The sequence below is a fragment of the Lichenostomus cassidix genome, chromosome 9 (assembly GCF_008360975.1).
Source record: "Lichenostomus cassidix isolate B80296 chromosome 9, HeHo_3.0, whole genome shotgun sequence".
In the NCBI taxonomy this organism is placed as follows: domain Eukaryota; kingdom Metazoa; phylum Chordata; class Aves; order Passeriformes; family Meliphagidae; genus Lichenostomus; species Lichenostomus cassidix.
This window is the reverse complement of record NC_139490.1, coordinates 11,739,566-11,850,284: the sequence shown is the minus strand read 5'-3', so window position 1 is coordinate 11,850,284 and position 110,719 is coordinate 11,739,566. Positions and strand designations below refer to the sequence as shown.

Sequence of the window (110,719 nt, the reverse complement as noted above, 5' to 3'; positions counted from 1 at the left end):
GGCTGCAGGAAGCCCCAGTGCAGTGCACAGCGCGGCTTTGCACGGCTGCGTGTGCTGGGAGGATGTGCTGTCACAGAAGCACTTCTCTTGCTTGCACAGTCCTCCCTTTGGGTTTCCCACCCACCAAGAGCACCCTGCCCCATGCTCAGCCTGGGGTGTCTGCAAAACCCTAAGCGCTGTCTGGAGCAACTAAGCAGCCAGGTGTTTGTCAGGGCATGACCTGTCCTGGAGAGGCAGATGAGCTTGCTTGTTAGGGTGGAGCTGCAGAAGTAATTACGCCCTGCAAAGTAATTAGCCCGTTCTTATACTAAAACCTCACAGATAGTGAAGAACCCCAGAGGGCAAGGAGTGGTGGAAAGGATCCAGCAGTTCTCTTTCAGCATTAGCTGCGACTTCGAAGTGATGGATTTGGAGCTGCCACACTGCAGAGGTGAAGAGAGAGCATGGGGAAACATCTGGCAAGAGGTGGGGAAGGAGAAAGCCCAGAGCTCAGTTCTGTCAGGCTGCAGCACTGTGAGGTCTGTCAGGGTGCTGCCACGGCTGCGCATGCAAACCCTGGCTCCTGTCAGCAAGTAATTGTCCTTCCCGGCTTCTTCACAGCACAGCTTCAGGCCTGGCTCTTGCAGAGGAAAGACTGGAGAGATGGAGGGAGCCTGAGCAGTATGGTTTGGAAAACAGAGGGCAAAGGAAACACAGATAACTTCCAAAGTCGGTAGTTTCAGAAAAGCAACATGGCTCTAAAACGGTCTCTACCATGGTCTCTCCTTGTGCTTTGTAAAGCTGGTTTGTGCATGGGGCTGACCACAGCCTGGGGGCTCCCTGGTGTGCATCTCTGCCTGCTGCCCACCAGCAAGCCCAGCTTCCCCCATGCAGGGGAACTGGGCTCTCACACTGTGAATGCTCCCCTGCCTCGCTTTTCAGTGTCTGGTAGGTGAGCCGATTCTCTCTGGCCCTTGCACAAGATGTTCTTTGTCCATCAGTGCATTTAGCTGCTGCTCTGTTCCAGCTGGTGCCAGGCCATGTGGGCAGGGAATGCCAGTCCCGATGGCAGCAATGCTGTCAGTCTGTGGGATGGACGGGGGGCAACAGGGCATCAGAGGGCATTGCAGAAACACAGTGTCTCAGATCATAATAAACTCATGGATTTTGCCCATTTAGTTGAAATAACAGAGATGAAAAAGTTATTGAGGATGACTGATGGTGGGTCAAATGACCAGACAGCGTAACCTGCCTTATTCTCTGAGGCGCCATGCCAGGGAGAAGAGCTACACACAGGCTTTGGTTCCTGTCCTTTCTGAAAGCAAAGCCTTTGGAGAGCACAGACCAGAAGAAAGGCTTCCCAGCCCTCTGCTTTGTTGTAACAGCACTGACTGCCAATCTGCCAAGCAGTTTCCCAGGAGGTGCTGTGAGAACCAGGTTGCAGAAGTCACTTCAGCAATTACTGCTTGATCTGCTCTGGACCATGCTAAAATTGTGTCCAGTCTCTAGGCACAGCAGGAGTTGAGAGTTGTTCCTTAACCTGGCAGGACAGGGGCATCTTGATTTGGGATCTGTGGTGAAGTCCTGGAGAAGCTGTGGACACCAAATGACCATGTTCCTGCCTGAGTTGCAGTCCCCGGCATCTTGGCTGTAATAGAGACATTTGTGTTTGGCTTCCTGGTGGGAAGGTGTGCAAGACATCTCTTCATCCTGGATTTCAGAGCACTTCAGCTCCTTACTGCCATCAGAGATGGCCAGGACAGTGGCCTGTGTGGACTTCCAGCCTGGCCCAGAAAATCTGCAAGATCTGCTGCTTCTCTGCAAATGGTGTTGAAGGACAGAAGGTGAAATCAAGGGCTGCAAATGCTACAAAAATCAAATCCATGGTTTGGGGGTTTTTCTGGTTTACCAGGGGAACTTTGCTGTGATAAATGTCTCAGAAACTCGGAACCCAAACAGCAATAGTTCAAAGACATTTTTCCAATGCCACACATCTAAAGCTGTTCATCACAGCACAGCTTTGTTGGGTGAAGTGTAACAGGGATCGTGTCCTCGCTTCCTGCCAAGGGTATAAGAGCAAGGCACTAATTCGCAGATCTTGAAGAATGTGACAGTGGTATTTCAGCAGCTCTAATGCTCTGCAGCCTGTGAAGGCTGCACAGTAACTGAAAGGAAATATCTTTGTTTTTATTCACTTGGCTTTATTCCTAATTCCCTCTTTGATGCCATCAGCCTGGGATAATAAGTTTTCAGAGATATGCTTGAAATTAAGGAAATGAGTCTGATTAAGTCCTCTAAACATAATTGAAGGGAGAAATGTACAACAATCGAGATATTAAAGGTCCTATTTTCAAGCAATTCTAATATGAAATCAAAACATGGAGCTACTAGATGGTGAGATCCATTAGCAGTGTGTGTGCATTCTTCAGCTGGAGAGGATATCACCTCCTTCAGCTAGGAAGGTTGCCAGAGAGCTTGAATCTGTCCTCTGTGCTGGGTGGGCAGTGAGCAGCAGATTCATTCCACAGTAAAATACCTGCAGCTAAATAATAAAAGCAGAGACACTTGCCCTTTGCCTGTTGTATTCTGCTGGGTAGAAATGATAGTTTCTCAAGAGTCTCATATTCAAGGTTTGTATGTGGGGTTTTTTTAGTTCTGTTTAGATAGTTGCTTTATTTTTCTTAGCAGTCCCGGGTTAGTTTAGCTGTAAATAGGTTACCTAGTATGGGGTTTATGCTATCCATTGGTGAGGGTGAAACTCCCCCCGTTGACTGGAATACTTCCCAGTGAAGTCAGCAGCTTTGCAGTACCTACGGAGTCCCCTTGGCAACTTTTCCCTGTGGCTGGGACAACTGCTACCAAACTCAACCCTCCATCATAGTGTGGCAGCTCTGCTCTGCTGTTACCATCACCAGTGCTGATGTGGTGCTTGCAGGCTGGATGAGACAAACCCTGGGTAAGCCATCAGGAAACTGGTGTCCTCAGTGGAGACAATCCCTCAGTGAGCTTTTGTGTGTGTGCTGCATGGCAGCTTTAAGAAATAATACAGTGGAGGTGTGAATGAGGGTAAAGGCACTCAGATCCCACTTTTCCTTAGGTATGACATGAGCTAGGCAAAGGCTGGCAGTCCCACTGACTGAAAGACTTCTGCCTTATTTATAAAAAAAGAAGGGAGAGGGGAAAGGGACAAGTAACAAAAAAAAGGATGTGCCAAGTAGCTCCACAATGATTCCATTACAGCTTTGTGGCAGCAGGGAGCCAGAAGAGGAGAGCAGAAGATAACTTCTGTGGAGGGAATAGTCTTCAAAGGACCTGAGAAGTAATCTGGAGAGAGGTCTGGCCTTCTTTACTGCTTCCCATGGCAGTCATGAGGTTAGTGAGAGGAATGGGAAAGAACAGTGTTATTCATTTCCTCTGTTATAAAAAGTGACTTTTTAAGATCTTGTTCAAGTAGATGGAGCAATGAATTCTCCCTTCCCTCTGACTGCTGCTGAAGACATGCTACTTATTAGATATGCTGCTGTTGTAATGGAAATAACTAGCCAGGCTATTTTAAACCAAGAAGAACTGGGTGCCTGGGAAATGGAGGAAAAAGGATTGGATGGCACAAGTGAAAAGAAACTTCATCTGTGACAATCTTGGGCACTTTATAGAATTTCCTCTTAAAGTGGTTTCACAAGCTCATCTGGCAGAGGAGTGATAATAAATAGTTCAACAACCCAGGCTTGCCAAAGTAGTTTAAGGAGCTTTCAAAGGAGACTTTTAAAGACTTGTGGCTTTCAACGGCACGTGAATAATTTTGAAGAGTGAAACTGTAATTGCAGATTGCTAACCACCGTTTAATGGGTCACCGTATACCTGTCTGTGTGTTCATGAGCTCTGGCACTCAGTTCAAGAGTCAGATCCCATGCCCGTGTCCGAGAGCCCAGAGAGATGCCACTGCTGTTGCCAGCCTACTGAACTTGAAAATCTCAGCTGGCAGAGCCTGCAAGCAACTGATCTCTGGGAAAACACATAAAGGTAGTAGGAGGAGTGTCATGTCCACATACACAGCCAAGGCATGGAGCCTTGTCCTTTCTCAGCCCGTTTTCTTATGAGGCTCTTTTTGTTTGCCTAAGGATGTATGGGGATTAGAGAGAGGGGGCTTTGGGGATTTTATCCCTTATGTAACACCCTTGCCAGGAAAATCAAACAAATAGGGTCAGAGGTGTCCCATGGACACCCCACAGCTGTCCTCAGGGAGGGTTTGTTGGTACAGGGCTAGCAGAGGTGTGCTTACAGTATCTGGGGCCAGATGTGGCCAGCTGGCTGCTGGTGCACTGCAGAGGTGGGTCCCATAAACTCCTCTGAGCTAAGGCACATATTTATACAGCCCTACCAGAAAAGGCAGGGTGGAACACACTAATATATACACATTAATGAGACTGAATAAATAAACAGTACGTTTTGATTTATTTTCTCTGCTACTTGGATATCTTAGTTTTGGCACAAGATAGATTTCATACACAAATGTGTTCTCCAGATAGGTTCTTGTCCTGGCTGATTTAGAAACCATGTGCAAAGGAGAAAAACTTCTCAAATGTTCTTAAAGCATAATGATATTTATGCTGTTTATTGCCAAAGCACATGAAATCCTTGGCCCCCCCTTCAGCTAGGTAATATACAACAGGAAACAATGCTGGTCTCTGCCCTGAAGGATTTACAGTTATAGATGAGAGATAACAGTGGGTACAGTCAGACTGGGAAAGCACATAAAATGTGATTAGTCAGTCTTGAGACTCACTAAATGCTGTACACTTAATGACCATTGTTCAGCTCATTTGTGCTTCACCTGGGAGAGAGTACAGGGTTCAGTGGGGCAAAGCCGGACATGGAAAACAGCAAACGCCCTCGACACTGAGGAAAAGGTGGTGGGAGGGAGCAGCTGAAAAATGGCATGGGTAAAATATGTTCTGCTCACAGAAAGTTGTAAAGGACTTGCAAGTTTTATTGTGGGACTTGTACCTGGTTCAGGTAGAGTATATGTAGCTATGTAATCAAAATAGTTATGGGAAGCCTGTTACGAAAAGCTGCAGGACTTACCACTGCTTCTGTTCTCAAGGCCCAAGCTACTTACCTCCTCCCACTGAGCAAAGTCTGGGGGAATTACACTGGCGGTGAATGGTCGTAACATTTCCAGAAGCACTGACAATGCTGGATTGTGTTCTCTGGCTCATTTCCTCCTGGTAACCAGTCTCTCTGAGGTGAACTGAATAGAGGAAAACTGTTGTTTTTCTTGTAATTTCTCTTGTAATTTATTTTCTTTTATTCTTTCTACCAGGTTAAACACCTGATGCTTTAAAAGCACCGAATGCTGTGATTTCTAGTGTACACCTAGAAATAATTTGTGATGCCCTGTGACCTGTCCTTTCCCAAGGGAAGCTGCAGCCAGGAATGCTGCAGGAGAGCTGAGGCTGCCAGGCACTTCCAGCAGTACAAACCAGAGGGACGCCAAGAGAGCTGGAAAGCAGGGAGTGTGCCAACCACAAAATTAATCTCTGAGTTAATAAAAGCCTGCATGGTTTGAGGTTTGTGAAGCAATAAACGAGTTCAAATTTGCCAGCAACTGAAAAAGAAAAGCAATTAGGTGTTAAGGGAAACCTTCTAATGGGGATAAAGATAATACATTAGAATATGCAATGGGTTGAAAAATGTGATGAGAAATTAATCTCTAATTGAAAATTACTAAAGGAATTTCGATGAAGAACATAGAAATGTATGTATCAAAGCAAACCTTTTAACTCCTTTTACTAATAGGGAATGACAGAATAAGAGCTTCTGTTTAATAGCACTAATAACTTCATAATATTTTTCCTCTGAGTCATATGATAGGCTCTTTTTACCAGTCAGTACTTCATCCAAAAAAAAAAAATCTCTCCTTGGCTTCTCCTCATCATAGTAGTTTTTAGGTCTGTATGACCTAGAAAGCTGTTTCTATGCTTGTGTTTCACCTTTGTTTTTCCAACACGGAGGCAGAACAGGTACCCATCTCAATCTCCCTGCATTCCTATGACTCTACTGGAGACACTGCTAGCAAGTTTAAAGGCTAAAAGGAGTTATGAACAAAACTGAGCCTAAGGAAATACCTGAATATGATCCAAATGGAATCTAGGGGAGTCCTTCATCGTGTTTTTAGGTGACTCAAACACTCACAATTTCAATGGCATCAAAGGAGGCTTTTCTGGTTTCAAAACAAAACATCTTGATCAAAAGGGGAAGAATAGGCAACAATAAAGATATGTATAGATGGGAATATGGCAAGCTGATAGCAATGGGCAGTTTAGCAGTTTGCAAAAGGAGCAACTAGCTAGGGAAATTCAGTGAAAATATATTGGCCAGTACCATTGATCACCACCCAGTGGCATTTTCTTGAGGCACAAAGAAAATCCTAGCAGTGATTTAGGTTGGATGTTGGACAGCAACAATTACAATTCAATGAAAAAAAAAAGTAATTGCAGAAGTTCTTCAGTATTTTTTTCTGTTCTTTCTTTGAAAAATGGACCAAATGATGTCCCCGTATTTAACTGCAGGTCTTTTTGTCTTTCACATGTAACCAGAGTGAATGAAAACTACTGGTTAACACTTGTTTTTAAAACTTCCATGCAAAGGTATTTTAAGAATTGCCTGAGAAGATGACCAAACCCTTAGTACTGATTTCTTAGCAAATACTGTATCACTGAATTTCCAGAGAATCAGGGGAAGTAACTGTTGAGTCATTACATGAAACCGAGTAACTGGTGTGTCCCAAGTAAGTGGAGATAGAACCTTGGCCAGGCTGACACCAGTCTTTGGCAAGAGCAGTGAGGTGGTCAATGAAGTGTGCAGTCAACAGAGGATTGACCTGTGACAGTACAAGAGTTAGCACATTAACAGAAAATAGATGGTTTTAATTTTTTTTTGAGTAGAGGAAGGCAACCATCTGATTTGAGTCAGAGCAGCTCAGTAATATGCTTAATGTGTGGGTGGCTGCCAAAAGGGGCAGTTTTGTTTCTCATTTTCTTTTCCTCTCATTCCCTTAAACAGTGGTCACATGAGACAATGAGCTCAACTCACTGGGCCAACAGAAAACCGTATCTTTCCTTTCTATTACTATCAGAATTTCCTGCTGGATCCCTGTGCTGGGCTGACTCACCCCAGAGCTGTGGAGCCACTGGAGCTGTCGCAGGATGTGATGTTCTGCCAGGTGGAGGTAACTCCTGTTCAGTCACTGTTGGGGTTGCATGCAATGAGATGGAACAGTCAATGGCTCCCTTCATCTGCAATGGAGAAGAACTACTGGAAAAAAAATAGTGCTGTGTGAAAACAAATATAGATCCTATTTTGGCTTACAAATCCACTATATGATTTGCAGTGCTCTTCAAAATTCAGCAGACAGTTGACAGAAGCAGGGATGGGTTATTAAAAGAAGGTGTAGATAAGGCAATAGGAAAGACCACTTGGCAGGTCTGTTAGTTGCCCATGCTGGATGGAGTCAGATTCTCCAACAGCAGCTGTAAAGGTCTTGGCTTTCTTGCTCCCCATCCCATGGCAATGAGCTGATGCTGGAAGGTGACTGTCAGAGCTAGACTCAGTGGAGATGTCTGCCCTGCAGCTTTTAGGGACACACAGGGGACACACCATGGCCAGCAGGCATGGCCTGGGGCACCCCTGGGAGCCTCCACTCGCACCCTGAGGTGAGGCCCTGCAGCCCAACACCCACTGCCATCCTCGTCCCAAGGGACCCTTTGTCCTCCCCCCAGAGTGCTGCACAGCCATGTCCCACATGTCCATGTCCCACACATCCATGTCCCACACATCCATGTCCCACAGCCATGTCCCACACAGCCATGTCCCACATGTCCATGTCCCACACAGCCATGTCACACATATCCATGTCCCACACATCCATGTCCCACACATCCATGTCCCACACATCCATGTCCCACAGCCATGTCCCACACAGCCATGTCACACATATCCATGTCACACATATCCATGTCCCACAGCCATGTTACACGCAGCCATGTCACATATATCCATATCCCACAGCCATGTCCCACAGCCATGTCCCACAGCCATGTCCCACACAGCCATGTCACACATATCCATGTCCCACACAGCCATGTCACACATATCCATGTCCCACAGCCATGTCCCACATATCCATGTCCCACATCCATGTCCCACAGCCATGTCCCACACAGCCATGTCACACACAGCCATGTCCCACACATATCCATGTCCCACACATCCATGTCACACACATCCATGTCCCACAGCCATGTCCCACACAGCCATGTCACACATATCCATGTCCCACACAGCCATGTCCCACAGCCATGTCCCCACGTGCTCCCCAGCCCCTCATAAGCCCCGCCCTTCGCCCAAGCCCCGCCCCCTCCCGCCCCGCCCCTCTCGGCCCCGCGCGACACCCCGCTCTTCCGGTACTGGACGGGGCTGGCGCGTGCCGCGCCGCCGTCACTTCCGTGCCCGCCCCGCCCCGCCCCGCTCAGCGCGGCCGGCGCGTGCAGCCGGTTGGCGGCGGATCCGCTCGCGCCTCGCGAGGCAGCCGCAGCCGCGCGCGCGGCGGGCGGGGTGGGGGGGGAGCGCCGGTCCCGCGCCGGTCCCGCGCCCGCCCCGCCGGCGATGGGGCTGCGCTGAGGCCGCCGGTGAGTGGGGCCGCGGGGTCGCAGGCACGGCCCGGGCCGGCGCGGCAGGTGAGGGAGGGTCCGCGGGCCTCCGGCGGCGCCGGCAGCCTCCGCCGCCCCGGGCGCGGCGCGGCCGCCCGCAGCGCCCTTCAACCGCGCCGGCCGCTCCTCCGCCCGCGGCAGCTCCCGCGGGGCGAGCCGGCGCGGACGCGGGGGTCGCGGCGGGGCCGGTGCCGTGGAGCGGGTCCCGCGGCTCGGGCAGCCCCGTCGCCCGGGGAAGGGGCGTGCGTGGCCGGGAGCGCGGGCGCCCGGCGTGTCCCGGTCGCCGGTGTCCGGACACGTGCGGCGCTGGCCCAGCGGCCCGGCCGCCCCCCCGCGCTGCCCAGGGCCTCCCCGGGCCGTCGGGGCACCCTCGGCAGCTCGGGCAGCGCTCCCGTGCCGCTTCCTCCGTTCTTGCAGCCCGGCCCCAGCTCTGCTGGCGCTCCCGGTTACCGAACACCGCGCGTTCCGCTGCCTGGGCACACGTCAGCGTGTTCTGCAGTGGCGGGGTCGGTGGAGAATGCTGGTGGATCGTCTACTAAAGAGAAACTTTCGCAGTCCAAGATGGGGACTCAATGCGTCTCATCTTTTTTCAGCACATGAGTCAGTGCGTTCTCCCGCTGCTGACAAGGGTTACAGAGCACGTTTCTATCAGCCGAGCTATGGAGACGGGGATCTCGCCCTGCGAGCACCTCTGACAACCACTGCGTCATCCTGAAAAGGAGGCCTGTTTATGGTTGTTCAGGGATAAACAGCTACTAGGTGAATTAAACACTGAGAATTTAAACAAAATTGATACTTAAGGGAAAGAAAAGCTTGAGTATCTACAGTATCGACTCTGAAAAGCTTGCTGCTACCACCAGTGTTCTGGCTCGCGTGCTGGGATCAGTGTATCCCTGCAGGTGCTGTATTTGGAAGAGACTTTGGGAGCCCTTCAAGAGGCTGAGGTAGCATAGCCGCCAGCAGTGGGAGATGGTTAACTCTAAACTGTTCTAACATGAGTGCTGATAGTTGTCTGGCCACGCTGTCTCACTGCTTCCTCCTCTGAGGTTGCTGAGTTTTTTGTACCAGCTTTACAATTCATTAATGTGTTTTCTCTGCAGTATGCCCTCACTAGAATTGTTTGGTGTTTTTGTAGCAAGGACAATCAAGATTATATTTTATTTAGTCTATTCATGACTCTGACTGTTTTTGTTTTTTTTTTTTGTTGTAGGTGACTCAGCTGTTGTATGTATGGGATTTGTCCACACACTGGCTCTTCAGACAGGTTAGCAATATTTTGCAGCCATCAGTTCCATCATGTTGGAAAGAATTGCTACTTTACATTTTCTTAATTTTTTGTACAACACTGTTATGTCCTGTAGAATATTGATTTTCTTGAGGTTGTGGAGAAACAGCTTCTTTAGCATTATTTAAATTTACTCTGTGGTATAAGTGAGGTCCTCATACATTTAATGTCCCTGTATCAGTATCATGGGTCACAGCAATATGTCTTTACTGCACATACACTGAGGAAGTGTTTGTCTTGGTATTTGGCATGACATTGATGGCTGTGTACTGCTGCCTTTGCAAGCTGCTTTTTCTTGTTGGCTACTTACAAATACAATTTTACAAAGTTTAAAGAAAATGTACTGTGTAAACTTTAAACTGTCCAGTTGACTTGGAAATTGATTGGTATTCGTTTAACTCTCCTGACTTCTAAGAAGCATATAATTAACATGAGTTAGTAAAACAAAAATGTCATCTGTTGGTGTAGTCACCTGTGGGAAAGAACACTGGCTTCTGGCTGTGTGGAGGATTCCAGTGTGAGCATCTAGGTCAGCTAGGAGAAACTGATGTGCTCCAAGGTTATCAGCTTTTAAAGTGCTTCAGAAAAAGAGTGAGAGAGGTCTTTTTGTGAGCTTTGGTTTTGGCCAAATCTGACTGTCAGTGATACAAGGAGGTGAAAGCAGTGAAAGGAGTCTGAGCAGTTCTGCAGACTCTATCAGAGCAGAGCTGCTGGACAGCAGCTGCTGCCTTCCCAAATGCCTCCCAGGAGCAGTGGTGCTGTTCCAGGTGCTCTGCTTGGTGTCTTCCAGAAATGTTCTATAGACTTCGAGCTCATTATGCTCTCACCCCTTAACTTTTTTTTGTTAGTTGTCTTCTAGGATCAAGTGTCTGTTGCTGTATTTCTTTTTCATTTCTTTCTAGTCTGGGGAGGACTCATGGTATGGATAGGCACTGATTCATCCCTAACCTGGAGGCAGAGGGGTGGAAGGTCCCAGCTGCCTGATCAGGAAGCTTGCAGTGCCTAACAAGGGAGTGTGGGGGCTGCCTAGCAGGAAGGGAAGTTGCATCATGAGGTCTGAGTGATTGAGAAACTTTGTGATTCAGTCCTGTTGTGCTGCTGTGCCATGTGACAGGCATGGTGCATCAGACAAGCTGTTTTGCTGTGTTCCTAATAAATTATTTTTTAAAAGGAAATAAAAATTTCTGTATTGACAGGGAATCCTCAGATTAATTTTTTCTTGTTTGCCTTGAGGATATAGTATCCTTACTGTTTTCTGTGTGGAGTATAAAACAGCCAACAAGACATTGATTTTCTGTGGGATGAAGACAAATTCCATTTATTCTGTGGAAGTAAAATACCTTTTTATTGTTAAAGCCACGTCCAAGTGGATTGTCCAGGTCATAGAGAAAATCTGTACTAGAACTGGGAGCTGACATGGAAAGGTCAGGTTTTCATCAAGTGTTTTGACCATTGCACCTTTGTTCCTTTTTCTGGACGCCTTCAGATACTGTTTGCTTTATTTCTATAAACAACAGAAATCTGCAACAGGGGATTACTCTGACTTAGCTTGTCCAAGGTCTGTTGTAAAAATTATTGCTTCTGTTGTGATAAATGTCTCTGTTGAGTGCTGTGCTCAAGCATCTTTAACTGCAGAGCATGGAGCACGGTTGTAACACTTTATTTAATGTCTGTGTGGTATGAACCTGATAGTAGCTGTCATGGAGAGATGAGGTTTCATTCCTTTATTGCCTTGTGAAACAGTCCTTTAGTTAAATCTTCTAAAACTCTGGAATTTTGGAAATTTATAAAAAAAAGGGTTTCCTTAGATTTAGTTTACTCAGTGTCCAAACCTTATCAACATAATGTGAAAATATGTTGTTCTGCTGTGTGTGTTCAGGCTCATCTTTTGAGTGTCTGCAAGAATTGCATTGGAGAATAGGACTTGTATTTAAGTGCATGGGTTTTGAGCAGGGACTGGTCTCCACAGCATGGTATCTAATGTGGTCAAACCTGCTTTGGGTCTGGAGTCATACTGTGCAGATGAGTAGGTTTTATGGACTTCCAGTGGCAAAAAACTCCCCAGCATTCCAACTAATGCATGGATCTAGTTGTGTTCAGCATGAAGGAGTTCATACAAGAAAAATACTATTTCAAAAATCCTAATTTCACCAAAAAAATTGAAAAATGATTAAAATAACAGTAATCTGAAAATGTTTCCCTTTCACTGTTACACAATGACCTAAAAATAGTTTTCATTCATAAAAAAAAGCTGCTTCCTTTGTTAAATAATCTGCATAGCAGAGATCAAAAGTTCATTTTGTAACAAACTGTGGTTGTATTATAGCTCCAAGGCTGACACCTTTATTCCTGATTGAAATAAGACTGTAAACTTCAATTTTTGGTAGCTGAAAGGCAGGTTTGAATAAAAAAAAATGGGTGATTCATGGTTTCTCTTCAGGAGTTATGGATGTGATCTACACAAAATGCTGGAGAGCTGTGTCTTGCTGCTTCTTTTGTAAAATGTATAAGTTCAGCACCATCTTCCTGGAGCACTGTGTGCAGTTTGGGATTGGGAAGGGGTCTCCCTGGCCATGGAATCTTGCTGCTTGCCCTGAATTGGTGCCATGTCAATCACATTTGTAATCCTGTCAAACTGAACCCAATTAGCTGTATTTACATTCATTCTGTATTTTTACTTTTTATTTGTGTGTTTTTCATCTGAAAGTATTTAGCCCTTTTTTTTTTTTTGTGGTTCTGCTTTATTAGAATTGTGGCATTGCATTGTTCATCTTAAAGCAGCTCTTTGGAAGCTCATGGTACTAGAAGTGGTAGCAAGTCCATTACTTTTTAGTTGGATTGAGATTTTTTTATGTGGTATTTAAGACTGAAAGATCATCCTTCAAAATCAAAATACCCGACTCTTTCTCTTTTGACCTTTAGCAAAGTTATATGGCAGTGATATTTTCAGTTTAGAGGGTGCATAGAGCAACAAAAATGGCAGCTCCTTTAGATTTTATTCTAGCTAGATGATGTCAAAATAAGAAGTCATAAATGGCAATGGCTGTGAAATCAGAGCTGGTTCTTTTAAAGAGTAGGAGACAGAGCAGTGTAATGGGAAGGCTTTTGAGAAAGCTTATATAACAAGTTTTTACTGACTTGGGATGCAAGAAGAAAATAGATGTAGAGTGTGAAAGTAGGTCCCATTATGATGAAGAACATGTGTAAAAGAGTAGTACAGGCAGATACCTCAAAGGCTGAAGTGCAAATGACATGGCAAGTAGCAAGAGATAAAAGCCAGCTATCTGTACAAGTATGTCAGTAGTAGGAGGAAGAGAGGGAAACGTCTCACTTGATTCAGTGGGGAGTGAATGTATCTACAGAAGGTGCAAAACATCTGAAGTGCTTAGGGCCTATTTTGCTTGCTTTCTTTCACATAGAGCCATGCAGGTGCTTAATCTTATGAATGCTTGTGATAAAGTAGTATTTTACACTACACTGTACTTCCACTAGATCTTTCTGTGTCAACTAGCCCTGATAAGCTTCACTGTACAATTCTCAAAACAGTTCAAAAATATCATCTAGAACTACTCTTCTAGTACTCGGAAGTACAAGAAGACTGGCAAAGGATGAGTTTGCAGACAGTTACAAGGGAAGAGAGCTGAGGAAGAGGAGTTGCAGTCTGACAGTTCAGTTTGTCTTAGTTTTTCCCATCAGTTGACATTAATAAGCAAACATTCTGTTTTCAAGTGCTTGGAAGATACAGCAGCATGAACTGATTTGTGGGAAAAGTAATTGTGTCTAAAGCTTTAATACCTTTTTACTGCAGAGCAGAAGGCTCTGTGGCTATAGCAGAAGCAGTGGAGGCTTTGTTACCTGATTGATTGATTGATTGATTTAATAAGGTTTTCCTCATTTTAATGGCCTCATAAGTAAATGAAGGCATGATCTGGGGGTAGATGGTCCTATTTGGAGAACTGTAATTAACAATTTGGAGTTAAAATGGGAGGTTATGTTCAAGGGTTCTGTCCTGGGTATGGTTGCCTTTAATGAAAACATTAGTCAACTGACTGATTAAATGTGCTTATTAAATTCTCAGGGACTGTGTGTTGGAGGACATGATGAGAGTTCAAAATAACCTAAAAAATAGCATGACATTCAATAGGGACAAATGCAGAGTACTGCACTTAGGCAGGAATTGCCAGCTGTGGAAATGCAGGGTGAGGAATAACTGGTTAGCTACTAGAAAAGGACCTGGGGGTGTACTGGATCACAAGTTGAACATGAGTCAGTGTCATGCTGTTTGCAGAAAAGGCAAATATCTTACCGGGATGTTTAAACAGGAGTATTGTCTGAGAGATGTAAAGTTTAAATCCATTGGCTTTGTTTGCTGTTGATGTACAGTCTGTGCAGACAGCATCTGTTTTGAGTGCCAAGCTTCAAGAAGAATTTGGACCACTTGGAAGGAGTTCAGAGTAGAGAAATGCGAGTGATCAGAGTTCGAGGAAACAACTTCATAAATGTGGAAGAAAATCCAAGTTATTTTGGCAAGAGATGAGGCGTTTAAGGGGAATGTAAGAGATTTCAAGTATTTAAAAGATTTGTAAGAAGGAAATGCTATTTTCAGTGACCATTGTGGGCAGGTTGAAATGGGATTAAGTTTCATCACAGAAAACACTAATTAAGCTTTTAACTTTTCTCACAGTAAAGACAGTACTTTAAGAAGTCTTTACTTGTGGCCATGAAGAACAAGTTTGTGTGTTTAGAAAGAATGGTATATGATTTAGGTTGGAAAATAGACTGAGCTCACTGTTAATGTCCCTTTCATCTCATTTTATAAGATTCTAGTTTTAGTTGGTGTTGAGTTTGAGCCAATGAGGGAGAAATACCCAGCTCTCTTTTTGTTAATCTCTTGGTTTTATCATGTGAGTTTAGATCTTGTACAGTTCAAATGGTTAGACCTGTGATGCTTGTATTGGTTTTGGAAATTTATTCTCTTGCGTGCTGCCTCTTGCCAATGGAGCAAGTTTTCTTGTGCTGTAGTACCTCCGTGGTGGAGGTACTACATGGTAGCAATGTGTGTATGTGTGAGTTAAGCCTAGCAGAGCACTGATGAATTTCCATTCATTTTAGTAATCTTAGTAGCTTCAGATTACTGCTTTAGTCTCAGGTGATAATCCTCTGTTTCTCATCCATAGTTACAAAGGTCCTCCTTTGGCTTTGAAGATCTCTTTGCAGTTCCCATACTGTGGTATGTTCACCATCACAAGGTGCCTACGTGAGGATGGACCCATTGCAAAGTGGAAGGTCCAGCTGCGAGTATAGCTATGCTATTTTATATATCATTATTTCATGCACTGTTAAAATTGCTTTTGATTGTCTGCAGTAGACTGCATGACAAAACAAAGGATCCAGCTATTCCTTCTATTTCAGCAATTGATTTGTAAGATAACTGGAATGTGTGAAAACACTTAAATTAATCCTATGCAATTTGCTGTCATACCACGTCTCCAAATCAATGAAGAAAAGTACAGTTGCCCTTATGAACTCTGCCCTTTAGATCTGCCGTGGTGTTTCATGTCAACGATAGCAAGAGCTTATTTTCTGGAGGCTACATTTAAGGCTGAAGTAGATAGCAGGAGCTGAAAGGTCAATGACAGGGATAATGGTTGGCCTCCAGTGGGGAGATTGTACAGTTACGTTGCATTACCTCTCTGATTTTACCTTTACCCCATAATAATATTTATTGAACTGTATAGCTTTTGGGTACAGATTAATTTCCTGAAAAGTCCCATTACTCTTTGCTAGAGAATTTTTTCTCTGAGTAGAGGGATAATTTTTCTTACCTCTGTTTCTCAAACGGGAGCTATTTTTATCTTAGAGTCATGGAGGGTTCTTAACATATCTGCCATTGTCACTATGTTGTGAAGGCTTGATCCAAAGCCCAGTGAATTAAAAGGGTTGTTCCATTGGCTTGAGCTGTCTTTTGGCTGAGGATGCTGCTGTCTGAAAGTGGTGCTTCTGTCACTGGAGCAGTACTCCAGATCTGACAAGCCAGCAAAAAGTTCTTTCTAGACCTAGGTAATTCAAATGGAAACATAAAAGGGCTGTCAAATGTGCAGTCTTGCAGAGTGCATTCTTTAGATTAACCCCATCCTCGGTCCGTTTGGTGAGGACCACAAAACTTTAGGGAGTGCTTCGAGAGAGTCTCGACATTACTTTCCTGCATCATAGCCATGCTTTATTGGTAGAGGCAGCACACTGAGCCTTAATGCTGGCAATATTGAAGACTTGCGTTGTGGTAAGAAGTAATGGTGTTGAGTCCAGTTTGGACTGCCAGACTTCAAGTGCCAACAGGGTATGGATGAAACACAGGTTCTGCCTGTTTGTTACAGTTGTACTGCTGTGATGGCTCTCTGCTGCTTGAGTGAGATCAGCCTGTGGTGAAGGACATGAGTCTGGAGCAGAGGCAGATTTAATGTGTCTGGGTGAACTGAAGCACTTGGAAAACCATTGTTGTGTAGTCTATGTTGGTTGAAAACCTATTTGTGCTCCTAACTTCTTAATTGTCCTTAGTTCATCTACAAATTTTAATTTTTGTTGGCAATATAAATTGCATTTTTTATGACCTTGTCTTCTCCAGCAGAAATAACTTTAGTAATGAACAGGCAAAAATGTAGGAACACAGAAATTTCACAACACAAATTGCATGCCTTTTGTAGAGCGAGAGCACAATGAAAAATAACTTAAGGCCATGTCAGTCTGACAAAATCCTTACACAGTGGTGTGCAGGTGGAGGTGTCCTCATAGCGCTCTTCCTTCTGCCACCTTTCAATTATCCAGCAACATCCCTTCCCCAGACAGAGACAGGTTTTCTTTTTCAGTAGGAAGACTGTTGGACTAGTTGCATTCTGAGTATGTTATGGAGGATTTTTATGCCTTAAGGTGGTACTGGTATGCTGGTAACATTTGTAACCCCAGTTCATAGCTTGTGGTTATTTCAGTAGTGACTTTCTGGTGTGTTAAATAGCTGCTGACTCTTTGCATGAGATGCTGCTCCACATAAGTCCATTCCTGGAACAGGTCATAGAAGTCTTTGGCTCTGGATTCAGTGCAAAGTGTTTGGAATTTGTGTAGTCTGCACCTTGCATTTGGAACAAACATAGAGCCTCAGTTTTTTCTGCTTGCTGTCATCCTCTGCTGGCATAAATGTCTGGAAAGAAACAGTATCTTAAATGCCATAATTGTCTGTGTAGCTGAAGTGAGATAACACTTGTAGGTAACATTGATGGGTGTGGTAGAACTCAGACAGCCTGCAGTCAGACAGTAGTGCTGGTTATTGAGGTACTGTCAGCAGAAGATGCATTGGGTTGAAAATATTTTGGTGTGCACCCTGAGGAAATACTTTCTGTTGGCCTATTGCTAAATGGAAGTAGTTCACCTTTTCTAAAGCTCATTTTTCTTCGAGACTGTAATATTTAGTAGTGCAGACATTGAGCTACACCTAGGCAGTTGAGTTTGTTAGGTTTGTGGGGCAGTATTTTGTGGTGAATAATCTGCTTGGTGCTTTGCTCTAACCTCCCACCTTACTTCTGCTAGATTCCTGAAATGTGTATTTTATATCTATGCTTTCCTCTATCAGAGAGCATTCCCATTCTTTGGATACACATAAAGTGTGGTAGTATATACAGCTATGAAAACGGGCTTGGTACCTCTAACATCAGCTAGAAAGATAGTAAAAATACAGTAACCTGTCCCATAGAAATAAGGTAATGTTCAGAGCTTCAAAGCTTTTCAAAACCTTTTTGATTATTTTGCTTATATTCAGTGAACTAGTTGCTTGGCAGTTTCGTTTTCCAAATGCTGTGGCCAGGGAGAAACCAAAGTGTATGTTTATAAAAGCTAATAGACTGAAGGTCAAAATAAAGGAAAAATGAACTCAGGAGTTCTTTGCAGGATGTTGGCAAGCTTAAAATGTGCCACAAAATAATTTTAAAAACCCCAGAAAAAATCCACTTAGTACTAAATAAGATGATGGGGTTTTTGGCTCGGGAAGCTCTTGACCTGCACGTCCGTGGTACTAGAGATTGTGCACTTGGGAGCATCATTACGTGACTTTCTCTGTGCTGTCTCCTTGACTGCAGGGGAAATGCACGTTTGATCTGACCTTTCTGGCCCATTGTTTTGTCGCTCTATTAGCCTTCAGCCCAACTTTCTGTTCTTCTGTGGCTTTGATACAAAGGGTATGGAGTGAAAGCTGCTTGGGCATTTAATTTATGTGAAATCATGGCAGTCCTTCGTGGTGCTTTAGGTAGCTGACCTCTGTTTTTCCTAACATTTATGAAAAAAGCAAGGCTGATGGGGGAAATCTGAGTCAAGCATGTAGACTAGAGCTATCTGGGAAGAGGCTTCTGCTGAATATTTGGCTAGACAGTGTTGATATTTCAGTTAGAGAGGTCAATGCTTGAGGAAAAAGCACTTCTTGATACAATGTACTTGAAACATTTCAGTCTTGCTTTTAAGGAAACTAACTTTCCTCCTCACAGCAGAGAAGACAGATACAGTTACAACTCTTAGTACGGTTACAATTTTTGTAGGCTGGGAAACAAAATTTTTTAAAAAGGTATTTCAAGCAGAGATAAGAATATTACTTCAGACAAGATATGTTAAAGGAGAATTTCTCCCTTAAGCTAAGTGTGCAGGATAAAGGTTAACTATAAACGGAGTGATAAGCAAAAGCTATTACTTACGGAAGAAGCAAGACTCAAGACCTTTACTGATGGTCATTAGGACTGAGAAGATTGCAACAGTTGAAGGGAGATCCCTTGTAGATTTTTGCAGTCTGTTTCCATTATACAGGAGATGTCTCCCACTGCTGATGCTGTGGAGGTCATTCCCAAGGGGCACAGAAGCACTGCACAGTGTCATTTAAACAGAGCTATTTAAGGTAATGATGAAATGTATTGTAGTAGGATGGGGGGGGGAGTTAATTTAATTTCATGGATTATAGAAGTCCTTCTCTGAAATATAACTGTTTACTAAATCTCTAAAGCTCTTCTGGGTTTGTAGGACTGTTGTGAATGACCAGGACATAGTAGCTAGATGGATGTGGGCCAAGATTTACATTTACAGGCAAGGAGGCATGGAGTTAAATGTTACAGTCCTGTATGTCTGTTCTCTTCTTGTCTTTGTCAAACTACTTTTCATGGAAACAGAGAGTTCAACTTTTCCCCCTTGGTTTTCCCATCTTGCCTCATATGGTAGTTCAGAGAGTAAATTAATCATTTTCAGGAGCTAAGCTGTCAGGTCCTGTAAATTCCTTTGCATTAAAAAATTGTCTTCTACAGCAGTCCAGTCTCAGAATGCAACTTATTTGCAGATTTTTCTGTTAATTATTTCAGTTACTGTAATTTGAGATCAAGACAAATAAATTGTCATATGTGACATTTTAAATTGAATTTAATTCTTTTATGCAGCCTTTTAACTTTAATATTTAGTGTTGTTATATGGTATTTAGAGTTTTAGCAGTTTCTGTCAGGCACAGTATTTCTGTTGATTGACAAGTTGTTTGTGCACAAGAGCTCTTTCCTTGAAGTTTTTCTGATCTAAGTAAAGTGAATGTGCCACATTCCTCAGACTTTGTGTCAATTTATTATGACATTTTAAAAAAATTGTGCTTTCAGTAAACATTAGAAACCCCAGGTAAGGTTTTCTTACAGAATACATTTTTAGAAATTAGTACAATTTAGGGCTATTTCTATTATTCTGGAATATACTCTTGCATTGTGTCCATTTCATAGTTGGATAGTGGAACTTAAGAATCTCTAAAGTTTTACATTTTGACTTTAGGAAACTGAAGAAATACTGCTGCTTTGTCTGAGAACACTTAGCTGAAAGTAGTGAAAAGTACTAAGTCATAATTGGGAAGGGGAAGGAAGACACTAAAGCTAATTGCCTGCTTACGATGAGTATGACTGTGCTGTAGTCATAGCTGTATGCAACTATATGTGCTTCTGAGGTAACAAAAATTAAATATTTAAACTTTAGAGGAAAGTTCATCTCTTGTGATTAGTCTGGTTGTGCTTGATGATCTCCTTGCAGACGAATAGAAATTTGATTCAAATGTTCCTATGTTAACCTCAAAAATATTTTCCAAGAATTTAAGAGGAAGAGGAAAAAAAGTCATTGCCTCCTTTTATTGAGCATCCATACTACAAAAGCAAATATATCCCAGGAAGCAGATACTCTACATTGCATAATAAGGCGGCAGCCACACAGGAAAGGTTGGGCTCTTGGCACAACCCCTGAGGGGAAATGCTTCCTTGAAAGGACCCATTGTTGCTGGGTCCGGGTCTTCAGACTCCCAGTTCTTCACTGGAAGGGCTGTGGGTCTCTTGGTGCTGGGATGGGGCATCTTTGCCATCCCCATTATCTAACCATAAAAGTCTTGGTTATTTAATCACATAGAAGGGCTGAGTAAAGTTCACATTGCCTCATGTGAGAAAGGAACGTTTCTTTGGAAACGCTTCAGTGCTCAGCTATTGAGAGCTCACCCTGGGTGTAATGGCGCCATGCCTTACTCAAGGTATTTGGAACAGTTTGACTTTCTCTTCCAAGAACAAACAAAACACAGTCTGTGAATTCTAACCCAAATGTTTGGTATACCCTTCCAAGAGAGAAAAGAACTAACAAGCATTCAAAATAAATGTATGCTTTGTTGGATCCCCTGACTGTGAGACAGGTCTTCTTTCCCTCATGGCAGCTAGGTAAGAGATCCAGAAATCTGAAAGGAAATGGGTGAAGACTCTGTGAGCCTGAGAGTGGGAACAAGCTTTGGGTGATTGTGATTTTTCGTGCTTGGTTTTTCAGTTTCAATTTTTCATTAATGTGAATAGCTGCTGCTTGAAGTAAGATAAATGAGATACTGGGAAGGTTAGGTGGTAAAATGCTTGACTAATTGTCCTTGGGATGACCAAAAGCTTTCCTAAATTCACTTCCAAAATATCTTCAAATTCTGCATTGCTGCTACATTAATAACAAATTTCTAAGTGGTCTGAAAATGATGATATGAAGACCAGTTAGAAAGTATGTTTAGAGTGTAGTATTGGCTATAGTACTTCATTATCATGATGTATTGACATACTGAGTTTATTGTTAGATGTAGAATTATCTTTCCTTAATGTAGCCTGTACTCTACTATAAACATTGCAATTGCTATTACAGCCTGCAAAAAGTATACTTTACAAAGAATACACTCTACAAATGTAAATACAGTTTTGGTTTGGCGATTGTTGGATACAATGGTCTTCCTTAAGCCTAAACACAGAAACAAAAGCTTGTATTATAACAGAAAGCCTAAGATGGGAAGTGATAAAATAGGTATTGAGTGGAGGGCTTTGTTAAAATTTAGCTCGTGTACTTGTAAAATTTCCATGTATTCATTAAACTATTATGTCATTCTTATTGTTAGAGCTTGGTTAGTTGACTAAAGTGTTAAGCTTTGTTTGTAGTACAAATTATAACCTTAACTCCTTTCAGAATATAGTTGGAGGATTTTTGATCTTCCATAGTTATTTTAGTTTGTATGTCTTACCCAAGCATCTGTTGTATGTTATGTGGATAACTTTGTATTTAAAGGTTCAGCTGCAAGAGAGCCTGTTACTGGAGAGCTGTAAACTGCATCAGCTCCCATTTCTGTAAGGTGCATTTCTCAGGGTGATGGTGCCTCTCAGGCAGAGTATCTCTTGCGTTTGTAAACCACATGCTTGTAAAAATACAGATATGTTGAAATAATACTGAAAGCTTTGCAAGTGCATTTAAACTACATGTGTAAGCTCATGGTAGTGCATGTTGAAGTAAAAGTCATAACCTTTTAGTTTTTATGGTCACAAAAGCATGATAGCCCCAGGCCTTTGGCTAAGTTGTGTATCCCTTGTAAAGGGATCTGTTTGAATTTCAAGGTGATCTTTGAGTGACGTGGGTTTTATGTTTTGGGGAGAGGCAAAGAGGCTCACATGTGGTGTCAGGCTTGCCAGGTGGTGTGAGACATCTCTAGCATTGTGCTGCAGTGTGAATCCTTCCAAGTCCAGGGTGCAGCACAATCTGTCTGGCACGCACACCATGGCTGTGGTGTCCTGGGTACCTGCAACAGTGGTGCATATCAGAGAAAGTAAAAATGTGGAATGCAGACATACCTGTGTACAGAAGCTCCTTGGAGACTGAGAATCCATGAAAACGAACTTGGAAACTCTTTCCTTTGAGCAGGTACAGAGACTAATGAAGAATCCTGAATAGACTGATTGGTGACAAGATGTTGTAGTGTGCATTTTGGCAGGACTTTCTCATAGCCATTTAAATGACTCCCAGTTTTTGATTGCAAGTCTTTTAAAATGGTCCTTTTTTCATTGAGTGGCTGCAGGTTCTGCCCGTCTCAAAATCTGCCAGTGGAGAAATTTTAGGAAATAGTACATTATTTTTGTAGATGCTAAAATAGGATGTCTTAGGTAAAGCAGAAGGACTGGAAAGTAAATGCAGGATTTATGTCCAAAACACAGTGGGCAGAAATTTTCGTTTCATCCCTTGCATGCTTGAAATGTTGTGTTCAAATTTGCTTTTTTGATGATTGATTTTTAGCATGTGCAGCATATTATGAAATGTGTTTTGAGAAGAATGTGCATGTAAATATTTTATAATTTCTTTTTCTGATCCTTACATGTTCTTAATCTTGCATCCTTGTCCATTTATTTATTGTTAGAACATGTTTTAAATTAAGTCAGTGTTTTAGGTTCAGCTTTTCAGGTATTGTATGTGGAACTCATTGGCAGTTGGCATGGGCAGGAGCTGCAGGCTCAAGTAGTAATAGCTGATAAGACTTTTCCTTGTATTTTTATAGCTCCATTTAAAAGTGTGCTTTTTCTGGATCATGGTCTCCTAGGCTATACCTAGAACTCCTTTCCTTGCCCGCTGGCAGTTCTGACATGGGGATAAATATTCCAGATGCACTGAAAGCAGATGTGTCAAATGCAGCTTTGCATGGCCAGTGTTGTACAGACCGAGAGGTCTCATTAGCACAGTGGCAGAGGAGGTTCTTGGGTCAAGAACACGTTTTTTTTGTTGTGCTGAGAAGTATTTCCATGGTCTGGGGGAAGGAAGTTCTTAAATCGTCTGGAATAATTTTGAAGAAGCATTTTCATTGCTTTTTACTGCTGGTACTTAGCTAAGAGGTACTTTGTTTTATATGCAGATGGGAGATGGGTAGCATTCGAATTTTGAAATACCCTTAATATTCAGAGCATCTTTTGGCATTTGGCCTGAGGTATGAGTGCAGAACTGTGTCCTTTGGTGTGCCAAATGGTCCTGTGCAGCACCTGAAGCACAACCCATGTAAGGTGATGTGGAAAGGTGGCTTCTACGGCAGGGCAAAAGATTACACTCATCATTTTGTCAGTCACTTGGGAAAATGAGCTGCCATCCTCTTCTGCTAATGGTCAGCTATAGCCCAGGCTGTTTTCATCTTTCCTAAGAAGTCGGATTATATTTCCTTAGAAGATACATTTATTCCTCTTCCTGTCCTGTTATGGCTCTTCCAGTTTGAGTACTTCTTCAGTTTTAATTTCTTTACTGCCATGTATGTATGGCAGAGATTGAGCATTAGCTGGTGTTTTGTGTATATGGAGCAATTCTCTTCATTTTAGGCCCATTGCATGAATCCTCAAAACTTTTGCTATAATGTTTGGCAAAAATGGACTGTTTGGTAAGTGAGATCAGTGTGTGGGAATCTCATGGTGCTGGAGCAAAAGAATATGCCCAGTGGTAAACATTGCCTTTGTAAGGTCTGTTCCCTTGTAGGGTTGATTTCTTCTTGGGGTAAAGTGTAGAAAGTATGGCTCTAAAGTGCAGAAATGTTTAATTTATGAGTGACCTAAATAATGTTTGGCTTTCTAGTTGCAAAAAAACCCCATTTTTTCCCTGTGTTTTGGCAGCTAGTTGGGACACAGTTGACGATGATGACTTTTAAGGTGTTTTTAAATTCAGAAATATGAAAGACTTTTAATGACATTGAGCTGTTAAGTGTCTCTTAGTGAAGGGTGTATTTGTTGTAAATAAGTTCTGGAAGAGAAGTTTTAGTCCTTTAGGTAGCTTGTTTGGACCCAGGAGAGCCAGGCGAGTCACTTGCTGAGACAACAGCTCAGATGTCAGGAATAGGAATCGTATTTGATTGTTTTCTAGACAGGTCAGTCAGGTTTTTTTTGTTCTTAATTTTCTTCCTGTATTAGTTTACTTTGTTTGATTTATTTATTGAGAGTGATTACGTAGGGTACTGAGGAAGATTTACTTATATTAATCTTTGCACAGAAGTGAAGTTTGGCCTCTTTCATGTGGGTCTCTTGCTTTTTCTGTCTCCCTTGCTAATCTCTTCATTTGCCCTTTGTGTTACTACCAAAGCAGAGCTGGTTGAGCCTTGTCTTGTACAGAAAAGTACCATGTTTCTGTGATGTTGAGGTAGTGACAAAGTTCACTTTCTCGGCTTTGTAGCACTCGGTCTCTAAAGGTCATCTGCTTTGGTGTGTGTGATTGCTTGGTTATGCTCTGTGATAAACTCTAAAATGCTGAGAGTGAGAAATGTGTGCATTTCTGACCTGCTGCCTTTAGCTCCTCGAAATGAATGTTGTTGTCTTCACTGGCAAGCGCTGTAAATACAAGGAAGGGTTTGGTCAGAAGCATAGATGCTTTTAGCTGGGCAGATAGTATCAGGGCTCGTGCATAGCCCTGCAAGTGTCTGCAGGCTCCTGGGGAGGCATTTGTTGTTTGAATAGAAGGAGCTGGACCGGGCGGCTGATGCCTGGAAGCGCAGCCTCCGCGCCAGCCCGGCCACAGTCTTGCAATTGTTCGGCCACACTGGAGGGAAGAGGAAAAAAAAAAGCATTCCAAGCAGTGCCAAATTTTCTTTGATATGTTAATCTTTTGATAACAGTTTGAAAAGCCCTTGGAGACTTTTTTTAGATTTTAGACAAAATAGTTCATTTGTCAGGACTTCCCTTGTAGATAGGGTCTCCGTTATTAAGAACTGCCTTGCTAGCTCATGGTAACAAAAGCAAGTGCAGAGGACAGCTGCTGGACTGCTTGTTGGTAAGAGAATCTATTAGTTGTCAGAGGACTTTTTACAAAAATCTGTGAAGAATAAAATAGGGAGTGTTTAAGATATAAATGTGTAAGTTTACTTATGTATTTTAAGCAGACAGATGATAAGAGCATAAGAAAAAGTAGTAACTTGGTAATTTTTTATGCGTATTCATATATGGATTTTATTAAAGACTTCAGCTTTCAAATGTGCGTTTTAATCTGAGAAATCTGGGATTTAAATTCACCCAGTGATTGCGGGAGATATAGAAATTTTTTTCTTTTGTAGCTGTAATTTGTCCAGACTTTAAGGTTTTTCTCCTGAAGCTATGAAACTTCTACTTATATTGAAAAACTGGAAGAATAAACAGATGGCAACAATGTGTGTATGAACTAGTTCTTAAGGATTGTGGAATTGGGACAAATGTTGAAGAAACCAGAGGGAAGATTTTCTTTGCTTCCCACCCCACAAATCAAACTCTAAGGGTAAAATTTGCACTGAGGTAGTTTGCCAACTTTTATAAAACTGACCTGACGGTAAGCCAGTAGTCCTTCAAAAGTGTGACTTGCAGGACTCTTCAGGTGAACTGATGGAGACTTCCTCAGGTGCTTTTAGAACAACTTGCTTAATAAATATGCTATGGGTTCACTTGCACCTTTTATACTGCTGCTACAAATGTTTGTTACTTACAAATATTTTGGTGCAATTGTCTGGTATCCTGATTGTTTAGTTAGGATAGATGAGCAAATAAGCAGTGGTGTAGTAATTGAGAAAAGGTGCAGCATTTTCTTCACTGGGAGGGATGCATATACTTTTAAGCTCTGTACACTGCTGTAATTTCTTCAGTGATCCAATTTGTGATTTATTTTAGCTCCAAAATAGTATCAGCTTAAGTCTGAAGCTGCAGGTGCTATCCTGCTCACAGCTGCATACTCTTCAGCATAGAGACAAATAGAAAATGCTGTTCAACTTAATTTGGATATACTGTATTTTGCAAAGTTGCAGATTTATTGTTTAAGCTTGTGACTCAAGTGTATGCTCTTAGAAGTACTTACAGTTCAGACGCTGTTCAGCTGATCTCTAGGCCATTTGTTAAATTTGTACCTACATTGTTATAAAATGTTGCAAGTGATTTCATTCTCTTAATCTCTGTGGCAAATAGCGTTTTCTTTTACAGACCTTTTTGTTATTTCCTACTTCTCTGAGTAGAATATGCTTAGCTGTATAATAGCAACTCAGTAAGTAAAAATTATGAGTGGAGTGATAGTAACTTCCACAATTTCCATTGGTTTTAACTTCTTTCTTTAAAAGGTTGCTATTTTCAGTTTGTTAAAGGGGGAGAGGATTTCTCCAGCTATTCACACCCAGGGAACTTGGGCTGGGGAGAGGCTGAGTGGCAGCCTGTAATGTGCATCAGAGGCACATTATATTTGGCTATTCCCATGTTAATATTGTTCCTTGCAAGTGGATTTCAATCTCACTTCATTTGAGTACTAGTAAAATGTCATACTCTCTCATGGTCTGAAAAGTCCAAGGTTTTTATTTAAATCTTTAATTAAAGATTTAAAATAGTGAAATGTTTAATTCCCCATCTTATTATAGAAGGAAGTAAAACTCAAATGCAGATTCCTAAAGTTTCTTCTGAATTGGTTAGGTTTATTCAGTCTCACCCAGCAGCCTGAAGTCACTCCATGTGATGGTGTTCAACCTCAGCTTTCAGCAGGGCAGTGGGAGACAAATACAAAACAGTTACACATTTGAACTCTTACTGATAAGCTTGGGCTGATGGTGTGCCAGAAGGGATAAGATTGGAGAGACTGCAGTTATTTGTTGTGGAATAGGAATCATTTTCATGACCAATCAACTAAGAAAATATCCCTATGGTGTTTTTTATGTTTAGAGATTTGAATTTGAGTTTAATATGGAAAACTACCGGCAGTATGTGCCATGTTGAGAATGTGTGTATTAGTTGAAGGTTGCTCAGTAAATGAGTCTGTATAAAATAATGCAGATGGAGCTAATGATGCAAGTCAGAAATAGCCTCTAATTCTCCTCATGTATTCCCTGTCTGATTCTACCCACTGTTCAATGAGCTTACTGAATCACAGGAATTATTGCCAGTGCTGAGATTTGTCTTCTCTACTTCAGACCCACAACTTGATGTTTCTTCCCAGCAGTGGAACAACCCTAAATGAGGGCAATTGCACTTCTCTCTCATACAGCCATGATGTCCTATAAGACCCCTGCGCTGATTTGTTGGCCATATTGGAATCTCAGTTGAGATCCATTGATCTGGAGCTGTTTGCATTTATTTTTCTGCCTGGTGCTTTCCTGTATCAAATTCTTGCTTGATATGTCCATCAGGGTTTGAGAGTTGGCTGCAGGCACCCTTTTTAATGTTGCTGTACATTATAGTGGGGAAGTGTATGTTTGTTTAAGAGCAGACTAGTTCAAGTATGATTAATCTAATAATTCTTTCCTGGAGCTGTGAACTCTATTAGAAGTAGAATTCTGTAAATACACAGAACTTTTTCTGGCTGCGTGACTTCTTGATTGAAAATGTGATTTGTGAGGTGTTCGTAAAGTTGTTTGACGTGATTAATACAAAGATTGTCCTCAGGAGCTTTCTTAGCAATCCTGTGTAGATTTAGGACAGATTTTAACTGCTTTTATTTATTATCTATGTCTTTCCCAGAATAGAAAGCTACTTAGTTAAGAAAAGTGGCAATTTAAACAAAAGTGTGGTTTAGAACTTCAATGACTTGTATGGCTTAATTTCCAAATAAATCTGCAGTAAAATTGTAGCATAGCGTAGAAAATTTTGACCTTAACAAGGCAAGGGATGTGTGAGCTGATGTTCCAATCAAAGGAGGCAGTTGTTGCCAAGTTAGCTTCCTTCCATTTAGTACAAAATGCCAACTGTATCAAGCGCTTAATTTGTGAAGTAGTGAGCTGCTTCTCACCTGAGACTGAGCTCTATGCTGTGATGCAGTTCCCTCATTTGAGTGTGTGTTTCTTCTACTAGGACCTTATTCATCAGTGGGAATAGATTTCTGAGGAGATCCACATTTGGATAGCAAAACAAACCTTTTCGGTTGGGTTCCTGCTTCATGTATTGGGTTAACTGGAAAGGAGATGGTAGGTTGCAGAAAACACGTGTGGATGTGATGATGTTGATAGGCTGCAGGAGCTGGGAGGAGGGACCCTTTGAAGCTGGCATTGCTGGTGAATGTAAGTGCATGGATCCAGGGGCTGGCTTTGAGGGGAACTGACCTGGAGTCTGGTAAATTGGTTTGTGAAAATGTTGGGGAGTTAATGATAGAGAAGTTGGTAGTGACTGTACTTATATCAGAGTGCTACCTAAAACTAATAACAGCCTGAAAAAGGATAATAAGAGTAACTACTTGTGCTGTGACTTAATCCTTGGTTAGTGGTTATAAACTGTAGTAGTAAGTGCTGTCTTCTGAGAGATTTATGTATGTGCAGTAAATAAAATTGAGGGCTGCACCATGTCAGTGTAGAGAATTATAGTTAATCCATAGTCTCGTCAGGTGAGCACTGGCTATTTAGTGATTTTAACTGTGGTAGTTAAAAGGTGGTTCCTGTGCATTAATTATAAATTGTATACAATTAACATGAACAGGGTGCCCAAATGAAGGTTTGATGCAGTTTTAATTCCAAAAATTTGGCTTTTTGACATGGTACTTTTGATTTTACTGCTTATGTGACTGAGGAAAATTCTGATAAGCCTCCTAGAATGTTGTAGCCTTTGTTTGTAGTTCTCCCCTTTTGGAATAAGGATCTGTGTGCACTGCATTCGTCTCGTAGACAGTGTCATATCTTTTCCATGCCTTTCCTTATTCATGAAAATTGTAATCTTTATCGGTCCTCAAAGCACCTCTCAAGATTAGCAACTATGAGAGATTTTGATGCAAATTGAGTAGCAGAGGAATTGGAAAGAAGGGGAAAGACTGACCAATAAGAGTGTCTTGATTTAGACATAATGAACTGGGGATGAAACTTTTTAAAGCATGTATTTATTCTTTTGCTCAGATGAGAAGTGTAGATCTCAGGAGTACTGTGCCTTTTCTCTTGAAGGATAGCCTGGCTTCTGAAAGCATCTGCTTGGAGCTATTACATATAGAGTGATACAAATGTGTAATATTGACCTACTTTTAAGCTTTTTTTTTTTAATAGGATTGATTCCCATTTCCATCATGAAGCTTGTAGAATGTACCAAAAACTGCTTGCTGCATGTAGAATGTAGCCAAGTTAAATTGGTACAAGCTTCTTTCCCCTCTTTTAAAGCCTGCTGTTTCTACAGTATTTCACTTGCATTCATCTTGTGTTCAGTTGTAAAGTGTTAACAGAGCTCCTTGGATAGGTACTTCTAGAAATTAGTAACAGTGCAAATTGAAGATAAATATTAATATTTTGTAAGTGGTGTGTTTTATGTGTATGCACTTACCCAGGGTAACTTGAAACAACCTAAAACTTGGGTATAAAATCAGGAATGTTGCTTCAGTTTTTAATTCTTTTTTTGTTGAAGGTCTTCCATATCTCAAGTTGAGAAGTTCCATATCATACTAAACATGGAGAAAGAAGAAAAGAAGTATGTCAATAAAGCAGAGGAAGATGAGATGGTAATGAATTCTGTTAATTTATTTTTATACAATGGAAGAAACATTTTCAGGGTTTTCTCTTTAAAGGGGGCATATTACATTAGGAAGTGGATTGTCTCAGTTGAAATCAACTTATAAGGTTATCCTTGGCAATATTTTTTGATATTAAGAAATTAGTCTTGGGATGGGAAAGGTTTTTCTTGAGGGCAGTAGTCGAATAGATACCACATTTTGGTATTTAACATTTCTTTTTCTGCATATGAAAGTTGAAACAAAGTGGGTTGTTTGGGGGTTTTTTTTATTATTACTATTATTTTGTTGTTTGGTTTCTTCCCTCCAAATCCTGGAGATTTTTTGTTGTATTTTAAAACAGGTTAATGCTTCATAATGTGACTCAAAGCAGTATGCTTTGACAGGAAAGTACTAGCAGCTAATCTTTAAATTTCTAGCCCACTTTGGGTTCATAGGGTGTTTTCTAGACCATTTTGTATATATAAGGATTTTTGTTTTTAAAAATGATAGGTTTCTGTTAATGGAAGTCTTTGTTCTGTCCTTGTGTACACTGCTAGGAAAGCAGTTCTTCACTACACAGCTCTAATACAGAGAGGAAGCAAATGCATCTTAGAACAGGAGATGTTTATGGCCTGGTCACTAAAATAAAATCTTTTTTTTAAGAAGTAACTTTATTTTGTCCTAAAAAGAAGCATTAACTTCTCTCACAGTCTTTCATTCTCCTATTTTTATTGCTAAGGGGTGTTTTGGGGCTGAGAATGGGCTTTATCTCTGTTTTTTGTCATCTGAGAAGGTGGCAAAACAAACTTTTCAAAAGCCTTTTCTTAGAAATTGTTTAAGCTCCTTTCCTAACACTGTTTAATGAAAAGTAAAAAAAAAAAATCCGAGAAGTTCATGTCAATATGAACAATGGGTGGGACTCAATAGGAAACTTCATTGCCCTTTTACAGCAGGAAATATAATCTAATGATGTAATGTGAAACTCAGGAATGTAATACAGTATTCAGTAAGTCACTAAATTATTTTCTGTTCCTGGCTGTCATCAAGTTAAGTTGGTGCTTGCACACTGAATACTTGGCATTTTTTTAATGGGAGAAGAGGATTTTTCTAACGGGTGCAAGTTACAGAACCTTTGAGTATGGCTTTGGAGTTTGTAATGCAGCATTTCTTGTTAAATGACAGGCAAAATAAGCAAGATTCTGTATTAAAAAATGGTGTTTGATATATTTACAGGTTTTTTTAGAATGTTTAAAATTCAGCCTGCAGTAGTAATTCAAACTGTGAATGCTAGCTAATCAAATGTCATAAAATCAGCATTTGACAAAACCACATGCTTTTGCTCTTGAATGTTTAGCTGACTTGTGCTGTGTCATGGTCACAAATGTTGTTCGCTGAGAGTTAAGGCAGGTTGTGTTGCAGCCTCAGTCCTTAGGGAGCAGTGCAGAGAGGAGACAGGTCCTGCAATGAAATGTTTTACACAGTGTGCATGATCTGCCTCTGTCAGGCTTTTATTGATGTCTATATTTCTGACTAAGCAAAACAGTATTCTGTATTGCTTCAATGTTTTAATTGTTTCAAATCTTTCCTTCCCCCAGAAAAGAAAAAAGAGGAAATGGTTTTGAAATTTGATTTGCTTTAAATCCTGCACATTGTGAAAAATTAATGCTGGCATCCCAAGCCAGAGTAATTAAGAGAGTCATCCTTACTTGTTTCTACTTCCATGCAGGAGATTTATGGCTATGATCTGTGTCGCTGGAAGTTGGTGCTAGTTGCTGTAGGAGTGATCTGTTCTGGTGGCTTTCTTCTCCTCCTCCTCTACTGGATGCCTCAGTGGCGTGTGAAAGCGACGTGCAAAAGGACTACGCTTAAAGACTGTGGAGTGGTTCTGCTGAGAACAACTGTAAGTGCACAGGGGGATGTGCTTCTGCCAGTTTGCAGTGACTTCAGCTTACTGGAATACACCAATCCTTACCTGCAGTGTAGACCTGATGGTGTTTTACAGCACTGACAGAGCTGTGCTCCTCGGGACTGTATGTGGCTTTATCTGCCTCTGTGGGAAGGCTGACAGCTGTTTGCAGTGGGCATAGCCAAAAGAGAGCTTGTCTTTCAATTTTAAGAATCGAATGCATGAATGCTGTTGGCATTGAAAGTTACAGAACAAATACCTTGTTAGTGTAAACTGAAACATGGTCTCCCCTCCCTTGTTCAGCAAAGTTACATTTGTTGAAGTAAGGTGTAACTGCTGACCCAAGTGTGCTTTGATTTCAAGTGATTTTCTTCCTGCTCAATTGCTGTGTACAATCCCTGGTTATGATCTTTTGTCAAGTTCTCAGTTACTGGATGTTGCAGGGTTGGTGCAGCTGAATGCATTACAATCCCATCGTTCCTCCTACTGCAGAGCAGCTGTATTAAATCATGAAGGCCTCAATATGTTGAACTTAAAGTACCAAGACTCATTGCTTACAAAAAAATAGATATTTTGGCACAAAAATGCTTTTAGAATTGTGGAAAGACAATTATTCTTAAGGTAGCTGATACTAACTTGGAGATATGTTCTTTAATTATGTATGGGCTCTGCTAATCTGTTATCTGTGATTTTGCTACAGCTGTTGTAATAAAATGCTGTTTAAATGCTCTTTCAATGAATTAATTTTCCCCTCTCTTTTTAAGGATGAATTCAAGATATGGTTTTGTGCAAAGGTTCGCGTTATGCCTTCTTTGGGAGCCAATCCTTTACAGAATCCTAACCCTCTAGTGCACAAGGTTTCAAATGGCCATGCTGTTCATTTCTCTGAATCTGCTGCAGAAGAGAATAAAAGCGATTCGAAAAAATATTTGCCTGTAAGTAAACCTGCTTTACTATGCTGACTGATTCTCAAGCATCTCAAGTACTGTTGAAAATAAACACACACAGTACAGTACATGTGAGCTGCCACTTTTGTCTGAAAGGCAAACTCATTCTTTGGGTGGAACAGAAGTCTCCTCAATAATCTGTTACTGGAAATTGTGGAAGATTGAAAGATTATGTTGAAAGAAAAGTGTACATTTTTCAGTGAAGCTTTTCTAAATTCATTTTCTATCACCTCTCAGAATAAAGTCAGTCAGAAGAGGGGTGTTAAGTGGTGCCAGTTTAACATCTATGTTTTGTTGCCCTTACAGATTCGTTATTTCACACATCACAGTGTGAAGTATTTTTGGAATGATTCAGTTCAAAATTTTGATGTTGTACGGTAAGAATACTTTTTTCTTATGTGTTGTGCTTCCAACTGCATTTTTAAAGAAATACAATAACATACCTACGACCCTGCTAAAAGTGGGTGTTGTTTTCTGACCAGCTGTTTTAGCTCACTGAGTCTTTGTTTGAAGCATGGTGAGCACAGGGAGATTTTAACTCAGTGTGAATTTAGAAGGAAGGTGTTTGTTTAATCTGCCTTTATCAAGCATGATTTGTGTAGGGTGAAGGGCTGCATGCCTCTGCAGGCTTTTTGCCTGTTCTTGGACTGTTATTTGAGAATCAGAGCACCTGCTCATAGACAGTAGTACTGCTTATATAAACACTCAAAAACTTTGCTTATGATGAAATAACTTAGGTTTTTTGTGTTGCTGAGCTAGACCCAAAAGGAGTATCTAGGAAGAAGGGGAATTCACCAAATAATACCTTTTTGCTCATCTTTTTGTAGGTCTGTTGCTACATTTTAGTGTAGTTGAGTTGGATCTGAGCCATCTTTTTTTACTCTTTAGTAACAAAAACGGGTCTGTTGCACTGATAAAAATGTTTTTTAGTGGGCACTACTAGCTTGTGATGCACTGTATTTTCTTTTATCTGGCAGCACTGTTGCATGATGTTACAGTTAAAGTTTTTCTTTCTGTGATAAGGCTTTCTCATAGTACCACAAGTTAAATGAGCACAGGCTTCTCCATTTTTGGCAACTGCCCATCAAAATAATAAATTCAGATCAGATATATAACCTCTTCTAAACTTAAATCAATGTTCACTGCATTGAACCATCCTGTGGAGAAGTTCAAGTACTGCATATAGAAAAATTCATGACTGTGACTGAAGGAAAGCAAAACAGCTGATACTTCTCTAAGAAGGAACATACTTTGCCAATGTTGTTTTTTCCAAAAAAACCCCATGCAAATAATATGGAAAAATATCAGCAGTGAAAGCAATTTTAAGAAATTATTATAATACAAGCAATTACAAAACTGAGCAGTCCTCATCTGGGAGGGTGGAAATGTCTCAGTTCATGAGTAAATAATTAAAAGTTTTGTATGCATTTTTTATGCTAAGCCTCTGATGAAATACAGTTGTGCAGGTGATGACACTCATCATTTTTCATTTCAGGCTCCTGTTTTCATGCCTATAATGTTCCTAATTTAAACTGTTCAAAGGGAATAGTTCCCATAGATGAGATTAAGAAACTGTACTTGTATGTTAAGAACAGGTATTGGAAAAAAATCATAGGACTTCATGTTTAGAAAAAAAATGTTTTTCCTTGACATTAAAGCAGTGACTTGAAACTTGGCATTTGTGGCTGTTTTACTGTGCCTTTTGATGTTCTTGTGATAACTCAGCCAATTTATAAGCCCTGAAAAAAATCTCAGATATGCCTGTGAAGTTATGTGAGCATTTATTCAATCACATTCTTGCTGATAAGCCAAACTTTCATTTGTTTGATGTATTAGCCATGACTGAGCCTGGCCACTTGTTTAGTCAGGTACAGTAGCTGAGCTGGACATGATTATTTAGCTATTGAATAATAAAGAGGAGAAAGAACTGGATCAGAGACATACTGGATACTGTTACAGCACTAAGTCACTTTTGCATACGGTCAGATAAAAATGCCAGTTTGCTATAACTTTTCTCTAAAGTGAATGGTCATGTATTGAAGTACTAGATACCACGTGCAAAATAGTAGCTGATATTATGAAAGATAAATATTCTGAAAAGAATTCTTTTAAAAATTGGCCTTCTCCCAGATACGTTTTCTTATTCTGCTCTTCGGTTTATATGTATAAACCAAAAATTGGTATTGCCTAATAACATGGTAGAGAATCAAGTTCGTATTTGTAAAGACACAGGGTTTTATAGTAAACCCCTTAAAGCAGGCAGCATACTTGTGGTTATGATCTAAGCACAGCACTGCATCATGAAGAACATTCATTTTGGACAGCAAGTTACGCAAGTACCCAGAGACAGAACAGTTGGATCATGTAATGAAAGGCTTAGCATGACACAGAAGGGAGGCAAATTAAGATTTCTTGGGTAACTAATTCAGTTACAAGAGCTTGAGTTTCATATCATTGTTCTTTTTATATTACCATAATATTAAGATCACTGTTTTAAACACAGGAAATGCAAGTGTAATTGTTCTTGAGCTAAGTCAGGCTTGGTCACATAGCCAAAGAGGATGCAACTCTGACCTTGCATGTCTGTTTTGTTTTAGCTACTGTCAACTGAATTTCTGAGTGGGTTGATGAGTGCTTTATATAATAAACTGTGCACAGAGGGATTTTTTTTTTAATGCCCTGGGAATTCAGTCTGTAGCAGTAGTGTAAAAAGCAGAGAACATCCTGCTAGAAGCTCTGTCTTTGCATGGATATTGCACACATAGTTATGAATATTTGCACATAAAACACTTAAATTTAGGGACCCTTCTTAGATCCACTCTTACATTTCTTTTTCTGCAGGAAAATAAAAATTATTTGGGATGGAGTGGGAGGAAAGACACAGTTAGTAACAGATATTTGTATATTTTTTATTCCAAAATAATATTTTTCAAATACTTGAACTTAAAAAGTTTTAGAGAAACCTTGTAAACCTGGGGCCAGGTTAACACTTGATTTTCATCTTCTGTTCTTGTACAAGCAGTTGGTGGAAATGTGATCCTAGGCTTTGCAGTAGTGAGGGTGTTTAAAGCTTTCCCTCTGTACTAGAGAATGGAAGTAGTTGTTACTAAATATGCACAATAAAGAGTTGGTTTTTTTTTTTCCACTGGGACAACTCTGAATCCTTTTTGATAGATAGCTTAATAGATATGCAATATAAAAAAGATTCATGTGGAATAGTGCTGGTTTTGTCATGACATCTGTGAAAGTCTTTTGGAAGGTAACTATATTTTCCTGTGCATCCAAAGCACATCCATGAGAAAATGCCTGGATATTGGGTGTGATACATATGATTTACTGAGTTTGGTAGTTAGAACAATCCCATAGCTGTAAATGATGATGTAAATAATTATGTTTCAGGTGTTTCTGCTTGTCTGCAGATCTCCTAGTGCACAGCATTTGCTTTCACAGCATGTAGAGAAGTCATGTGAATATTAGTCTCCTGGTGATAAGGAAGTACTGAAATTGTAGAATGTATTTTCCCTAGTCATGGATAACATTGTGATAATAAGATGCTGCAAAATAGCTATGGTATAGATTCATTTAATAAATTGTTTCATAATTATTTCTAAAATACTTCCATTTCTGCTTAGAGTCAAAAGAAGATAATTTTAAGAAATAATAATCCCCTTATTGATTTAATATAATATTCTCTAAAACTTGCTCACATTTTAGGGGCCTTTGAGTACTAGTTATGCTAGTATTTTGCTTCATTTTGAAAGTGTCTCCATTTTGATTAAAATAGATATGACTATCCTACAGAGTAAGATATATCAACAAGGAGATTGTTTCTAATGTGTCATTGGTTTCATTGCAGTTATGACAAAACCAGCTAAGAATACATTAGTCCATAGATTTTGTTGTTTTATAAAACAGTTACCAAAGACTTAATTTTAACTATCAGGTTTCTTAAACAACTCATTGACTTTTTCCTTTCCTTAGAGGTCTAGATGAATCTACCTTCTGCTCTGCAATTCATAATGAACACAGCACAGGGCTTACAAAGGGAATGCATGATTACAGGTAATATTGCAGTAGTATTTGAGGGAAGAATTGTTTATGTTCTATTACCTGTCCTCACAGTGTTAAAAAGCCAAGAAGACAATTGAGTCATCAGTGGCTGATTTTTTTTGAAAATGAGACCTTCATACAGGTTAAAATATGGAAGCATCTGCTTGTTCATCTATTCATCATCTGGCAATTTGTGTCTTTTTCTACGATAAAAGCCTTTCCCCTCAGATAATCTTAAGGGCTTTTTCATGCCACTGTCATTTAACCAGCTCAGATCCCATCAGAGCTTGGTTTCTTGCTCCCCCTTTCATGATTTGCCTTTCTTTGTTCTAAGAAAAAAAGATACAGGACTTTAAAAACAGTGTCTTACTGCAGGGTAAGAGTTAATGCTTGTTTAGGCTCAAGTTAATGGGAATCACATACTGGCTTTCAGAATGACATCTTTAATAACACTGGACCCATACACAATTTAAAGGGAAATCTCATTATGAAAGAACCTAAAAAATAAGGTACAGTTTAAATTGAAGTTTAAAATAATTATCTTTGTACTGGAACATCTCACTAGGTAAATGTTTTCTGAAAAGCACTTTTTGAAAAAATACGATGAGAGCCACAGATTTAGTGAGATGTTATACTTTCTTGTTTTAGTGGAATTGATTTGACATCAATAAGACTCCTAATAAAAGTCTTAACTTTTTTTTTTTGTATTTTTCTTTTCTGATGCAGAAAAGCATTCTATGGAGTAAATGAAATTGCTGTGAAAGTGCCTTCCATTTTTAAGCTTCTGGTTAAGGAGGTAAAGCCTTTTCTTTAACAAATTAAAGAAAAAAATGTGCATAATTGAAAGTTACTTTAAGTGCAATGACTATTGACTATTGGAAACATATACCCAGAGCCCAGGACTGTAAAACAAAATCATATGGACCATTTTTCTGAGCTCTCGAGCTCTCCTTAGAGCTAAGGATCAAAGAGGCCATAGCTGTAAGCTCTACAGAGTTCACAGCCTGGTGCCTCAGGAAGGACATTAGAAAACATGGCAGAATTCTTTGAAAGGGTCAGCATTTTATTTTTTGTAGTTAATTTAAAACATAAAATGTCTGTGTACTCCATGAGGAGCCCAGGGATTATATGTTAGAACACATACAGAAAAGCAGATGTGCTGTTGTATATACTTCTGTTGGATTTGTTTAATTTTCCCTGTATCAGGTGGATTTGAATAACTGGCTTATCTGTGTGCTGTAGTAGTGCACAGTAGAACTTCTGAACAAAGAAACTCTCTACCCTGATCTAATGGAGTAGCAACTTGAGGTATTCAGGGCATTTATTAATAGAAAATAACATCTCAATTGGTTTAAGAATTATCACTTAAGGTGCATCAGATATTCTTATTACATTGTTTTGAGGTGTAGGGGAAAATGCATGCATTCTTCAAAGTCTGTGTGTATTATTTTAGTGAGAACTGTGCTGTTGAGGGGCTGAGGAAGTACTAAAAAAAGAAAAAGGATCCGTTTGGCAAAACAAACAAAAATTATGTATAAAGAACTGAAACTGTCTCCTCCCTGGAGGAGGATAATTTCAACTTTGTTCTGATGGAGAACCCATGTGACCTTTTGATGTAACTTGAATGTTCTGTCACTCTTCTAGGTTCTCAACCCTTTTTACATTTTCCAGTTGTTCAGTGTGATATTGTGGATCACTGATGAGTATCACTACTATGCATTAGCAATTGTGATTATGTCTGTAATATCCATTGTTAGCTCACTCTACACCATTAGAAAGGTAAGTCCAAAGAAAACAGATGTATATTTTTGGCTTTTTACTGATTGCCTTATTTTGCTGTGAAATTGCCTACAAATCTTTATGAATTTTTCAGAGTTATACAGGTATATAGAATATTGTTATGCATTTTCCCTCTTTGAGCTATAAAGAATTTGGATTTATAGTTTTCTTTGAGACCTTTGCAGACTTTCCATGCTGATGAATCAATTGGTTGGCCTCAGATAACAGAAGCACTACCTTGCTTAGATAAAACCCAGACACAAGTTTATGTACCAAGTTTTACTGACAGTGGTGATTCCATCTTGCATTGTTTCCTTGTTTGAAAAAGCCCTACAGAACTGAGCAGCAGTGAAATGTGTGCATTGTTAAATTGGTGATTTGGTTTTCTCTGTAGACTTAGCTGATGGAAATTCAGGTACTAGTTATCCTTAAATTGAAATCTCTGAATTCAGACCAGAGACAAAAAAGAAAGCTCTCTTACTTTAAGTTCATACAACTACAGCAGCTTTTACTTTTGTCTGTTAATGACCAAATGCTTTTATAACATTTGCATGACAGTGTATATTTGCATCCAGAATGCTGTTAAAAATAGGAGCCTGCACAGGTTGATGCACTCAAACTTTATTTGTCCATAAGTTTTCTCAACTATGAGAAAAGAGAATGTTCAAGAGAATGTTTTGAGTAGCACTTTGTTGTTAAAGAAAGTTAGTAGAGAATCTCATCACTTGTAATTGTAGAGCTAGAATATGTGCATTTAGAAGACAAGCTGTGCTTTTGAATAATGAACTTTTCTTCCCTTTGCAGCAATATGTTATGTTACATGACATGGTAGCAGCTCACAGCATTGTAAGGGTTTCTGTCTGCAGAGGAAACCAAGGTAAATTTCACAGGTGGCCTGGAAGGTTGAATTTAAATTATTCATGAAGTGTGAGTGTAAAGTGGGTCTGCATCTGTTCTTTCTTTCATCAGCTTGAAATGCTTGCATTGCTTAGCAAAATTGCAGGGGAAAAGAAGTTGCAAAGTGGAATTTAGTGTAATCTGTTTAGGGTTAGCCTTCTAGATGGTATTTTCAGTATCAGATTTTTTTCTAGGTTAGGTGCTTGTCCTATTGCTATTTCTCATTCTCTACCATTCCTCCTATGTAACTGTCATTGTAGTTTCTTTCTTGGCTTTGAGATGTGCATGCATTGGGCTGCCATTTCAATTTATTACCCAACAAGGGCTGCAAGATTTCTGGACTTTTGCTCATTTGGTTACCACAGCAGTTAAGGTGCGGTATCCAAAAGGTTGGGGTGCCTAATACTATTTTTTAAAGCATGCATTTGTGTTGGACTCATGTCTTTATACTGAAGTTACACTGTAGCCAATTGTTAATACCTTTTGTACAAGCTTGATTCCCTTCATTTGTCGTGATGAACTATATCCATGTGCTCTAGAGTTTAATCTGTGGTGAAATTGGGGCTTATCAATGGCTGTTGCTGTATTTTTAAAATTTCTTCTTACCTTTAATAAAATAGAGTATAGTCTTAATTTGTTACCATCTGGATCTCGGCTGTGAGGATCTTTGTCAGGTTTTGTAGATGGTGGCTATTTTCAAGTAAACTTGTTTGTGTTTTAATATTCAGAAATAGAAGAAATCCTTTCCACTGACCTCGTGCCTGGAGATACCATGTTGATTCCATCCAATGGGACAATTATGCCCTGTGATGCAGTACTGCTCAGTGGCACTTGCATTGTAAATGAAAGTATGCTAACAGGTAAAGTAAACTTGATACACAGTGCTGCATGGCTAAATGGATTAGTTTAGGCCTGTGTGCATGCTTATTTGCAGTATGTTTTAGCAGAAGTGTATATGTTTATTTTGTTTGAAATTGTAAGAAAATACACATTAGTCGTATTCCTAAGTACTTACATACTTGGGTCCTGCTTATCTGCAACAGCTACTTGATACTGCTTGGAAGCTCCAAAAATGAGTGGTGGTTTCTTGTTAAAAAGATTTCTTCTTGATAGTTTGTTTTCCTGCCTCATGACTTGGTGTTCTCAGTGCAGATTGAGTTTTGCAGCATGCTTCTTCAGAAAATTTTTGCCCAAACTTTTTAGCTTCTTCCAAAAATGAAGGTAGTGAGTAGAATGTTCTACTGTGTTTAAAACCTCACATTATTATCTCAAGTTGTAGCTGCATACTCTGAAACCAGGGACCTGATGTATTTAAAGGACAGCTTCACTCACTAGGGTGGCCTTTCTATTATTCCTTGGATAATCTGTCCAAATTGACAGCCCTTAGATAACTAGGTCAGAGACTGTGTGTTTTATCATGTTCAATTTTTTTGAATATACTTGAACCTCTTGCTGCTGCTAGCAACTGATAAAAATTGATTGTAGCCCTAGCTTGAGTGCACTCGGTCACCAAAGGAGCTGAGAATAATTTTCTTCAGCTTCTAGTTTTTCTGAGTAAAGATGGGGTGATGCTTTTCAGCAAGAGAAGGAAGCTTGTCCTGGTTTTTCTTAATTAACTGTATTTTACACCTCTGTGATTTGAAGTAAGTGGAACAAAAATTGTATTGGTGAATAAGGAATAGAGTTAAATAGAATTTGGGTAAGGAATCTGCTGAGCTGAGGCTGATAGGTGAGAGACTACCTACTAACGTGCTCAAAGGAAGATAACTTCCATAAGTCTGCCTCTGTGCTGGTGAAATGAGATTATATTCTACTCATAGTTGCGAAGGAAAAAATGTCTGTTCTTCTTTGATCTTGCTTAAAGACTTCCTTTCCTTTAAGGTGAAAGTGTTCCTGTCACAAAGATTAATCTGCCAAATCCTTCAGAGTATCCAAAAGCAGTGGGAGATGAGATCTACAGTCCCGAAGTGCACAAGCGGCACACGCTGTTCTGTGGAACCAATGTCATTCAGACCCGCTTCTACACTGGAGAGTTGGTCAAAGCTCTGGTAGTGAGAACAGGTATTGATTTTTAAGTTTATCATTGTTAATGTGCTACTCTCTTTTGTAGGTGTGTGTCAGCTGGCTGATACTGCTAAACTTGGGTGAAGGAATATACCTCAAATGACTTGATAAAAGTCTTACCACAATAATAAAACTAAGATGTTGGTCTGAAGATTAGCAATTGACAAACAAGAAAGTGAATCAGTCTTCAGCATCGATTGAAAACTTTTTTTAAAAGACATTTTCATGTCCTTTAGATGTTTTTTTAGGGTGTGTTGGTTGAACTACATATGCCTCTTGGAAAAGGCTTGGCATACCATCAGATTGGGTGGGTAGTAGGGAACAGCTGATTTTAGTAGACTCATTCACAATGCCAAATGTTTTTCTTTACCTATAGTTTTGTGAAAGTACATAACATTTGCTTAAAAAATGAGTTTGATCTGTCTACAGAAATGCTTATTCATATGTTAGAGATTTGGGGTTAAATAATACATATGTTCTATGAAAAACAATTGCACTGGCTAATGTAGTTGTGCAATTCTGCTTTACAATCATCTTAAGAAAATTACCACAAAATAAATGAGTGGAAGCTCTAATCCAAGGTATAATAGAATTAGATAGAAGAAATGGGACTGCATGGACTAGACTGCTACTTAAAGCAAGTTTTCCAGCAAATAACTTCATTCTTATTAGCTGCTTCTTAATCTGGTGTCTTCTCTTCACCTTCTGTTAGTCTGCTTTAGCAGTTAAAGTACTGATATTTTGTTTTATTCTCTTTCTTTAGGCTTTTATTAATCCTTTTTTTTTTTTCAAAGAGATGTTTTCCTTCCCTTGAACACATCTGCCCTTTAATAATATCCATCTCAGCTTGTTTTGTTTCTTAAATAAATGTCATGTGCCCAGCCTGGTGTGCATGTACAGCAAGGTGAGCCCAAACAGCAGCAGAAATGAACTGCTGAAGGCATGCTACTTCTTCTCTGCAGGAAAGATAGTACTTTTTTTTTTTTTTAAGTCTGATACTATGGTCTGTAACTCTTACCAGGAGCATTGTAATTGCAACACACTGAGTCTTACTGCACTAACATCAGAAATTGTGTTTGTAAAATGTTCTTTGCCCATGGCAGGTCCATGTTAGCTCCTGTTGTAAACAGAATGAATTTAGCTCTGTGGGCTTTGTTCAGGTTTTATGTATGGACAAGTGTGCTTTTCCTGCTGTGGCTATGCATAGAGAGAGGAGCAAAGTGATAAAAAAATCCTCTGTTCTCCTGTCTGATTTACAGTGCTGGATAGATGTCCCAGCACTTTTATCTTCTTGCTCCTAAGATGTCTGTTAGCAGGAACTAAAATAATTCTCACATAGTGAGAGACAAGTAAAAATCCCTTTACCTGAGGGAGGGAAATGCCACAAAATTGAAGGTACTTGAAAATTTAGTCCTTAAGAGATCTAGGAGAAAAGAACTCTATATGGTTGTGTGGAAAGGCATGTAAAGTCTTATGAAAAGTCCTAATCTTTTCATAAACCAGGATATGAGAGTGATCTGTGAGGACTACACTCACACTACTCTTCAAGTTAAGCCTTTAACATGGCATGTTGATGTTACAGCTGAAATACACATAAACTACTGATGAGATGAAGGTATTCATTTCTTTCCTCCTAAAACTCAGCTGACAGATGTCATTGTGGCTCCTGTTGTAATTGAAAAGAATTCAAAACCGGTTACTTTCCTTTAGAGAACAGAATTGCCCACTGAGGTTACCTGTATATCCTGTGTGTTCTAAAGATAACCCTGTGAGGTTTTATTGTTTTACTCTGATGGGCTCTATCCTGTGTAGCTACAGAACATTCTGCAAAACCATGAAAAAGAAATTGAAAATGGTTCTAATTTTTGTAGACTACTGTGTTGAATTACAACACAGCATTCATTGCTAAATACTCAAGTACATACAGTTATGGTGAACTTCTCTGAACAGGCCCATGGTTTGCATGCTGCAGTAGCAAATTCAAAGCCTGGAGGCTTTCATGTCTTTTCCTCTTGAGATGAGCTCATCTGCTTAAGACTGATGCAATAGCTGCTCTGTTTTGGTAGAATCCTGGGTATGCCAAATATCAGGGTGGAGGACTCAGCCTTTGCTGTGGTGGCTTGCAGACTGAGAAGCTGTCAGGGAGCTGTCACTGATGTCAGAAGACCTGGCAGGGATGTTGAGGTTGTAATAATAGACTTTGAAGTCTCAGCAGATGGGAAATGTTTTGGGCACACAAAATTGGGCACTGATGTTGGCCTCTTCAAATGTCAAGGCAAAGGTTCAAGGAAGACCTCGGGATATCTGTTGGTTGCTCTACTGTAAGACCTTTAGAAGAGCAGTCTCCATCAAGAGATGGATTTCTCTGAGAGATGACTCTCTGCATTGCAGTTTTGTCTAAATCTTTCATTCTGGCTGTCAAGGGCTGTCTTATGGAGACTTGCCCTTTAAATATGTAATTTTGGACTCTGAATAACTTCATTTTCTTTTTGCAAGGACTGGCTAAATTAGACAATAAATATACCCACTAGGTCTGCACTGTGAGGGACAAAATGCAGTACAACAAACTCTGCCAGGCCAAACCATGTGAGGATTTGCTGCTGCTGCAGAGGAGGGGTTTGTTTGCATCAGCTGCATGTCCTTGCCATAGGAGAGAAGCCCTTAGTATGATGTGCACGTATATTTTTAAAGCACCTTAATTACAGTATTGCAAAACATCTGCTATGGATATTGAGAAACAGTTGTAATGAAATTAGTAGCTTAAGGGTTTTATTGAGGTTTTTAATATATTTGAATAGCTTTGCTTTTGTTTATATTTCTAATACCTTACTCCTTTTTTTTTCTAGGCTTTAGTACTGCTAAAGGACAGCTTGTTCGTTCCATACTATATCCAAAGCCAACTGATTTTAAGCTCTACAGAGATGCCTATTTATTTCTCCTGTCTCTGGTGGTGGTGGCAGGCATTGGGTTTCTTTATACAATTGTCAATAGCATCTTAAATGAGGTATGTGTTCATTTCTGGTCCACTACTGCCTTATTTGAGAAAAGGGTGACCATGACTTTTGTCACACTTCAGATTATGAGAAATTTTAAGTGAATTTTTTTTTTTGCTCCATTTTATATCATTGAAATGAGACATGGTTACTGAGAACAAAATTCAGCACAGAAGCAGAATTTGAATATCTTACAGAGAAATCTGAGTTTACCTCAATTTCTCTTGACCCAATTACTAGATTTTTATCTTTGTTATATGTAAGATTACCATCTGACTTATATACAGTTGGAAGAAATAGGATACAGCACATCTAAAATATGCTGAAGGCAAAAAAATCCTTATCTAGAAATAACCTGATAACTGTTAAATTTTTTGGTTTTTTTCTTTTCCTCTCCAAAAATTTTGCATTATTCATCTAATGTTTTAAAGTAATGTATTTCCAGGGGGAAAAGTGAAAATTTGAAGTCATGGGTTGTGGATAATTTAGGACTGGATTATTGTGGTTGCTAATGGTGTGTGAAGTTTGTGCAAAATTTCAGGGCAATCCAGAACATGCTGTACTGGGGAAAACAATGCCTGGGTTTTGCTCTTGGTAACACTTCAGGGGGATAGTGAATCTGTAAGCAGTGAGTTCTTGTTCATTAACTCTGACCTCTATTGCAGGTTCCAGCTCGTACCATCATCATCGAGTCTCTTGACATTATCACTATCACGGTGCCTCCAGCACTCCCTGCTGCTATGACTGCTGGCATTGTTTATGCACAAAGAAGGTTGAAAAAAATTGGCATCTTCTGCATCAGCCCACAAAGGATAAATATTTGTGGCCAGCTGAATCTTGTGTGTTTTGATAAGGTTAGGTGGATTTTGAAACCTTGCCACCTGCAGGGGCATTGTCTTAGAAAAGGCAATTTTTACATACAAAAAAGGAAAACTCATTACTTTTCATATAAGTTAGATCATTTGTGATCTGTTAGCTTCCAGGTATTCAGTGTTTACATCTGTTAATTCTCTTAATTTATTCTCTGAAAAGTTGTTGTTACTAGAGCTGCTTTCTTATCTCAAGACTCCCAAATTACTACTGGCACCTCAGAAATGTTAGAGTTGAGCTTTATTTTGCACACAGGCTTCTGAAAAACTGAAGTGTGAAGTCAGACTTTTTCTCATTTTCCTTCATTTAAATGAAAAGCCAAGCAAGCATATTTTACTATTCTTAACAAAACGAGTGATTTAACCATGTAAGAAACTACAGTGGCTTAGTACCTATTTTCCACTGTCCCCAGTCCCTCAATATTGAGATGTTGTGGTCTCATCTTTGGATTTTAAGGGTCTTTTGTATGTATCCTGTCTTCAGTAAGAGGCATGACTGTTTTGAATGTTTTTTAATGTTATTTAGCAAGTTTGGAACTTAGTTACTAGCAAAAAGCAAGGGAGATACTGTATTTTCTGTCCCGAAGTCCTAATTTGTAAGTGAAAACCGAAGAAAATTGTTCAAGTGTAATTTGCTTAAATAGCTATTAAGTTTTGCTTTGCCTTAAGGTAATTTATTTCTGAAGGATTTTTTCTTCATGCCATGCCCCTTGGTCTCTTTTGCAGACTGGCACACTTACTGAGGATGGCTTGGATCTTTGGGGAATTCAGCGGGTGGAAAATGCTCGGTAAGGATGCGCTCAGAGCTGATAGCAAATATGATACACAGTTGTACTGTAACCATTTCAGGAGAATAGAATAGAAAATTCAATGTGAGCTCACATATGCTTGCATTTCTGTAATGAGCTGTAGGAATGCCACCTTAACTATGGTTTAGGTGTAGTGCAAGTTCTGACTCCCGTGCAAAGCTGAGGTAGAATTTTATTTGTTAGTGTAAGACCTCATGAGGGTCACACTGCAAAACTGTAGCAGTTACTGTTGCATGTTTCTTTAATCCTGTCCTCCAAAGTAATGTCATTTTGGGCTGCTAAAATGAATTAGCTCAGCTAATTAAATTTGGTGCAAAGTGATAAGAGGGCTTTGTGTGAGAGGTCAAACTAGACAGAGAATGAACACAGAGGGTTTGAAGGAGGAAGAAGTTATGATGGTTTCTGAAGATTCCAGCCCAGAGTCTCGATTTGTTTTCTGTGATGTGTGAAAATACAAGTGAAGGGACTTGTGCAGTCAATTTTCTTCTGTTAATCTAAACAAACCTTTTGAAGTGGCTCATAATAAATAATTATAGTGCTAAGTATATTATTACTTCATTGTTTCAGTTTCCTTTTGCCGGAAGAGAGGGCTTGCAGTGAGAGCTTGCTGAAGTCAGAGTTTGTTGCTTGCATGGCAACTTGTCATTCCCTTACGAAAATTGAAGGGGTGCTTTCTGGGGATCCACTTGATTTGAAGATGTTTGAGGCAATAGGATGGGTAAGTGCCATTTTTTTCCTTGAAAATTGCATTATGAAAAAGTCAAAGTCAATGAATGTATAAGTTAGTTGATTTTTTTTTTTTTAATAAAGATTTTAGAAGAAGCAACTGAAGAGGAAACAGCCCTTCATAATCCAATCATGCCGACAGTGGTTCGACCTTCAAAACAACTTTCCCCAGAATCCAAGCAAGCAACAGATCAAGACATGGTATAAAATCTCAAAACAATTGATTTGAGTTAAAGAAACACATTTTACTGTATGCTGTGGTTCTGGCTGATAAAATTGAAATGGGATCAGAACTGTGAGGGTTTTGATGGCAAAGACACAACAAACCTATTTAAATTGCTGTTGAAGGTCGTGGTTCAGTATATGCCACTTCCAAAATGAGCAAACTGAGAGTCAGCATTATTACCTTTACAAACTGGTAATAAAGTACAGTAATGCTTTTTGAGCTTACACCTTTTAATATTGGTATTGTTACCAAATTTGTACTGTGTTAATGAAGTGCTTAGGTGTGCTCACCTTGCAGTTTTAGTTAAAACAATAATTTGTTAATGCCACTGTGTGGTGTGTAATTCTTGCCACTGTTGTACCTTAGAGATATATTAAGTGCTGATTAAAAAACAAAATGTACTTAGCAGATTTTAAAGTTTATTCTAGCTGTAGTTTTCACTATTTTTTAATTCTTCAAGAAGGAAAATTTTAAGCATGTGAATGTATATCCAGATTACCACAGAGCAGGGTAGTAGGAAAGTATAAGTAGTCAGTTCATCTGTATGAATCACATTTTGTAGTTGATACAAGTGTTTTTCTTTTGTTCAGAGCTCAGTGTACGTAAACAGCAGTAATTACTGTGCAGTACTTGATACCTGAACATTCTAGAAAGTTACTACATGATTTTTTGGGGATGTGCTTAATAATTGTGGCTTCATTCTGAAACACCATAGTACTTTAGTCATTTATAAAGGCTAAATAGACAGTTTGGACTGTGAAAGGTCTTGCAAATTCTAATCATGAAGTCAAGCTCTACTGTGCCTTAATTAAAGTAAAGGATACTTTAAGCAGATGTGGTATATTTATATTCAGCTTCTATGAAATCCATTGAAAAAGCAGTATGACTTGATAACAATGCCGTGCAGATTCGTTTACTGATTTACATTGAGATAGTTTGTAACTGATAAAATACTTAAAAATTAATATTTAGAGTAACTGTATTTTTCTCTTTTTTTCCAGGAACTGTTTGAGCTGTCGGTAAGTATGCTTTTTCATTAGGCACATACTTATTTTTCTTAAAATGCATGTGGATGTAACCTTTTTTTTCCTTCCTTCCTGTCTGACACAGACTGGGTATGAAATTGGAATTGTGCGCCAGTTTCCATTTTCCTCAGTGTTGCAGCGCATGTGTGTAATAGCCAGGGTTCTAGGGGAGAAGAGAATGGATGCTTACATGAAAGGTGCCCCAGAAGTGATTGCCAGCTTGTGTAAGCAGGAAACAGGTAAAGGAGCAAACTATTTTTATTTCTTCTATAGCTCAGCTGAAATATGAATATTTTAATAACTCTGAACTTGACCTTTTTAAAGTTCCTGTTGACTTTGAGCATGTCCTGGAAGATTACACTAAGCAGGGCTTCCGAGTTATTGCTCTTGCTCACAGAAAACTGGAGTCTAAGCTTACATGGCACAAAGTCCAGACTATTAGCAGGTAAGAGTGACTTCACTTTTTTAATAAGTAACAAGCTTTAAAAGCGGCATGCTTTGAATTAATACATAATGTGTATTTTTGTTTAAATAAATTACTACTCTTCTTTAGCTTCCTTCTGGCTTGACATATGTAGTTCTGTGCATCATTTAGTTGTGCCCTGGATATTTATGATAAGGAAGTTTTTTCTTTAATTAGGTGGATTCAGAGGATGAGCTTTAAACTGGAAATGAACTGAAATTATATTTTCATGGTGTCTGATTTACACTATTATGGCAGAAAACCTCGTCTGATTTTTTCACTTGCACATACTTACTAAGTATCACCTGTGTTTGTTAAGGAGAGTGGAAAGTAGTGGAAATCCTCCTGTACATGTATGATGCAGTGTCTTTGTCTCCAAAAGGCAGCATGTCCATTTTCCCATTGCAGACCTTGTCAGAAAGGTTTGGAAGGTAGAAAGGTTTCTTCCTTCAAAGAGTAGTAGCTCTTGTTAATTATTTTTCAGCCGAGTCTAGTTTTGTGGATATTATCTTTCCCACAGTGCTTGAATGTGTAGCATAGCTATGAAAATGCTGGCTTTGAGTGTGTTCTTTTGTGTCAGTCCTGTGTACAAGGTGAACATTTGGCAAAGCAGAGAAATGAGTTTTCCAGTTTCAGGTGTGAAAATCTACAACACCAGTAGAATACCCAAGACCTGTAAATAGAATACCAAGACTTTATGTAAACCAAAGTTAATTTGTTTCTCTGCTTAATTAGCTAGTGCCTATTAGTCTTACATGCCTTTGTAACATAAGGTGGTAATTTTTATGTTAAGCTTCAGCTAATTTGGAAAGTAAAGATGTGCAATCTAAACATATCTTAATATTTGGCCTGTGAATGCAGTTAGTTTTAGAGCATGTTTTCCAGCTATAACCTTTTTGAGATAATTTCCTTTAGAAAGCATTCTCATGGAAGAAACTGAAAATTGTGCTTGAGAGAAAATAACATTTTCTCATACTAGTTTTCAATTAAAACAAGGGAAATAAATAAAAATTGTTGTGGTGATATCTCTCATATCACTTTTAATAGAGCAAATTACTTCTTGGTTAAAAATACACATTTGTCTTTAGTTCAATAAGCAGCAAATCAGGCTTTTAAAGCTACATCTAATAATTGTAAGTCTTATATAATCTTCTCTTCCTTTTTTCTTTTTTATCAGAGATGCTATTGAAAGCAACATGGATTTTATGGGGTTAATTATAATGCAAAACAAGTTAAAGCAAGAAACCCCTGCTGTACTTGAAGATTTGCATAAAGCCAACATTCGCACTGTCATGGTTACAGGTTAGCATGTAAACATTTGTACTCAAAAATCCATCTCTTTCTGGTCTTGTTCTAATTATGGTGTATGAAGTCAAATTTTAGTGTCAGTAGGCTGGGTTTTCACTGTGTTTAGCAACAGGGAAGTTTAGAAACTTGTGAAAATATTCGCATGCCAATTGTTTCTTTTTGGGTGCAAGTTGTTTTGGTAAGTCAGAGAAACCAGAAAGGGCTTTAATTCCACTTTGTAGTTTCTTCCCCCTAGTTCCATGTACCAGCTACTCGATACTGAATTTGAGGATGAAAACCCTTAGAAGTCTTCCAGATCAGGCTAAGTGAAAGTCCTGGTCTAATTTTATGACTGACCTTGCTTTGAGCAGGAGGTTGGACTGGATGTCCTAAGGGTCCCTACCATTTTGATTTATACTATGAAAAGTCACTTTGTATTGGATTTTTCTGGGGAGAGTGACTTAGGTCCTTGCAAGTATGCTAGATGTCTGTGCTCAGTGTTTTCCTTGCAATATGTGTTTGCTTTTTAAATCACAGATGTTGCAGTTTTGGAATGTTTTGCTAGGCTAGCAATACAACTCTGTGTTTGCATGTTCTGCGACTGAGCTTAAAAAGCAGTATTTTAAATGGCTGCTTGTTTTCTGCATGATTTTCCATATACACTAAGATTTGGTCAGTAAGAATCTTTATGCCTCCAAGCAGCACATGAAGTTTCTAGGGGAGGGGGTCTGCCTGGTAGACTTTGAATGTTGTCTGTAAGCTTGGTTTGCTCTGAGGTTGTCGTTGGTATGTGGGGCAGTCCCCCTCCTAGTTCTAAACTGGCTATGTTAGCTTTTCTCTTGTGGGGACTATCAATGTATAATCTTGATTCTTTTCTAACTGAAACCCTTTTAAATGCAATTGTTTAACAGGGGATAACATGTTAACTGCTATCTCTGTGGCCAGAGACTGTGGAATGATTCTACCTCAGGATAAGGTCATTATTGCTGAAGCACTACCTCCAAAGGATGGGCAGGCTGCCAGGATCAACTGGCATTATGCAGATACCCTTGCAAAATGCACTAGTTCATCACCAGCCATAAACTCAGAGGTAATATGACTGTATTATGCCCTTAGAGTGTAAGCAGTTAGTTTTACTGTTCTTTTTATGTTATTCTATTAAATAGTAAATCTGCTGTTAAGTGTCAATTCAGAATTGATATACCAGTTAACTTCCAGATCTTCAAGTACCAAAGACTAGTAAACCAGCTGAGGCAGATAGTTTCTCAACTGTGATATGACATTTGACATTTCACTTGTGCACAAGACAGGGTTTTTTGTTAACATTTCAATCTGTTAAGACTTCTCTAGCTGCTTGTAGTTGAAACATTAATCCACATTTTCGTAGTAATAAGTAAGCATTTTCATTGTGTAAGGGTTTTTTTCCAAGTTACATTCTTATAAGCCTAGTTTTGTGTGGGATCTCTAGGAATGCCCCTCTGAGTATAAGCTTGAAATGGCAAGGTATCTATGTAAATGCATTACAGTTAGAGTATTAAACTACTTTTGATAGGATATTCCAGTTAAATTGGTCCATGAAAGCCTTGAGGATCTCCAGATGACAAAATACCATTTTGCAATGAATGGGAAGTCATTTGCAGTGATTTTGGAGCATTTTCAGGACCTGGTACCCAAGGTGAGCATTTTACTTGAGTATGAGCACTTTCCATGGTGAACAGACTTTGCTCTGTGAGCATTAAGAACTCTTCTGTCTTGCAGCTCGTGCTACGTGGCACTGTGTTTGCTCGCATGGCACCTGATCAGAAAACCCAGTTGGTGGAAGCTTTACAAAATGTAGAGTAAGTATTTGCTCAAGCATAGAAAGTGAGAGGGTTGACAGTATTGGGTGTGATAGGAGACAAAAACTATGCATGCTGCTAAATGTTTTGCCTAAACAAAAAGACTGGGCTGATAGAACTTCCTTGTGTTGGTAGATCTGCCAATTGGCTGATCAAATAGAATGAGAGTAGTACCATCTGCTGGCTAGTTGGGAAAGTTTCAGACTTCTCATTAAGTTTTAAATGAGGAATATGTGCATAAACTAACATATTTTTAAGCAGTTGTTTGGTTCAATAAATAAACCCATCAAATGTCTTTTGTGTATTACAGAAGTATTAATGATCACCCATTGTTATGCAAACCCTGAATAACTTAAAGTAATATGGAAGTAATTAATGAAATAAGCTAAATGGATTGTGTTTGGAAAATGGTTCAGAATGCTCATGTCTGTTTGGTTTTTTTATAGTTACTATGTGGGCATGTGTGGAGATGGAGCAAATGATTGTGGGGTAAGTGTATTTTTATTTTCCATACGGAACCATTCAGTTAAATTGTACAGCTGAAAGCAAGTTCTAAAATGGTCTCTATTTCAACGTCAACTGGCAGGCACTAAAGAGGGCACACGGTGGTATATCTCTGTCTGAACTTGAGGCTTCTGTGGCATCACCATTCACTTCCAGGACACCCAGTATTTCCTGTGTGCCAAAGCTGATCAGGTAATGGCACTGCCTATGAACTTAAATGTGTCTGTGTAACTCATTTTGCGTGCTTGATATTAGTATGTATTTGATCCTGTGGGAAACCAGTGTGAATTACAGAACAACCTACACATTTTAGTGGTTGTGTTTTTTTGCTGAAGGTACTCTGAGCAAAGCCCTGCCATAGTATGATTTACTATTTTGGTTTAAAATCATTTGTCCATGTAGAGTAAAATTTTCAAAGCATGACTGAGCTTCTACACATTAGTCTTAATTTTGTCTTAGTGACTTTGCTAGTTTCCATAAAGGCTGTTTGTAATTGCAAGCATTAAAAATCTTCAGAGAATTGCTCAGCATCATACAAAGTAGAAGACAAATTTTCTAAATGTGGTTTGACCAATTTTTGTCTCTAGAATTGGAAGTTAGGTAATGATTTTCTATAAAGTTCAGACAAAGAAGAATCTGGAAGTCTGTGTGGAACTAATGAAGTAATGCATTGTCATAAACATTTCTGAAGTCAGCAGCTTCGTGGCTGACTGTGTGTTTATTCAATCCGTGCAGTAAATTAATGCTTCATAGATGCTTTTGTAAACAGACCTTAGTTTTAAAACCTCTGTAGAAAAACCACACCAAGTCCAAAGAGGACTGAAGTAAGGTGGTGGCTGAGTTCAGAAGACATGCCCACAACTTTGATGTTGAGGGAAGTGTACCATTCTGACTCCTATTTCTCTCTGTCTGCAGCCTAATGTCCCTCAGAGGGTTTGCTGCTGTGTTTAATTGCAGCTCACATTTTTTTAGGCAGAACTTAACTGCTTGCACAGAAAGCTTTGTAGTTACATGTTTGCATCTGTTTTGACAGGGAAGGCCGTGCTGCTTTAATAACTTCCTTCTGTGTGTTTAAATTCATGGCATTATACAGCATCATCCAGTACATCAGTGTTACTTTGCTGTATTCTGTAAGTATTCTCTAAATACTTATGCAGTGTCAGCAAAATTCAGAGATTTGAAAGCTGATAGGTAGTTAATGCAAATTATTGCAAGTCCCTTTGAGTACACCACATGTATTCAAAAATATATTTAGACTAAAAGTGTTGTTAGTATTTTGGGGGTTTTGTTCATATTAACTGTACAAAATACATGGAAGTATCTATTCAGGAAAGGCAATAACTATTGGCTGTGAAAAGAAAGTGTCTACAGTGGGAAGTCCAAAAAAGCAGGTATGTCAAACAAAAATACAGACTCAATTATTTAAAAACTTTCAGCATTTGAAGTAGCCTAACTTTTTTTTAAAGACCAATGCATTCCTTTTAGATCAGAATTGAAAGAAATTGGAAGTATTGATTTGGGTGGGGGGTGCAGCAAAGTGGAGTATTTCCTGTTAATGTGATTGGATTCACAACATGGCATGTGGTAGAAATCCTGCATTTTAATTTGTACTATGACTAAATTAAAGGTGTAGGGTATTAAAGGACCTCTGAGGTGGAAATTTTGACAGCTGTATGAGTACATAGTAAGGCTGTGGTGTTTAAAGAACTGGGGGCCTAAGCTGCTAATGCCTTGGTATGTAAGATTCAATAATATAAATTTGATTACAAGCAAATTTCAATTACAAATAGCTTATCCATCTTGAAAAGGAAATTGTTTCATACTGTGATACTTCAGGAATTATTCTGTGAATTGTACAGTATTCAGGACTCCTGCAGGTAAAGGAAGGCAGTTTGACAGGACACTGTCTTGTTTACAGAGTGCAATTTAAAGATTTATTGCCATAAGAGTGTCAGTGTAAATTTTTTGTGGTGTGAAGAAATCACCAATGTTTCAGTTGTGATGTCTCTCTAGATCCTGAGCAACTTGGGAGATTTCCAGTTTCTCTTCATTGATTTGGCAATCATCTTGGTGGTTGTCTTTACTAGTAAGTATTGTACTGAATTACCATTGCTGGCCTCTCTGAACCAGATTTTGCTTGGTCAGATTTTCTTTAATTACATGTGGTTTTGAGAAAATGCTGTGGCATACAGTGACGATATTATGACTACTACATCTATGCATTTAGAAACCCAAACCACCACTGTGTACTGAATGAGATTCATCTGAAATTTGTGAAATGTCCTCATACAAGAAGCAAGTTGTGGGCACAAGCTTGGGGAACTAAGTTTTCACAGTACAGGAAGCTGGTTTTGGAATCAAAACAAGCATTATGGCAATATAATCTCGCTCAAATGTTTTGATTCCTTGCGTTCTTACTTTAAATTTCTGTCCACAAAATGTTATACTCAAAGTATTGCCTAGTGGAACATTTTATTCCACATATGAACATAGCACTCAATTCACTGGCTGACAATAGAATTCCATTTTCAAGGTTAGTAAAAACCTCTGTAAAAAAGAGGTTTCAAAAAACCTCTTAAAAAAAAATAATAAAAACTGAAGCAATGGCAGTCCAAAAGTGAGGAGGCAAGCTGTAAGTCCTTGTGCCAGACAAAGGGAATTTGGCCAGACACTGCTAATTCCTTGTCTCATGGCTGCTACTGTCCCCTGCTATGCTATGCTTCTGGGGAACCAGCCTGTAGAAGGCACTGTGGCATTGTTCTAGGGCTCTATGATCTTTTCAAAGTGGTTTAATATTTGCAGTTCTGGACTAAATTTTAAAGTGATGTCATGAGCAAGCCATTCTAATTCCACAGAATGTGAACAGGATAGCTCTTGAAAACCGTAATGATGTGTTACTTGTTTTTTGTTCTCTCTGCAGTGAGTCTGAACCCTGCTTGGACAGAGCTTGTTGCACGAAGGCCTCCGTCAGGTCTTATCTCAGGTCCACTTCTGTGTTCCGTGTTGTCTCAGATCATCATCTGCCTTGCTTTCCAAACCTTGGGGTTCTTTTGGGTCAAACAGCAGTCCTGGTATGAGCCTTGGACACCAGACTCTGAGTAAGTGTTACAGTGGCTCTGTGCAGGACACAGTAGTGATTAGAAAGCTATAGGCAATAACTACTCTCTTCTTTCTTGATCCTCTTTGGGGCCTTTGAAAATAAAACTTCTGTGTGGCAGCTTGTTAGTCTGCTGATTTTTTGTGAAAAGCATGCTAGATTATGGGAGCTACCCAGTGGCTGAAAAGCAAAATTGGGTCAGTCAGATGGCTTGGTCTAATGACTCTTCAACTTTGGGACAGTTGAAGAAGAAATTTGAAATTAATGGCTCAGATCTATTTTATCTCTTTCATATAATAAAGCTTTATTTTCTTGTTAGAGTTACAGTAAATCAATTTGCAAATGAAGAAGTGTTTTAATATTTTTTTTAAATTACAATGTTTTCTTACCTGTCTTTAAAGTCTATCTACAGTGATAGTTTTTAAATAGTTCATATAGAAAACTTACTAGCCAGCAGCATAAAAGAACTTGAAGCTCTGAATTCACAAAATTTGCTACCTCCCTTCCACAGTTTCAAGTTATTTCTTACTACATGTAATATGTTCTCAAGTTTAAGGTTTTTTACTACTGTAGTAATTTGTTCTGTCATTACTTTTGTAAATAAGTGGACTTTCTTTGCCTCTTCTCCATAACTCAGTATTCAATGTTTTTTATGTTGTAGTGCATGTAATGTGTTGGACGCCAAGAACACCAGCTCTGCACACCATGGGAATGAGACTATTCATGATGAACATTACATTAAAAATTATGAAAACACAACTTTGTTTTTTATATCCAGCTTTCAGTACCTCATAGTGGCAATTGTCTTTTCTAAAGGAAAGCCCTTTAGACAACCATGCTACAAAAATTGTAAGTCCTTTCTTAGTAGATACAGTTTTATATAAAACTCCCAAGTGACTGTGCATTTGTTGACAATTCTGTTGTGCCACTTCAGCAGCAATAGTGTTGCTAGGAGAATGTAGAGGAATTAATTATGCTCTGATAATCACAGCTAGAATTAAGGAAATAATGAACTGTATGGAGGAATTTGTGTTAATAGTTGCTTTGTTTGTAAAGTATATGTGTATATACATTTCAACTCAAGTGAGCCAGTGAGAAAAAGTCAGGCCTTCTGTCTCTTTATGGCAAGCAGCACAACTAGTACTGCCAAAATTTGCCTGGAAGGGGTTTAGAGGGAGAAGAGAGGTTGTTTCCAGGAAGTAATGGAGCCATGATACATGGAAAAACGATCTAAAACTCTGATGTTTTTTTCTTCTTTTACAGTTCTGTTTGTTCTATCTGTTATAGTTCTTTATGTCTTCATCTTTTTCATCATGTTGCATCCTGTTGAACCTATTGATGCATTTCTTGAGGTGAGAGTCAACAGTTCTGTGGGTGTACCAGCTTCCTCAGGGAACTGATGGGCTGCCTTTGGGGCAAGCGTGACCCCTGCAGAGCTTTAGCTTCACATCAGTGGGCGGGGAAGGGAGAATTTATAATGCTGAGCCTGTTTTGAATGTGTGTTTACTTCACATGTGTTTCTAACCTCTGGCAACTTGATTCCGCAGCTTGTGTGTGTGCCACCTGAGTGGCGCCTAAGAATTGTCATCATCGTTATTCTAAATGCAGTTGTATCTGTGCTGACAGAGGTAAGAAATCCAAATGGAAAAAATGCTTCCAAGTGGTTCTTTTTTCAGGCAGTATGTTTGTCTTTTATTTGAAGGTCTCTCCTCACAGTACGCCAGTATGAGTGGCTGCCGTTTTCTTGTTAAGAGTGTCTTTCTATAAATGTCCTAGTAGGCTAGATTTAAGGTGTCACGATTTTCTGTGTTAAAAGTGTAAATTTAAAACCTTTTTTATTAAAACGTGAGGGTGGGGAGTTGAAAGACTTAATAATTCAACTATTTCATATTAATATATCGTATTCACATTAAAATACCCTTCAGAGTAACTAGAGAACTATATAAAATCCTTAGGGGAGCCCACCTTCCTTCGTTTGGGTCATAACACATAGCTTATTGTTAATAATAATACAGCTCTATGTAACTTGATTGTGTGATATGATCAAAGTCCGGAAGTAGAGACGTTCATGGAAATCTGCTTTTTCCATCCCTGAGCTTGTCCGAAGTCAGTCACTCTGGATGTTGACCTCTTCTGCTGTAATTCCAGAGTTAGTATGTGCAGAAACAACGCCCTACCTTTCATCCAGGTGCCTTGTTGTTGTTTCCAAGAATCAAAGTTTGACAGGTAGATTTTCCAGAAGAAGTCTGGATTCACAGTCAGCAATTTATTCCTGTGGTTAGTTCTTTTCTTTGTTAAACTGAGATGTCATTTCCAACCTGAATATGTTTGGGTTTTGGTTGCAGTCATGAGTCACCTTTTTTCCTGCAAGATGAAAAAGCCTTCCAACATTATCTAGCACTTGCACACTACAAATACTCATTTTTACTGAGTAACATTTTCTACAGCTTCTAATCAGTATTTCCATTACAATGTGAGGGATTGCTTTCTATGTAACCAGCATAATATTTGCTTGGATCATATAATTTTGGCCTTCAAAGAGTACTGCAGCGTTAATATTCTGTCCAATTGACATGTTTTTTCCCTTTTATTTGACCTAGTAAAAATTAACTCAAATGGTTTTTTTCAGACACTTGAATCAATATTGTCAAGGCTTTGTGTTTAAAATGTTGTTCCAAATAGAATTTGCAAAATATGCTCTTATGTTGCTGCCTATTGGAACATGTTTTTCAGTGTTTTCACATGACAGGCGACAGCTTGTCTTTTCCAAAACATGGCAATAGATACTCATTTTCTTAGCCTCTGTCTAGTTTTTAACAAGTTTATCCACTACTAAAGCTCCTGTGCCTTTCTTACATTGTCCTGTATCTCCTCTAACCCTTCTTGTGATGTTTTTCCTTTATGCCCTTAAATTCTTTCATATTTTTTTTTGTATTAGTGAATGCTTAATAGGTTTGGGTTTTTTTTTGCTTCTTTTAATTTGTATGTTGCTGTCTTTACCACTGAAACAAAAGAGTTATTCTGAAGCTTCAGAATCATGGTTTTTTTTGTCTTCTGATAAACTTACAACAAACCTCCTAGGTAGAAATACTTTCTCCTATTCAGTTTTCAGTCCTACTGAAGTACCTACCTAGAGTTTTCTTGGCACAAATTGTTTGGGCCGTTATGCTTTGTCTTAAACCAAAGACGAAGTTTCTTAGTTTCTTCTGCTTTCAGTGTAAGCTGAATGATTTGTTTTACAGGTGTCCAACTGATCTGTTGTCTAGTGATCCTCGAATCCCAGATCTTGTTTTACAATACATACTTTACCTTCCATAACTTCAGCCCACCTCTTGAACTGCATTTGCCCAATCCCACAGTGTTACTCTACACTTCCCTGAAGCTTTGTCATGCAGTATTAGCTCCTTGGGTCCAGTGTGTTACGTAGAAATCCCAGGTTATTTCATTCCTGCACTTTTAGTATAGCTCATTGTCCTTCTCTTCTTGTATGCCTGGCTGGATTTTCTGCTCTCTACACTTTTCATTACAAACTTAGTAGGTGACTTTCTGAGTATCTGGGAGAGGCCACTGGTGGCAGCTCCTTCCATCTTTTAATGAGGTACTCTGTGTATCACCTAGAATTTGTTCTGCTGAGAGCTATTCCTCAGTAATTGTCTCTTTTAAGTGTCTCATAATTATGAGATACATGAGAGACTGGATCTTCTTTGGTCACACTTGCCAGTGTGACACTTTTGTGTCACGCTATGATCAGACGTAGTTTTGTCATTGCTTCTACAACAGGAATAGTTTCTGACTGTGGTTGTCCCAAACATGTTTTCTGAAATGCTCTGAAAAGCTTTTGCTCCTTCCATGTGGATGCCAGACTAGGTTCACAAAGCATGCAGATTCTTTCTCCCAGATGATAGAAAGTATTGCACAACAAAGGCAGATCCTAGCAGCTGTTCCTCCTCACCCTTGATGCCTGGTATAGACATGCTTAAACCAGACTGGCTTCAGAAATGAATGTCTTACAAGCTGAAGAGTTGTTGGCAGATGCTTTATAAAAGCACTGTCAGATTCTGGTATATTATAAAATCATAAGCATTATAAAAATCTGTTACAAAAGTCTGGCTAATCAGCTCCCCATTTTCAATGGCCAAGGTTAGTCAGATGTTAGAAATGGAATCTATCCAAGGATCAGAGTTGTAGGCTCAAGACCATGGAAGTTACAGGTTCACACCTCTGTTGTCAGATTTGCTCAAAGCTCTTGAGTTTACCCATGCAGCTGTATGAGGATAACCAGATGTGCCCAACATACTATTCAAATTTTGCCCTCTTTTAAAACCTGGAATGATGCCTACCAAATTCCTTCATTCCTGCTGGTGGCTCAGCTTTGCCACCCCACTGCCACTGTTCTGGGAATGTCACTGGTTTAAAACAGACTATGAACAAAGCATAGCTCTAAAATGAAATACACTGTAAAGATGTATTAAAGATGGTTATGGGGAAACTGCTCTAAGCACTCATGTCTTCATGTGGTGCTTCACAGATTTTTAGGGTATTGAAACACATTAAGAATGTGTATTTATGATTTTTACCCATATTGATGGATGCAGTTTTGGTTATTGTTGCTGTTGATATAAAGGACGTGTTCATATTCTTAAGTTTCATGTGAGCAATTTAATAATGAAAACATTTATCACAAAAGTACCGACAAGTAGCGTAAACTCTCCATTTTGCTCAGCACTGAATTAGTTATGCCTAATGCACTATTGCAGGTTTTATTTGTAATGTGCACACTAACAACAAATGATCATTAGTTTCTTTAACTCTTCCCGCTCACTGTAATGTCTCACAGAATGTCCTCCTTGATATGATCCTTTGGAAGGTTGTGTTCAATCGAGACAAACAAGGAGAATCTCGCCTCACCATACCCCAGCCGCCTCAGGTTGGAGACGAGTATTTTGCTGTCATCGTTTGAGTGCATGTGGCTTAATTTGGTTTTGTCTCTTAATTAGCTATAAGTGTCTGTTGCCTTATCTTTAGCTTAAGTCTGCTTAAATTAGATTTCTGTAACTAGGATATTAAAAGGAAAGGCTTCTGGGTTTATATTTTTTTCTATATTGACACTGAAAGAGTTTAGTGTGTGTGCAGGAACTATGAAGCAAACCTAGAGGATTGCTTTAAGACTTTTCTCACTTTAACTTCAGTTTGCACATTTGCAGATTTTATTTATGTTGTCACAAGTTAGCATGCTAGGACTGGGAACATCTTGATTTCCTCAGAAGCTAATAAAATAAATTAATTTGGTTTGGAGTTTTAGATCATTGTCTGAGAGCAGTAATTTTTAGCATGTACAAATGAAACAAAACAAGATGAAATGAAAATACATTGTTAAAATTTCACATGGTTTGGAACACTGAAAGATTTTTAAAGTGACCATGAATTTTGGTCTGGTCTGCCCCTCTGCTGTTAACACATGAAAGAAACCTATGTGAATCCCATAAAAACTACTTTTATTAAGCCTGTTGGCCTATTACTTTTGGGTAATTGTTCACTTGTGCTTGCTACAATTACAATTATTTACTTCTCAGCACTGAATTTTATTAAATGTATTCACTTCAGATTTATGTTTGTCCTTTTGAGGCTGTTGTAGAACAAACTGTTTTGTGTTCAGTGAAGAATGGAAACTGTGCTCAAAGCTCATGTTTGGTTTGATTCACCAATTGATAGAAATTTAGAGCTTGATGAAAACTATAGAATAGATTACCATTGAAATGTCAGCCCTGCAGACTATAGGTGCTCTCTGAGACATGAGAGGGATTCAGTCTTGAGAGTGAGGTATGGTGTTTCTCCTCCCCAGCTAATTAAATTACATGCATGTAAGACTGGGAGAGGAGGCATAGGAAAGAAGACTTAAATTCAATAATTTGTGTCTTTTCTAATAGCTATTAATACCTGCACTATTTAGATTTCACTTATCAGCAAGTTAAATTCTGCTACTTTTGTCTGACTGGCTGCCTGCAGTTTAACAATTCATGGCTTAAGAAGTGTTCTGAGATTTTGGGAATTTGCTTTTTCTAGACCAGGCTTTTATTCTCCAACAGTAAAATCATTTAATGTTGCCTGTTGTGTCTGTGGTTATCGAAATTACTACAAAATATGTATAAAAACTGTTGGTGGTCTTAGATGTTACAATAATGTAGAATACTTGTTTTTTCTTAATGTTTTTTGAATGTCATTGGTACCGTAGTATAGAAGAGATGACACAACAGAAGAGTTTCTGTACCACAGGTCCCATGTGACAATGAAATAGTAAATTAAAGACTGAAATAATAGTTTTTCTTCTAGTGTTTTACTGTATTGTTAATGACATTATTTTTTTATGGTAATCCAATTTTCAAATCTGTTCACTTCTGCAGGAGGCTGGGGACCGCTGTGGAGTCTGTCTCCTTTCTTCCCTGTTTGGTTGCAGAGAGAAGACACCAAAAGCCAAGTATATGCATCTAGCTCAGGAACTGCTGGTTGACCCAGAATGGCCACCAAAACCCAGGACAACAACAGAAGCAAAAGTACCATCCCAAGAAAATGGTTCATATCAAATCATCACTGTAACGTAGCAGTGGATCTTGGTGGCATGTATCTTTAGTAGTATTCAGAAGAATGTAATTTTAAGGCTTTATTTGAAACTGCAGTGTGCTAAATGTCAAATTCTAATGCAGATATTTCCAACTGTTTTGTCTCTCTGAATACAAAATTCAGGGCCAGGCGTCTTATGGCTATACATTTTAAAAATGTAGGTTACCTTAGGCATAACAAAAATGATTGTGTTTCCTTCCACCTTCTTTCAGATTTCATTGTTCCTAAATGAGATGCATTTGAAGGTTTAAACTGCAGGGCAGTTAAAACAGGTTCACGTTATTTGCCTGGAGTATCTTAATAGTTGTTCTAACCTGCTTATCTGGGCATGTGTTCATGTAAACCCTATGATGTAATGGTTTCATGGCTGTACTAGAGGTGCATAATAACCTTGTCATGGTTTTGGGGTTCTTTGTGTTTGGTTTTTTTGTGGGTTTTTTTTTTGTTGTTGGTCGGGGTTATTTTAGTTGATTGGTTGGTTTTTATTTGACTGATGAAAAGTTTTGTGGCTCAGAACGGTTCTAAAGTTTATGTGTTTGTACCTCTAAGTTTGTCCCTATTAGTAAGGAGTGTTTCCAGGTGTAACGTTTGGGTTCTAAGTTCAATTCTTTAGTCTGCCACAGCAGGAATTGGGAATGCTGTTGAAGCAATATGCTCTGTCCTTAAGAAATCAGCACATATCTTTCATGTGGTTTCTTGACTTCTTTTCTAGCTAACCACAAGGAAGGGCTTAGGTGGCCTCCAGGGGAGAAGCCGTTTGGCTGCACTCTAAAGTTTATGGAGAAAGAAGGATGGAGAATCTAAACACTTTCTTCTCTGTCATGTTTTATTACATTTAACTATGCATTTCTCCATAGACCTTGCCTTTTCCAGCAGAAGGGTTGGATTATTCCTTTGTGGACCATGTTTTTTTGTAAATCTAAGATAATTTTCCTATATACCTTGAAGTGGTAAGGCCAGAGTTACTGCTGCAAGGGATATGGGAGTGGGAGGGAGGTCTATTGTCACATGCACATGCTTGGGATTTGTGCACATTAAGGACATAGGCATGTCAAAGAGTCTGCCAGTGTCTTAAGCGCTACATGTAGCTGTATGAAACAAAATTAAGAGAAAATTGAGCTAAAGTCTGTCTTGCTGCAGAACAATAAGGCTTATGCAGATTTTATTTATTGGGAAAAAAAAAAAAAAAAAGGAAAAGAAAAGCTTGCATCACCACTAATGCTGCTTAAGCACTAGGGGTAGCCATACATCATTTTGCCATGAGGCAGTATCAGAACACAAGACCACTAGAAAAATAGTCTGCAAAGGTAGAGGCAGGCAGTGCTTTGACTTGCAAGGCTTAAAACTTTGTTGTTGTTGTTTTTTTAAACCATAGATTACTTATTTCCGAACCATTGTCAACTTCATAAATGTTTGGAAAAGTCTTCTTTGGTGTCTCTGGGAAGATGATAAATACTGAGTTTTGATCAGTCTGTTTTTGACCAGATGCAACTGACTGGTTCAGACACCTCCAAGCTTTGGGAGGGGATCTGGGGTCTGAAGAAGTCATGATTCTGTAGAGATCCTTTAGAGAAGGAAGTCAGGTCCTTTAGAGTAGTCATGGAATGAGGGCCCCAAACTCACTGGCCGGCTGGGATTGTTTTGAAGTATGTATATTCTGATGATGGAATTTGAGGTTTTGGTGTTAGGGATTTTTTTCTTTATTTTTCCTTTCTTTCTTGTTTTTCTGGGTTGTCTTGTTTTGTTTTGTTCTTTAAAATTCCTGTGGAGACAATTCCATTCCAGCCTTGTTTTAATAAGCAGAATTTTTCAGATCAGGCCTAATTCCCTTGTGCTGTTCTGTTAGGCAGTATGGACAGTGCCCTGCTGCTCATAGAATCATTAAGGTTGGAAAAGACCTTCAAGAGCATCAAGTCCAACCATTAACCATGTTAATGTCAATCATGTTGTGGTTTCTGCAGTTTTGAATATACTGTGCCAACAGGGAATTTAAAAGTGGTGCTAAATGGTTTGGAAGACCTTTTTCTAGAATTTGGTTGTTGAAGTTATTGCTCCTCATAAATAGTATGCATATGGTGTACTATCTTCCAGTCCAGCTGTCAACTCCTTTCCTGATTTCTGTTGTTGTTGTTTGTTTTTGAGGAGTGGAGCAGGGGGAAGGGGGAAGTGGTTTTCTTAGCATTCATTCAACAGAGCAGTGTTCTTATTATCCTGGCTTTGTAAGGTCATAAACATCAAACAACGCTGGTAGCTTTTAAGGGGTCTGCAGTTGTGGACTTGGATAAATTAATTAGTCATGAACCTGAGTCAGTTGGCTAATTTCTACCACTGTTGATTTTACAAAACCTTTGTAGCATGGAATAACTGATGAAGAATAATTCTTAGCTGCGTAAGTAGTATTCAAATCTAAACAAAAATAATATTTTAGTTGAAAAATGTTGTGAAGCTATGCATCTTGGACCTGGGAGCTGTGACTTATCCTTAAACGCATAAGCTTCTGCTTTCCATTTCATTGACCATTTTAGATTTGCTGTTCCATGAGAACTGAAAGAAAATATTTGTGTCTGTCCCTTTTATATGCTTTTGCTTAATACTTTCCCTAAACTGGTAATTTCTCTCAGCCTGTTTGGTTTCTGAAGCTAGTTTTTCAGTCTTATCCTAGTTTATTAGACTTACCTGGAAAGTGAGGAGGAAACAGCTTATTAAGGTGGGCTTGTCTTCAGAGAGCATTTTAGGGAACTCTTACTAAAACAGAAATTGCCAAGTGTCTCCACTTAACTGAGTGACTCATGGCTCATGAGCGTAGTAAACTTGAATGTTTTGCAAATGGGAGCTTGTTTCCTCCAGCTCTGCGTTCAGGGTTGGTAAATGTTCCTGAGGTTGCATGCTTGAGCTCTGACACTTAGTCAAGAATAATAAATCAGCTTTTCTGAGAATCTGTCTTGTTGCAAGTTCAGCCACAAAATAAGCTTTTGCATTTTCTGCAATTATTGGGATTTATGCCTTCCTGCCCAAAAGCTGAATTTGACCACCTATAATTTTTCTCATTTTGAGCAGTTTAATTTTTTTGGTTTTCAGAAATGCAGCGAGCTAGATCTGCACTAGTGTATTCAGTTTCTGTTTTGAAGTAAGATTAAATTAATTTTGTTGTGAAAAAAATCTCTTCTAGTGTTCATCTTGGAAATCTAAATTCAGTTGAACAGACCAAGTTAGTGAGCTCCACTAGATACTGGGTAGACATTTTCTTCCTGCTGTATATTTTGGCCTTATGTTGAGGAGTTTGATTTATTATTAAATTATTTGTGTATGCAGACTTTAATCTGTACGTATTTTATTTTGATGTATTAGGATTTGTAAATATTACTGATTTTTAAATATTATTTATGCACATACTTAAAGGACTGGTCTATCCAGAAAAGCAATTGCTAAATAATAAATGTTACTTTTTAGAAATAAATTACAAGATCATGAAATTGTATCCCTCAGGGTTGTTTTTAAAGTTTTTTTTTCCTTTCCCTTCAGATTCAATTAGTAGTAACTCTAGTTTCCTGTACTATAGAACTAAATCTACTGTAAAAAGAAAATGCTGCAAATAATGCTTGAATAGAAGCGGCTAAAAAAACCCCACAGAACTGACTGTCCATATTCATCATCACTTTAAATTGGAAACTCTTACTGTTGCACTTTTTAAAAGTTGTTGGATTTTTAATTCTATTTATTTTTTTCTTTCTTCCTAAAGGTTGTGCTGAACAGTCATCCCAAATTGGGTAAATAATCCTGTACTGTATATGTGTATGCAGTATAATACTAAGCAGATGTGGAGTCCTTTTTATGCTGCAAATTTTTAATGCTTATGTTGGTCATCACAAAATGAGAGAGCTCAAGTCCTGTAGGATTTCTCCCATGAAATTCTGAATTGTAAACTTAGGGTTTTGTATGTCTAAGGGAAAGCTGTGGGTTTTTGACAATTTTTAGAGTCTTGAATATGTTGATTTTATATACAGTAAAGCTTCAGGTTTTTAAAACTATTTTCAACAAACTGCAGCTTGTTTAATAATTATGTGAACCAGAAACTACTTAGTTTGTCATTAATTCCTCAAGCCTAACACAGATTAAAATGTTCATCATTACAGCGCTCTCTAGAAGCTCAGCTTCCTTTTTATTTTTAGATCTGAAATGATACTACATCTTTGTATTTAAAATATGTATTGCTGCTCTAGAATGGTACCCTGTTGTCAGGAGGCATACATAAGTAACTGTATAATAGAATTGTAAATAGACTTGTAAATCATTTTTGTGACTGAAGCTCTTTGAAAATAAAATTAAAATGAATGGATATTTTAACTCTTCTCATTAGTTTCATGAAATTGTTCTTAATTATTCTTTACAGAATTAGATCCAAAGCTTGTTAAAGAACACAGGCTTACTCCCTCTGATGTCATGGATACCTTGCTCAGCGCCTCTGTGTTTTTGCAGATGGGGGTGGGAAGGGTGGATGCTGTGTTAGTGTTCTGCTGTGGCATCATACTGACTGCAGCTTTACATTCTAAAGCCAGACCTTGTACATATGATAGCAACTTGTTTCCACCTTTGGTTATTCAGATGTTCCATCTGTTTTGACATGAGGGTGGCATGATCGGAGCTGTCAACATTGTCATGGTCATCTTCAGAAAAATCACATGGAAATGAAGACATCTTTTCCATCCTGTGGCTCACCTTCCATTGAAACAGTCATTGGCAGAGAACATTATTTTAAACTTGAAGACAAGATACTTAAAATGCCTTTTTACTTAAAAACAAAAACTTACTCTTTCAATTTCAAGCTTCTATTTTTAAAACTTGCCTTCTCTCTTTCAGCATATTTCAGGTTTTAGGTTTTGTTGGCCTGCCACTCCAGAAGACTTTGAGGAAAAACAGAAACAAAACATGTCAGCCTTGGAATGCTTAGCTAAACCATTAAGTAAAAAAATCCCTTCATTCCTTACTGAAATTGCTTTGACTCCAATCCTGCAAGAAAGTAAAAGTCAGAGCACCTTTGTGAAGGTACGAGCACTTGTTTGTTTAAAGTGGATGTGTCCACTCCTTCAAAACCTGTGTAACAGACTGGTGAAACTGTCTTAACCAATCTGAAGTTTCTGATCACATTTAACATTGAAATGTAGATTTCTGACTTCTCCTAGATTTGCTTTGGGTTGGCTGAATTACAAACTCCAATATCACTGTCAAAGAAGCTACAAGTAGGTTTTATGCTGATGTGTCTGTGACTTAAAACTTTGTTCTGTTGTGTGAGTGGCTTCAAGCTCTAATTTTGGAGTTACATGCAACCTGTGGAAGTTGGTTGCTTGCACAATTGTAGGCAGAAATCTGCTCTGAAGGTTAAAATATTGTTTGGCCTTTGGCCTGTCTCAGTAACTGGGCAAATACGGGTGAAAGTGTTATCTAGAGGATGCGTTTTGTTGTTTTACTTCCCATTTAAAGTGCAGTGTCATGGTGAAGCCTGATTGCATGCTCTGCTCCTAGTAAGTTCCTTTAAAAAGCAGATAAGTTTCTAAGGTACAGCTCAAAATTCCTTTCTCATGCTTGTATGAGTTTAGGAACTTGCAAGACAGTAAAAGAGGTAAGCACTACTGTAAGCAATACATGTGCTCAGTGTTCTATAAAACTAAGTTCAAAACTGATTTGAGACTTTTAATATAGTAGCAGTATTTATGTGTTGCTTCTGTCATCCTTTTGTAGTCTTGAGAAATATTATGGGGCAACTGAAAGGGAAAAAGGCTGTACACCAGACCATAGTAAACGACCAGCCAGGCTGGTGCCTTTTCTGGAATGCCAGGTGTCTCACATGAGGTTTTGAGAGAATTTTAATGCATGAGAATGTATAATTACGATCTTTATTGTGGGTATTACTGTATTCTGTACTGTTAAAATCTTTAAATATTTCTTTAAAAAATACTGTTAGCATCTCTAGATGTTTGAGACCCATAGACTTATTCAGTTCTTGTGCCAGCACTTGTAGCCTTCTTATCTTGCAAAGAATTTCTACCATTTCATTGTTCGTTCATAAAAACTAGTGCTTTCTATCATATCTGAGCATCTAACCTTGTCTTCTTGTACACTCTCTTCTCTTTTGCTATAAGACCAGGAAAACAGACATCACAAACCCCTGACGTAGTGTTAGTCTGTTTCTGATTTTACAGACTGGCCTGTAGTCATGCCTTCCAAGGGACCTGCATTTGCAGTTTCTAGCATAACAAATAGGGTTTTTTCCGCCCATTTGGTTCTCTAGATCCTTATTTCTCTCATCTCACTAAATCCTGTAGTTCTGCTGTAGTCTTGAGTTAAGTTGGTGCAGGTTGAGATGCCAGTCAGGACTTGAAACAGAAATTTCTTAGTGTGCTTCTGGATGGAGGTTCTGCTCATGGGTGCAGGTAGGATCAGGGACAGGCTGAGTTACAAATTTATTGAGGTAAAAGCATCACTGGCTTATAAGAGAGAGTTTTGGGATAGGGAAGATTACTAGGAGGGTGAGATTCTCTGAAAGATTTTTGACGTGTAAAAGACCTTCAGAAGAGTGAAATCTCATGCTATTTTTTGGTGATACATATGTCTCATTCAATGAGTTGTGGGAAGCCCACTGAGTACTTGCTTTGTGGTACCATGTTGCTGGTTGTTGATAGCACTAAGTGCCATGTCCTTCCCTTCATAAGGGAGAGATGGAGATTTCACTAGACTTCAGTGCTCTGAATGTAAATTTTTAAATTTTTTCTAAAGCACTCCCTTTTTTTTTTTTTTTTTTAAATGCAGTAGCTGGTTTGGATCTGATCTGCAGCTGATTTTGGTCCATAGTGGTATGTTCTTGTTAGCAGTTCACGAGTGTGAGAAGCACTGCTATCCCTCCTGACCTCTCTTTAGGTGATGGGGGTTGTACCCATGCCTGTCTGTGGGGTTGGTATGGGAGAGCTTCATCCTTGCCCCTAAAAAAGGGTATGTGGGGATGGAGCCTTCCTCTCCCCACATGTTGCTGCTGCAGAAGACTGACACAGTGTCAGCTATTCTAGTTATGTCTGGGGAGGTTGTGTAGCTATTCCACCTGCTGCTTATTCTGCTGCTCAGCCAGGTGCTTGATATCCAGGTTTCTGATACACTTGGACTTGTTGATTTCATAAAGTATTTCTAGATGGAGGGTTTCTGTTTGACTTGCTCTTTTAAATATTGCCATTTATAGCTACAATGATTGCTTTCCTGTTCCGTTCTTTGTTTGGAAATGTATGCAACTTTCCAACTTTGTGGTGTGTTTCATGCAGATCTGCCTTTATTGCTACAACTTTCCATCTAACTTCATGCACTTCTTTCCTCTCATTTCACTGTATTTTTGACACCACTGCTGATAGCGTTAAGCTGTTGAAATGAGACTCGTTGGTTATCAGAGGCTCACTACTGTCCTGTGCCTCATGGGGTCTTCTGTGTTATTTCAGACTGTGTCAGAAATAGCCTGTTCCTTCTTGTGTGTTCCTGGGCTGTTCCAAGAAACCATCACTTGAAAATGCTGACACATGATTTAACTGGACAATGCTCTTTTGCTTTTCGCCACTTAAAATACAGGACAACCTTTTTACCTCCATTGTCTATTTTTGCAGGCTAAGCTTTATTTTTAAACCTCAGATAACTTACCACAGAAAAACACTATGGCTGCAGGACCTTTTGATAATTTTTGAAAATATTTCTGGCATGCAATTTAGTATAATATACTCAACCTTGTCTAGTGGAAGATGCCCCTGTCAGTTGGAAATAGATGATCCTTAAGGTCCCTTCCAACCCAAACCATTCTGTGATCCTGTAATGCTTTTCTGTTCAAATAAATGTCTTTTGACTACTTAAGAGTTTCATTGTTATTTTTGTATACTTTTGTAGTTAACTGAAACGAATACAAACAAGGAATACTTGATTAACAAAAGTAAATTTATCTGTATTCCCAGTGTATGCTGAGCACTTTAGAAATATTTGCAAACAATAAAAGGTTTTAAAGTTTGCTTTCAGGGCAAGGGAAATTTTGCACACATTTGCAGGTTTTATGATATAATCACACATCTTTGTGAGCTGCTAAATTACCTGTGATCAAATCCTGATTCTCTCTTATCTCTTGTAACAGCTAATGTTTCTGGCACTTCAGCAAGGATGTTGGTGTTAAGTTTGTCAGTGATGATCAAGCTTTTCTTCCAGTTGGAGGCATCTGTTTGTCCTGAGAAGTGCGACTGCTCTTCAAAAAATGCAATTCATTGCTCCGGGCCCCACATAAAAGACCTGGAATCGTTAAATCTGCCTTGCAACATGACAGAAATTCACATAACAAATGCTAATGTATCGTACTTGCAGGATGCTTTTGCGAGGATGGTGGACCTGCAGCACCTCATCCTGTCTTCAAACAACATTGCTCTGTTTTCACCAATGGCTTTTAAAGGCTTGGGAAGGCTAAAAGTCCTCAAACTGCTAGATAATAAGCTAGTTGAACTTCCCCCAGGAGCATTTGACGACATGGTGCAGCTTCAGCAACTGATCATTGAAAGTAACAGGTTGAAATCCATCGAGGAAAATCTGTTTGACAGACTGGCTGCTTTGCAGGAGCTTTATTTGAACAAAAACCAACTAACAGCACTTCCCAGTGACGTGCTGAAGAAGCTCACCAAACTCAGAGTACTGAACTTGTCAAGAAATTACTTAGCAACACTGCCTAGAAATATATTTAGTGCATTAGCCAGGCTTGAGAAGCTGATGCTGTATATTAACAGGCTGTCTTCAATAGAGTCTGGTATGTTTGATAGCCTGAAGGAGCTGCAGCAGCTTTTCCTGCATTCCAATAACATCTATTCCATTGCCCCTGATGCATTTCATTGTCTTCATAAACTGAGAACCCTGACACTCTCCAGAAACAGGCTACAGGTTTTGCCTTCTGGGCTTTTTTTGCACTTGCATGACCTGTCTAAACTGACCTTGTACAAGAACCCACTGAAGTCTCTTCCAGAAATTTTATTTGGAGAAATGAGGCATCTTGGTAGCCTGTGGCTGTATAACACAGAGCTCTCAACAATACCGGATTTTGTGTTCAGTAACTTAACAAATTTAGAGCTTCTTGTGCTGAGTTTTAACCCAGAGCTTACGGTTCTTCCTAGGAATGTGTTCAGTGGCCTGAATGAACTGCAGGGCCTTTCTCTGCATACAAATAATATTTCCAGTTTGCCAGAGGGAATCTTTCTGAGCCTTCAGAAACTGCAGAACATTTCCCTCTTTGATACGAGGCTTGAGGTTCTTCCTAGAAACCTCTTTCATAATCTCAAGCACCTCCAGAAAATTTACCTGAATAGTACTAACCTGCAGTCTCTTCCTGCAGACTTCTTTACTGCTTTACCTGAGCTGGAAGAAGTTGTCCTTGATGACAACCCTTGGAAATGTGATTGCCAAATTCTTGGCTTCCGAGAATGGCTCCAAAAGAACACAAGGATAGTTAAAAATGTGCCATCTCTAATGTGCCACAGCCCAATGGCACTGCAGAATATTTCTCTTGTGTCTCTAAGCATCGATGACACAGAGTGCCTGCCAACCACAGCCATGACATATCAGACATTCAGCTCAGCTTACTCCCAGACTCTGACATCCCCTGTGATGGAGCACTTCACATCATCTTGGGAGACTGCTGTAACAGTGGTGCCTGACATGGAAATCATCAGCACACCCACATCAATTCCTCCTGAAACTCCAAGTTTTACCTACTCTCATGTTGAAGATGTTGGACAGCCTGGGTTTCATTTCTCAGATATAACAGTCCAAACTTCTCCCAGCATCATATCACAAACCAACGGTGTCAGAGGGACAGATTTAACTACTCTTGTCTGGTGGGATGAGGTTCCAGCTCACAGCCGTGCTAAACCCTATTTAAATCCCAGAGTTACTTATTGCCAGCTATTCTTGTGCCTTCACAGTTTGATTTTAGCACTCCAGACTGTAGTCATTATGCTCAGTCTGTATGTGATGGGTAAAACCAGGCAACTCTTGCACTCCAGAAATATTCCTGTTCAACCTGTAGTTCTGATAAGAGTATTGAGAAGATAGAGAAATCTAGCCCAAAAAAGAACTAGAAGTGTTCCCTGGATGCTTTTTGAACCTTTGAGCAGTTAATACTCGATTCAGATCTGGATTACAAATATTCATAGCAAAGACCATAAAGACCTTGGCTTTACAACATAATGGAAATGAGTTTTATGCACCTCACAGCATTTGCCAAGAGTGGCTGTAATCACTGTAAATTGCTACAGCACTTGGTGCACAAACCCAGATGGTGAGATGAAAGTATCTGTGGTCACCTCTACATGTGTGCTGTGGGTTTCCTGCTTTGGACTGCAGCCCTGTCCCTGCCAGAGACTGCTGCCTGCTGAGTGTTCACTGCTCAGATGGAATGCCATCAACATAAGAATTCTTACATAGGAACATGGCTTCAACTGTGCTTTAGAGATTGCCCAAAGTACTCCAGTGCTTATACCTTATATACCTTATATGCCTGCAGTATTTTGTCTCCTTATTGAGAAAACAAATGGTATTTTTGGGAGGAGATGCTCTGAACGACCTTTAAACAGTGGGGATGTAGGCAGAATGGTATAGTGCAAGTGTCTTGCCTTCTGCTTTCTGTCCTCAGCTGCTTTCCAGGACGTGGCAGGAGGAAGGGGTACCAATTAAAGCTAACAACAGAGGAAGATGCTGAGCTGGGAAGTATAATCTTGATGTATGTTTTTGTTTGCTTGGAGGTTTTCTGGAAATCTTGTAAAGTTACTACAACTCTGAATTCAAAGTAAACACTTTCATCCTTAAACTTTGGCCAGTGGTCTGAAAAAACAAGGTGTTACTGGCTGCATGATGCAAGAAGTCTTGAAACTGGAATTCCAGGCGGATGCCCAGGACTGAGGATGGGCTTCACAGGGATGAATTTGTTTGAGAGCTGCTCTTGACTCAGCTGGGAGAGAAAGGAATGGTTTCTAGTGGGCTTGGCTAGCAAAACAGCACCGTGCTGTCAAGGGGCAGGGAGCCTGTCTGAACTGAGGGCTGTGAAGTGTCACCTCTGTTTTGAAGTTGGCTGAGTAATGGACACAAATCCATCAACTTGGAGTGTGCAGTTGCATTTTCAGTCTTGCTATTTTTTACCTTATTACGTAGTGCTACTCCCAGCCCATTCAAGTGTTGATGTGGAAAGGCAACTACAAGGCAATCATGTGGGTTTTGGTCTTTATACTAAAATTATATTAAAATTTTGAGAAGTCTGAACATTTCAGTTCATAAGTTGACTGGTAGCTGTCAGACTGCCTGTGCTTTGGTAACTCTTGGATTTAACTATTAGCTTTTATCCACATTATGGGATTTAACTTTTTCTAAAAGCTCTGATGTTGTGCTTAAAAACCTCTGGGTGTGGTTCCCTGGCTTCTTGGGCCAGAGAGTGTCTATTCCAGGAGTCCTTACTGACTTTCTAACTATTAAGAATTTCCTGGATGGCCTTTGAATGCCTTGACAGACAAGATGAAGAAAGCTGGCATTTGCTGCAGGTTTATGGCTGGTTCCCTGTGTGTTGCTCTAACAGTGAGAATAAACTGTGACTGCTTTGTTTCAGGGTGCTCTGCTGCTGCTGGGTTTAAATTCCTCTTCCAGGCTCTGAAAAGGAACAATGTGCTTCTGTGGTGTTAAATGATCATTGTCTTGCTGGTGAGGTTTAGCAAATCTGATTAAATGGGAGTCAGAGCCATCTCTAAAGAAGCAGAAATGCGAGTCATTGCAAGTGGTGGAAAGTGAACTCTGACTGGATTCATAAACAGACACTTCAGAATGTTTGTTGAAATGTGTTTGAGAGAAGCACAAAACCAACAGGAGGCTTTCTCGGTGGTGGTTCTGGGTGTGTGCATGTAGTGTTTAAGAGGAGACAGTTGTTACAAATTTAGGCTCTTGGTTGGACAGCTGTAATGACCACTTAGTGCTGTGCCAGCTCCAGCACTGTCGCACGGTGCCACGCAGGCATCTATCTGCTCGCAGCAGGCAGACCAGTATAATCAGGACTAGTGAGGGAATGGTTCTACAAACCATGCTGGTGAGCCTTCCCCTCAGTGAAGGAAGTGTGCTCCAGGCACTCGGATGCACAGTGTCTGATTTCTAAGGAAAAGCACCTGTTTGCTCATGGTATGGGTATGACACTTTGATGTCCAGCCCAAGGACAGTGGGGCAGCACCAGCTGCCACCTTTGTGAACCCTCCTCTGGCTGCTCAGCCCTGCAGTGGAGCCATCTGTGCCCCCATGCTGCTCCTTGGCTCCCTGTGCAGTCACTGAACTCTGGCTCTGGCATGTGGGGACTCTGGCACAGAGCTGTGTACAGTCAAGTGCTAAAACCAGGATAATTCCTCTTCCCGGGATGATTCCTCTTCACATGCTGTCATCGGGCTTTCCCCACGCTTGAGCCAGACGGGGGAAGTGAAGTCATCAGACAACAAAAGGCTGCAGCAATGAGTGCCTGGGGTGGCTTACTAACTCTTCCTCTGAGGTACACTGTTTTGAACTCCCTCTGATTCATTGTTTCTTGCCCAACAGAGCTCAGCCCTTCCTGAAAAACTCCCTGGCCTGTGAAATCCAAGGATATCCCTATTTGTACTCCATTTCTGTTTTTCCTGGAGAAGGGATAGTCTTCCAGTCAGCATGATGCAGCTGTGGCAGGCAGGAAGGCAGCTGGCTGATCCCCAGACCCTCTCTGGGCAGCCCTGCCTCGCTGCTGCCTGAAAGCACTGGTCCCTTGTGTGCTAGGATTTTCTCAGTCCCTGCAGCCCACACCTCCATGATCTACTGCTCAGCCCTTGCCACCAGGGCTGGAAGAAGCTGGAGGTATCTAATCCCTGGTCCAGTGGGTCCTGCTATTGGGGAAGGGGCGAATGCAAAGCGTATCTGCACACAGCGGCTGAAGGGGTCAGTTGTGCTCTCTTGGCTCCTGTACAGGGTGCAGAGTCATGGTTGACAGCCCTGCTTGTTATCTAGAGCTTTGAGTCCAAGAACTTCTTCCAGGACTTCATCTTCCTTGGGAGTGCTTGGATATATGATCACTAGGCCAGCTGTGCTAGCCCAGCCATAGCTCACTCAGTCCATTCAAATGCTTGTTGCTGTGGCAGTTTCTCCTGTTTTCTCTGCTTTAGGAAATCCTGGAGCAGTGGGAGCTCTGATCCACCCTATGCCAAGCCGTGGGAGTATGCAGTGTGTTTCCAGCTTGATGTCACTACAGATGCCATTCTCCTTTGCTTTTTGGGATTTGAATCCAGAGACTCCCCAAAGCACAGGGGGGTGAGGGGGGAATGAATGAACTGCAGACCTCCATGGTTCAGCAATGCATGCAGCTGCTGGCTGTGAGGCAGGAGCCCTGGGAGCCTCTGCCTGACATGGAGTATTGGCTGTGTCTCCTCCAGGCCTCCAAACAGCATGCCTTGCTTGGAGCTGCTGATTTGGCAGCCCTGATATCAGCATTTCCTAGGGATGACAGAAGAGCAGGGAGGAGATGCAGCCAAAGGCACGTACCCGCCGGCCAAGGCTGGGGCCATGAGTGTTTACAGACTCACGGTGAGCGGAAGGCCTGAAGCTCCTGCTTTGTCCCTGCTAGGGAGCAGCAAGCCAGGGAAGTGTTATGCCTCCATTTTTGTAGCCAAAATCTGGGTTTGCACTCCCATGTGAGTGTTCGTGGGTGGATAAGCCCTGGCATAGTCTCTTACTTGGGCCAAGGGCAGTGAGTCCCACTTGACTACAGGCTGGGGGCTTCTGTTCCAGCAGCACCCAGAGCCATCCACCACTGGGCTCAGCCCTTCTTGTGTAATTGCTGCTGAAGGACTGGCATGCCAGACTTCCAGCTGTGCCTTTGTGTCTCTCTGGATGGAAAAAAACTCAGGGCAGAGAGCCAGTGATGGCTGGCAGCAGCTCTGCAGCCTGCTGTTCACTCCTCTGCTGGCTTCCCCTGGGAAGAAACGAGGCCCCTTGCCCCCCTTCGTGTCTTGGGAAGAGGTTCCTGGGGCACTTCTTGGTGCCAGGGGTGGCTTTGTAGAGGTGAATCTGATCCAGCAATTACTTTGCAGGGTATGAGCCCCATGCCATTGCCTCCTGCTCCAGCTGGTCCTTCCCCCCTTTCACAGTGCACATCGGACAAGCTCTTTCCGCTTCGGATTATCTCTGCAGGCGGACTTGGCTGCTGGCCCCACATTCCTTCCAGCCTAGCGCTGCCCTGAGCCTGGGCCAAGCCCTGTGTGCTGCTGCTATTGCTCAGCCCAGGGCTGAGCCTGGAGGAGACGGTTCTGCTGGTGGGGTGAACCCCACTGGAGCCTGAGATCCTAAATGCCATCTTCCTTGAGCTCCAGGAGGGTTGTGGTGGGCTTGGGCTGGTGTTTGGATGGAGGTTAGCCTGATGGCCATCCCTGCTAACCATCCTTCGATGGACCAAAGCTGCTGCTGCTCCCTCTCAATGTTCCCACTTTGCATAAGCATTTTCCCAGGGAAGGGAGGACGTGTCCTGAATCCCTTGGGGCAGATGCAGAGCATCATCTAGCCATGAGCAGCAGTGATGCAGCCCTGGCCTTGCATTCCTCAAGCAGGGAATGAAAGTGTCACCAGGGTTGGATCACTGGCCCTGTGGAGGAGTTGTCTGGTTTGGGCTCCTCAAAGGATTAGGGTGGGCCATGGTGAGGCAGGGGCTCCTGGTGTTTCTTGAAGGGTGGGGGTGGCCCCAGCACCAGTTCCTCGGGGACTACTGCCCCTTCCTTCACCCCTCAGCTGTGGCTTGAGCCTGTGAGTGCTGCTGCAGGGCTCAGGCACAGAGGTGTTTTCCTGTGCTGAAACAGGGGGAGGACTCCCTCTGTGGCCCCTAGCCCAGCCCTCCACCCTCCTCCTCCGCTGCAGCGGTGTTTGGCCTGGTGCCCAGGACCAGCTGTTCTCTGTGAGCACTGGGGGCTGCCGGGGGGTTCTTCATAGCAGGGTGGGCACTTGGAAGCAGTGCAAAGTACCTGGGGCAGTTCCAGGATTGCGCTGCAGGGAGCGGCAGGCCCTGGGGAGGTCCCATCCTGCCCAGGGTGCCAATTCAGGCAGGAGCTGGAGGTGTGCAGGGAGCAGGGGCTGAGGGGGGAGCAGCTGGGGCTGCGTGGTGTGGGTGAGTGTGCTCAGCTGCTTGGCAGATGAACAATGTGCTCTTCCAGCCAAGCCCACAAGCTGCTAATTTTAGAGATTACATGAGTTTTTCCAAGCAGTCTCGAGTCCCTTGGTGATTCAGAGCCACTCAGCCTTGCTGCATCCACCACCCTGGCCGTGGGGATGTGCTGGAGGTGTGCCAGCATGGACAGACAGACACGGGACTGTCCTGCTGTCCAGTAGCAAGGCAGACATCCCCAACAATGAGCAATGCTGCTGTTCTGGGGCTCCTTTGTCTCCTGGAAGGTGCATGGATATGGCAGTGGTTCCCCACCGTCCAGGGCTTGGTCAGGGGGGTTCAGTCTCTGCCTGGTGAAGCTGGAGGTGGGACAGGTCCACCGAGCAATGCTGAACCTGGAGCTTTCCCGCAGCACGAGAGCCACTCCTCTCCATCCAGCGCCGTGTGAGCTCCTGGCCATGTGGAGCAGCCTCTCCCTGTACAATGCTCATCTCACCCTCAATCATATCCGTTTGCTGTCTCGGGAGCTGCCTCTCCCCTCCAGATGTGCAGGGTGTGTATGTGCTGCTGTCCCAAGCTCACACCCTCTTTTTCACTCCATTGTAAGTAGCCTGGGGCAAACTCCCATGCGCTCACCTCCGGGAGCGGCTGCAGGAGTGGTGCACGGGCTTGTGCAATTTGTTACTCTGCCCTGCTTAATTTTTAGGGGTGTCTTAAAAATAATCATCTTTTCCAGCCAGAAGCCAGAGTCCGTTTCCTGAGGCCTGGGTAGAGGCAGGTAGGGTTTTGTCAGGGGTGTTACCTGGAATCCTCTGAAACATTGCAGGGAGCTAGGGACCATAATCTGATGACTCCCCCCTTATTGGGGCAGCGTGTTTGAGGTTCACACCACTGCATCCCTGTCCGCCCTGAGGCAGCACTGCTTGGAAGGAGGCGAGTCGGACATTCCTCTGTTGAACTGGGCTTGAGGCAGTGGGTTTTCGGAAGTGCTGAGGTTTAGTTTCTGTGTTGCCTTGCTGAAAAGCTGTTATGGATGAGTCAGAGCGGGCAGCAGCCCAGCAGCGCTGGCAGTGGGCAGACAGAGCCTGCGATAAGGCTGTGATAAGGCTGTGAGAGCCCTGCTCTCATGCCAGGGCTGCAGGGAGCAGGCAGCTCCCAAGCCCAGCGCCTGACCTCCAGCTGCACTGCTGTCACAAAAGTGCGGAGATTGTTTTGGGAACCACGGTTCTGGGAAACTGCTGTGTCAATAGGGTGGGAACTAGAGCACTTGGTGGCTGGTGTTTTCAAAATGCCCACTCTCTGTGCCCAGATGCTTGGGGTTTGCCCCAGAGCAGGCGGGGAGCACGGCCAGGGGTAGTTTCAGCCTTTGTGCTGACTCCCCAGCCGGGGAGGGGTCCGTGCCCATCCAGCATGTCCTATGGCAGATGCGCCTCCCATGCAATCTGATGAAGCGGTGGCTGTGGCCTTCAGCCCAGGTCCCACTGCCTACCACCTTCCCACGATCCCTGTCTGCTTCCTCTGAGACTGTCTGGGAACTCTGCTCTCCATCCCTGCAGTTTGCTGTTTATCCTGGTCTGGCCCCCTCTCTGCACGTGTTCTCTGTCCCTTCCACTGCCCTGCACCCTCCCACCCCTCACAGCATGACACATTTTGTCCCCCTTCTCTGGCAGCAGCCCCACGCTGTTCCCATCCTAGGCAGCTAGTCAATGCCCGGAATCTGAGCAGGAACTGTTGCAACCGGCGGAAACATGGGTGGGCTGAGGCGGGATTAGGTGCAGTGAGGGAAGTTCCAGCTGCGCCGTGGTTAGCACGGGACTGCAGCGGCTCTGCAGGAAGCCCAAAGGGGCCACGTACTCTGGCTCTCCTTAGCTGCTTCTTCCTGAATATCCATTCCCGGTAGCTGCTGGACTGGGACTGCCCTGAGGAGGTGGGGGAGACCTGGGGGGACCAAGGGCACCCCAGGGCACCCGTGTGGGCTGGAGGGGGCAGGGGAGGGGTGGCAGCAGGTGCTCCTGAGCAAATTGATGGGATGGCTTGGATGCTTTCCGAACACCCCGGGTACCAGGCTCCATCACCTGTGTGTTGGGACTGCTGAGAGGGGGCAGAGCAGTGGCCGTTGTGCTGCTCTGGCGGTGCAGAGATGCCTGCAATCGGGGTTCCTCAGTGCCCAGGTGTTCCTCATGGCTTGTGGGCAGTGCTCTGGCTTGCTGAGGGCTCTCTGAAGCAGCCTGGCCCCTGGCTGACACCTGCACAGCTGCTGACCCCGGTGTGGTGCCACTTCCTGGCAGAGCTGGTTGTGGTGACCCAGGACAGAGCCTGGAGTGGGTGCTCGTGGGTTTGTGACCCATTGGCATCTGTGGCTGTGGGGGGAATGAGAGCTGTGACCTGGGCAGGGTTGGTGTGCCAGGGGTCTGCCTGTGCTGAGGGCCCTGGTCTGGGGCACAACTAGAGGTCCTGACATTTACAGGAGCCACAGATGGGGAAACAAGAGATGTGCCTGTGCCAAGGTAGTGCCGTGGAGCAGCCCCAGTGTGAACCCATACCAGGGAAGGACAGGGCTGTGCCCAGGGGTCTGGCTTTGCCTTGCCCCACTGGGGGACCAGGGGGCTCCTGGGGCCAAGCTGCTGCCTGGGTGCTGGCTGTTTCACAGGGCCCTCTGCTTGTCTTCAAACAAGAGCGCTGGGGTTCTGGAGAGGGAGACCCAAAACTCCATCCTTGAGATGCTTGCTCTGCTGAGGAAATAGGAGGTGGAAGCAACTCTGCTCCAGTGCTTTCCCTAACCCCGCCACTGCCCCTGTGCTGATTCATTGATTTGGACGGGTTATATACTGGGAGGGGAAGAATGAACCGCACACTCTGCTCTCTTGCCAGCACAGAGCTGTGCTCGCTCGGCGCTCGTGGCTGCAGGACACTCGGGTAAGTCTCCTTCTCCTACTGCCCCTGTGAGGGGACACGGATCCTGGGGACTCCCAGGGCAGCTCCGAGGGTTGGTGGTGGAGCGGTGGGATCTGCACGTTCAGCACCTTTTTATTTGATGGAGATGTTTATCTTGCAAGGGTTCTCTGGAAAAAGTGAGACCACTTACACGCTGTGGGAGCTGAAAGAGTTACATAGGCAATATATCTCATACAACGACCTGTGGAGAAAATTAAGGAGGGCAAAGTAACATTTTGGGGGGCTGATGTTAGGAACGGTGAGATGCTGAGGGGCTGAGCAGTAGGGAATGTTCAGCCTCTTGGTCTATAACTTTTTTGTCCCTAGAAGAAAAAGAGAGATCAAGTGTTTCCTGAAGATTGCTCCAGGGTGGTGCTCTCAGCGCTGCCTTACCAGGGAGTGACAAGAGCAGGGCTTTTGATGTGCCGAGCTTTTGGGGAAGTTTATAAATGTCTTGCTATAAACAAAGCTGTTCTTGGATGCAGATTGTTTCCATATGGGAAACATAAGCTGTGCTGGCTTGTGGAGGGTTCCTCCCTCCCTGCCTGAGAGAAAGAGTGCTCCCTGAGGGGAGGGAGGGGAGGAGGGCAGGGGCTGTGCCCCAACAGACTGGGTGCCAGCTGGGGCACTGTGGCTGCACTCCTGTGCTGCCTGACTGGCCTGTCCAGCTGAGCTGTGCTTGGAGCAGGAGTCACAGGTTTTCTTCCTCCCTTGTGCCACATGAAGCTGTTAACGGGGGGCTGCTCCATGCCAGCCTGGCACAAGGCTGCTGCCTTAATCTAGGGAGAGAGGAAGCTCCCAGGCCAGAGGAGGGAGGAGTGGGTGTCCATGTGCTTGTGGAGTAATGGAGAACTCTGCTGTAAGGCTCTCACTTCCCTGAGCACTGCCCCTGGGACCAGCCTGCATCTACATGCCCACATCAGACACCCCACTCCCACGGCAAGAATCAGCCAGGGCTGACACCTTCTGCTGGGGACGGGGGGAAGACAGGGCCACCCCAAACCCAGCCTGTGCTGGGGAGCTGGCAAGTGTCCTTTTGACCCAGGCTCATGCAAGACAGGAGCTAAAACATCCCCAGGCACTGCTTTTGGCTCTGCAACAGGAGCCCAGAGCCAGGAGGGGTGCTCTGGGTGGTGGGGTAGTGCTGGGACTTGCTGTGTGTGCCATGAGCTGGCTCTGGTGGAGGTCTCAGCTCTTTGGTGGTGCCAGGAGGCCAGTGCTGCTGGTAGCAGCTCACCACACTCTGTAAAACAGGAAACCATGCTCCTGGCTGCCAGAGGAGCCAAGAGAGCTGGGACGCCAGGGATGCCACTAATAGCTGTGGTATGGCAGCCAGGCACTGTGGCCCCCAGCTCTGTCTTGCTCTGAGCTTCTGCCTGGACCTTGCCTGTGCCCAGCCTTCCTCGCCTGCCCTCTTCTGCCTCATTGCCATGCTGGGGGCAGGATGGCCACAGCCTTGGTGGCCTTTTCCAGGGAGAAAGCAGCACCCATCCCTGGGAGCTGCCCTGGGAGCTGGTAAATTGCAGGGACTGAACCCCTCCCCCTTTGTTTTTTCTGCAGGCCCAATGGAGCAGGGAGGCTGGCAGCAGTGGCTGCTGCTGCTGGTGGGCATCCAGCTGGCCAGTAGCCAGTGCCCAGAGCAGTGCCAGTGTGTCCGTACCGGCCAGGTCGAGTGCTTTGGTGCCGAAATCACCACGGTCCCCAGCCCCATCCCTGCCAACGCCATGACCCTGCAGATCATCAACACGCGCATCGCAGAGCTGGGCGACGCCGCCTTTGGCAACGCCTCCCTGCTGATCGGGCTGCGCGTCGAGAAGAACGTCCTGTCGCGCATCAGCCCCGGGGCTTTCCAGAACCTGCCTGACCTGCGCTACCTCAGCCTGGCCAGCAACAAGCTGCAGGAACTCCCTGTGCAGGTCTTCGAGCCTCTGGACAAGCTGGAATCTCTGCTCCTCTCCAGCAACCAGATCCTCCAGGTCGAGCCTGCCCACTTTGCCCATCTGAGCAACCTGAAGGAGCTGCAGCTGCACGGGAACAACCTGGAGGAGCTGCAAGAGGGGCTGTTCGACCAGCTGACCAGCCTCACCAAGCTCAACCTGGCCAGGAACAACATCGACCGCCTGCCGCCCCGGGCCTTCGAGCGGCTGGCACGGCTGCAGGTGCTGCGGCTCTATGAGAACCGGCTCCGGCACATCCCAGTGGGCACCTTTGATGGGCTGCCGGAGCTGCAGGAGCTGGGGCTGCACCAGAACCAGCTGGAAATGCTGTCCCCGGAGCTCTTTGTGCACAACACCAATCTGCAGAAGCTCTACCTGTCCAACAACCTCCTCACCACTCTGCCGAGCGGCGTCTTCTTGCCCCTGCACGCCCTTGCCAAGATCACCCTGCACGTCAACCGCCTGCGGGACATCTCCCCCAGCGCCTTCGGGCCCATGCCCAACCTGCAGGAGCTCTGGCTCTACGAGAATGAGCTTTCCACCCTCCCCACTGCCGTCTTCAGCAACCTCACCCAGCTGCAGCTCCTGGTTCTCAGCAAGAACCGGCTGCGGTCGGTGGCACCAGGGGCATTCCAGGGCTTGGGGGAGCTGCTGGAGCTGTCGCTGCACTCCAACGCCCTGCGCCGCCTGGATGCCCGGGCGCTGGAGGGGCTGCCCAAGGTGCAGAACATCTCTCTGCACCACAACCAGCTGCAGGCGCTGCCGCGGGGCCTCTTCGGGGCCACGCCTGGGCTGCGGCACCTGCAGCTGCACTCCAACGCCCTGGAGTACCTGCCTGCCGGCATCTTCTCCCCGCTGACTGCCCTGCGAGAGGTGAGGCTGCACAACAACTCCTGGCGCTGTGACAAGGGCATCCTGCCCCTGCAGGGCTGGCTGGAGAAGAACCCCCACAAGGTGGGTGAGACACCCCCGCTGTGTGCCCAGCCTCCTGCCCTGCAGGGCATCCCCATTGCCGACCTGCCACAGGACCAGTTCCTCGACCCCCAGTCCCCCACTGCTGCTCCCCATCCCAGCACCCTGCTCCCTGATCACACCTCTGAGGCAGCAACACCAGAAGATACCTCGATGGAGCCCCCCATGGGGCTGCCAGACTCCCCACGGAAGGAGGAGGAGAAGAAGGAGGAGGAAGAGAGGGGGCAGTGGGGGCTGACACGCCTGCAGAGCGGTGTGGTGATAGCAGTCATCGTGCTGGTGTGTGTGGCCCTGCTGGCTGCTCTGGTGGCACTGGTGGTCTATGGCTGTAGGAAGAAGAGCCACGTCGTGCTCATGAGGATGAAAGCGCCGAACGAAGCCTAAGTGTCTGGCAGACCCTGAGGGCAGAGGTGCTTGTGGGGTCAAAGGACATGATAGTGGCTCTGTATCAGCTGCCCTTGCTGACTGGGATGGGGCAACATCACGCTGTGTGCTGTGTGTATTCCTGTCCTGCTCTGCTCTGCTCTGCCCTGCTCCTGCTCTGCAGCAGGGCCTCCCCACTGAGGGGTCTCCCATGGCTGCCCTCTATCCCCAGCCCTTCCTGCCTCCAGTGCAGCCTCTGTGCTCACTCCCTGCCTGGCTCCAGCAGCTGAGGTGTGGGATGCAGAGAGAGACCCCTCGAGCCAGGAGCCACAGCCTGGCCATGATGGTGCTTACCCCAAATAACAGGACTTCCCCATCCTTCCCCTTGCATCATTCCCTGCAGTGCTGCTGCCATCGTGCTGCCCGCTGCCCTCACCCCTGCCTAGACCCTCTTCCCCACCTTCTGCCCCTGCCATGCCTCCTCCCTGCCCCTGTCTGGGCAGGCAGTGTGAGCCATCATGCTGGGCCAGGAGCTGAGCAGCACCTTCACCCCAGGAGAGCTGCATGTCGTTGCGCTGCTCTGTCACTCAATGGTGCCTGGGCAGGGCTCCCCACAGGGCTGGGTTGCTGCCAGGCTGGCACACCCTGAGTGTCTCAGCTGCGTCGCAGTTGCCCTCCCTGCCTGCAGGCAGGGCAGGTCAGAGCACAGCCAGCACCCTCCCCTGCTCCCAGCATCTGCCTGCTGTGCATCTCCAGCCAGAATAGCCGTGGGGCACTGTGCTGGCACCAGGGAGAGGCAGGAGCAGCCCCCCTGCCCTCGCTCCACAATGATGCTGACCCCACTGTGGCTGTGGCCCTGCCTGCAGTGCCCTGCCTCAGCCCCACAGGGTGCCAGGGGCTTGTACTGTGAGGGTAGTTAGAGAAGTGGGACAGTGCGTGTGAAGTGTCTGCAGGGGCTGGGAGAAGTTCCTGTGCTTGTGCCCCCAGGCTGCTGGGAGCATGTTGGGGCTGCTTCTACTGCACCCCATCCCTGGTCCTCATTTCCTCAATACCCTCCACTAGCTAGTGAGCAACCTGGTCCTTCTCTGCTTGGCAAAGCTTCTTCATCCTCTTCTTACTGCCTTGAGTGCCCTCCTGTGCATGCCCAGTGCCCCTGCCTGGTGGCAGCCCTTGGGCAGGGGGGAGGCTGGCAGCACACAGTGGGGGTCAACAACTGCTGGCTGCTCTGCAATTTGCAAATTGGTGCCACACCATCCCCCACAGCATCTGCATCCAGCTGCCTTCTCCAGCTGCAGCACGACCATGGGGGAATTCAGCTCACCTCCATGCGCGGTGCAGTGGCACCAGGCTGCCTGAGGACTGCTGCTGTGGGGCAGGGTGTGCATTTGGTGTCCTCCCTGTGGTGCTGGCTGCTCACAGCACCTCAGTAGCCAGTGCTGGCACAAGCAGCTCCACGCTGATGCATATAATGGGTTACTCCTCTGGGCTGGGTCCTGCATGGTAACAGGAGACACAGGACTGTGTCATGGGGCTGTTGGGTGCTGATGTGTGACATTCCCATTAAAGTGCCGTTGTCCACTCCAAGTGCCAAGAGCTGTTTATTCACTCCTTCGTGGTGCGCAGCAGGGGAATGGTCCAGCAGGGACAGGGGCTGTACTTGATTTCCACTCCTCAGAGATTTTTAGAGTGCTGAGGAAAACCTGTACAGGCTGGTGAGGGTTAGTGGGCTGTGTTTGTAGAGCCCTTGCGGGTCCCTGGACTCCAACCGGGGATGATGGACCAAGGAGAGCTTTTGGAGAGTGAGCTGAGACCTCGATGGAGAGACTGACTGCCTCCTGCACAGTCCACTGCTGGGGTGGTGGGGAGTTTGCTATGCTCCCTTCACAGCTGGCTGCTGCTGGATTGTGTCAGCCGAGTTTTTCCATGTATCACCATCTGCTCCATGAGACTAAGTACGGTAAAGTATCCCTCCTCTTGCCCCGGGGGTATCTCCATGGCTGCTGCCAGCCCAGCCTGTTCCAACACAGGCCCTTGCACTGCAGCTCTCCTGGTAGTGTGTGCTGCTCCTCTGGGCAGGTTTAAACTCCTAGGGAGCCCAGCTGATCCGTGTGTCCCTCACCATCCCACTGCTGGCTGGGAAGCAGCACCCCTGGTGACCACCATGATGATCCCACAGTGGTCCTCTCCCCACAGAAATTACAAGGTTGGAAAAGACTTCTAACATCAAGTCCAACCTCCATTTGCCTTGCTAAGCTGTACCCGGTTTCTTCTTTCATGGCAGAGATGTTTTGAGCACCCTTTCCCAGTGAGATTTAATGAAGTCCTGAGGCTCTCTTAGGGGGCTTCTGGAAGCAAGCATGCTGACCTCAGTGTGTGACTGGAGCCACCCGTGACAGCAGCACCCTGCCACCATCCCTGGGCCAGTGGAAGTCCGGGGCCAGGACCTCACTTCCTTGCCAGGATGCTCACAGGCGGCTGCCTCTGGCCTCACCTCCAGTTCCCCTGGGGCTGGGCTATTTTTCAAAGTGCTCCAAGGACACGGGTTGTTGTTGCCGATAAGCAGTGAGGGGCAGCTCCGCCCCAGCAGGAACAGCTCGTCCCTGGTTTCGGCTGGCTTCCCATCCGCCCCAGAAAACACTGTCCCATCTCGGCAAGCAGCATCCCTGCAAATTTGCCGCAGGTTCGGCGACTTGTCCCCGTGATGCCACGCTTGGTAAGTGGTGGCTACACTGCGGGGGTAGTTTGGGGGGCCTGGGACGTTTGGGAGCCACTGTTGGCTCTGGTGAAAACAAGTGAGATGGAGGAAAGGAAATGCCAAGCCTAGCACTGCTCTCAAGTACCGGTGTAAGTCCAGGAGAGCTGCAGGAGAGCTCCACTGATGCGGGGTGTCTGCAGGTGGGCATTGCTGTGGGGAGGGCAATATCCCCCATCATGAGGCAGCACTGGCATGTATCCCAAGTAGGGAGGAACTGGCAGAGGTCTGGAGGCCACTGCCTCAAAAAGTGCCTCCATGGGCTGGGAATAGGGGTTTGGTCAGGCTGAATATCCCTCCAGCAGGTTTGATGCTGCTCTGATTGCTTGTGGAAAAAGAACTACCCGATGGGCAATTAGAAATACAAGTAGTGAAGCCCACTCCTACTGCCACTGAGCACAGAGCAGTCCTGCAGTGCTGTCCCCATGACCCAGTGTGTGTGCAGCACGGCCCAGTGTTTCACATATTCTCCTGCCCCAGAGCCTGGTGTTGTGCCCCAGGGCCTGCCCACACTGGCGTTGTGCCTGTGGTGACATCTGATGAGGGTACAGGTTCCCTCCAGGACTTCCATGGACCCACACAGGTCCCAGCTTGACTGCCACTCTGCAGGACGTGGCTGCTTGCCACCTTTGGCGAGGGTGGCACCACCCCAGTTGTCCTAGAGGGGGCTGGGGCACAGAGTAAAAACCCTGGGGAGACATTTGGAAGGGAAGTGCTCCCCGTTCCTGCAAAAGGAGTATTGGGGAGGTGCTGGCAGCTGGGGCTGGAGGGATATTCCATGGCCAGGGCAGCTGCCCATACTGGTGGTGTCCCAGAGGCTGATCCCACAACATTTCTGGCTGCAGAAGCCCTTTCCCCAGCAGCAGCTGCTTGTGGGAGCAGATTTCTGCCTTGTCAAGGCATGGGGTGAGGCTTGGTTCCTTCTCCAGTGCAGGCTGGTGATCTACGTGCTGCTGGGGCTGGGGTCCCTGCTGGTGGGGGGGCTGCCCCCATCCTGCCCCCCTGCCTGCCAGTGCTATGACACCTCCAAAGTGTTCTGCTCGAATGAGAGGATGCGGGAGATCCCGGAGGGCCTGCCAGGGAGTGCCACCCAGCTCTTCTTTGTGGAGACAGCCCTGAGCAGCATCCGCAGCGGGGACTTGGGCTCCAGCACCACTCTCACCAAGCTGGTCTTCATCAACAACAACATCCAGGAGCTGGAGGCTGGTGCCTTTCAGGGACTGCCCAGCCTCACCGAGCTGGAGGTGTCAGGCAACCCCTTGCCAGCCATCAGACTTGGGGTGCTGGCAGGGTTGACCAGCCTCAGCAAGCTCTCCCTGGGTGCCAATACCATCCGCACCCTGCAGCCAGGGCTCTTCACCGCCTCATGCCACCTGCAGGACCTGCGCTTGTCGGGGAACAGGATTGAGGCACTGCCCCCCGGCATCTTCCGCCCACTCCGGCGGCTCCAGGCCCTGGACCTCTCACAGAATGCCCTGGCTGAGCTGCCGGATGGGCTGCTGGCCCCACTTGTTGCCCTTCGTCTCCTCAAGCTCAGTGACAACCTGCTGGCATCTGTGCCTCCCGGTGCTTTCAGGGCACTTGGCCAGCTGACCGAGCTCCACCTGGATGGCAATCGGCTGGAGGAGCTGCCGTCCGGCATCTTCACTGGGCTGGGGAGGCTGCGGCGGCTGCAGCTGCAGCACAACGCCCTGGGCAGCCTGGCCCCTGACATCTTTGCAGGTCTCCTCAACCTCACTGTCCTCAGCCTGGAGGGCAACCGCCTGGCCACCCTGCCTGCCACCCTCTTCACTGGCACCCCTGGCCTCCTCCACCTCTCGCTGGCTCGCAACCAGCTGGAGACGCTGCCCCAGGAACTCTTTGCCAACCTGTCAGTGCTGGAAACCCTGGTGCTTTCCCACAACTCCGTGGATCACCTGCCCACTGGGGTTTTCCAGGAGCTAGCGGGGCTGGCAGAGCTGCAGCTGAGCCACAACAACCTCTCCAGCCTGCCGGCAGGGCTGCTGGCTGGGCTGCCCCTCCTCACCGCCCTGCTGCTGGACCACAACCGCCTGGCCCGCCTGCCCCCGGGGCTCTTCGATGCCAATGATGAACTGGTGCGTGTGGGGCTGTCTGACAACCCCTGGGTCTGTGACTGCCACCTCTCCTACCTCCTGCGCTGGCTCCAGAGCTTTGCTGAGCCCCTCATCCACGGGCAAGCCTTCTGTGCCAGTCCAGCTGCTCTCCAGGGCCAGTCTCTGCTGGAGATCCCCCGCAGGCAGCTGGCGTGCCCAGGAGCGCACGGTGTCCCACCAGAGGAAGGCTGGGACAAGGATGCTCCGGGGCAGTGCACCTACACCAACCCCGAGGGCACTGTAAGCGTGGCCTGCAATGCCACAACCTGCCAGCAGCTCAGCCTTCGCCTCCCTCCTCCTCCTCCCGGGCAAGAGCAGGGCTTGGGGCCAGCATACCAGGGTGCTTGGGTGCTGCGCTCCCGCTGTGGCACACTGCAGGTCAGTGTCCTTGTCACGGCACAGAGCAGGAATGAGGCCACATCACCAGGTGTCCCCACCGTGCCCTAGAGCTCAGGCAGGCGTCTGCTTCAGCCTCTGAACCGGCCTGGGAAACTAACAGCACTCTGTCTCGCTCTGCTACCACTGCCACAGTCACCAGCTGTCACCGAGCTCTCTGCAGCAGCTGGCCTGGTGGTATTTATCCTCCCAGCTATGTGTTTCCTGTGTATTTCAAATATAATTAAAATGTATCTATTATTTCTGTGCAACCAGTTCCCATAGGGGAGAGAGGAATCGTTCTGTTCCCCCACCACTGTCTGTGTATCTGGGAGAGGCAGTGAAGGTCAGTGAGGTCCATTGGGGTCTTGTCAGGGTCTGTGCATGCTGTGGCATAGGTGCAGGTGTCTGGTGGTGAGTAGATGCCACTCAGAACCTTCAGGGTGTGCTCATGTCTGCCCACTGCACACACCTTCCCGCAGCACTGCGGAGGGAAGAGAGGCTGAGCTGCAGCCTGGCAAATCCCTCAGGACAAGGAGTTGTGGTGTCCAAGGGAGGTGTGGGTGGGTGAGTGCCCAGCAAGAGGCATGAGCTACCTGGCTGCAGGGTGAGCTCCAGCCCAGGTTTGCACTGGCAGGCCCCCCTACCCTGTCAGGGCTTGGTCTGCAGGTCTGCAGCCTGAAAATGGAATGTGGAAGTTCCACATAAACAAGAGGAAGAGCTTTACTGTGAGGGTAACTAGAACAGGTTGCCCAGTGAGGTTGTAGAGTCTCCTTCTCTGAATACACTCAAAAGCCACCTGAACAGAGCCCTGGGTACCCAGGGAACCCTACTTCAGCAGGGAGGCTGGACTAGATGACTTCCACTAGTCCCCTCTGACCTCACCCATCCTGCAATTCTGATTCTGTGACCTGTGGATACGAAGCACAAAGTCCCAGCAGCGCTGCTCACCCAGGGGGTGACAGGTAAGGCGTGTGGCCCCCTGGGAGGGTGAGGGTGGGTGCAACAGGGGTGTAAGCGACACGACTGTCTGTGCATGTCCTTGTGTCTGTCTGTCCATGCCTGTGTGAGTGTCCCTGTGTCTATGCATGTCCATGTGCCTGTCCACGTCCATGTGTCTCTGTGTCAGTGTGTGTCTGTGTCTGTCCATGTCCCTGTGTCTGTCCATCCCCGTGTGTGTCTGTCCGTGTCTGTGTGTATCTGTGAGTGTTCCTGTGTCTATCCATGCCCGTGTGTGTCTGTCCGTGTCCGTGTGCTTCTGTCCGTGTCCCTGTGTCTGTCCGTGTCCCTGTGTCTGTCCTTGTCCGTGTGTCTGTGCGCTGCGGTGCGGCGGTGCTGCGGCACCATCTCGTGGCAGTCGGGACAAAGTTCCTCGGGCCCGGCAGAGCCGGGGTAGCCCTCCCCGTGCCCCCCGCGCTCCTCGGAGCCCCCAGCCCTGCCCCAGCAGCGGCCGTGGGGTTCTGGCGGGGGCTGTGCTGGTTCCGCCGCTGGGCTGTGTGTCCCTGGCGCCGCTGCCCCGCTGCTGCCTTGGGGGACCAGAGTCTCTGTGCCACCTTTGCCCCACCTGCCCTGACCCTGGGCTGAGATCCTAGCCCTGCTCCAGATTCTGGACTTAAGAATTGGGTGTATGTGGCACTTCAGAGCATGGTTTAATGGTGGACTTGGCAGCGCAGAGTTAACAGCTGGACCTGCTGATCTTAAGAGATCTTTTCCAACCTTCATTGTTGTGACTGCCTGCCCCATGCTCCTGGGAGGAGGCAGGTGGGCAGTGCTGCTCCCCAGACACAATCCTGCCCAGCCACCCTGCTGCCTCTTGCAAGTGTGGGACTGCCACTCTGCTGCAGATGTCTCCCAGGTGATGCTGGCAAGGCCACCTCCATACCTGGACCAGTGATGCTGTGGTTGGATGCAGTTTCCCAAACCCTGGCACAGCTGTGACACTGTGGCCTGGGCAGCTGGTGACAATCTTACTGCAAACTCTCTCCCCTCAAGCACCCAGGCTCCTGCCACCCTGCAGCTTCTGGAGCAGCCTGACACCTAGAGGGGACATGGATGCGTACAACATTGATATTGGAAAAGGGTAAGGCTGTTTAAAATATGCAGTAGGCTGTTTTTTAAATTTGCCAGGAAAAGTACAATGAAGCCTAGCAAGCAGAAGCTGAACTTTTATAGAAGCAGGTGAAAACAGAAGAAGACATGTTTAAATGCACTCAGTGCAGTTACCCATTGGGAAGCAATGGATATCCTGTCAGGTTAAGTCTTTGCATCAAAAAGAGCATCCACAAGATGCCCTACACCAGCCAGGAGCTCCAGGTGTCACTGTGGGACAGTCTTCGGCTTGTGCTGGGGTGCAGCACACAACACTACAGCCAGCAAGGTGTGGAGCTGTGGGGCTGAGCACAGAGCCTGGGTGTTGTATCTGTCCAGCCACAGATGTTTTACTGTTTATAAGCATTAAAAAATGGCTTTGGAACTGCACCTTTAGCTACACCAGGCAAATCCTGAGGAATGAAACCACTTTCTGTCGTGTCAGTGGGGGTGGTGTTTGTGAAACTGGTGAGTTACCCTGGTGGAGATATGGGACCACAGAGACCATTGCCTGCAAAACAGGCTGGCCTGGAGATCTTCAGGTTTCCCTGGATGTGACGAGTCAAGTGGTGCCAGCAGATAACGCCTGGGGAGTACGTGACTGCGTCCGTCCGAGAGGTTTCTGCCGTGGCCTCCTGCACTGGCGGCACAGCTCCTCTGCTGGCTCCCCAGCCATCCCTTATCTCCCCACACAGACTGGTGTCCTGAGCTCACGTGAAACCGAGCCCTGCGCCTGGGATGTGGATAAAGAGCTGGCCAGGTGATGGGATCCCCATCCGGTGTCCTCTCTCCTCGCATGGCATGGCTCATTCCGGTGGCTGAACTCGTTTGCAGTTGCTCAGCCAAGTAAGTGATGCAAAATGCTTTTATTTGCTCTTTAAAATGTGCTGGGAGGGGTGGTGTGGAGGGCTGATGGTCGTTTCCTTGCAACAAGGAGCAGGGTGGCTGCAATGCCATGACCTGGGGCCATCCCTGCCCGGCTGGAGTGGGGGACAAGCAAGGGACTGCAGTGAGAGTTTTAAAAGAGCTTTGCGGTTCAAAACTGTCTGTTTTCATCCCCACACACCCAGACGTTTCCACCCTGCACATTTCACCCATAGCACTGCCCCTGCAGCTTAAGTGAAGGCACTTTTACATCCACAGCCCCAGCTCCTCCACCTGAGTCTCCCTGGGGAGAGGATGGGCAGGGATCAGCAGTGGCTTCTGCCCTGGAAGCCCAGGGGGTCAGCCTGTGCAACAGATGTCACCTCCTATCCATTTCTCTTCAAACCCAGTGGCTTTCAGTCTTCTGTATTTGCTGACCTGTCAATATTTAAAAAAACAGAAAAAACCCCCAAAAATCTTTTCATAGCAAATTTACCCTCTCAGAATAAGTTTTTTTGCATGGTCACCTTTGATGGACGCCCAAGAAGCAACCCATACCTCTTTTCCCTGCTCCCACACAGGGCTGTGAATCAAAAGTTGGAAATATGGTCCCAGTGAGATGCTCAAGGCAGTTAAACCCCATTTAATGTGTTAGCTGAGTGTTTCCAAATGTTTCCATGGAAGTGGTCGGCTCTCCTAGTAGGTGTGCATCAGTGACTTCACTTCCTACCTGCAAGGTCAGAGCCCCAAATGTTAGGTATTAAAGAGCTCAGCTGTGGACATTTCGCAGTGTTTTAATGAGACTTGCCCTAAAGCTTGGTTGCTGCTCTCAAGTTAACTATTTCTGTCTGACAGAGCTGCAAAACCAAGGCCAAAATATGGTGCAATCAGCAAGAATCCTCAAAAAGAGATGCTCAGAAAATTACCTCCCTGAACTGAGAGAAGCAGCAATTAAATAGCAAGTCCACCCAGCACAGTGTGGAAATTCTGAGTACACAAGGTCCTCTGGTCTTGGCTGGCTCCTGGGACCCTTGCTGATCCCTCATTAGCAAGTGCAGGGCTGACTGCTTCTGTTGTTGCATGAATGGGTTGCCCTGCTGACTAACTGGACCCACTGGGGCAGCACTAATGGGCAGCAGCACTTTGCCTTCTTCACCCAGGCAGAGACTGAGCAAACAGCTCAAACATGTGAGAAGGAGGGCCAGAGAACAGCCTGTCCAGCCCTTGTAGCTCCTGGAGCATGTCCCAGTACAAGCCACGAGCTGGCTCACCTTCCCTCTCCATCCCTTGGTACCAACAGCAGTGAACTCGTGTAAATGCAGAATATGTTTGCCCAGTCTTTCTTTTTCTCAATAAATGAGTCATGGTATGTGAATAGAAGAATCCTGAGAGCTGAACAACAGTGTGATACTACAGTTCATGCGCCGTGGACAGAGATTTCTTGTTCTTTATAATTGATTTTTGAAACCTTTTTTTTCAGGACAATGTACCATTTCCTTTTCCTTTTCCTCCTCTTCTTCCATCCCCATAAATGCCAAGATCAAATCCTGGCTGAAGACCCATATGACATGCCCAAAGACTACCAGGCAGTCTACAGAGGGACTAAAAATGATGTTAAAGAGATCCCAAAGATTGCAAAACCCTTTGTTTCTGAGATGATCTTTGTGCAAACCAGCATCACTGCTATAAGGAAAGGTGCCTTCAGGTACATGCCCAACCTGATCAAGATTTTGTTCATTGGCAACAAGATCAAGACTATTGAACCTGGAGCCTTTGATAATTTGGACAAACTGAGGGATTTGGACATCTCTGGTGCCTCGTTAGAGGAGCTATCCATGGGCACTTTCCAAAACCTCCCAAGCTTACAGAGGTTGGAGCTGAGAGACAGCCAACTCAAATACATCCCCAAGGGTCTGTTTGATGGGCTGGAAAGTTTGGGAGAGCTCTCTCTGCACATCAATGCAATCCCTTCTCTTCCAGAAGGCATTTTCGATTCTCTTGTCAATCTCACTTTTTTGGACCTGTCTAGAAACAGGATCACAACTCTCCCTGTGAATGCCTTTAGCAAACTCTCCCAGCTGCAAGTCCTCAGGCTGTATGAGAATGAGTTGCAGGACCTCCCGGAGGGACTGCTAAACAGTCAGCTGGAGCTGCTGGAGCTCAGCCTCCAGAGCAACAGGCTCAGAGCACTGCCACCCATGCTTCTGAGGAGCCTGCCTCACCTGGAGAAACTCCTCTTGGACAACAACCTCATCAGGGCTCTCCCAGCTCAGGCCTTTTTTGGTTTAAACAAATTGAAGTTGCTGACTCTGGGTTCAAATCAAATTATGGAACTCCCCTGCTGCCTTTTTGACGCCATGCCACACTTGCGGGAGCTGGATCTGGGCAGGAACAGTTTGGCCACACTTCCAGATGGCATCTTTGTCAACCTCACATCCCTTGGCAAACTCCTCTTGTCCCACAACCAGCTATCAGCCCTGCCAAGAGGAGTCTTTGCTGGGCTCAACAAGCTCTTGGACCTCCAGCTGGACACAAATCAGCTCTCTGCTCTGGATGAAGAGGTCTTTGCTTCTGTCCCAAATCTGAAAACCCTCAACCTTCGAAAGAACCAGCTGGAGAGCGTTCCCCAAGGGCTCTTAGACCCCCTGAAGAAGCTCAGCTCAGTGTATCTGAGTGGTAACCCATGGAGATGTGACTGCAGCCTCTGCTACCTGCACCGCTGGATCCTGGACAACAGTGACAAGGTCAAGTTGTCCACCCAAGTCTCCTGCAAGAGCCCACCCCACCTGGCAGGGCAAGCAGTAATATTGCTGAGGGATGAGCACTTAATTTGCCCAGGCACTCTGCCATTTAACTCCACTTCATCACAAAGCATGCCAACATTGCTGTCACGTGGAGCCCATGTGTCCTCAGCAGCACCAACCATGCTGTCGTTGGCAGCCTTTCCCATCAGGCCAGTGACAACCACTTTTTCACCTGTGCTCACCTCTGCTGTGTTGCCAACCATGCCAGCAGAGGCTGCCTTCCCTTCTCCATCACCAACCAAGCCATCTAAGGCCTTTGTTATCACCCCACCACCAGCTGTGCTCCCAAAAGCCTTCATCACCACCCTACCACCAACTGTGCTGCAGAAGACCATCATTGCCAGCCCATCAACAACCAATAAGCCCAAGACCTCCATCACCACACCATCACCAACTGTGCTACCCAAAGCCTTCGTCACCACCCCATCACCAGCTATTCTTCCAAAAGGCTTCATCAGCACCTCATCACCAGTTGTGCTACCAGAAACCTCCATCAGCACCTCATCATCAGCTGTGCTGCCAAAGGCCAACACTGCCACACCATCATCAGCTGAGATGCCCAAGGCTTCCATCACCACCCTATCATCAGCTGTTTCAACTTCAGCCATCGTAAGGCTACAGTCTCCTGGGGCCACCCCCCCAGAACCTATGTCACCCACTCTAGCTTCTGCCACCACACTGGTGCCAACAAGCCCACAGGTAGCCACCACCAGACAAGAGCCTCCTGCTCTTTCAGGGCCCAGGGAGAGGCCAGCCACCATCCCACCGGGAACCCCCATAACCTCCCTTGTCTCAGCTTCCTCCATGGCACTCTGGCCATTCCCCAGGACTGCTGCTCTGGGCACAGTCCCACTGGCCTCACATTCACCATCGCACCATGCTCCTGCACCAGACAGGGAGTGGCACCATGCTACCACGAGTGACTTGTCCACAGCTGGTGCCCAGACCACCCCCACTGTCCCCCAACACACTCCTGCCCTGGCAGGCACCATCCGGCTTCCAACACCTCCCGTCCCCACACCATCAGACTGTCCAGCCTGCCCACCCCTAGCCCCCCGCGGTCATCGTGCCTGGGGCTTGTCCCTGGGGGCCGGCCCATGGCAATGTCAGGTGTCCCTGGCCCTGGGGCTGGCCGCGCTGGCACTGCAGGCAGCCTGCACACTGCTGGGGGCGGTGGTCGCGCTCCTCCTTCACCAGGACACCCGCCACCGCCGCGGGCCACCCGTGAGGCTGCTGAGCCTTCAGACCCTGGCTGCTCCGGGGACTCCTGAGCCAGCCCCAGCACCACCTTGAGCTTTCTTGCCCCTGTATGACCTGGGCTGTGCCAATTTTCCTCCTTTGGGGTCTGCAGCCGTGCTGGCCGCAGGGTGCGCTGTCCCCGGGGTGGGCACTCAGGCCGATCCCAGTGTGGGGGTCCCAGCAGCCAGGCTGTTTTGGGATGCCTTCTGGCAGACCCCTGGCGATGCTGGGAGCCTGCAAGCCTACACGCGGTGTCCCTGCCTGACGGCCCTTCTGCCAAGGGACACTAGATGGCATCCCGACACAGGCAGTGGCTACCACCGCCTGACCGTGGCCACCGAACCGCCGGAGCCCCCGCACCCGTCGGCTGGGACCCCCGCACCACGGACACGGCCGCTCTTTGCTCCTAGGGTCAGGAGCTCATACCGAATCTCCTCCCATCCCTGGAAGGTGCCTGCAGTCCTTGGGGAAAGATATCGTGAGACTTCCTGCCCTGCACCCTGTCTTATTCCCTGTGCCAAGTTATGGGATGTGTCAGTGTCTGTACCCCCATCACACACAGACCCCCTCCCCTCTCCTGCTCCCTTTCCTCCTCCCTGATATTAAAGCCTCCCCTGCCTGTCTGATGGGCTGCTGAGAAGACTGTTTTCATCTCAGGGCTTTTCTTGCTGCGACCTGATGTGGGGGATTCCTGTTGCTTGGTGGAGCATGGGGTCTGCAGTCAGTGCTGGCCATCAGGGATTGGTGTAGCACCAGGGCTGACCCTCTGCAGGCAGTGTCACCGTGCCACAATGGACAAGCTTTTCTTTCCACTCTTTAATCTCATGTCCCCCAAAATCTCTTTGCGACGCTGCCTGCCCAGCCCCTCTGGAAGAGTGATGTTTCAGCACAGCTGGCTGAGCCCTGGCTGGAGGCTGGGAACAGGGAACTGTCTCTTGGGAAGCTTGGGAGAAAGCATTGATGTGAGCCTTCACCTTCACAGTCCTGGGCTCCTGCCAGCCCCAGGGAAGTGCCAAACTTAAACAAAAGTGGCTGTTCCTCTGTGGTTTTTGCCATCACAGAAAGTGTTGAAACCTTCCCTGGGAAGCTTTATTCCAGGCAAATTTGAGCTGATGAACACCGGGGTTGTTCCTTGATTCGGGTCTCTGGGTACCTTATTTTTTGCTCTAGGTTCAGTCTTGATTTTGCCCTGTGCAAGGTAAGCTGCTCCCAAATGTGATCACCACAGTTTCTACAGGGTTGCAAGTGTCTGTCTTGAACTCCTTGCCATTGCTGCTGGTGCCTGCTCCATCCTGTCCTGCCTTTGGGTGGCCTTCCCCAGTTGTGTGGCATAGGGGCTGCCTGGCCCCTTGGGGGTGTCCCAGGGAAAGAGTCCCTGAAAAGCAATAGTCTGGACATGTGTTTCACAAGGAAAAGTGGGAAAGCAACTCAGAAACCTCCTGGCCAGTGAGCCCTGAGCACCTCAGCTCCCCTGCCTGGTGCAAGACCAGGGGAGGGGGAAAGGGGCTTTTTGCTGGAGCGTGTGCCTGCAGCTATGCATTAGGGACATGGATATACATCCTTGCTAAGAACCTGTGCAGTGTTACAGGCCCTTCAGCTACTCCTTGAAGTCCTGCTGACGGCTGTGAAATACGGGAGGCGAGCTTGGGGCAGCACATCTGGGCGGGACGGAGAGAGCAGCTCCAGGGCCGGGGCTGGCACAGCAGGTAATGAGATACAGATGAGGGGGAGGCAGTGTTTTTTCTGGCAATCCAGATGGACTCGGCTTAATACTTGATTTAGAGGGTTTGAAAGTGGGGCCTGGCTGCTGGGGAACAGACCCCGAGCACTTCCCAAGGTGATGAGGGGGGGTCTCTGCTGGCTTTTCAGATATTTAATGGCCCAGCGCAGTCTAAACAGGGAAGTACTTCGGGGTGAGATTAGCACAACATAATCACATCTTAAAAGGTCTTCAGAGACACAAGGCACGTCCGCTCTCATATTAATTACTTGTTATTAATAAAGCTGGGGTCAGGCACGAGGTGTTCGCTCCGGAGCACGCTGGTTCCCTCTTTGCAGGGCGGTGCTGTATCCGAAAGCAGCACAAAGCCGCAGCCTCCACCTGTGCCCATCCGGCTCCGGAAGCCAAATGGCCAACATTCCTACAGCTGCTTTTAAAACTAATTTGCCCCATAATACCCCGAAAGGGCCACGTCTTTCTAAGTGCCCAGAACACCTCTAAGTGCCTCAGAGTGCTGTAAAATAATAACAGCCAAGGGTGTTCTCAGCACGGGTATTTCCTGCTATGATCGATTTGTAATTTGCAATGAAAATACAGCGTGCGTGTTGCCGGGGCCAGGCTGGTGCAGCTGGCTTACAGGCAAGGATCAGCTCCCTTCACCATTTTAGGGCCAGTCCATGGAGGGTTACGGCTGGGCTGGGCTGGGAGGAATTAGCAGCTGTTCCCATTTGCCCCTGTTGGCTCCAGTGCACTCCAGGAGAGAAGGGACTGAGAGGGATGCAGGGTGTCCTGGGGGTGATGTGTCTGGGCAGCCTGTGGAGAAGCAGCCTGGGGTTTCTTGCTTGCTGAGCAAGAGCAGCCAAAGAGCACACAGAGATGGGGCAGAGCATGGGGATCTGCACCAATGTGTGCTGCTACAGCCTGGACCCTCTGTGTGTCAGCCCTGCTGGGAGCCTGCCATGCTGCGGGCGTGGTGGCCTGTCCCTGCCACCTGCCTCAGTTCCCTTTCCTGTCCCAGGGGCACCCCACGGGCAGAAAGGGAGCTTGCAAGCCAGAGCTCTTTCTTGTGGCTGGTGGGAAGGGGGGCAATGAACACCTGCTGAGGGGATTTGCACAATAACCTGGGCGAGGAGCAAGCCTGGGCCTCTGGTGGGCAAGTCTCACTGCTGGCTCGTGATGGGAACCTGTCCCAGCCCATGGCCACGCTGCCACAGCTTCCTCCCTGCATGCCTGCCTCGTGTGCCAGTGCCAGACATGTGCCAAACTGTGCTGGGAGCAGCGTCTCAACAGCTGCTGCGGTGGTTTGAGAGGCATGGGGAGCTGGAGGCTGACTGCAGGGTGAGAAGAGACTGGTTTGGCACCTGGTCATGTAAGAGCAGGGAGGTGCTGGCAATGCCACTGGGTGACATGGGACCTGCAGATTGAGCAGCCAAGCTGGGGCAGGTCCCTGGCAAAGGAGGCAGCTCCTGGAATCAGCCTCAGGTCCAGCTTCACCGGCATGTGCAGCACTCATCCATCCCCTATTGCACTGAGCAGAGGTGGCTGTGGGCTGGCAGTCATTGCTCAGTGCCCCCTCGATGCTGGTGATGGTTTTGAGCACCAGAACACCTCTGTGTGTCCTCTGCATGGTTTGTCTCTCCCTTTCTGTCCTTCACCTTCACTATCCCTCTGCACACCCACCCACAGTACCCACCCAGCCACATCAGGCTGCCTCTTGCAAGGAGCCCTGTGAGACACATGGGGCAAGAGCTGAACCAGGACATTCCTTTATCTGCTTTGCCCCTGGCGTCTCACAACCCTCCTGCAGCAGGGGCCCAACCTCCCCAGGGGCAGATGGGGCAGCAAGAAGACACTCAGCATGGGGGACCAGGCTCAAGCAGATGGGGGGCTGACACCCCTGGCATTCTCATCCTGCCTGCCTCATGCCTTGGGCTGCCCAGGCTTTTATCTGGTGTTTGGGCAGGGCATGAGAGCAAGGGCCAGAAAAACAAGCTGGTGCATCCTCCCTTGGGCAGTGAGAGAGCCCGGAGGGGCGGAAGTTCCTGTTTGTTTAAGGTGCAAACAAGTGCTGTTAATCTGCTGCCTGTTTGTATTTCTTTAGAGCCCCTGAGTGTGGGGGGAGAGGAGATGGAGTCTCCCCTTTGTGCAGGGGCAGGGTCAGGCTATTGGAAGTGGAGGTGAGAAAACACAGAGGGGCAGCTGGAACCTGCTTTGGGAGGGAAAGATTTTTTTTCGGCTATTTATGATAATTAGTGGGAAACGTTCCTCAAGCGTTTCAGATGATTCTGTAATGAAGTTGGGTCGAATGTTTCCGCTTTGTTCCCCTGGAACCATTAAAAATCCCCCTTCTTTGGCTGCCTTAATGCAATGCTGAAAAGGCACAATGGCATAAAAGTGGCTCTGGGCAGGGCGGCACGCCTCCCGCCCCACCAGATAGAGCCCTTCAGAGCCCAGATTTTCTGGGTTATAAACCTCGGCACTTGTCATGTTCACGCAGAAGCTGCTGTGGATCCTGTGTCCGGGGCTCCTTCTGATGCTGGCCAGTGTGTGTGAGCACCACCGAGCTCAGTGTGCTCAGGGGGAGCAATGGGCAGAACAGACCCAGCAGAGTGAGAAAGGGCAAGCTCAGCTGGACATGCCATCACTCCACTGTTACAGAAAAGCTACTTTCAGCCCGTGGCTGTGCTGGGAATTTGCTGGGGTGAAATGCTGTGCTGGGAGAGGACCAGTCTCCATTCAGGGGAAAACGAGGGGGCCGAGCCCAAAGGAAAGTCCCTGTGAGTCAGTGCTGTTCTAGGCCAGATCCTGCCCTGCCTGCTGAGCCAGGCAGCACCCAGGCACCAGCAGAGAGCAAGGGGCCTGAAATCCAGCCATGACCCCCCGGGTGAATCATTAGCAGTCTGCAAGAGCTGGCTCAGTCTCATCTTGCTTTTAGCAGTGGAAGGCTTTTCCAGCATATGTGATGAAAAGAAAATCCACCTGCCTGATCTCACACATCTATCAGCACTATTTCCCCAGGGACGATGTGTAAAGCTAATGGGAGCTCTCCTGCTAAAGCTGTGATAAAAAGAGAAAATGGCAAGAGCTTTTAGCATACCGGTGGGGGCTGAATGTGATGGATTTTGGCCTCCCCATCAATATTCTCATGTGGATTCCGGTTGAGCTCAGTGTCCTAGGCTGGGACACAGGGCTGCAGCTGGCAGAGGGGAGCTGCTCCCTCTCTGCTCCACTTTTTGCTGGGCAAGGGCAGCTGGTGAGTACTTGGGTACCCAGTGTGGGTACCCAGCATTGGCACAGTCCTGTAACCCTGTGGGGAAAGAGGGAGCCATGCCTGCTGGCCAGGCACCTCCTCTCCTAACCACAGGTGGTGTCTTTCAGATAGTGGCTACTAACTGGGACCACATCACTCTTAATGCCCACCCCTGCCCATGGCTGGAGCCAACATGCCCCAGCAAGGTATTAAATCATCCACTTGTGGAGTGGAGGTTAAGGACTGGGAGCACAGCTCCCCAGGATCTGCCTGTCCCTCTGTCTTGCCTGCCCCTGCCATAATCAAACAGTTATTTCAGTCCCCTCTCTCCTTTCAATGGAAGAAAATTTGCAAACAAATTCCTGCCAGCAGGATGTTTGAGCTGTCCTGCATGGTGGGATAAAGATACCTGTCACCTCTGCCCTGTCCCCAACACTGGCTCATGCTGGGAGCTTGGCTGGGGAGCTCCATGCTCTTTCCATGGGGCTGGTGATTCCAGGCAGTGTGGGAATGGGCTGGGAGGGCTCCCAGGAGGAGCAGGAGGGCTTTAGTTTTCCCTGAGATAATGCATGGCCTGCAGTGACGGGATAACACAATGAGCCCTGCTGTGAATAAGCTGGGGTCCTTACCTCCCGTTTCTGTTACAGCAGGTCCTGAAGCACCACTTGAATTATGATGCCTTTGCCAGCCCCCATGTCCGTACCACTAGTCTTTTTTGGGGAAAAATCTCAAGATATGCAGTAAATTTTCTGTGGAGCTGAGGTGGAGGTACTGGCACCGAGATGAGTATTTGGATGGTGTACGTCTGCAGGCAAGGGTGATGGGTCCTGGGCAAACTGTGGTGTGTTCAGGCTCAGAGATGGGGATTTCAGTGCAGGTTGCTGCCTGCATCGTGCTTTAAAGCCTCCACACTGAGCCAAATGGCTCTCTTGGCAAAATCCGCAGTGGGAAACCAGCTGTCTTCATGCACAGAAGTGACGATATGAAGCCTTATGGAACGTGGCAAGCCCACAGCTTCCTGAGCAGCACAGAGCAGCTCTGGCCAAGACTCTGGCAAGTGTGTTTGATAGACCAGGTAGCTCTGATACCACCCTGCCAGCACATCTCCACCCCTTTCCCCTGCTCCCCCCCCAACCAGGTCCGGCGATTGCTTTCCAATGAATTATTTACATAAGTTCTCAGCAGCGGCTGGAGACAAAGCCTCAGGTACGGAGCAGCAGCATGCTCCTGACCTTTCCCACCGCCGGACAAATGGAGGCAGCAGCACGAGGCGGGCACACAAAGGCGCTGCGCCGGCCGGAGCGCTGACCCCGCCGTGCCACAGCTACCTGCTGCTCTGCCACAATGGCCCCGCGGCCCCGGCCGGCCTGCCGGGGCGATGAAAAAGGGCCCGAGATAATAATGAGCCTGACTACCACTGCTCTCTTCAGAGAACTGAGTCAACTCCTTGGGAAGAAAGGAAAAAAAAAAAAGAAGGGGAAAAAAAAAAAGAAAACCCCCTCTTGGATAATAAAGAAGTAACAAATGAAGACTGAAAGCCTATAGAAGGCGTCTTAACCCAGCGAAGAAAAAAAATGTCAACATCTGTGGAGCTGTCTGCAAAAACAGACCAAACCCCTAATGAATACCCTCTAGAAAAGACATTCACTCGAGGAAAGGCAAAAGGCTACATTTTTCTATGGAGGTATAAAGATTTTGATGAATCTGCCCTTTCCCTTTCCAGTGCAGTTGAACCAAGCACTAATGTTCATCTTCAGCTGTATTAAAGAGTGCAGAGGGGGGCAGAGGTGGGAAGAGTCTTGATCTGAAAGCTTATGGGGAGGGTGGATTTAGGAAGCCTGGATAGATGTCTGAGCACTAAAGCAAGGAAGAAAAGCAACAGGCATTAGAGAAAATACTGTTTAACAAGAGTTTCTTTAGTCAACCCATTTGAGCAGAGATTGGTGTGCCATAAACATAATCCTCTTAGTGCTGACTTAAACGTGTTTGTACAAAACAGGGAAATATAATATGAATGTAATAGTCACGTTTGCTAAAATGCTTAATAAAAAGACAAAAGTCCTTTATTTCGATCTTCAGATCCGGTGTGGGCTTGGGGCACTGCAGATGTTTCCTCAGAAGCCTGTTTGAAAAAAAAGAAAGAAATTGAGAATATGGTTTTGTCACGGCTAGCTGTGTCACATGGCACCTCAGCAACTTCCTGGGCTCATCTCTGGAGAAGGCAACCCTTGCCTAAGGAGCACCTGGGCTCTCATGAGTGCAAGGGGAACCACTGGGTGTTGAACCTAAAAACGCTTGGTGAGGAGCAGCTGGTAAGGCAGGCTTCAGGTGAGGAGGGACAGGCAATTCTCTTTGCTGCGTCCAGAAGCTTTGATGGAGGAAACATAGCTAAGGAATAGTCCCCAGCTGGAAATGTCACAGAGTCAGACTCAGACACGGACAGAGCTGTTGTGGAGGGACCATAACAGTTGTCCTCAGGTGCATCCCACCTTGTGCTATGGACACAGTGGGAAAAACGATGGGTGGAGTTGTAATCACCATCCTAACATCTACATTAATCACAGATGAATTTGAAAGACACAAATGAAATGTATGCTTTTTTAATTTTTCTTTTCTGTAGAATAATAATAGAAAATACTAAACTGAAATGGCAGAGTTTGGCTTTGACTTTACTTGATAAATGTCTTTTTAATGTTAGCCAGTACGGCTGTACAGCATCAACACTAATTGAATGCCAGAAGCCAGTAAAATAATATGTTTTCCTCAGTGTTTCTCACACAGATATCATCTTGCCCCAGGAAGCTATGGTTCCCTCTTGGGCCAGCTTGGGTGAGTGCTGGTGATTGGTGTTCAGTGGCTTACAGGACTTGGGCCAAATCTTGAATCAATGCCAGGGTTTGTGCTGCAGGTTTGGGTCATGCCACGATGCCCCTATGATGCCACCTCATGGAGATGAAGGGGTGACATGGGGACAGGGCTGTTTGCTTTTTGCTGCAGCAAATGTCAGTGCAAACTAGGTAAAACTTGTTTCCTGAAGAAAATTTCCACTCTAATAAGAAAAGAAATGCCCCAGAGGTTTTGGAAGCACATCAGATGTTTTCTGGTATGGTCCACAATGTGTACAGTGAATGCAAGGCATTTTCTGTGGAGAGCAGATATTTTCCACAATAACAACATATTTTTGTTTTAAAAAAATCATCCGGTCTCCCAATTAAGAAGAAAGAAAAAAAGACTTTGAAAGCAGAGAGTTTCTGACTGCCAGGGTCCTGTTCTTGGGCACTGCAGCAGTGAGCAGGAATGGAGCAGAGCAGTGGAGGGAAGCCTGGGGGTGGGAGGGTGAGGTGGGTTGGTACCTGTGCCTATCTCCTGTAAGTGGGTATGTGCAGAGGTTTGATGCATCAACTGGCGTCAACCATCACCCTCTCCTGGTCACTTGTCACCGCTGGGGAGGATGACAGGCTCTGTGTTTCCCACCATGCACCTGCTTGGGAAAGTGTGCCACGGTGCAACAGGTGGCAGCTCCAGGAATTAAAAAGGGGCATTTGGAGCCAGACTAGTGGGAACATGCCTATAATGCAGTTCATCCAGATCTGTGCAGCCAGATGGTGATGGCTGGTAAGCTCTGGTGCTGGTCTTGAAAAATCAGTCCTGTTTTGGGTGTGAACTGGTGAAAAAAGACTTAAACCAGCCAACCTGCTGCCTGCAGAGCATGGATGCATTTTTGGTAATGGGAAAATGGTTAGTTGTTAGGGTCCACTATCACTTTTTTTTTTTTTTTTTTTGGAGGCTGCTTTGTTGGCTAAGGGAAAATTAAACATGGGAAGGAAGCTCTTGATGCTCAGGGCTGCTCCTTAAGGCAACAGTGCCCTTGTTCTGCTCTGGGCAGCAAACCCCATGTGTCACATCTTCCCAGGTGCCACAGGAGGCAGAGGAAGTGCTGGAGCAAGGCAGAGTGAAGGAGATCAAAACAGAGCCAAGGGGCCAGCAGTCACTTGCTGTTTCCCTTGCACCCCGGTCTGTACTTCGCAGGCAGAGGGCAGGGTGTGCAGCCCCACGTCCTGCAGCAGGAGAGCCGAGCAGCGGCCAGTCGTGTCTGGGGCAGATACATGCAAAGGGCTGAAAGGCACAGCAGCCCTGGGAGCAGGGGTAGCACGTCCTTGGTGCCTCCCCCTGCTTCCTCCCACATCTGCTTTGTTTCTCTCTCTATTATCCCGCTGGTGACAGCAGAGCCTCCAAACCCTGCTCTGTTTCCTTCCGGCACACCTGGTTCCCGAGCCTCATGTGCTAAAGGCACATTTCTTCACCAGCGACGTCGTTACTGTAACGGGAACAACGCAGTTTACAGCCCAATAAACCCCAGGTCCTTCTGTGCAGGCTCCCCTTACGTGATGCTAATGCTTACAAGATGTGCAGCGCTGCGGGACAGCCCCGGGAACCAACGCCCAGCGAACGGCTCGTGTTTTACATCGCTCCGCAGCCGCAGCCTTCGCTAATTAATCCCAGGGACGAGCCCTGCGCTCTCGGCAGCCCCGCGGCCGCTGGGCGCCAGTGCCCATTGTGGCTCCAGCCCCGGGGTGTAGCGCAAGGCTCTGTCCCGCCCGGAACGGGTGTCCCTGGCCGCAGCCCACCCTCGGTCCCCGCTGTCGCCCTCAGCTCGGGGATGTTTATAGCCCAGCGCCGGCCGCGGCTCGGCGGGATGCCCGGGCACCGGGGGAAGGCACGGCATTGTCTCGCAGCGGCGTTGTGATCACACACTGCGTCTAACGTGATTTACATCCCATATTCGACCTCTGGAGACTTCAAAGCCTGGGTGAGAGGGGGATTAAGTGGAGGAGCTGGGACCAGGGGAGCCGGGGGGTGGGGGCCTGGCTCACCTTTGAGCTCCCGTCGTCCCCTCCCCAGTGGACCCGGGATAATCATCTCCCTTTGTGCTGCCGGGGAAAGCCGGGGTGCAAACACAGGGACCTTGTCAATATTGGTTTTCGAGAAGACTTTTTTTCTATTCTCCCATGTCTGGAGTTTTTGTACCCAAATCCTTCTGGGGCTTCCCAGTCTTCCCCTGGGAAATCGTGATCCCAGGGGTCCCTGCTAACACCAGCCATTGATTGAAATTTCACACCCACCTGTTTGCACACAAGATTTAATTTGGTTGATTCTTCATGCCCTTTTCCTGCTTAATCGTCAACCTATTGACCTTAATATTAAAAGGGGCTAAGGGCGAGGGAGAGAGAAACTACATTTCTGTAAGGGAACAAAAGCTGCCAGAGACTAAAGTAGGCACAGCCAGCCCTGAGCTAATGAGTCCCCGCCGCACGCAGGAGCAGGAAGCCCTGTGTGCTGCCCTTGGCTGCTGCCGTGCTCTTGTGTGACAGGACACATTTCACTGACCATCCTTTTCCTTGCTGCCCTTTACAGGACACGCAAGTTTAATGTCATGAGGGATGGAAGACCACCCTGGCTGAGCCTGGGCACCTACCAGCCTGCTGGGGTTGCTTTTCCCCCTGCACTTGTGCAGGGTGAATGAGTCTTGCTGAAATGTGTCTTGCTCAATGGAAGATGCCAGGATGGAGGAAACTTGGCTGCAGCAATGCAGCAAAAGCAGCACCAGTGGACAGAGGTCAGGAGCATCCCGCACATCTGTACGGCACGCGCTGGTCCCTGCCTTATCTGGGTGCTGTGGTGTGACTCTAAAACACACATCAAAGCAGCTTAGAGCCACAGCCTGCCCCCAGGGATAGTGCTGCCCCCAGGGATAGTGCTGCACCCAGAGCAATGCTGCACCCAAGTCCTGCTCCAGACCCGGCCCTGTGAGGGTCTGGGCCAGTAGCCCAACTACGCAGCCTGTGCCTGGCACCAGGCAGGCAGTGGGGCAGAGCTGCCCTGGCCTGTGAACTAAATGGTGCACAGGCTAACTCAGCCCCTGGGCTGGTAGTCAGGTCAGGCTGCTCCCACTCTTGCTCTTCCTCAGAGCACAGACAGTGGAAGGGCAGGAGAAAAGACTCGGGGTGTCCATCGAAGTTGGAATGGGGGAAACACAGCCTTTCACAGCCCAGTGGAAGCAGGGGTGGGGCTGTCCATTCCTGCTGGCTGGGCCGACAGGATGCACAGAGACCCGTTGGACGCCGGGCTGTGCTGGGCTGAGGGGGCAGCAGGAGGGGCTGGGTGCACCAGTGAAGGCAGGACACAGCCCACACAGCCCCACGTGTGGTGTGTGCCCCACAAAGGAACTGCAACACAGCTGCTCCTTGCCAGAGGCGAGTATCCAGCCCAGGGGTGGGACCCCAAGCAGCAACTTTGCATGGGGAACCCAGCCAGCCCAGACCCTGGGGGACTCTGACCACCTTCCACACATCCCCCTGTTTCACGGGGTAGAGTTTTTGGCAGTTTCTGCACTTGCAGATGTAATCTGCCTGCTGGAAAACCGAAAAGGAAAAGGAGGACTATTTTTTACCCTGCTGTGCCTTCGCTGACATGAAACCGGAGCTGTGTGGGAGCGGGCGAGCGTGTGGCTGTGCTCACACGTGTGTGTGGTGAGCCGCTTGTCCCGGCCCTGGCTGGGGCCGTGCTGGGGGAGCATGTGGGTGCATGTGTGCCTTCCCCAGGGGGACTGGCTTGGTCTGCAGAGTGCGGTCGTGTTTATTTAATATCTGACGTCCCTTCTGTCTTCAGCGCTGACATTAATTGCCAGACAATGAGCAATGGAGCCCAGATGTTCCCTGGCGGTGGCCTCCCTTCCTTCACCAGTGTTATGAGGGTGATACAAAAAATGCAAGGGGGAGTCGTGTTTTGGCCGCTCTTGTTCCAGGGCCAGAGGAGCACATGGGAGACTTGCAGGTCAGCTAACCCAGTGGGAATGCCCACACACGGGCAGCTCCTGCCCCAGCCCCTCTGAGCCGGGAGCTGGGCACAAGCAACACGGGTGTCAGGAGCAGGGGCTGTGCAAAATGTGAGAGGTGAAAGCCACCGGCAGATGGGCTGATCTCCAGGACCTCCCCAAACACCTCCCTGCCCCAATTGCAGCAAAAGGCTTTTGCCGGCTGTGCCCAGCTGCCACGCTGTCGGCGTGCTCCCTTGCCAGCCAGAGATTAACACTGCAGCCTGTCATTTCATAAATGCCCTCACCCGCGAAACAAGAGACAGACATGGCCTTATCAGGGAGCCACAGTGCTCCTGGGGCCCCCACACACCCAGCTGAGAACTGTGCTGTGGCTCTGCTGCTGCAGGCACTCTGTGTGCCCCCAGGATTTAGAGGCAGAGCAGGGTCAATGGAATACTCCTGACTGCTTTGTGAGGGCTGAAATGGCTGTGCTGGGCGCAGGAAGGCAGCATCCCCTCTCTGTCCTCTGCCATCAATAGGACATGCCACCAAGGAAGCCACTCAGGTGGTGGAGGGAAGGGGGGGGTAGCCCAATTTCTTGCTCTGCCAGGGGCTTAATATGCACCCAATGCCAATGATTAGCCATTATTCTTTAGCTGGGAATGAATAATTAGAACAAATGGCACTAGAAACTAATGCATGGGATGGTGTTATTTTTAGAAATTATGTCTCTCGTGGTGGCATCACTTCCTAAAGGGACGCGCGTGACAGGGAGCATAACCAGCAGATCAGCCTGACCAGCAAATAACCCCTTGCACGGTTTCCATATTGCCTTTTTAAACAGGAAGGGAACATGATACAAACGCTATGCGAATTATGATCTGAAAAGTTTTCCTGGCAGGTTGTCACATGAGTTGTTAGTGTCATTCTTTGACATGCACACTCAAAGCCTTTCTGTACCAGTGCCTTAACCCTCTCACCCCTCGAGAGGGCTGCCAGGTGGAGCTTTTCTTCCCCACCTTTTGGATCAGCCCTTTTCCCAGGTACCCCGAGATGTTATTTCACACCAATGCCTGAGCAGAGCTCCCCATCTGCTGAATTTTGGGTGCAGCTTGAGGAGCTGGTGAGCCAGGGCAGGCAGGGAGACATGATGCCCACTGCAGCTGCCCCCTCATCCTGGGACTGCCAGGCTGGGAAGTAGCCAAATAATCCCTCCTGTGCACCACCACCGCCTTGCCCCCAGAGCATCCTCAGCCCCTGAAACCTCAGCCAGCCCAGGCCAGGACCGTGTGGGGGCCCACCTGGGCCAGCAGGGCTGTGTGTGTGGGCGGGGGTCCCTGCCTGAGCGTGTGCTCATCTCCTTCTGGGCTGCCTTGGCTGCAGCTCTGCGCAGAGCCCAGCTGCACTCTGGCCAGGGAACATCCGCTGTGGAAACCTGGGAGGAGCTGACAATCCCCAAAGATTGGCTGCACACCCAGCCAAGCAAGAGCTGCTGGCTTCCAGCCTAATTCATTGCAAATGTGCTTCCATGTGGTTCCAATCTGGAGCCCCTGCTCCCCCCGCGCTGCCCCCCAGGGTTCGGCAGGGGCCAGGAGCAGCCGTGCAGGGCAGAGCCGGGAGCAGCCCAGTGCTGGCTTGGGCAAACAGCAGCCTCCTTGGCTCCCTGGCCCTAAGATGTGTCCCCCACCCAGTTCTTTCCTAGGGGGCACAGGGAACCTCCACCCCACCAGGATGTGAGAGAAGTTCACAGAAAATTCCTGCTGGGGACACAATGTCCGGAATGGTCCTCACTAGCCTGCACCCTGTGGAGGGACTAACATCCCTCCTTTGCCCTTAGCCCAGCCCCAGGAATCATCTTCCCGTGGGGGTTTGATTTTCACCTGCCACTGGGCTATTGGCAGGCAGCACTGGGCTGGCAGCCAGCAGTGCCCAGCATCCTTATTTAGCCTTTGCTTCACCCTCCCCAGCTGTTGTTCTGTCGTTCATGGCTGTGGCTGCCCCCTCGCTGTCCTTGGGCACAGGTGGGCTCTGTGGGCACACACACACCCCTGACCTGCCAGGGAGCCAGGGCTTGGGGCAGAGGAGAGACAAGCTGGGTCCTGTTGGCTGCTGGCAGGGCTGCTGGCAGGGCTGCTGCCATGCTGAGTCCCTGTCCCTGCTCTATCCCATCAGCCCTGGGCAGTGCTGGGGACACAGCATCACCCATGCCCACCCCTCTCACAATGGCTCCAGCAGAGATGTCCTAGGGCAGCAATGGGCTCCTGAGCTCCCCTGCTCCTGCAGTTCCTTGCTGGACTTTGTTTTTCCCAGAACCATCTCCCACAGGAGCAGAGCAGCTCTGTTAGCCCTTCAGCATGGGTGTTGTGGGGTCTCAGTACCAGGGAGATCCCGATCTACACCCTGGTGCACAGTCCCAACACCAGCACTTCCAGACAAGCCTTCCCCTTGTCCCATGCACACACCTGGGTTTAACATCTCAAACTAGTACAAACAACATATATTCATTTCAGATCTTCCACCTGAGGATACTTCCTTATCTTTTGGGGTCCATGCCTATGTCCTACAATGCCCCTTCAGTGCTGCCAAGCGACTTTAAGCTTAACATAAAATGAGTCCAGACTCAAACACCCTCTCCCCCCAAGCTCATGCATTTGAAAGCAGATTGCATCAAAGCTTCAAAATTGTAAGAAATTGCTCATTAAGCAAAGTTGTAGGCCCTCTCCTCTCCTGTGTTTATAGCAGAACTAAAAATGCCTGGCACAAGGTTAACCCTCAGAGCATTGAAATAAAATGGCATAAAATGAGTTCAGCTCTCCTCAGGTTTCAGGAGAAGCGGGGTGAAGCATGTGGAGGAGCAAGCAGGGCTGGGGCCAGCACCTGGAATAACATTTTTGGTGTTGGTGCAGGAGTGGAAAAGGAAATGAGCAGTCAAAGAGCTGGGAGCAGCACGGTGGTGGCCGGGCAGGCTGGGCTGTGATGGTCATTGCATCACCCCTCACCACATTCAGAGCCCCCCTGCAGGCAGTGCTGTGCTGCCAGAAGCCCAGGGGGGCTGCACTGTGGCCAGGGGCAGCATGGCCCTTCGGGCAGCCTGCAGTGCCCAGGGCATTACCAAGAGTCACCTGGACATGTGGCTGTTGTGGTGGAGATGAGGAGAATGGGGTCATTCTGTCATGCTTTGCCTCCAGCCATCAGGGTGGGTCCAAGTCCTGATAAAGGGGAAATCTCCCTGGCCAGGGCTTTTGGACCCTGGGAAATAAGCATTTCAGCTGAAATACAGCAGCAGCAGGGAGGACTGGGGAGGCTGTGTGGGGACAGGAATGATTCCTGCAGAGGCTTTTGCCACTTGCTGTCACAGCAAGGCAATGCTGGGATGACTTGGCCGGACCTTGCAGAGCACAGGGTGCATGGGAAGCTCTGAATCTACAGGGCTTGATGCCCTCCTTCCACAAAAAGCCAAGCTAATCTCTCTGACAGCACTCAGGGCTGCCATCAG

At 45.0% G+C, this 110,719-nt stretch overlaps 5 protein-coding genes and 1 long non-coding RNA gene across 14 annotated transcripts; all 6 read left to right on the top strand.

The window, feature by feature from the left end:
• Nucleotides 1–3,229: 3,229 nt before the first annotated feature.
• Nucleotides 3,230–5,653, top strand: LOC146433288 (uncharacterized). The gene is made up of 2 exons (XR_014853933.1): nt 3,230–3,351; nt 5,300–5,653. It is a non-coding gene; the product is annotated as an uncharacterized LOC146433288 (long non-coding RNA).
• A 2,848-nt stretch (nt 5,654–8,501) lies between these two features.
• On the top strand, nt 8,502–69,682 carry ATP13A3 (ATPase 13A3). 6 transcript variants are annotated; one of them, XM_085069435.1, is made up of 35 exons: nt 8,502–8,666; nt 9,898–9,951; nt 29,622–29,715; nt 31,433–31,606; nt 32,377–32,547; nt 32,866–32,936; nt 36,541–36,621; nt 37,336–37,405; nt 38,254–38,388; nt 39,193–39,265; nt 40,014–40,145; nt 41,167–41,346; nt 44,196–44,353; nt 45,008–45,196; nt 45,938–45,999; nt 46,588–46,738; nt 46,831–46,947; nt 47,974–47,991; nt 48,083–48,236; nt 48,322–48,442; nt 49,638–49,762; nt 50,659–50,837; nt 51,300–51,422; nt 51,506–51,585; nt 52,032–52,074; nt 52,172–52,281; nt 53,123–53,219; nt 54,103–54,175; nt 55,010–55,187; nt 55,848–56,035; nt 56,450–56,538; nt 56,734–56,814; nt 60,024–60,113; nt 61,588–61,756; nt 66,662–69,682. In XM_085069435.1, exons 2-35 carry the CDS (start codon nt 9,914–9,916, stop codon nt 66,676–66,678), a joined length of 3,831 nt encoding a protein of 1,276 aa, XP_084925561.1. In that variant the 5' UTR covers nt 8,502–8,666; nt 9,898–9,913; the 3' UTR covers nt 66,679–69,682. The 6 variants fall into 6 exon arrangements, with proteins under 6 accessions (XP_084925561.1, XP_084925559.1, XP_084925560.1 ...); XM_085069433.1 differs by lacking the exon at nt 66,662–69,682 and having other exon boundaries at nt 61,588–66,140; XM_085069434.1 differs by lacking the exon at nt 66,662–69,682 and having other exon boundaries at nt 8,502–8,714; nt 61,588–66,140.
• LOC146433286 (uncharacterized) lies at nt 66,706–73,126 on the top strand. 2 transcript variants are annotated; one of them, XM_085069441.1, is made up of 2 exons: nt 66,706–66,847; nt 69,954–73,126. In XM_085069441.1, the coding sequence occupies exon 2, from the start codon at nt 69,980–69,982 to the stop codon at nt 71,906–71,908; it is 1,929 nt and encodes a 642-aa protein (XP_084925567.1). In that variant the 5' UTR covers nt 66,706–66,847; nt 69,954–69,979; the 3' UTR covers nt 71,909–73,126. The 2 variants fall into 2 exon arrangements, with proteins under 2 accessions (XP_084925567.1, XP_084925566.1); XM_085069440.1 differs by lacking the exon at nt 66,706–66,847 and adding an exon at nt 67,354–67,421.
• A 6,468-nt stretch (nt 73,127–79,594) lies between these two features.
• On the top strand, nt 79,595–84,784 carry LOC146433285 (uncharacterized). Its single transcript, XM_085069432.1, has 2 exons — nt 79,595–79,910; nt 81,489–84,784. Exon 2 carries the CDS (start codon nt 81,494–81,496, stop codon nt 83,219–83,221), a length of 1,728 nt encoding a protein of 575 aa, XP_084925558.1. The 5' UTR covers nt 79,595–79,910; nt 81,489–81,493; the 3' UTR covers nt 83,222–84,784.
• Nucleotides 84,785–85,695: 911 nt separating this feature from the next.
• LOC146433284 (uncharacterized) lies at nt 85,696–88,702 on the top strand. 2 transcript variants are annotated; one of them, XM_085069430.1, is made up of 2 exons: nt 85,696–85,913; nt 86,798–88,702. In XM_085069430.1, the coding sequence occupies exons 1-2, from the start codon at nt 85,902–85,904 to the stop codon at nt 88,511–88,513; spliced, it is 1,728 nt and encodes a 575-aa protein (XP_084925556.1). In that variant the 5' UTR covers nt 85,696–85,901; the 3' UTR covers nt 88,514–88,702. The 2 variants fall into 2 exon arrangements, with proteins under 2 accessions (XP_084925556.1, XP_084925557.1); XM_085069431.1 differs by having other exon boundaries at nt 85,701–85,913; nt 86,882–88,702.
• Nucleotides 88,703–89,698: 996 nt separating this feature from the next.
• On the top strand, nt 89,699–102,472 carry LOC146433283 (uncharacterized). Of its 2 annotated transcripts, none has more exons than XM_085069428.1 (2): nt 89,699–91,375; nt 92,874–102,472. In XM_085069428.1, the coding sequence occupies exons 1-2, from the start codon at nt 91,293–91,295 to the stop codon at nt 95,488–95,490; spliced, it is 2,700 nt and encodes an 899-aa protein (XP_084925554.1). In that variant the 5' UTR covers nt 89,699–91,292; the 3' UTR covers nt 95,491–102,472. The 2 variants fall into 2 exon arrangements, with proteins under 2 accessions (XP_084925554.1, XP_084925555.1); XM_085069429.1 differs by having other exon boundaries at nt 92,249–102,472.
• The last annotated feature ends 8,247 nt before the right edge of the window (nt 102,473–110,719 follow it).

Coding starts and splice junctions, on each gene's coding strand:
- ATP13A3 (XM_085069433.1), top strand. CDS start 9,914: ATGTATGGGATTTGTCCACACACTGGCTCTTCAGACAG. Junction 44,354..45,007: donor TCAATAGCATCTTAAATGAG/GTATGTGTTCAT, acceptor CCTCTATTGCAG/GTTCCAGCTCGTACCATCAT. Junction 45,197..45,937: donor ATCTTGTGTGTTTTGATAAG/GTTAGGTGGATT, acceptor TCTCTTTTGCAG/ACTGGCACACTTACTGAGGA.
- LOC146433286 (XM_085069441.1), top strand. CDS start 69,980: ATGTTGGTGTTAAGTTTGTCAGTGATGATCAAGCTTTTCTTCCAGTTG.
- LOC146433285 (XM_085069432.1), top strand. CDS start 81,494: ATGGAGCAGGGAGGCTGGCAGCAGTGGCTGCTGCTGCTGGTGGGCATC.
- LOC146433283 (XM_085069428.1), top strand. CDS start 91,293: ATGGGATCCCCATCCGGTGTCCTCTCTCCTCGCATGGCATGGCTCATT. Junction 91,376..92,873: donor GTTTGCAGTTGCTCAGCCAA/GTAAGTGATGCA, acceptor CTTTTTTTTCAG/GACAATGTACCATTTCCTTT.